Source organism: Schistocerca cancellata, chromosome 1, assembly GCF_023864275.1.
Source record: "Schistocerca cancellata isolate TAMUIC-IGC-003103 chromosome 1, iqSchCanc2.1, whole genome shotgun sequence".
Taxonomy (NCBI): Eukaryota; Metazoa; Arthropoda; class Insecta; order Orthoptera; family Acrididae; genus Schistocerca; species Schistocerca cancellata.
In genome coordinates, this window is record NC_064626.1 from 1,041,461,140 (window position 1) to 1,041,605,318 (window position 144,179).

Here is a 144,179-nt window from a genome sequence, read left to right on the forward strand (position 1 = left end):
AAGGGTCATTGCAAATTTTGGTGATAAACATCTTAGTAAATTAGCTTACTACGCCTATTTTCACTCATTGCTTTCATATGGCATCATATTTTGGGGTAATTCATCACTGAGGAATAAAGTATTTATTGCACAAAAGCGTGTAATCAGAATAATAGCTGGAGTCCACCCAAGATCATCCTGCAGACATTTATTTAAGGATCTAGGGATATTCACAGTAGCTTCTCAGTATATATACTCTCTTATGAAATTTGTTATCAACAACCAAACCCAATTCAAAAGTAATAGCAGTGTGCATAACTACAATACTAGGAGAAAGGACGATCTTCACTATTCAAGATTAAATCTAACTTTGGCACAGAAAGGGGTGAATTATACTGGCACTAAAGTCTTTGGTCACTTACCAAATAGTATCAAAAGTCTGACAGATAACCAACAAGTATTTAAGAAGAAATTAAAAGAATTTCTGAATGACAACTCCTTCTACTCCATAGAGGAATTTTTAGATATAAATTAAGAAAAAAATTATTAAAAAAATAATAAATAATAAAAAAAAATAAAAATAAAAAAAAAACACACAAAAAAAATAAAGTTGTTATATTAACTTAAGTATGTTGTTAAATTAACCTAATTATGTCATGTATTGGAAAATTCGACTCGTTCCACATCATTACGAAATATCGTATTCATGATCCATGGAACTAGTATTAATCTAATCTAATCTAATCTGTCCCTTGACACATTTACAATGCCAACCTTAAACCTTAAAAATTTTTATTTCTTCTCCCTCAACTTTAATACCAATTCCAATTTCCTTTATTTATTTATTATTTGTCCCGTGGATCAAATCAGTACAATGGCTTGTACAACTGATATGGGATAAGTCAATACAAATATACAGTTTACAGGAGTCTAAAATAGTAAACAAGAATACAGAGGAAAGATTATTTTACATTACCTACAAAATTATGTTACTTAAAGTTACAGCTTTACAGAGAATTGTTACATGATGTGACAAAACTGATTTAACAACATTCAGCTTTGATACTTTATCATGCACTAAGACAATTTTGATTCCAAATATTCCTGGGTGGTATAAAAGCATTCTTTTAATAAAAGAGATTTCACTGTCTGTTTGAATTTATTTATTTCTTGGATTTCTTGTATAAAAGTTGGAAGATGATTATATAATTTTATTCCCATGCACTTGACACCATCACTGTACAGTTTTGTTGAGTGGGGAAGTATTCTTAGAAAGGTTTTTGATCTTGTGTCATAATCGTGGTAGTCCATATTTTTGCTAATTTTGTTGATACTTTTTTTGGTAAAGAATAATAATTCTAGTATGTATTGGCATGGGAGGGGCAAAATATTTAGTTTCTTAAATAATGGTTTACTAGTGTCTCTTTGTTTTTTGAACATAATTGTTCTGACTACCTTCTTTTTTAGTTTGAATATCTTAATTGATTCAGAATTTTGGCCCCAGAAGATGATTCCGTAGTTAAGTACGGAGTGAAAGAGTGCATGGTACATTGTGGTTAGGGTACTTGTGTTAGTGACATTCCTTATTGATCTAATCATGAAGCATACTTTACTAAGTTTTGTACTGGTAACGTCAATGTGCCTTTTCCATGTGAGCGTATCAGTAATAGTGACCCCCAAAAATTTTATTTCATTTTCAAGTTTAACATTATTTTTTTCCAATGATATAGTTGGTTGTAATGGATTTCTGTTTTGGGCAGTGTGAAAGGTTATTCCAATTGTCTTTTTTGCATTAATCAGCAGCCTATTACTTTGAAGCCATCGACTTATTTGATCTGTGGTTCTATCTATACTGGATTGGAGAATTTGTTCGGGCGCAGATATGAGTATAGAGGTGTCGTCAGCAAATAAAAGGGTTTTTGTGTTTGGTAGGCTGTGAGGAAGGTCATTTATGTAAAGTAAGAACAGCAAAGGGCCCAGGACGGAGCCTTGGGGAACGCCTTGCTTTGTGGTATGTATGGAGGAATGTACTGTGCTAGCTGTACCTGAGAGCTTAGTTTCATTTAATTCGACATACTGCTGTCGATCTTCCAGATAGCTTTTAAACCAGTCATAGGCATTTCCTCTTATTCCATAGGAATGCATCTTTTGCAGAAGTATACTATGGTTAACCATGTCGAATGCCTTTGTTAGATCTAGGAATATACCTATGGCTGGGAGTTTTTTGTCCACAAGCTCCAGTGCATGATCTAGAAATTCTTGTATTGCATCTGTTGTAGCTTTCTTACTTTGGAAGCTGAACTGAGCAGGTGACAGGATATTTTCTTTGTCTAGAAAGGACATGATTCTGGTGGCCATTATATATTCAAATACTTTACTAAAAGTTGAAAGCAGTGCAATTGGTCGATAATTACTGGGATCCTCTTTGCTTCCTTTTTTGTGGACAGGTATTATTTTTGCAATTTTGAGCATGCCAGGAAATGTACCATTCAGGAATGAGAAGTTTATTATGTGAGCGAGGGGTTTACTGATAGAGTTACTGCAATTATGAAGGAGGAAGCATGGGATTTGATCTTGTCCAGCAGATGATTTTTATTTAATTTTGCTATGAAGTGTCTTTTCTATTTCAATTTCAGATGTAGGCCTTAGAAATAGAGTCTCAGAGCATAAGTTTGGTTCTAGTTGTAAGGGACAGCTATTTTTAAGATGGTTAGCCAGGTTTTCTACTGTTTCTTTTACTGCTTGCTCATTGTCTAGATTGAATAACGTTGGGGATAGGCGGCAACCTTGTCTCAATCCCCTCTTAACTACAGCTTCCCTTTCATATCCTCTAGCTACTGTAAGTGCACTCTGATTTCTGTACAAGTTGTAAATAACCTTTTGCTTCCTGCGTTTTAGTTCTGCCTTCAGAATTTCTAAGAGTGTAATCTAGTCAACAAGTCAAAAGCTTTTTCTGTATCAACAAATGCTATAAATGTATGTTTACCTTTATTCAACCTGTTTTCTAGAACAAGTCATATGTTTATTATTACCTCACATATTCCTAATCCAAACTGATCTTCTCCAAGGCTGGCTCCTACCACCAGTTTTTCCAGTCTTCCATAAATAACTGCTGTCAGCATTTTCCAACATTGACTTACTAAATCGATGGTTTGGTAGTATCCACACCTGTCAGCATCTGCCTTCTTTAGAATTGGCATTATTACATTATTCCTGAAGTTTATCTATCAGTGATGTCCAGCACATTCCCCAAGCAGTCAGCTACATTGACCAGCCCTGTTACTGCCCAATCTGAGGTGACCCCTCACCCGCATTCAAGTGGGAGGTCATATCAGTGTGTGACAGGTAGCCAAAGACTCTCCAGAGGAACCAGTTCATCTGTCAAACAGGTTTCAAGCACTAAATGTGGCTGAAAACAATCCTGAGCTAGATGCAGTTGCTGGCCCTGTTTCAAAGGAAGCCTCTCTACCTGCAAGATCCAGTCATTCAAAGAGGATGGGATTATTGGTTATTAAGACCTCCAATGTTAGACATGTAATAGGGCCCCTCCTGCCAAGAATGGGAAGAAGTCCAGTACACACCCTGTGTGCATATCTAGGGAAATCATTCCATATGTGGAACAGATACGTCCAGATGGCATGAAGAGTACAGGGTACAATCAACTGCAAGTGGTAACTCATGTCAGTGCTAATGATGTCTCACTTTAGGTTGAAAGACCCTGTGGTTTCAGGTGACTGTCTGAGGTGGTAAAGACTGATAGCCTTTCTTGCATGATAAAGATGGGGCTCATCATTAGTAGCATTGTTGACAGGACCGATTGCAGACCTTTGGTAGAGAGTCTTGTGGAGGGTCTGAATCTGAGACTCAGACAGTTCAGCAACTGTGTAGGCTGCAGGGTCCTGGACTTGTGTCATTGGGTGGAGAGATGTCAAGTTCTGCTTAATAGGTCAGGAGCCATTATGCACATGAGGCAGTTAAACAGATAGCAGGGGCTGTGTGGAGTGGACTGGGTGGGTTTTCAGGTTAGCGGGTCTCGGGAACCTACAAGAAGAAAGGGATTCAGTCAAGTGGAACACAGGACAAAGGTAGGCCTACAAACCATCAGTATTACAGTTCTAAATTGTCATATCTGTGTTGAGAAAGAAACAGAGCTCTATGCAATAACAGAAAGCACTGAAGCTCAAGTTGTTATAGTCACTAAAAGCTTGCTAAAGCTGGTAGTAAGTTCAGCCTATATTTTTACAAAGGAGATAAGCAGTACTCTTAAAGGGTTGATTAAATACAGTTGGTGGTAGCATGCTTTTGCTGTTAGATGTAGTTTACCGTGTTGTGAAGCTGAAGTAGACATTTAGTGTGACTTAGTGTGGATAGAGGTTATACTTAAACAGTTGAATAAATTAGTAACTGGTTCCTGTTAGCAACCCTCCAACACAGATGATACAGTAACTGAAATGTTCAAAGAAAACTTGAGCCTCATTTAAAATAGTTAGCCTATTCATTCAATTAATAATTTGTAGTGAGCCCAATCTACCTTCAATATGTTGGTGAAAGTACACATTTAAATTGGTTGTACGTCTAAAATATCACCAGAAATAATTTTACTAAATGTTTTCTTTGAAAATTATTTTGAGCAATTAGTACAATAGCCCACTTGAAGTGCAAATGGTTACGATAACATGCCTGAACGCTTAGCAATGAAGAATCCTGAGCAAATAGGGAGCATCATGATGGATACAGGGGTTAGTGACCACAAGGTCACCGATTCACTTGACACCTTCAAACTATGTAAGCAGGGACCTGATGTTGCTTAAATTCAAAGAAATAGTATCAACAGCACTAGAGAGATTTATACCATATAAATTAATAAGAGATGGAACAGATCCCTCATGATACATAAAGCAAGTTGTAGAAACAACAGAAAAAAACAGCCAGATTTTAAAGAATACAAAATCTCCAAAATTGGCAACATTTTATAGAAGCTCAAAATTTAGCATGGACTTCAATGTGAGATGCTTTTAGTAATTTCCATAATTAACCTCTGTCATTAAATGTGGCCCAAAATCCACAGATATTCTAGTTATATGTAAAGTACATCAGTGGCGAGACCCAATCAATAACTTAACTGCATGATAGCAGCGGTAATGTCGATGACTGAGCCAATAAAGGGGAGTTACTAAACATGGTTTTCTGACATTCCTACACCAAAGAAGATATAATAAATATTCCAGAATTTGAATAAATAACAGTTGGCAACATGATTAACGTAGAAGTAGATACCTTCGCTGTAGCAAGGTGATTTAAATCGCTTAATACAGGCAAGTCTTCTAGACCACATAGTAAAACTTGCACAGTTCACACCAATACATAAGAAAGGAAACTGAAGTTATCCATTGAATTACAGATGAAGATCAATGACATCAATCTGCAATACAATTTTGAAATATGTAATGTGTTCAAACATAGTGAATTATCTCAAAGAGAAAGATTAATGACAGATAGTCAGTACAGGCTCAGAAAACGTCATTTTTGTGAAACACAAATAGCTCTTTATTCACACAAAGTAATGAATGCTGTCGACATAGGGTCTCAAATTGATTCCATATTTTTAGCTTTCCAGAACAATTCTGGGTGCTGTTCCTCACATGTGGTATCTAATCAAATGGTTGCCCATGGCTTATAGTCTCAGTTTATGCAATGTTGCAATCCATGATTTCCTGTCAGAAAGGCCATAGTTTGTAGTCACTGATGGTAAGTCATCAAATAAAAGCAGAAGTGTTATCTTGCGTTCCCCAAGCAAGTGTTATAGCATCTCTGACTGTTCCTAATCTAAATAAACAATTTAGGAGTCAATCTGAGAAGCCCTCAATTGACTGCAGATGATGCTGTCATTTACTATCCAGTAAAGTCATCAAAAAACCAAAATCAATTGCAAAATGTTTTAGACAACATATCTGCATGGCGCAAAAAGTGGTATCTGACTCTGAACAATAAAAAGTGAGAGATCATGTAAATGCATACTAAAAGGAATCTACAGTATTCAGTTTCAATCACACAATATATCGCAAAAATCTGAAAGACTGTCAATTCCAAAGACTATGTTTTATTAGCAGAACACTCTGAATGCAAAAGGCTGAAGAGACTGCCTACACTGTGCTTGCAAATCTTCTGGAGTCACATAGCATTTAAAAGGAAATTAAAAGAATTTCTTAAAGGCAACTCCTTCTAATCATTAGATGAATTTTTGGATATAGTAAGTGGGTAATTCCCCCCCCCCCCCTTCCCAAAAAAAAAAAAAGTAAATAAATATTAAGTGTCGTGTAATATTTTGTGTAATGTAATATCTTGTAAGACACGTTTTATTAACCTGACATGTTCCACATCATTACAAAGTGTCGTATTCATGATCTATGGAACAAGTACTAATCTAATCTAATCTTCCTGAGCAGCATGGGATACTTACCAAGTAGGACTGATGGAAGACATCAAAGTAATTCCAAGAAAGACAACTCATTCTGTGGACTCGTGAAACAGGAGAGAGAGTGTCATGGATATGATACACAAATTAGCATGGCATCATTAAAACAAAGGTGTTTTCATTGTGCCATGATCTTTCCACAAAATTTCAATCACAGACTTTCTCCTTCAAATGCAAAAATACAGGGTGTATGATAAAGAACAATCCAATTAGGCATGTCTGTATTTCTTAAACTAATAAATATATACAATGAATTTTGTTTTTTGATGTACGGGAAACTAAAAAAAGTTTTTTTTTTTTCATACCTTTTCAAAGGTGTTCAATATGCTCCCCCTTGAGATGCACAGCGTATGTCAATTGCAGTATTAAAATTACTCCCACACTGGAGTGAGCGTGTCTTTGAGTTACAGCTTCCATATGTGCTGATAGGCGATGTGTCAGTTGATTCACTGTTGTTGGTAATGGAGGCACATAAACAGAGTCTTTTATAAACCCCCACAAGAAATAATCACCTACAGTCAGGTCTGGTGACTTTGGAGGCCAGAAGTGTAAGGCTGAATCATTTGGTCCAGTACGACTGAGCCATTGTTAAGTAATCCGTTGATTTAAAAATTCCCGCACTTCCACATGCCATTCCTGTTGGTAAATGAAGTCGTCCAAAAGCCTCCAACTGTGGGAAAAGAAAGTTCTCAAGCATATTGAGATATGTGCTTCCTGTAACAGTGTTCTCAGCAAAGAAAAATGGACCATAAACCTTTCCCTGTGAAACTGCACAAAACATATTAAATTTTGGAAAGTCCCTCTCATGTTGTACAGCTTTCTGTGGTTGTTCTGCACCCCATACACTCCCATTATGACCGTTCACCTTTCCATTTAAATGGAATGTTGCCTCACCACTAGCTACTAGTTTCATCAGTGTCTATTGTCGCCATAAAAATGTAATTAAACGTTTCTAAATATTATTTAACACATTTTGTATTGTTTACTAGTTAGATAGATGTGATCTAGGCCTAAATCCTCTGGGTTATAAACGTATAAAAACCTGGCCAAACATGCTTGATAATGTAAATTCTCTAAAAGCAGAGTAATTACTAATTCATTCTTCTGTCATTGTATCTCTAAATCAGTACAAATACAACAAAAACGGCACATAAGACCTTTGTGTCGATTTTTTGTGCACATACAGCCAATCTTCCATCCTTGACAAATTTAAAACATTTTTTAAACTTAATTATTCTTTCAAAACTGACCATGAGTGAGAAATGTGGGAGCTGTTATAGAGTAGTGTGTAGAGGGATTTGTTGCCAGTCTTGTAGGAAATATTTTCATTGAGACGGATGCAGTGGGGAGAATATTGGGAGAACAGAAGAGGCTCTCTCCTGGAACTGCCGAGTATGCAGTAGGAAAATTTTGATTGGGGAACAGGAAAGGAAAATCTGTGCCCTTCAGGCTCAGTTGGAGGAAGCAAGGAAGAAACTGATAAGGATCAAGGGCGATAGGGGGGAGGAGGGTGGTTTGGAACTGGCAGCTGGTAGGAGGATAGGAAGAAAGAGAACTCGATTTGACAGTTTTATCATCGTCACCAAAAACAGGTATTTACCACTGCCAGAGTTAAGTGGAGAAGAGCCTCAGGTAGAACAAGGAGCAGGAAATCTGCAGCACACTTCAACTGATGCCAAGAAACCTTAGAATGTATAAAGTGTTAGGAAAAAAATAAGTGCTACTGCTAGGTAGTAGCCACAGGCGAGGTGTAGGCCCTCAGTTACAGGAACGTTTAGGGGCAGCGTACCAGGCCATCAGTATCTTCAAGCCAAATGCAGGGCTAAGACATGTGATAGAGAACTTGGGGTCTTTATGTAAAGACTTTACAAGAGGACCATGTAGTGATAGTGGGTGGGGTGGGAAACAGTTTGGACAGGGATGGGTATATGACATAGGTGGTGACCTGGACAAATAGCTTCCCTGACTCATGGCACCAACACACACTTTGTTGATATGTTGCAGCGTCATGATCGACCACATGGCCCATTCAGAGGAATCCTTTTCAACCACCCATAGTTTCAAACTCCTCACCTGGCTCAGATTCAGTGATGATATCATCATGATCTGGACCAAGGGTGAGGACACCCTATCCACGTTCCTCTGTAGTATGAACTATTTTCCCCATTCACCATCGGTCTACCACCAAGAAGCCATCTCCCTCAGTAATGATATCCACCTCAAGGATGGCTACCGCAGTACCTCTGCCCATATTAGACCTACCAACCACCAGCAATACCTCCACTTCAACAGCTGCCACCATTCCATATGAAGAATCCCTGAAATACAACATAGCCACCCATGGCTGTTGCATCTGTAGTGATGAGCAGCCCCTCTCAAATATGCCAAGGGCCTTCTTGAGGCAGTCACAGACGAAAATTACCTTCTTCTGTACCTTGCCTCCCCAGTCACCTGCCATCTCCACATACCTACTATCTGACTACAAAGGAGCAACCCTCCCATGACTCAATACCACCCCTGAACCGCATTCTGTGTCAATATTTTGAAGACCTCAAATTGTGCCCTAAAATATCTATTTAATATTCTTATCCATCCATATTCCAACCCTGTTCCAAACCCCTTGCTCCATGGTTCATGTCAATGCAACAAACTTAGAAGTCCCATACATCCCCACCCTCACTGAAACTGTCCTGTCACAAACATCTCCTACCCCATCGAAGGCAGGACCACCTGTGAAAACAGCTGAATGGTCTACCTATTTACAGTGGAAACTCTCCATCACACCCCTCTCAAATGTAGTGGTAAAATGACCCAGTGAGTAGACCATCAAAAACCGAACATGTATGAAAACAGGAAGAAGATGTACTAAACTGTGAAAAAAGAGGCAAAATGGAAACAGTGAACAGTCCAAGCTCAAGATATGCAACATCGGGTGAACCTGAGTAACCAGTGCATCATGGGGAGCTTCCCTTGTTAGTGGCAATTACTGTGAGCTATCCCACAAGCATAACAATTTATAAAACTGTCTATTCACATTAATGGTATTGCCAAACTTTGGCCAAGAGACAGATCGCCCCGTTGCTGAGCACGCCAACCAGCATTTTGTGCTTGACTTAAGTAACTGCTCCAAACCTGTGCCATCTGTATTCTTCCACCAGCTTTTATGAATTGTGCTGGTGGCAAATCTCACTGCAACCTACCCTTTATTTCCATAACCCCTTTGTTTTCCACCATCCTATTGCCTCTCCTGCTCCTATTTCGGCCTTACATGATTTCTGTACTGCTGCCAGTGCACCTACACAGTCCCCGTACTTCTCTCCTTTCCTCTTTTCTCCCCCCACCCCCACCCCACTCCCCTCCAGCATGGCCTCCTGATGCTGCACCTAGCAGCCCACTATTCTGTCCCTGCACACTCTCATAGACAGCACTAGCATCTTACCCTACCCCTGCCTTCTATTCCTCCCACTCTCCACCCCACATATATTCTATACCCCCATTGTCCACCTCAACAAAGTTCACTGCTCACTCCAGACGGAGTAGCAGTCAGGCACTAGCACCCAGAGTTGACAGTGGACATGTGTGTGTGTGTGTGTGTGTGTGTGTGTTGTGCTTCTGTGAAAGTGTGTGAATTTTGCTTTGTTTACATCTGATGATGGGGTCACTCCAATAGCTGACTAGTATCCAACAGTCTTTTCCATTGTGGCTGTTACTCAGTGTCCCATCTATATGATGAGTAACAAGCTATACTTTTCATATTGTTGATATTCCAGATATTATTATTAGTTAAGTTCAGTTAATGTGCAAATAACAGTCTGAGTATTAGCTTTGTTGGTTGACCTTTGCAGAATTTGTAATTAGCTTAGATTAGTACTTGTTCCATAGATCATGAATATGACACTTTGTAATGATGTGGAACTTGTCAGGTTAATAAAAGGTGTCTATACAAGATATTACATTGCACAAAATATTACATGACACTTAATTTTTTTTTGGGTGGGGGTGGGAAATTACCCACTAACTATATCCAAAAATTCATCTAATGAGTAGAAGGAGTTGCCATGCAGAAATTCTTTTAATTTCCTTTTAAATGCTATATGGCTACCTATCAGATACTATTAGGTAAGTGACCAAAGACTTTTGTGGCAGCATAATTTACCCCCTTCTGAGCCAAAGTTAGATTTAACTCTGAGTAGCGAAGATCATTCTTTCTCCTAGTGTTGTAGCCATGTACACTGCTATTACTTTTGAATTCATTCAGATTGTTAATAACAAATTTCGTAAGTGAATATGTATATTGGGGAGGGGGGGGGGGTACAGTGAAGATCCCCAGCTCTTTAAATAAGTGTCTGCAGGATGATCTTGGATGAGCTCCAGCAATTATTCTGATTACACGCTTTTGTGCAATGAACACTCTTTTACTCAATGATGAGTTACCCCAGAATATTATGCCATATGAAAGCAGAGAATGAAAATAGGTGTGGTAAGCTAATTTACTGAGATGTATATCGCCAAAATTTGCAATGACCTTAATATCATAAATAGCTGAACTCAAACGTTTCAGCAGATCTACAGTGTGTTTTTTTCCGGTTCAACCCCTCATCAATGCATACACCTAGAAATTTTGAATATTCAACCTTAGCTACCGATTTATGATCGAAGTCTATATTTATTAGTGGTGTCATTCCATTTACTGTGTGGAACTGTATATATTGTGTTTTGTCAAAGTTTAATGAGAGCCCATTTGCAGAGAACCACTTAATGACTTTCTGAAATACATCGTTACAATTTCATCAGTTAATTCTTGTCTGTTGGGTGTGATAGCTATACTTGTATCATTGGCAAAAAGTACCAGCTTTGCATCTTCATGAATATAGAATGGCAATTCATTAATATATATTAAGAACAGCAGAGGACCCAAGACCGAACTTTGCGGCAACCCATTCTTGATTGTTCCCCTGTTTGAGAAAACACCAATTTTTTGCATATTATGTGAACTGCTTATTTCAACTGCACTCTTCCAGTTAGGTATGATTTAAACCATTTGAGCGCTGTCCCGTTCATACCACAGTACTTGAGCTTATCTAGAAGTATTCCATGATTTACACAATCAAAAGCATTTGAGAGATCACAAAAAATCCCAATGGGAGACTTCCAGTTACTCAGAGTATTTAATATTTCATTAGTGAAAGTATATATAGCATTTTCCATTGAAGCACCTTTCTGGAAACCAAACTGACATTTTGTTAAAACTTTATTTTTACAAAGGAGTGAAGCTACTGTACAATACATTACTTTTTCAAGAATTTTGGATAAGGCAGTCAGAAGAGACAATGGGCGGTAGTTGTTGACATTAGACGTATCCCCTTTTTTATGCAGTGGTTTAACAATGGCATACTTCAGTCTATCAGGGAAAATACCCTGCTTCAGAAAGATATTACTAAGAATCCCACTCATCTCTTGGAAACGAGCTTTTATTATCCTGCTGGAAATGCCATCAATTCCATGTGAGCTTTTATTCTTGAGGGAGTTTATTATCTTCCTAATTTCAGAAGGGGAGGTAAGGCCTCTTCCATTAACTGCCTTGTTGCTTCTAATGAACATGTATCTCCACTATATTCACAAAGAAGTACAGATTTCAATTCTGATTCCTCTTGTGGACCAAGTACATGTTAAAAATTTTTCCTTGTGTAGATTACGTGGAAATGATATATCTTGTCTACATTTATTATCTGTCAGTCATCACCATGAGAATACTGACAAGATTTCATGATGGACAGAGATGAAAATGAAAAACGATAATATGGCACTGTTGGCCGGGAAGCCCCATTCGGGGGAGTTCAGCTGCCGTTATTAAGTCCTTTTTAGCTGACGCCACTTTGGTGACTTGGAGGTCAATGATGATGGACATGCAACACCTAGTCCCCTGCCGGGAATCAAACTCAGGCTCCTTGCATGGTAGGCAGAAACGCTACCGCTGCGCTATGGAGGCGGACATGGACAGAAATAGAAAAGACAGACAGCATACTGAAAAGAGATACTTCTTTGAAAGACTGTTGATGTTTTTTGCTGACAACATGCAATGTCTTAGTTTTAGAAATTTGATTATAGCTTTGAAAAGAAACAGGGTTGGCTTTGATTTCAGGACAGTACTCATGTATCTGACATACTGTATCATCACAACTCTGTAATGCACAGTTTTCATCAAATTTCTTACAGAAATAAAAATAAGAGAATTAATAAAACACACACACAAAAACAAATTATAAATTAGAAACATATATTTTATTTAAAATTACTTTTCTGTATAAACAAATCACAATGGAAAATACATGTACATATACCTCTTTAATTTACAAGCTATTCACAGACCCAGAATATTCTATGGAACTACGTAAGCAGTCTCACTGGGCAACAGCTGTCCACAGCACAAGACCAGAACATTCTCTCTTATGTTGCACATTCACTCTGTTTTCATGTTTTTACCAGTTCACATGACTTCAGCCAAAAATATTTAGAAAAGCAATTGTAATGCCTCATCATAAGAGTAATTACAATGAAAGTTTTTTATAAAACTAACAGTCAATAAAAGGAACATTACCTTTAACTAAGTGTTTTGTGCTGAATTTTTACAAAACAAAATTTATAAGACACTTCCTATCATCTCAACTGAAGGTAAATTTAATTTGTAACACTGGGACGTAATTTCACTTTTAACATGGAATGAACAGAAAAAAACTGATTTCTCCAGATTTTTGCATCCACATGTCAGTATTGTACCTGAATAGAAAATAAAAACATTGCTAATGCACATATTATAGCAGTACAGGGCATTAATAGAAAACAGTTTCACTGTTTAATGCCGTGTTAACATTCTGGCACTCTTTTGTTGGTCAAGTGTCCAGAAAACACTGTATTCTGAAACATATTTGTCACATCTTAATGCTATACACACAAATTTTGAAGAAACATTTATCATTTCTTTGTTGTGTCACATGATATATCGCAGCATGTGTATCTTTGCCGGAAGATTAATCAGCAAATAAGTCTTAGTTCATAATATTTCTATAAATGCCGATGACTTGGATCACAAATGGTCTAGTCATTCTGTTATTATGAAAATGTTCTGTTGTAGCAATCTTTCAGTCAATCATGTCTCACTGTTTTAAGTGACCAGCTTCATTTCCCTTCTTTATAAAACAATAAATAAATTATGCACTTTTTCAATGTCTGGTAATTATTATCATCAGTCTGAAACTTATCATTCTAGCATTCATTATGAACACTACAGTATCTACATACAATTTAGAATATAGTTGGTCCAAAGTTCTTTCTCATAATTTTTATAGAAAAATAGGCCCCATTTTTTTTTCTCATTTTCTTATATTCACTAGGTACCTTCTCAACTATAGACTTGAGAATACTTTATAGGAGACCTGTATGAATATAAATAAAGAAAGGATGGCTATCAAAAGACTTCATTGTCTAACTTACAGATTTTTGTGCCTTGTCAGCCAAACATATGTACCATACAGGTGAGTGAATCCAGCAGCAGTAATAGTATTCATAAACCAAACATTCAAGTCATATGTCAAAAACTAAAAATACTGAGAACATCAGTAATTAATTAACTGATGCAGGGCAACTTTCTGTTATAAACGAGTTTACTGCAAAAGAGGAATATAACAATACATACGATGCAGAAATGAAATTAATTTCCTGCAGCAGTTTTTGATATGGTGAAGAGCTACTGTCTTGAATCTTTTGGGGTCAAATAATAATTTTAGCCCTAATTCAATTTACAGAGTAGAAAACAACTGAAATCAAGAAAAGCTCTTAGGAGGAAGAATGAGAAACAATGAGAACCCTAGTTCCAGTAACACAAGAGACTGTGCACAGATGTCTCCTCTGAACCACTGAACTGGAATATTCACAGAAATTTTAGTCACATGATGTCCCTCATTCACTGAGGCAGCAAGTTAGGTGGCAGGGGAAATCATCTGTGAGACGTTGCAATCCCAACACAAAGGGATCACACAAGTCCTGTCATAGCATCCATCAGCAGCTCCTGTTGGTGCTATGAGACAGAAGGTGGCACAAGATGATGGCGACGGTGTCTCGATGTGGAAGCAGTCCGGCCACCAGAAGGTGGTCGTCTGGAGGATCGAGGCTGCTATACGACACCGCTGGCTGTACTAGGGCCTTGATTCACCACAAACACTGGCTTCTTGGGCACCGAGTCGGGGTCCTCACGCGCCACCACTTTGACGCGGCCAGAACTGGGCGACACAGGTGGAGCAAATGAGGATAGCCCGTTGACAGGTGATGTGGCAGCGCCATTGGCAGTTGGTTGCTGCTGTTGTGGCTGTGCCACAACCTCACCAGGCAGCCCATCAGAGGAGTACATGTTAGGTGGGCCATCCACTGCTGTCTCTGGAAGCCTGGAGAGCACCCGCCGCTTCTCAGGCACTGGTGGCGTGTGGCCTTTGGCATCACCGTCTGCTGGAACTGTGTCAGAGGCTGCTGCGGGACTCTTCTTAGGTGAAGGAGGATGCACTGGTATGCGCTCCTTCTCACCTCCGTTCAGTGTCTCATAGATGTGAGTTTTCGGTTCCAGGAGTGGTTTCTCAGCAACTGTCTCATCTCCGTCATCCTGTTCGGGGGAAAAAATAACATTACAATAATCACAGTCATGGAGAGTTAGAAAAAAACATACAGCTGCTGATAAATATGAAAACAACGCATACAATTGTGTATTTCATTAATTGTCGCTTACTCACAAGTGTGTGATAAGTTAACCCAGTTTAACTGTTCCGCCAAGTCTCTTTATTCTATAGAGTATGAACTTTGTGGTTTGAAATAGATACGATTATATTGGTCTGTTCCATACATAGAATGCCACAAATGTGATTGGTGAACTATTTCACATCACATGGACAGTACAGAAGTATGTTCTGGGGCAGACTTTGCATTTGATTCACATGTTTCTGATAGAGCACTATGCTATAGGTTAGGTTTCAGAGTTTGACCTGACCTACCAAAATTCTTCTGCATTACAAAGGAGGACATTCCAGAGGGAGAAAAGTTTTCCTGCTTGTTAGATGTGTCACACTTCCTTGAAATATATTTTTAATAAGTCTTGAATGCAGAACTAAATCTCACATAAGGCACTGAGATCATTGAATTAAGAGCACAGATGTATGTAGGTACTCATTTCATAGTACGCCATCTTGATGTGGTAGTGATGAAGTAAGCTACTGGCAATGGTGGTGTAGAGACGAAGCACACTATGTATAAAGCTGTCTTGTTGAATTGTGGACTTGGGATTATCAAGTAACAACACATGTTCAAAAACATTGTGATCTACTGTGTTTGGGAACCACTTAGCATGGTCAAATTGTTGTACAAAACCAATCCCTACAGGAACTGTGAAATTATTTTATGTGCTCTTGTCTTTAACATGGTATTGATGTCTGGGAGAAAGTGTAACAACCTGCCTCCTCTGTGGTCACAATCCCAGCAGATCAACGTCTTCTCTTCGCTGTTGTCAGTCACAATGTTTCGGTTTGTCTAGTTGTTGTTTGTTGTGGTCTTCAGTCCTGAGACCGGTTTGATGCAGCTCTCCATGCTACTCTATCCTGTGCAAGCTGCTTTATCTCCCAGTACCTACTGCAACCTACATCCTTCTGAATCTGCTTGGTGTATTCATCTCTTGGTCTCCCTCTACGATTTTTACCCTCCACGCTGCCCTCCAATACTAAATTGGTGATCCCTTGATGCCTCAGAACATGTCCTACCAACCACTCCCTTCTTCTAGTCAAGTTGTGCCACAAACTTCACTTCTCTCCAATCCTATTCAACACCTCCTTATTAGTTATGTGATCTACCCATCTAATCTTCAGTATTCATCTGTAGCACAACATTTCGAAAGCTTCTATTCTCTTCTTGTCTAAACTATTTATTGTCCATGTTTCACTCCCATACATGGCTACACTCCATACCAATACTTTCAGAAACGACTTCCTGACACTTAAATCTATACTCGATGTTAGCAAATTTCTCTTCTTCAGAAACGCTTTCCTTGCCATTGCCAGTCTACATTTTATATCCTCTCTACTTCGACCATCATCAGTTATTTTGATCCCCAAATAGCAAAACTCCTTTACTACTTTAAGTGTCTCATTTCCTAATCTAATACCCTCAACATCACCTGACTTAATTTGACTACATTCTATTACCCTCATTTTGCTTTGATTGATGTTCATCTTATATCCTCCCTTCAAGACACTATCCATTCCGTTCAACTGCTCTTCCAAGTCCTTTGCTGTCTCTGACAGAATTACAATGTCATCGGCGAACCTCAAGTTTTTATTTCTTCTCCATGGATTTTAATACCATTTCCGAATTTTTCTTTTGTTTCCTTTACTGCTTGCTCAATATACAGATTGAATAACATCGGGGAGAGGCTACAACCCTGTCTCACTCCCTTCCCAACCACTGCTTCCCTTTCAAGCCCCTCAATTCTTATAACTGCCATTTGGTTTCTATACAAATTGTAAATAGCCAGTCGCTCCTTATATTTTACCCCTGCCACCTTCAGTATTTGAAAGAGAGTATTGTCAAAAGCTTTCTCTAAGTCTACAAATGCTAGAATCGTAGCTTTGCCTTTCCTTAATCTAGCTTCTAAGATAAGCCGTAGGGACTGTATTGCCTCACGTGTTCCGATATTTCTACGGAATCTAAACTGATCTTCCCCAAGGTTGGCTTCTACTAGTTTTTCCATTCGTATGTGAAAATTCGTGTTAGTATTTTGTAGCCGTGACTTATTAAACTGATAGTTCGGTAATTTTTACATCTGTCAACACCTGCTTTCTTTGGGATTGGAATTATTATATTCTTCTTGAAGTCTGAGGGTATTTCGCCTGTCTCATACATCTTGCTCACCAGATGGTAGAGTTTTGTCAGGACTGGCTCTCCCAAGGCCGTCAGAAGTTCTAATGGAATGTTGTCTATTCCCGGGGCCTTGTTTCGACTCAGGTCTTTCAGTGCTGTGTCAAACTCTTCACGCAGTACCATATCTCCCATTTCATCTTCATCTACATCCTCTTCCATTTCCATAATATTGTCCTCAAGTACATCGCCCTTGTATAGACCCTCTATATACTCCTTCCACCTTTCTGCTTTCCCTTCTTTGCTTAGAACTGGGTTTCCATCTGAGCTCTTGATATTCATACAAGTGGCTCTCTTTTCTCCAAAGGTCTCTTTAACTTTCCTGTAGGCAGTATCTATCTTACCCTAGTGAGATAAGTCTCTACATCCTTACATTTGTCCTCCATCCTTACATTTGTCCTCTAGCCATCCCTGCTTAGCCATTTTGCACCTCCTGTCGATCTCATTTTTGAGACGTTTGTATTCCTTTTTGCTTGCTTCATTTACTGCATTTTTAATTTTTTTTCATCAATTAAATTCAATATTTCGTCTGTTACCCAAGGATTTCTACTAGCCCTCGTCTTTTTACCTACTTGATCCTCTGCTGCCTTTACTTCTTCATCCCTCAGAGCTACCCATTCTTCTTCTACTGTATTTCTTTCCCCCATCCCTGCCATTTGTTCCCTTACACTCTCCCTGAAACTCTGTACAACCTCTGGTTTAGTCAGTTTATCCAGGTCCCATCTCCTTAAGTTCCCACCTTTTTGCAATTTCAAAAAATGGTTCAAATGGCTCTGAGCACTATGGGACTTAACTTCTAAGGTCATCAATCCCCTAGAACTTAGAACTACTTAAACCTAACTAACCTAAGGACATCACACACATCCATGCCCGAGGCAGGATTCGAACCTGCGACCGTAGCGGCCGCGCGGTTCCAGACTGTAGCGCCTTTAACCGCTTGGCCACCACGGCCGGCCTTTTGCAGTTTCTTCAGTTTTAATCTACAGTTCATAACCAATAGATTGTGGTCAGAGTCCACATCTGCCCCTGGAAATGTCCTACAATTTAAAACCTGGTACCTAAATCTCTGTCTTAGCATTATATAATCTATCTGATACCCTCTAGTATCTCCAGGATTCTTCCATGTATACAACATTCTTTTATGATTCTTGAACCAAGTGTTAGCTATGATTAAGTTGTGCTCTGTGCAAAATTCTACCAGGCAGCTTCCTCTTTCATTTCTTACCCCCAATCCATATTCACCTACTACGTTTCCTTCTCCCCCTTTTCCTACTACCAAATTCCAGTCACCCATAGCTATTAAATTTTCGTCTCCCTTCACTATCTGAATAATTTCTTTTATTTCATCATACATTTCTTCAATTTCTTCGTCACTGCAGAGCTAGTTGGCATATGAACTTGTACTACTGTAGTAGGCGTGGGCTTTGTGTCTATCTTGGCCACAATAATGCGTTCACTATGCTGTTTGTAGTAGCTTACCCGCATTCCTATTTTCCTATTCATTATTAAACCTACTCCTGCATTACCCCTATTTGACTTTGTATTTATAGCCCTGACCAAAAGTCTTGTTCCTCCTGCCACTGAACTTCACTAATTCCCACTATATCTAACTTTAACCTATCCATTTACCTTTTTAAATTTTCTAACCTACCTGCCCGATTAAGGGATCTGGCATTCCACGCTCCGATCCGTAGAACGCCAGTTTTCTTTCTCCTGATAACGACGTCCTCTTGAGTAGTCCCCGCTCGGAGATCCGAATGGGGGACTATTTTACCTCCGGAATATTTTACCCAAGAGGACGTCATCATCATTTTGTCTAGTTAAAGAATATTAAACGAAAGTGTAACCAGCTGCAGATGCTCTGGAAATTATTTGCCATAATTAGTTTAAGGCCACAGATCATTATCAAATGGTTAAACCATGGGCATCCACAGAAATTTATCCAGAAGAGGGCAAAGTTCTAAAATTTCCAGTTTTGCTGTATTGGTATCAGATTTCGTGAATTTGAGAACTTATACAGCCCAATGAAGTATATTTAACAAACATTACACTAAAAATTTTGTACCGTAAACGATGGATGAGTATCCACTGACTGATTTTAATATCAAAATAATAAACATGTTTGATTAATATAGTCTGTGAACATATTTTATGTTGGTAGCATGACTATGACTTCCATCATTTTGATGAAACAATCCACATGACTTAATGCATGGCTATTCAACAATTTATCCGCATGAAATATTTTAATTCCTATACTGATAACGCTATATTGTCACAAAAATTAAAAATGTTAAACAGAAAGCAAAATCAGAACGATGGAGAAAATCCTGTTGGATAGCAATGGAAAGTTATCAGGCACTACTGTCAAATTAATACTACTTCAAGTGGAAAAGCAGAAAAAACCGCAGTACTTCCCATTGTGCTTGGCAACGGTAATCAACGATATAATGGGGATCGCAGTCAGTAATTGCTAGAAATGCAAGAGAATTTAGAAATAAAATCTACAGCCCCAGATTCCAGGAAAGTGCAAGTACCCCACAGAACACCAAATTATGAGAAGTGCTACGCCCACGTTACGATACGGAAACAGAGAAGACAGTAGCGCACCTTAGTGGCCTGGCAGTGACCTTCGAATACGGTAAAATATAGCCCGGATATCCGTATTCTTGCTTCGCGAAATACGACTCAGATGATAATATTTTTCATTTATGCTTTACACGGATGGTCTGGTGGTGAAGAGTGTACCTGGAAACGTGTTTATTACCTTGCTTAGTAGTATTCGAGAAATCTCAATCCAAAACCAATATTAACTTCTCGTAGCTGCAGTTCATAGTCATGTAAAATTTTGTAAATGACACTGCGGTCACACCTTTTGACTGCAAAATTATTTATTTACAATATCCAATATTGCAATCCCGACAATGCGGCCAGTATCAAGAGGAAATAACTGCTCTTCAGCACTTGTCAAAACCTGAAAATCATCTGACATGACGTGACACGAAAGCTGGTTTCATCGTACAGTGTTTCTTATTACGAAACGTCCTTCTTGTACTGGACTGTTTCAGTTGTATAGTAAATAAGCTGCTAGTATTCTGCTTAATTTTTGTTCGCATTCATAATACTGGGTGGGGTAAATGATTCCATTCTTGTCCCATGTTTGATATGAAACAAACCGGTTCAAATGGCTCTGAGCACTATGGGACTTAACTTCTAAAGTCATCAGTCCCCTAGAACTTAGAACTACTTAAACCTAACTAACCTAAGGACATCACACACACCCATGCCCGAGGCAAGATTCGAACCTGCGACCGTGGCAGTCGCGCGGTTCCAGACTGTAGCGCCTAGAATCGCTCGGCCACCTCGGCCGGCAAACAAACTGGTTTTATCGCATGGTATTCTTTGCTTGTCTTTGTTTCTGATTACGAATCCGTGTGCGAACTGCTTGATTTGCATGCATTGTTAGTACTCTACGATATTTTTGTTGGTATCCTTTTTCATATTTTGTTGCATTTACTGCAGACCTCCAAGTTTTGATTGGAGACGATGGTTCTATACACCGATCCACCAACACTGGATATGTCATCACAGCTGAGCGCTCATAACATTACTGAATACTCATTGGCTGTCGGAGAATGTGTGACGTAGGTACACAGAACGAGACTAAAAACACGAATGCCATCGTTCGTGACTCCAACTATAGTATAGTGATTTCCGTTAAAATGTATTGTTTGTAGTATCTGTTAATAAAATGTGAACGAATTTGGATAACTACTGTTGCATTTTTGGTCTTTGCAAGGAAGAATGTTCTATTCGCTAACAAGGAATAGTGTACTTGAACTGCTCACGAGTAGCCTAACTCACAACAGTGCTAGTGGTTTTGATACAAAGCAGAGCAACGGCAACGATAAACAAAGTAAACATTGCTTTATATCTACAACAGTTGCCAAAGCTGACATTTCGTCACAAAGGAATCCAAGTAATATCGCAGAACGATAAAGAACCGGCAGATAAAACATTAGCATTTCTGTGAGGCAGTGGTGTTGTATAGGCTCGACTGAGTGGACAATGTACATGAGGAACACAATGATGACGCAACATGCTTAACAAATGAGAATGATATTCAACAAGTGTCGAACCATGTAGTTCATCATCCTTGTCCGACAGGGAGCCACAAATCTCGTCTCTAGCGACGCGTTGTAAAAGATCAATCATCGTCCAGCTAACAGGTACTAAACATAAAAACGTACATGGAAGATCATCCGCAGCATAGTAAAAAAAAAAAAAGTATGAACAGATTTCGAATAACTCCGCATCAATATGACAGTGAAAAACTATGGTTATTCAAGCGAGGATAAGGTGCATTAATTGCGAAACCTGGTGTTTGCGCGCTTCAAGGATGCTCGATACAATTTACATGATGTGGATGATAATGACCTGCTACTGTATGTACATCAAATTTCGCGCGACTTAGATTACAATGATTTCGAGCGAAGCACTAGATGGTTGCATAACTTCAAACAGTGCTACAGAATTGAAAGACGTAAGATGCACACAGCACACTGCGGAATCAGCGCGATAATTTGTAAATTATATAAACGAACCTATCCCATCGTTCAGTAAGGAAATTGTTTTCAACTCTGACCAATAGGGATTTGAAGAGGAAATGCGTATGAAAGGAACCCTGGAAATTAGAGGCACCAAGAGAGTTATATCAAGATCAACTAACATCAATGCCTTAACAGATTCGTATACAATTATGCGGACTGTTAACCTGGTTGGCAAATTGGCTAGAAAGTTATTTATTGTGCTATGCGAACATGATGTACTCTGCACCCTACGATTCTGTCTCGTGTGCGTGATCTTGCAAGGGCAACAGGGAATTATTTACGTCACAGCAAGCAAGAGTGGCAAAATGGGCGTAACTGCTACTATGGTATGAGAAATGCTTTCACCCAATAGTGATCAATGAGACGGCGAAATACCCTCAGACATAGCTGCACAACAGCAACAGTTTCACGTAATAAAATTATACAGCCGACCAGTTGCAATGCAACTGGTCGGCTGTTTATAATTTTATTAATGTAATAATTCCAATACCAAAGAAAGCTGGTGTTGACAGATGTGAATATTACCGAACTGTTGTTGTTGTTGTGGTCTTCAGTCCTGAGACTGGTTTGATGCAGCTCTCCATGCTACTCTATCCTGTGCAAGCTTCTTCATCTCCCAGTACCTACTGCAACCTACATCCTTCTGAATCTGCTTAGTGTATTCATCTCTTGGTCTCCCCCTACGATTTTTACCCTCCACGCTGCCCTCCAATACTAAATTGGTGATCCCTTGATGCCTCAGAACATGTCCTACCAACCGATCCCTTCTTCTGGTCAAGTTGTGCCACAAACTTCTCTTCTCCCCAATCCTATTCAATACCTCCTCATTAGTTACGTGATCTACCCATCTAATCTTCAGCATTCTTCTGTAGCACCACATTTCAAAAGCTTCTATTCTCTTCTTGTCCAAACTATTTACCGTCCATGTTACACTTCCATACATGGCTACACTTCATACAAATACTTTCAGAAATGACTTCCTGACACTTAAATCTATACTCGATGTTAACAAATTTCTCTTCCTCAGAAACGCTTTCCTTGCCATTGCCAGTCTACATTTTATATCCTCTCTACTTCGACCATCATCAGTTATTTTGCTCCCCAAATAGCAAAACTCCTTTACTACTTTAAGTGTCTCATTTCCTAATCTAATACCCTCAACATCACCCGACTTAATTCGACTACATTCCATTATCCTCGTTTTGCTTTTGTTGATGTTCATCTTATATCCCCCTTCAAGACACCATCCATTCCGTTCAACTGCTCTTCCAAGTCCTTTGCTGTTGTTGTTGTTGTTGTGGTCTTCAGTCCTGAGACTGGTTTGATGCAGCTCTCCATGCTACTCTATCCTGTGCAAGCTTCTTCATCTCCCAGTATCTACTGCAACCTACATCCTTCTGAATCTGCTTCGTGTATTCATCTCTTGGTCTCCCTCTACGATTTTTACCCTCCACACTGCCCTCCAATGCTAAATTTGTGATCCCTTGATGCCTCAAAACATGTCCTACCAACCGATCCCTTCTTCTAGTCAAGTTGTGCCACAAACTTCTCTTCTCCCCAATCCTATTCAATACCTCCTCATTAGTTACGTGATCTACCCATCTAATCTTCAGCATTCTTCTGTAGCACCACATTTCAAAAGCTTCTATTCTCTTCTTGTCCAAACTATTTACCGTCCATGTTACACTTCCATACATGGCTACACTTCATACAAATACTTTCAGAAATGACTTCCTGACACTTAAATCTATACTCGATGTTAACAAATTTCTCTTCCTCAGAAACGCTTTCCTTGCCATTGCCAGTCTACATTTTATATCCTCTCTACTTCGACCATCATCGGTTATTTTACTCCCTAAATAGCAAAACTCCTTTACTACTTTAAGTGTCTCATTTCCTAATCTAATTCCCTCAGCATCACCCGACTTAATTTGACTACATTTCATTATCCTCGTTTTGCTTTTGTTGATGTTCATCTTATATCCTCCTATCAAGACACTGTCCATTCCGTTCAACTGCTCTTCCAAGTCCTTTGCTGTCTCTGACAGAATTACAATGTCATCGGCGAACCTCAAAGTTTTTACTTCTTCTCCATGAATTTTAATACCTACTCCGAATTTTTCTTTTGTTTCCTTTACTGCTTGCTCAATATACAGATTGAATAACATCGGGGAGAGGCTACAACCCTGTCTTACTCCTTTCCCAACCACTGCTTCCCTTTCATGCCCCTCGACTCTTATAACTGCCATCTGGTTTCTGTACAAACTGTAAATAGCCTTTCGCTCCCTGTACTTTACCCCTGCCACCTTTAGAATTTGAAAGAGAGTATTCCAGTCAACATTGTCAAAAGCTTTCTCTAAGTCTACAAATGCTAGAGACGTACGTTTGCCTTTCCTTAATCTTTCTTCTAAGATAAGTCGTAAGGTCAGTATTGCCTCACGTGTTCCAGTATTTCTACGGAATCCAAACTGATCTTCCCCGAGGTCGGCTTCTACTAGTTATTCCATTCGTCTGTAAAGAATTCGTGTCAGTACTTTGCAGCTGTGGCTTATTAAACTGATTGTTCGGTAATTTTCACATCTGTCAACACCTGCTTTCTTTGGGATTGGAATTATTATATTCTTCTTGAAGTCTGAGGGTATTTCGCCTGTTTCATACATCTTGCTCACCAGATGGTAGAGTTTTGTCAGGACTGGCTCTCCCAAGGCCGTCAGTAGTTCCAATGGAATGTTGTCTACTCCGGGGGCCTTGTCTCGACTCAGGTCTTTCAGTGCTCTGTCAAACTCTTCACGCAGTATCGTATCTCCCATTTCATCTTCATCTACATCCTCTTCCATTTCCATAATATTGTCCTCAAGTGCATCGCCCTTGTATAGACCCTCTATATACTCCTTCCACCTTTCTGCTTTCCCTTCTTTGCTTAGAACTGGGTTTCCATCTGAGCTCTTGATGTTCATACAAGTGGTTCTCTTATCTCCAAAGGTCTCTTTAATTTTCCTGTAGGCAGTATCTATCTTACCCCTAGTGAGATAAGCCTCTACATCTTTACATTTGTCCTCTAGCCATCCCTGCTTAGCCATTTTGCACTTCCTGTCGATCTCATTTTTGAGACGTTTGTATTCCTTTTTGCCTGCTTCATTTACTACATTTTTATATTTTCTCCTTTCATCAATTAAATTCAATATTTCTTCTGTTACCCAAGGATTTCTACTAGCCCTCTTCTTTTTACCTACTTGATCCTCTGCTGCCTTCACTACTTCATCCCTCAAAGCTACCCATTCTTCTTCTACTGTATTTCTTTCCCCCATTCCTGTCAATTGCTCCCTTATGCTCTCCCTGAAACTCTGTACAACCTCTGATTCTTTCAGTTTATCCAGGTCCCATCTCCTTAAATTCCCACCTGTTTGCAGTTTCTTCAGTTTTAATCTACAGGTCATAACCAATAGATTGTGGTCAGAGTCCATATCTGCCCCTGGAAATATCTTACAATTTAAAACCTGGTTCCTAAATCTCTGTCTTACCATTATATAATCCATATGATACATTTTAGTATCTCCATGGTTCTTCCATGTATACAACCTTCTTATTTGATTCTTGAACCAAGTGTTAGCTATGATTAAGTTGTGCTCTGTGCAAAATTCTACCAGGCGGCTTACTCTTTCATTTCTTCCCCCCAATCCATATTCACCTACTACGTTTCCTTCTCTCCCTTTTCCTACACTCGAATTCCAGTCACCCATGACTATTAAATTTTCATCTCCCTTCACTATCTGAATAATTTCTTTTATTTCATCATACATTTCTTCAAATTCTTCGTCATCTGCAGAGCTAGTTGGCATATAAACTTGTACTACTGTAGTAGGTGTGGGCTTCGTATCTATCTTGGCCACAATAATGCGTTCACTATGCCGTTTGTAGTAGCTTACCCGCATTCCTATTTTCCTATTCATTATTAAACCTACTCCTGCATTACCCCTATTTGACTTTGTATTTATAACCCTGTATTCGCCTGACCAAAAGTCTTGTTCCTCCTGCCACCAAACTTCACTAATTCCCACTATATCTAACTTTAACCTATCCATTTCCCTTTTTAAATTTTCTAACCTACCTGCCCGATTAAGGGATCTGACATTCCACGCTCCGATCCGTAGAACGCCGGTTTTCTTTCTCCTGACAACGACATCCTCTTGAGTAGTCCCCGCCCGGAGATCCTTATGGGGGACTATTTTACCTCCGGAATATTTTACCCAAGAGGACGCCATCATCATTTAATCATACAGTAAAGCTGCATGCCCTCGGGAAAAATCACGGCCGTAGTTTCCCCTTGCTTTCAGCCGTTCGCAGTACCAGCACAGCAAGGCCGTTTTGGTTATTGTTACAAGGCCAGATCACTCAATCATCCAGACTGTTGCCCTTGCTACTACTGAAAAGGCTGCTGCCCCTCTTCAGGAACCACACGTTTGTCTGGCCTCTCAACAGATACCCCTCCGTTGTGGTTGTACCTACGGTACGGCTATCTGTATCGCTGAGGCACGCAAGCCTCCCCACCAACGGCAAGGTCCATGGTTCATGGGGGTTACCGAACTATCAGTTTAATAAGTCACAGCTGCAAAATACTAACGCGAATTCTTCACAGACGAATGGAAAAACTGGTAGAAGACGACCTCGGGGAAGATCAGTTTGGATTCCGTAGGAATATTGGAATACGTGAGGGAATGCTGTCTCTACGACTTATCTTAGAAGAAAGATTAAGGAAAGATAAACCTACGTTTCTAGCATTTGTAGACTTAGAGAAAGCTTTTGACAATGCTGACTGGAATACTCTCTTTCAAATTCTAAAGGTGGCAGGGGTAAAATACAGAGATCGAAAGGCTTTTTACAATTTGTACAGAAACCAGATGGCAGTTATAAGAGTCGAGGGGCAAGAAAGGGAAGCAGTGGTTGGGAAGGGAGTGAGACAGGGCTGTAGTTTCACCCTGATGTTATTCAATCTGTATAGTGAGCAAGCAGTAAAGGAGACAAAAGAAAAATTCGGAATAGGTATTAAAATCCATGGAGAAGAAATAAAAACTTTGAGGTTCGCCGATGACATTATAATTCTGTCAGAGACAGCAAAGGACTTGGAAGAGAAGTTGAACACAATGGACAGTGTCTTGAAAGGAGGATATAAGCTGAACATCAACAAAAGCAAAACGAGGATAATGGAATGTAGCCGAATTAAGTCGGGTGATGCTGAGGGAATTAGATTAGGAAATGAGAGTCTGCTATTTGGGGATCAAAATAACTGATAATGGTCGAAATAGAGAGGATATAAAATGTAGACTGGCAATGACAAGGAAAGCGTTTCTGAAGAAGAGGAATTTGTTAACATCGAGTATAGATTTAAGTGTCAGGAAGTCGTTTCTGAAAGTATTTGTATGGAGTGTAGCCATGTATGGAAGTGAAACGTGGACGATAAATAGTTTGGACAAGAAGAGAATAGAAGCTTTCGAAATGTGGTGCTACAGAAGAATGCTGAAGATTAGATGGGTAGATCACATAACTAATGAGGAGGTATTGAATAGGATTGGGAAGAAGATGTGTTTGTGGCACAACGTGACTAGAAGAAGGGATTGGTTGGTAGGACATGTTCTGAAGCATCAAGGGATCACGAATTTAGTATTGGAGGACAGCTTGGAGGGAAAAAATCGTAGAGGGAGACCAAGAGATGAATACACTAAGCAGATTCAGAAGGATGTAGATTGCAGTAAGTACTTAGAGATGAAGCTTGCACAGGATAGAGTAGCATGGAGAGCTGCATCAAACCAGTCTCAGGACTGAAGAGCACAACAACAACAACATATATGTATTGTGGTGGTGCAGTTAAAATGCCTAACTCGTTGAAAAGGTATCTACATGACGACCACGTTTGAACGCCACGTATATTCGTGTTGCTCGCTTTTGTACAATCAATCCTTTCCTTTTAAGTGATGAGTTACCCCAGAAAATTATTCTGCGAGACATCTTAGAGTGGAAATATGGAAAATATATCAAGAGGTTAGAGACTACAGAAAAATACCAACTGGCGAAATTTTATTATCGTCTAGTGGCGGGTGACTGTATAAGTAGCATTCTGATTCCAGCAACCCTTCTGGAATCCAAACTGTGATGTGCTACCTAAATTGTTTCTACTAAATGTCAAATTATTCTTGAGTACATGTCAGTAAGAAAATTGTATGATAATGATTTAAGTCTCTCTTGTGACCTTTCTTATAAAGCGTTTCAACAATTGCATATTTCAATTTGTCTTGAAAACTTCCCTCTGCTAGTGATGTATTATATATATCACTGAGGACATTACTCATTAAGTTACAGCAACCATTCGGAATTTTGTTTGAAATTCCATCAGCACTATATGAGCTTTCGTTTTTTGTAGTTGTTTTTACAGTGAAGTATGCTGGTGCTAGTTCCAACTGCTTGAAGTGTTGTGGCATGACATTTTTGTTATTTTTTCTTGCTTCTTCAACTGCGCCACTTAATCCAATTTTTGCTGCTACATTTAGAAAGTGACTGTTAAAAAAACAGTACTCGCAACTTGTGAATTTTTTTTGTTATGGTATCGTGATCAGTGGATGGCTGTCCTGTCTCCCGTTTGACAGTATCCAACATAGTTTTAATCATATTATCATAAATATAATTATCTTGAGCGATGATTGTGTCAAAGCATAATAAGAGTCAACATTTGATTGAGGCCCCTACCACAGGAGTCGTTGGTAGACCGAGCGAGGTGGCGCAGTGGTTAACGCACTGGACTCGCATTCGGGAGAACGACGGTTCAATCCCGAGTCCGGCCATCCTGATTTAGTTTTTCCGTGATTTCCCTAAATGCCGGGATGGTTCCTTTGAAAGGGCACGGCCGACTTCCTTCCCCATCCTCCCCTAATCCGATGAGACCGATGACCTCGCTGTCTGGTCTCCTACTTCAAAACAACCCAACCCAACCTTTAGTAGAAGCCGCAATTAAATACTGACTCTTAGCATGCTTTGAGGCGTCCATTGCCCAAGCAATACTTATGGGTTATCGACTTGTCTGTCGAAACTAGTATAGTACTGTACACTGAACTATGGCTGCCAGTCGCTTTCAGAGGGGCGATGGACGCACGAATTTCGAAGCTTTAACCGTCTAATTGTTAAGTGACATGTGGGCCAATGTTAGCAGTTCATACTGCAGCGGTGGTGCCAGCTGGTGTGCTTACAAGCTGTTACAACTCGTGGCATGGGATGGTATGTGAGCATTGACTGAAATGGTCTTGATACTTACGTCTTTGAGGTCGGGATTGTCGGTCGGCTTGGTGACGAGCGGCTGCAAGTGCTCCCCCTTCCCGTTGGCCGCAGGCACTGCTGCCGGGGTGCCCAGCAGCGGCTTGCTGATTTCCTTGAGCTCACGACCCTCTTGCTGACCGCCCGCTGCCTCCGCGTCCTTCCCGTTGGCTTTGGCGGCCGCCCGCTGCCGACCACGCCGGCTGCGCATGACGGCGTAGCCCAGGAGGAAAACGACCAGCGCCATGATGATAGCGAGAACAACGTACGACCCCGCCGAGTTGAGCGGAGTCTCTTCTGGTGGCTTCTCACTGCCGGCAACGATGACGCGGGCCGTGTCATTGGATGATGTGTCGTCTGTGGGCATCACCGTTTCTACCTCTGATATCTCATCCTGGTCAATGTCGACCGGTTCCGGACCAGGCGTTGGCTCCTTGTCAGCCCACTCCGGAGCACCCGGCTCCACTGGAACTTCGGATGTGAGCACAGGTGGTGGGGGAGGTGACGTCTCTGCTGTAGGTAGAGCAGGTTCTTCCAGAGGTACAGCAGGTTCTTCTGGAGGGAGAGTAGGTTCTTCCGATGGCACTGCTTCGACGGCAGGTACCGGAGGGGCTGTAGCGATGCGTTCCTCTACCTCACCTTGGGGTGCTGTTGAAGAAGACACTCCTTCAGCTTCAACATTGACAGGCGGTACTGTGTGTATAGGAGCCTCTGATGTTGTCACATATTCTTCCTTAGGCAGGTCTAAACGTAAGATCCCGCCATGGCCTACTGGCTTCTCGGTGGTGGTCGTAGTCAGTGGAGACTCTGAGGAGGACGACATCTGTCTCCCAGATTCTAGTGGAATAATTCGGTTAACTATCAGCCCATCTTCGTGTATTTCTTTTGGTCCTAGCGAGGTAACTTCAGCTTCATCAGTTTCATTGGTCTTCTCTACATCCCAGTCGACTCCTCCGAAGGGGAACAGCATACCAGAGCCCTCTTCTTCGCCATCGTCCTGTGGACTAACGCTACTTCCTCTCTCTGTATCATTCACCAGAACGCCAAATTTACTGTCGGATTCAGTTACAGTACTGTCTTCGGTAGATGCAATCATGTTCTCGTCATCAGCACCGGGAGGGACTAGAGGCGAATCACCTTCGTCTGTTTCTTCTTCGTCTTCTTCATCTATCAGTAACGTTCTTTCATCCGGCTCTTCTGTCGTAGTTGCCCCGTCATGTCCATTGGTATCTATAAAACCAGTAATTGGGCCTAGTGGCAAACTGTCATCACTATCACCCTCTCCAGAACCTTCAGCTTCACCTATAACTTTTATGTCTGTCTCAGCTTCTTCATTGTCGAGGTTTGGTTCCACGTCATGAGCTGGTACGACAGCCTCTGAGGTCATATTTGTGTGTACTGTATCTACTGGCGCAGGCGTTGTTTCAGTCGATTCCTCAGTGGCTACTTTTGCGTGAACGGCCTTCAAGTCATCAGTATTTTCCACTTCATTAGCTTTTTCTTCAATTTCCTCCTCGCCTTCTTCATAGTCTTTATCAGAGTCTTCTTCAGGTGACAGCGGAGAAGAATCCAAAGTTTCCTTTTTGTCTGCAGTTTCGGGAGATGAAGAGTGAGTTTCATTAGAATGTTGAGCGGTTTCTTGCTCACCTTCCTTTCCGTTATCGAGTGGTACACGGTGAGGGACACTGACTTCATCTGTAGTTGATTCTGTCTCCTCCTCATAGTCGTAGTCCTCGTCCTCGTCCACTGCTTCATCTTCATTTTTCATCACTTCATTAAAGATGTCTTCAGCATCTGTATTAGCCGCCTCCTCTTTTACGTCACTCTCGCCCTCGGGGTCGGGAACAAAACCAGCCGCAACAGGTTCTGACTCTTCTTTATGTTCAGGTACCTCGCTGATGCCGTCGACATCGCCCGTCTCGTCCGGAGCGGATTCGGCACGATTTCCTTCCACCGTTTCCGCCGCTGGAGGGCCCGATTCTGGCGGTGTCTCGCTTGGAAGCTGGGCGCTAGCGTCGGCGTCCACAGCCGCCGGGACTGGTGGCGGTATCGTGGGTTCATAGATATCGTCTTCTAGGGAACGAGTGGTGTCCTCATTCGACGCAGGGACGGGTGGCGCTGAGCTGGAGCTAAGGGCGCTCTCGACACCAACGTTCTGCGGGCCAAGCTGAGAGGTGCCCGAAGCATCGTCTGCTCCCCCCGTTCCGGTACTACCATCAATTTCTTCGTCATAGTCGTCGTCGACGAAGTCGTCTCCAGTCTCCTCATCGAGCTCTTCGTCCTCGCCGATTCCGTCGCCCTCGCCACCACCAGATCCTTCGAGGGCGTCCAACGGGTCTGCTTGGCGCCGCAGCCTAGTCCCCGTCGTCGAGCCTACGCGACTTTCGCAGAGGCGACGCGCTCCAGATAGAGACAACCCTCTCAGCTGCTCGGGACCAGTGCAAGCAGCTCCTGCACCCACCGCCACGTGTTCGCCCGTGCGTTGCTCGCGCAGCCGCAGCAAAGCACACGTACAATGTAGCGGGTTTCCCGACACATCCACCCTGTGTAACGTCGCCACAAGCTTGGGAGACAAGTGGGTCAGACTGTTGCCGCTGAGGTCAAGGAGCTTCAAGGAGTGTGGAAGATCCGCCGCCAAGTTCGTTAGACGGTTGCGCGCGAGGGTGAGGCGACGTAGGCGTCTCAGGCCAGTGAAGGTGTCCGCTCGCACGCTGGCGATGTCGCAGTCGGACACGTCCAGGTCCCTCAGCGTGTCCGACACGAGCACTGGCAATGAAGCCAGCGGGTTGCCACTCAGACGTAGCGTCTCCAAACTGTCGCTGCGCTTCACCAGAGAAGCTATCTGGTCGGTGTTCGACAACTCGCAGAAAGACAAGTCCAGGACACGCAGCTTGTGTAGTACACGTAACGACCGCAGCCGCGACCCGACTACCTCATTATCAGTGAGGTACAGTTCTTCGAGGTGGCGAGCGTGATGCGCGAGGCGTTCCTCCAGGAAATGTGCCAGACCCGGAGCGTCGGGAAGGACGCGGATCGAACGCAGGTCAGTGGGCAGCTCGGTGTGCTTCCCGCGGGCAGTCTCGAAGCGGGAGCAGTTGGCGGCTCGTCCGCCCTCGGGCAGGCGGTAACAGAGGCAGCCGGGACTGCAGAGGCCTGACGCCGCCGGTGCTCCCTCCGATAGCGGCAGCACCAGCAGCAGGAGTAGCGTGCACGAGGAGCTCATGGCGCCCCTCATCTTGAACCTCAGCGATCTGAAACACGTAACAAAAATAAGCTGCATGTCTCACGTCTGTTAAGCACGCTTGAGATTCGTACACTATTAAAAAGCAGTTACTATTGAATCTGTATATTGAGCCAGCAATAAAGGAAACAAAAGAAAAATTCGGAGTAGATATTAAACTCCATGGAGAAAAATAAAAACTTTGAAGTTCGCCGATGACATTGTAATTCTGTCAGAGACAGCAAAGAACTTGGAAGAGCAATTGAACGGAATGGACAGTGTCTTGAAAGGAGGATATAAGATGAACATCAACAAAAGCAAAACGAGGATAATGGAATGTAGTCGAATTAAGACGGGTGATGTTGGGGGAATTAGATTAGGAAATGAGATACTTAAAGTAGTAAAGGAGGTTTGCTATTTGGGGAGCAAAATACCTGATGATGGTCGAAGTAGAGAGGATATAAAATGTAGACAGGCAATGGCAAGGAAAGCGTTTCGGAAGATGAAAAATTTGTTAAGATCGAGTATAGATTTAAATGTCAGGAAGTCGTTTCTGAAAGTATTTGTATGGAGTGTAGCCATATATGGAAGTGAAACGTGGACGATAAATAGCTTAGACAAGAAGAGAATAGAAGCTTTCGAAATGTGGTGTTACAGAAGAACGCTGAAGATTAGATGGGTAGATCACATAACTAATGAGGAGATATTGGACAGAATTGGGGAAAAGAGGAGCTTGTGGTACAACTTGACTAGAAGAAGGGATCGGTTGGTAGGACATGTTCTGAGACATCGAGGGATCACCAATTTAGTATTGGAGGGCAGTGTAGAGGGTAAAAATCGTAGAGGGAGACCAAGAGATGAATACACTAAGCAGATTCAGAAGGATGTAGGCTGCAGTAGGTACTGGGAGATGAAGAAGCTTGCACAGGATAGAGTAGCATGGAGAGCTGCATCAAACCACTCTCAGGACTGAAGACCACAACAACAACAACAACTATTTATTACCAGATCTGCGTCATCCATCAGATGCGCGGATGCGGCCTCACAGACTGTGTCAAATTTACAACATTAATAAAGTACAATGCGAACAATATAAGACATTACTAGTAATTTAAACAAGTCCTCATCAAAATTATCTAGACATCTATTAATGTACAGGATGTTTATAAATGGATATCGGGGTTTTAACGCTTTATACTATTTATTACATTAAACTTAGTTATAAATGATATGTCAAATGAAAGAGCAGCTCAAACAGTTTTACCAAGAACCTTATAAATGTTAAATAATAGCGAAGTACGCAATTGGTTGTACTTCACTGTACCCAAGCGCTGCATAGGCCGCAAGGGGCCCAATGACAGGGCTTGCTTTGCATGGCCTCCCACTCCACCCGACCTATCGCCATGCGATTCTTTCCTTCAAGGATCATGTGTACGTGCCTCCGCTACCAGCAGACCCCCCTGAATTAAGAACCCGGACTGAATCAGCTGTTGCTACATTCACTGAAGACACACTTATCAACGTTTGGGAAGAACACGGCTATAGACTTGATGTGTGCCGTGTGACAAATGGTGCTCACATTGGACATTTATAAGGTTCTTGGTAAAACTGTTTAAGTTGCTCTTTCATTTGACATTTCATTTGTAACTGTAAGTTTAATATACTAAATATTACAAAGCGTTAAAACCCTGATATTCATTTGTAAACACCCTGTATATTTTCCGCCCCTGGCAGCTGAATGGTCAGCGCGACGGAATGCCATACGTAACGGCCTAGGTTCGATTCCCGGGTGTCGTGTTGTCCTTATCATCATCATTTCATCCCCATCGATACGCAAGTCGCCGAAGTGGCGTCAACTCGAAAGACTTGCACCAGGCGAACGGTCTACCCGACGGGAGGCCCCAGCCACACGGCATTTTAATGTATAAGAACTGTGTCCGCACTTTGCTTTTATGACGGCTTGAATTCTGCTGGCGACAATTTCAATGAGGTGTTTAGATGCCTGTGGAGGAATGGTAGCCCATTCTTCATCAAGAGCAGAACGCAGAGAATGTAATGATGTTGGACGCTGAGGTATGGAACGTAGTCAACGTTCTGACTCATTCCAGCAGTGTTCCACTGGGTTCAGGTCGGGACCCTGGTAAGGCCAGTCCATTTCAGGAATGTTACTGTCGAACTACACAGGACCAGCTTAATGACAGGGTGCCCTTTCATGCTGCTATAAACAATCGTCGGGTCTGCTAACAGTTCTTCTACTGTACACAATACACAATGCTGTCAAATGAGTTCATCTCCTTCAGCGTTTAGCGTTTTCAAATGGCTCTGAGCACTATGGGACTTAACTTCTGAGGTCATCAGTCCCCTAGAACTTAGAACTACTTAAACCTAACTAACCTAAGGACATCACACACATCCATGCCCGAGGCAGGATTCGAACCTGCGACCGTAGCGGTCGCGCGGTTCCAGACTGTAGCGCCTAGAACAGCTCGGCCACTCTTAGCGTTTTATTAAGCGCAATATTAATATGGGAGCTACGCCCTAACTACAAAAAACACCCCCTGCAGTAAGACCACTTCTCTGCACTTCACTGTTGGTACTACAGACGAGGACAGATAACGTTCTCGAGGCATTCGTCAAACTTAAACCGTACCATCGCACTGTCACATAGTATAGCACGATGCATTACTCCAAATCACTCGTTTTCAGGCACCCACTGTGTAGTGAGGTACCTCTTTACACCACCTCAAGCGCCGCTTAACACCGACTACAGAAATTTAACTCCTCACGCGAAGTCACTGTGCTAGTTGGATTGCCGGTAGCACTTTGGAACTCCCGAGTAATTCCTTGCGCTGATTCCATGCAATGTTTTACAGTAACTCGCCACAGTGTTCGGCAGACCCTGTGCATCAATATCTGAGATTTACCTGGTCTTGGTTTAACTGTGGCCGTTCTTCTCGTTTCCACTACGCAGTCACATTATTTTGGTGGTTTTAGAAGAATTGAAATGTCCCCGCCTGACTTGTTACTCACGTGGCATCCGAAGACTGGCTCACATTCGAAGTCACCGAGTCGCCTGACCGACCCATTCTGCAGTTACTACTACTCCACTGACAACACAATATTCCATGCCTCCTTTTATGATGGCAGATCCGCCTCGCCTGATACGTAGTGGTCAACTGCATATTACGTAGGGTGTCCGGATAGTTGTAATTGTGTGCCTCATACCTGTTGCTAAATGAACTTAGGTTTTCCTTGACATGGGTGAGGCACATAATACACGATGGCTGTAAAATCATTATTCCCAACTTTCTGAACAACAGCTTGCAGAGCTCCTACTTACTATCAAAATGATAATTTTTACTGAAATAATTTCTTGATGTACGGGTCCACAGCCTCAAAGTACTGTCCAAATGATGGAACCATTGTAACCACCTTAGTCTGTCTGTTTTATTCCATTAATGCACCATCAGCCTTACGCCATTTTCAAATGTATGATTTGGTAATGCACGCGTTACATTTAACAAAGCTTGTTTCGTGTTATGTGAAGACAAGCACGTTCTTATAAATGCATAGACTATGTCGAATGTTACTGACCAGTTTCAGCCTTACGGAATTTTCAAATGTATGATACTAGTGATGTGTGTCACGTTAAAAAACTTGTTTCGTGTTATATGGGGATCAAGTTCTCACAAATACGAGTACATATGCTGAATGAAATATTTGTAACATTCGACACACACACACACACACACACACACACACACACACACACACACACACACATATATATATATATATATATATATATATATATATATATCCGCACATAACACGAAAAAAGTTTTTAAATGTGACTTACATCACCAGTATCATACATTTGAAAATGACCCAACACCGAAACTGGCCAGTTACATTCGACATAACCTATGTATTTATGGGAACGTGTCTCTCTCTATGTAACACGAAACAAGTTTTTAAAATGTAATACGCACATTCCCAGTATCATACATTTGAAAATGGTGTAAGGCTGAAATTGGACAATAATGTAACTTATAATAATGGTGCATTAAAGGAATAAAACTGACAACCTAGGCTGGTTAGAATGGTTCCACCATTTACACGATTTTTACAGTCTTTCTGTATAGTCGAGACATATGTTTTCGCTCAGGTTATATACCATACGCTAAGTATTTCCTTAATTTATTTTCATCTAAGACAAACCGCTCCTTGGCTCTTCCGAGTAGAATATCTGAATCCGTAACTGACTGGGAAGAATTATTTCCTTTGGCTATAAGTGCAGTGTTATCGGCAAATTGCAAGCGACCATCTTGGCGTAGAACATTAACCAAAATTAGAAAAACGAGAGAAAGTATGACACGCTCTCGGGGCGAAAACCCTCCTGTTACCCCACGACGCATACAAAAGTTAATTTTCATCCCGCGGAATAAAAGTTGAGTACTGTATGCGTCGTAGGGTGACATGAAGAGTTGTGAATATGACAAATGTCGTTGGCGCCCAACTGCATTTTAACAATGAATGAACAATATAAGTTTTGATTCTAACTGAAAATTACCCGTTTGACGAGTTAAAATGACTACACTGTCGAATTTGTGAAGTAGAGAAAAAGACAGACTAAATGGTTATTCTAATCTAAGATATGACAGCTAGAGGGGCAAATTATTTTTATTGAAAGCAAAGCATTGTTACTCTATGTTCTAGTCAGACCAACTAAGAAGCTCTTTCACAGTATTTGTATAACCGAGAATTTCTGGAAAAAATTGAAGTGCTCGTAGAGTTCCGCTGAGCAAGATAAAAATATAAATGGTTTTTCTCCCAAGTTCTTCTCAAATGGTTTTTTTGTATATACGCGGCACGTATTAGGACTCGGTTTACTCATCATCAGGCTATTGCTTGTCATTACGCGAATCAGATTCACATCTCTCGCCAAGTTGTAACATATATTTAGTACGTCATGAACTCGAGTGCTCCCGAGTGACCATTGGGACTGATGTCTGTGCCCGTCAGAATAAAATAACAAGGTTAAGGAAAAACTGGTTCGTGAAATATTGTACGGCCCTCATATTCTATCGCAACTACACTACCTGACAAAAAAAGTGATGCACCCAGAAGGGGAGGAGGGAATGAAATGAAATTTCACCGGTTGAAAGGGTATGTGCTATTATTTCAATGATTACAAAATCGAGTCAAAATGGTTCAAATGGCTCTGAGCACTATGGGACTTAACATCTGAGGTCATCAGTCACCTAGAACTTAGAACTACTTAAACCTAACTAACCTAAGGACATCACACACATCCATGCCCGAGGGAGGATTCGAACCTGCGACCGTAGCAGTCGCGCAGTTCTGGACTGAAGCGCCCAGAACCGCTCGGTCACCGCGGCCGGCAAAATCGAGTCAAATTTACGAAGAATTTGGCAGAGTGAGACCATTCATCAGTAGGACGTTGCACCCTGTCTGGCCTAGATGCATGCACTGATTCAGTTGGGAAGGATGCCATAAAACCATATCCCCTCATTGGGCAATGGGGCCCACAACTGTTGTAATTGGTCCTTGATATCCTGGGTACTAGCACTGGGACGGAGTTGACATCCTAGCTGGTCTCACACATGACCTATCGTGGACAGATTTGCTGGCCACGGGAATACCTCAGCATCGCGCAGACGGTTCCTACACACACTTGCCGGGTACGAGGACGAGCATTGTCCTTTTGGAAAATGGCACCACGAGATGAAGGATGTCCGTGACGCCAGCGATCCCTCATTCACTACTATGCGTGATCTGAAGTCGTACCCACACTTTGACCCTAGGAGTTACACTGTCGCGCCTCTTCAAAACATTGGAAGAATGGGGCTTCTACTTCCGCCATATTCGCCGACGTTGGCCGCCTAGAGTAGTGCACAATTGCGATTCATCATTGAACACTACACGACGTCATCATCAACAGTCCATGAATACCGGTCACGGCATCATTCCAAATGCAGCCGTTAGTGTTGTGGCGTTAACGGTATTCTACGCATGGGACGGCAGTTTCCTAGTCTGGCTGCTTTTAGTTTCCGACCAATATACAGTGTGACACAGAATGTTGCAGGGAATCCATTACTTGCAGGCGCTGATGTGAAGGGGTTACGATGTGCTTACTGCACACTAAGGAAATCGTCTCTTGTGGTGGTCAAATGTGGTCGACAGGAACCTTGATGAGAAGGCCTCCCCTCACATTCCCATGCAGTCCAAAATCCAGCTGCTGTAGCATCCGAATGCCCCACAAGTCTGAATACTGAGCAATTCGACCAGCCGGTCAAATTGATACCCACAATGATGCCCTTTTCAAACTGTGCCATGTACTGACACGAGGTCTCTCACAAGTACGTGGCATCTCCGTATCCTTGCCAGTGATCACTCCACATCTGACGCTACTGACGCCCCTTACATATCCTACCAGCCTTGGTAACAACACTAAACAGGAATAGTATTAATCCTCTTTGACGGCCATGCTACCTATCACAGAGAAATGCAGTGCGAATTACTTACATATTCAACAATGTTGTGTACGTATACAAAGCTACACTGATACCTTAACATGTCTTCTCGGCGTATAACTTTTTTTGTAAGAAAGTCGGCAGCGAGTACTGTTCACGGACTCTAAGGCGTTCCACGAAGCCAGAGGCAGCCGCTGAGGTTGCCTCACTGCAAACCGAGAGCGCCCATGCGCCCGCTGTGTTTGCGGACTCCGCCCATTCGCTGGAAGCGCACACTTCTGCGTGCCATTTTCTTTGTCACAGCCAAACTGTCTGCGTCGTGTCGGACAACTCATTCTCGTGAATTACAACTATCTGTATACTCTGTGATTCAGCTTATTTTGTGTGACGGAGGATACTTCCGGGTTCACTGTCATAGCCCCTCCAACTTCGCGAATGAATCGACATAGATAAATTCTGTTTTTCCCCATTTCTATCATTTCCCGATATATGTGTTGGAAGTAATACGTCGCTGGAAGTGTACATTCTCGGAATTTTAACAGCGAAGCTCCTCGCGAGGCATTATTTCTTAAACCAATATGAGGACCACGGACAGTAACCAAAAGTTTGTAATTATGTGTAATCTGATGTTAAGAGGATACAAATTCGAAATGTTATTCACATTTCTTTGTCTTCCACTAGTTACTTAAAAACACATTGAATGACCAAGCTTACGTTTCGTTTCGTTTGTTTTGCGAATATCAGAAGGTGGTGTCAACATGTAAACTTCGTGACACAAGCTTGATGTTAGGGTGGAATTTGAACCTATTATAACTGTTTATTTTGTCGTTAGCGATGTATGACTGGATTATTATAAAATGCTTCATGATATAAAGCAGAATGTTATCAATCTGTTGTCTGGTTTCTTCTGTTCTTCGGAGCGCCAAATGCTTTGTATTGCTAAGCATTCAATTTTAAGGCGCCTTTTTGAGGAATATGGAAGAGCAGTTGCAGTTAATCTCAGTTTACAGAGCATGCCACGATGAATGCGCTGCGTAACACGTCCTGGGCGACTACTGTAAAATGACGCATTGCTAGGATTAAAGTACACAAGTCTTTCTTTCACCTAGTCAGAAAACCTGACGTGTCGCATGAAACACTAGCTGCTGGATAACCTAGCCTGTGAACGCACTCTGGACTGTGAGTCAAGGCTTATCGGTACGGTAGATAGGAACGAAAACAGTTGAAGCGAAATGGAGAAACTCTTCGTTGCGTGTGTTTTGATACGATGAACAGTCACTCAAAAGCTTGTTGGTCTCCCTCTGGAATACAAAATAGTTTATATCTGTCGTGGGCTCCACAAATCCGAGATGACCTGTCAGTAAAGCCGAGCGCTTCAGCTCGCCGCTTCCGGGATTCGGGAAGGAGACCTTGCCCACAATCGAATCCGCGTCAAGGATTAACGACGAGAGCTGATGAGCCGAGTAGCCCGGGCGCAGTTTTTAGGAGGTTTCCCACATACCGGGCTCGTGCCCACGTCCTGTCTTGTATGCATGAATCACAAACATTTAGAAAACTATATCAGATCTGAACACATGAGATTTACACTATACGGCGATAGATGGGGTACACCGATTCCGTTCTTGTTAGGCACCGGGAGGGGCGAGGGGGGGGGGGGGTTGGAGTGGGGGGGGGGGGGGCAGGAAGAGCATCCAGCCGCTAGCTGACACTAACTGCAACCCATATAACGATGCCGACCCCGTAGACAAAGGGGACAACAACAGGAAGGCTCCATGGCTCCTTGATAAGTACAGAGTTTAAAGAATCTATAGTACTAAAATTCGAATCCGGACCCTGATACCACTTTGTAGCATAGGTACAGCAAAACTTCGATTTTCAACATTTCGCGTAATTACTGACCGAACTTAAAAATTTAAAATGCTGTCATAATATGTTCATTAAGAGGTACAACCATTTATTGAAAGTCTGACAGAATGAGAAAATTAATACAGTTAAAAACTGTGTGTTTGTCTTGCGGCAGCATAACTGACTCCCCGCAAATTATCCAAACTGTATTCATCCAGTATTTCAGAATGAGAGCATTTAGCGACTTGCAACGAAGTTCACACATAATTTCAAACCTATACGAAACTACTTCTCGATGACACCCTCCACAAAATGATGAAAGAAAAAAGTTTACGCTAACTACATTTTCGCTGTTCTGACGACGGAATCTTCTCACGAAGTTACAGTCTCCAACTTTCTACTCCGAATGCGAAAATATTTTCTTGACACCGACCTACACAGGGAGAAACGACCACCACGATAAAATAAGGGAAATCAGAGCTCTTACGGAAAGATATAGGTGTTCGTTATTTCCGCGCGCTATACGAGATTGGAGTAATAGAGAATTGTGAAGGTGGTTAGATGAACCCTCTGTCTGGCACTTAAATGTGATTTGCAGTGTATGCATGTAGATTTGGATGTAGATGCAGTCAAACTTTACCATCAGGCATAAAGTTTTTATTTATTATTTCTTTACTACTGACTGTATTCGTAACACATATTGCAGACAGTATCCACTTATACCAGTGAATGTACCTGCAAAATTATATAATTGTATGACACACAGCTCAGATGTGACGTCAAAAATATTTAGATTCGTATAAAACTAGCCTTTCCTTAAAATGGTCTCAGTAAAATTCCAACATCAGGATTGACGTTGTAATTTATTACTTCTTTATTACTAACTGTACTCGCAATACACTTCGCAGCCAGTACCTACACGGTGCGACAAAATTAAAGAGTCGCCTTTTCCAAACCTTGTGACTGTCTCCCACTCCGATGCAGAAATTGGAAATTTGACACTTAAGTGCCTAGACTCTCCCTAAGTAATTGCACCCTGCGACGTCACCCTTGGGATCAGCAACGCTTCAAGTAGCAAGGTATCGACACATGTGAAAAAAAAAAAAAAACTTCAAGAGTTCACAAACCTTCTCGTAATCTGCTGGTACCAGTAAACCCCCGATTCTTTAAAGAATCGAATTCCCATGGATAAAAGAGCCTCAAACGTCTGATTACTTTACAAATGAGCTAGGCCCTAATGTGTTCAATATTTACCACAAAGCATGTTTGCGAGAAGTTTAGGAAAGATTCGAAATGATCCTTAAAGTTTGTTGGAAGTCGCTGAGTGTTCTCATTAGGAAATTCTTAATTAATATAAACAGAGTAATTTGCGTTCTATTTTAAGAAAAGGTTTGTTTCTGACACATCTCAATGTTTATGACTTCACATTTCCTGAACCTAGTCTCGTACAAGAAGTTGGGACGTAGTGAATTTGGGGGTAATTTTAACGAGATTCTCGTGTCGAATACTGGGCTATTGGTGTGGTATGTGAAGTACTCTGGTGATGATGACGTCTGGTGTGAAGGAACGCAAGTGATGCACAGTATTATGGACTTGGACCACAGGTGTCAACATGCCTTCCGTAACAGTCACAAGCAGGCTTGAGTTATAGTAAGCTGCAATTCCACCGCTGGCCTGTATACTTTTCACGTTCCAACTGTCGAGCAGACATCTTTCTAGAAGACGCTGCGTCCTGAAACAATCACCGACGCATTGTAGATTAAGATTACAGTTACGTAAATTTTCAGCGTGTAATCGGCTTACAGTGAAAAACAGTATGATATTTGTAAACCTACTGACAAAATGCAATTGTACAGAGTTGCTGCAAACACGACCCACGGAACATGCAAATAACTAAACTTTAGTAATGCCAATAGTTGTCGCAGAAACTAAGCGTGGTCGTGTAACAAGATAAACCCATGTTGCGGTTCAGAGCAGTGTGCGCTATTATTTTGTTGTATAAGCGTAGTGAACGATAACAGGGAAGTAGTTCACCAGTATGTGGGAGTGCTGGCTAACTCTTGGTGCTACGTCCGCATGCTACACAATTTCCGGGAGATAATTCGGAAACTGTTTTCCGCAATCGTATTTACATATTGGCCTGCATAGATTTTGCTATCCTGAATAAATATCAGTTTTCCAAGCGTCAGTTATTTTACCCGATTGGTGTCAGTAAATCAACTGTTCGAGTTCTTCTGCGCAATGAAGCGAGATTATCAGTCCTTTGATGACATTTCTAGTAAATACAATTTCAGAGTAGGATTTGGTTGAAGAGGAGATGTTTAAAAAAATATTATTCTCGCCAATTAATACGTTCGAAACTATGTTGTAAATCGACTTAAATTACTTTCGTTGTAAAAAGAATACTCACATTCATCAGTGGTGGAACGTTTTGGTGACCTGAAGCTGCTAGAAAACTTGTCAATGAGTAAGGACAGATTTATATTCCTGTACCCAGAATTAGTGCATGTTTTGTTACTAGCCATTGACTGTATGCGATAGCCTTTATCACTAAAAGATTGGGGTACAGCAGTTTACAAATTAGCCAGCTTCGCAGCCCGATTTTTATAATGCAACAAATACGTCATAATTTATGTGTCACTTTCGAAATAATAACAATAAAATGTGCTTTTCCTCTATGAAATAAAGGAAATCGATAACGTCAAGTTCAGTAGAATACTCCTTCTTTTGCATATTTACCAGATTGTGGGTAATAATGAAACCATTACAGCTACACCTTCGTATACGTATATATATATATATATATATATATATATATATATATATATATATATATATATATATATTTTCGGAAATAGTAGGTAGTACTGTTCAACATGCAACCATCTTTTTCTAAGGTAGAACTGGTGGAGGAGATAGAGAAGATCCAACGAAGAGCGGCGAGTCACGTCACGGGATCGTTTAAGCTGGCGAGAGAGCTTTACGGAGATTAAACAAACTCCACTGGCAGACTTTACAACAGAGACGTTGTGAATCACGGTGAAATTTACTACTGAAATTTCGGGACAGCACTTTTCAAGAGTAGTCAAACAATATATCACTTCCCCTTATAAACATCTCGCGTATTGACCACGAGGGGAAAATTCTAGAAATTAGAGCCAATACAGAGGCTTACCGACAATCATTCTTCCCACGCTCTATTCGCGAGTGCAACAGGGTTGGAAGGGTCAGATAGTGGTACCGAAAGTACGCTCCGCCACACACCAATAGGTGGCTTGCGGAGTATGATGTAGACGTAGACCAGTCAGGAAGAATCAATGCACGCGGAAGTGGGATACAGAAGTGCTATGGAAAAAGAGATACGCTCGAAGTTCTCTGAGGCTATTGGTACTACGATAATGAACAGCTTAGTAGGCAGTTCAGCTGACGAGGAATGGACAGCTCTAAAAAGGGCAATCACAGAAGTTGGAAAAGGTTCAAGGAAGGTGACTGCAAAGAAACCATGGGCAACAGCAGAAATACTTCAATTGATAGATGAAAGAAGGAATTACAAAAATGTTCAGGGAAACTCAGGAATACAGAAATACAAGTCAGTTAGGAATACAACAAACAGGAAGTGCAGGGAACCTAAGGGGAAGTGGATTGATGAAAAATGCGAAGAAATCTAAAAAGAAATGATTGTCGGATGGACAGATTCAGAATACAGGAAAGTCAAAAAAAACCTTTAGTGACATTAAAAGCAAGAGTGGTAAAATTAAGAGCGAAACGGGAATTCCACTGTTAAGTGCGGAGGAGTGGGCGCATAGGTGGAAAGAGTACACTGAAGGCCTCTACGAGGGGGAAGATTTGTCTGATGTGACAGAAAAAGAAACAGGAGTCTATTTAGAAGAGATAGGTGATCCAAAATTAGAATCAGGGTTTTAAAGAGCTTTGGAGGACTTCAAATCAAATAAGGCAGAAGGAATAGATAACATTCCGTCAGAATTTCTAACACCACTGAGGGAAATAGCAACAAAACGACTATTTACGTTGATGTGTAGAATGTATGAGCCTGACGATATGCCATTCGACTTTCGGAAAAATAGCATCCACCCAGTTCCAAAGAGTGCAAGAGCTGACAAGTGCGAGAATTATCGCACAATCAGCTTAAAAGCTCATGCATCCAAGTTGCTAACAGAAGAATGGGAAAGAAAATTTAGGATGTATTAGATGACGATCAGTTGGGCTGTAGGAAAGATGAAGACACCAGAGAGGCAGTTCTGATGTAGCAGTTGATAATGGAAGCGAGACTAAAGAAAAATCAGCAGACGTTCATAGGATTTGTCGACGTGGAAAAAGCGTTCGACAATGTAAAATGGTGCATTAATGTTCAAAATTCTGAGGAAATCTGGGGTAAGCTATAGTGAGAGACGTAATATTCAACATGTACAAGAGCCAGGAGGGAATAGTAAGAGTGGAAGATCAAGAACGAAGTGGTCGGATTGAGAAGGGTGTAAGACGGGGTGTAGTCTTTCGCCCTTACTGTTCAATTTGTACATCGAAGAAGCAATGATGGAAATAAAAGAAAGATTCAAGAGTGGAATTAAAATTCAAGTTGGAAAGATATTTCTGATAAGATTCGCTGATGATATTGCTTTTGTCAATGCAAGTAAAGAAGAATTACAGGATCTACTGAATGGACTGAACCGTCTGCTGAGTACAGAATAAGGATTGAGAATAAAGAAGAATGACGAAAGTAATAAGAAGTAGCAGAAACACGAAGAGCGAGAAATATAACATTAGGAGTGATGGCCGCGGGATAAATGAAGTTAAGGAATTCTGCTACATAGGCAGCAACATAATCCATGGCGGATGGAGCAAAGAGGAGATCATAAGCAGACTAGCACTGGCAAAACGAGCATTTCTGGCCAAGAGAAGTCTGATGGTCTCATACATAGTCTTTAATTTGAGGAAGAAGTTTCTGAAATGTGCGTTTGGGCCACAGCATTGTATGGTAGTGAAACACGAACTATGGGAAAACCAGAACGGAAGAAAACTGAAGCATTTGAGGTGTGGTGCTACAGACGAATGTTGCAAAGTTGGTGGGCTGAGAAGTTAAGGAATGAGGAAGTTCTGCACAGAATCGGAGAGTGAAGGAATATATGGAAAACACCGACAAGACGAAGGCACAGGATGGGAGGACATCTGTTAAGACATCAGAGAGTAACTTCCGTGGAACTAGAGGGAGCTGTATAGGGTAAAAACTGTAGAGCAAGACTGAGATTGGAATGCATCCAGCAAGTAATTGAGGTTGTTGGTTGCAAGTGTACACTGAAATGAAAAGGTTGTCAAATGAAAGGAATTCGTGGCGAGACGCATAAAGAGTCAGAAGACTGACGCTCGAAAGAAACGTCGTGGCATTCATTTAAAAGTTCAATAAGAAATTAGCTTTTAATTAGCGACTCTGATTTCTTCGCAATGTTTGTGACGTACATTCTGAGTTACGTTATCGCTGTTTCCTTAAATCGTGATAAAATAATTCCAGCGTCTTTCTCCGAAGGGGTGCATAATTTTTTGTCTGTCCAAGCAAGATAATTATCCTTTGTTTTATGACGCTCTAAAGCAACGTGTATGCGGAAAATATTATAGGACTTGATTGCACTTGTTTGTGAAAAATATAATTCTTCTTGGACTTCTTTTTCAAGCATGTTTCACCAGATCTAAGCAACCACGTATAAGCGTTTATTTTACTGACAGTCTGACAGTACAAAATGTTCTATGATAACAGTTGCCTAAAAATTTTGTTGTGTCTGCTGTGGTTTTTGTGTAGTTATTAGCTGATAAGTTTGTGTAGTTATTAGCTGATAAGTTTGCCATCAATCTGTATTAAATGGTTGACTAACTTTTCCAAGCATATATATATAAACATCATCTTGTTGAAGATGACAAGCTATATAATATTTTAATGATGGTTCACGAAACCAAGCCAGCTATCAGTTAAGGTAAAATGCGAAAATCGTAGCAAAATATAATAGCGTGATACTTACTCACAAATGGTTTCATAAAACATGTATTTTTAATAACAAGGAGAGACATACACGTGCTGCAACATATTTCTATGTAAAAAAAATTTGTGTTTTGCAGAAACAAGAGGAACCGAGCCCCATAAAGGGTAGTACTGCAAGTCTAATAATCTCAACGTAGGCCTGAAGCTAAACATTAAGCTAGATGCTGGACTTCCGAATTCTGTAGTAAGGAGTTGCTGCCTTCAACGACGGACGATATTCCCAAAATGCGCCTGCCCCGTTCCCCATAATCGTTTCAGGTGAATACCGTGACTGATCCTTCAGTTAATCCACGAATAATTCTGTTACATACTGTTGCTCATTGCAGCTGGTATTTCGTCTCTGCCGATCGTGTTGTCAACAGAACGTAGAATCACGACAAAGAAAAAAAAATAAATAAAAGCCAGCAAGAAGATACTCGTCACCCCCAATGAGTTCCCACTGCCGTAATTTAACGAATAAATTGAGTTTTACAAGGGCAAAAGGAAAGAAAAAGTCATAAAGCATTATTGTCTAGGCGACTACGAGGGCCATGTTAAACCGATTATTACGAAGGGGATCATTCCTCCGCCCACAACTGCCTCTTTCCTCACGGTGTGTGAATTGTGCCGTTACGTGTATCGACTGAGTGTGGATGACTGCGATGCACAACCTTCAATTGAAAATAAAAATAAATGGTTACAATTTTTTATTGATCTCCTGACTGTTTCGAAGCCGGCCGCCACGAATTCCTCTGCTGTGCCAATCTCTTCATCTCAGAGCTTCACATGCACCTTACATCCCCAATTATTTGTTGAATGTATTTCCGTCTCTGTCTTGCCCTAGAGATTTTCCCCCCTAGACCTTCCTATAGTGTCATGGAAATTATTCTCTGATGTCTTAACATACGTCCTAGCACTTTCTCACTACTTCTTGCCAATGTTTGTCCTATGTTCATTCGCTGATTCGGCGGAAACTTTATCAGGTCACCTAACTTTCATTATTCTTCTGCGGCAACACATTTTGAACGCTTTTATTCGTTTCTTTCCGAGTTTTCCACTGTCCATAATTTACTAAAATAACAATGCTACTGTAATGTCTCGTTTGGTAAGTCCATGATTTGTATGGGTCAGAGTAGATGTTCGTTAGCGTCTTCAGTAAAGAGCGCATTCTGCATATAGTCATCTGTGGCGCTGCACCGTTCAACTGTTCCACAAAGTCAGGGAAGAGAGAAAAAGATTACAGCATTCGTTTACGAGCTATATGCTTGAGGCTAGTCATATTACTATTGGATCGCTTTTCGCAGGCGTTTTGTGTAACTAGTTTACACATTATCTTGAGAGGTGCCAATATCGCTCCTCTAACAGGATTATGACGAATAAAGTCGTTACGGTGAGAAAGCTCAAACAAACTCATGAACATTATTCATGAGGTATTAAATTATTTTCTACTGATTTCCTTCTATAATAATCGCTACATTTCGAATTTCTTTGCAAGCTAATGAGAAGACCGAACAGCAACTGCAATCTTGGGCCTTGTAATGAACATTTCGATTCATTAAGTAAAAATACAAATATCCTTATTGATGACGATTGCCTGCCTAAGTATGTCGTGCATTGCACTGTGTGCGATACGTGTCCACCCATGGATCTGCTCTCGATCGTACGATGAAATTCGCTAACAGATTTGTTCTTGCCAAATGATCAGAAGCAGATATAAAATATTTTAACTTTGATGCCCAATCTGACTTACCGTTACATAGAATAACACTGCTTTGTATCTGTACGTGTATTATCTCTTGGGAAGCCAACAGTTTACTATGCTCCAAACGTTCATTCTCAGAAATTTCCTCAGATTAAGGTCGACGTTACTAGTCTGATTATACTGCAGAACAAATACAAGCTTTACTCTATGCAGTGGGGGCGCTCCCTTCATTGGTGTCCCAGTATTTTAAAAAATATACCTTTCCTTGCGTTATGTCATGTCTTTTGAGTTTATGTGACCGTAATCGTGGCGTTTGTAGTGTAGTGTGGAGTGATGTCATGTTTGTGTGGTGTGATGATGACAGAAGGGAGAGGGTGAAAGTAGATGCCAACACAATCTACTCTCGAATAGCATCAAGGGCGCCGTCGGGCGACGGACGAATCAGTACCGACTGTGAGAGAAACCTCCACTTCATGAGACACATTGGAGAAGTTTGGGATTTCATCCAGGATATTGGCGCGAAATCTGGTAATCGGAGACTTTTACGCCACAACCGCTCTACCCCTTGCCGACCAAATACTGTTGGTGAAGTTCCACCATATGGGTTCGAACCACCTTTCTTTCAGTCGAGAGCCAGCGCTTTGACGTGCTTTAATGACCTCGGCTAGCGAGGTGCGGTCGAAGAGCCCCACGCCTTCGTGCCGGACAACACGAGATAGCCTGGAGAGTGCGGGCAGAGAGCGTGTGCAGGAGAACGTCGTCCTTTCTGACGCGCTATCAGAGCCGGCCATCGGGGTCCATGGCCCACTTGTCGTATGCAGGTCACGCGGACTGAGCCAGGCGTGGGAGGCCGCTCTGCTATTTACGGACCGGGCGGCCGCCGGTTCGAGCCCCGCGGCGCACCGCTTTCCAACCAGGCTGCAGAGGCCGCGCAGCCGACAGCTGCCGTCTCTCTACAAGACTGCTGAAGCTTCACTGCGACAGACGTGCCACTGGCCACACTGCTTGCAAGGCGGCCGATTTGACTCATATCGACAAGGTGAGTAGCGCACGACTAGGACTGCATCGTATCTGAATAACCGTTTTCGAGAAAATAAGAGTTAGGAACTTTTACTCGTACTTATAAACAGGATGTCCAGGTTAGAGGTATACAAAACATTTGTTTGTATTTCACTTCTTACTAAGGCTGATAACTTTATTTCTCCAATATTTTATACAGGAGCTCAAACTTTTTATGCATGTTGGTACACTTCATCGTGCGCACCGACTGTAGCTCGACATGTATCGAAACGGTACTTCACTCCTACTGTGGCGTTGTCTGTTGTCTCAAATCCAACAGATCTCGAACCTTTGTTCTTTATACAGTGTCCTTGATAAACCCCTAAGCACTGAAATCAGCGGAGGCAAATCGGAATACCGAGGGGCCAGGCAATGGAACCACCTTCCGAACCAAAAACTTAGGAAACGTCACATGGAGAAATGTGGTAACATCCCCATGATAGTGGGTTGGGGCATTATCCTGCTCGAAAATGACGTCGGGAGGCATGTATTGAATTGAGCAGATACATGTTGTCAAGACGATAACTGCTTGCCGGCCGGGGTGGCCGAGCGGTTCTAAGCGCTTCAGTCTGGAACCGCGCGATCGCTACAGTCGCAGGTTCGAATCCTGCCTCGAGCATGGATGTGTGTATTGTCCTTAGGTTAGTTGGGTTTAAGTAGTTCTAAGTTAAGTCCCATAGTGCTCAGAGCCATTTGAACATTTGAAAACTGCTTAAAGACGTGAGCAGTTATCGTCTTGTTACACGCAGCTGCTAAACTCGTCGCCAGCTGCAACAAATGGGGCAATCAGTCTGAAGATGGCCTAATATATGTGCCGGAACCAGTCATTTTAAATAAACGATATTTTGCGATTGTGATTGTTTCTTCATCAGCAATAAACGATCGTCATTATGCTATTTTGAAGAACCCTACGTATAACCAATATTTTTCGAACTACTTTGCAGATCATCATCTACGATCCACATCGTAGTTGGCTCATTCATGGCAGGTGATGAATCTGACACATCCACAGATAGAAGATTGAACAGATGACGGTACCTGCACGACATTAAGAGGAGACATACCATGAAGATGTGGCGGCGGCGTCCGTGGAGTATCGACACCGCATGTGCGAGTCCAGAAGTGTACCTCGTGCGTGCGTGCGTGTGTGTGTGTGTGTGTGTGTGCGTGTGTGTTTTCCACGCAAGTAGTACGCACTATCTCTTCTTTTTTTTTTTAAATCGTGGCGACAGACACACTTCATGGAAAAGGCAGATATATTTTCTGTAAATAAATAACAGTATTTAATAGTATTCTCATGTGGCCATTTAACCTTTCCATATGTTTCTGTTTGGCGACGGAGACATTGTGGCCAGGCCTTGTAAAATGACCCCTGCCCACTTTGTGCCGGGAACATCCCCCCTAAAAATGAAGAAAACAGAAAAAAAAGCGAATAAGCGCTTAGTTTTTTAAGTGCGAGGTCTTTAAATCGAATCTCGCTGCTGGTACTCTTTTGTTCATTCCTACGTAATTCTAACTTATTATTTTCATAACCTTTATCCTGAAAATTCGATAAAATTTGTCGTAAGGAATTTGAAAATAGAAAAGGATACACGGATAATTTCAATCAAATCAGTACAGTCGTTTTATTTACATATGAACAAATATAATGTGTAATCTATGGAGAACTGCACGAACTGGAATGCTGTCAATCGTAGAAACATCGAAAACAACAATTAGTGCGACATACAACAAATGCAACGCCGAATTTTTGCATGTGCATGATCTTTTCAGTGTGTCTACTGCAAAACAAACTTCGGTTAGTCCGCAGTTCGTGGTCGGGCGGTAGTGTTCCCCCGCCCGGGTTCCCGGGTTCGATTCCCGGCGGGGTCAGTTCGATTCCCGGCGGGGTCAGGGATTTTCTCTGCCTCGTGATGACTGGGTGTTGTGTGATGTCCTTAGGTTAGTTAGGTTTAAGTAGTTCTAAGTTCTAGGGGACTGATGACCATAGATGTTAAGTCCCATAGTGCTCAGAGCCATTTGAACCATTTTTGAAACTTCGGTTACATTCGGAAACGGTTCCTGGTAATCAGACAAATTCGCAACGTGCCACGCATTTCGAAGCACATCACCGGACATTAATACAGTCAACTAATGGCGCAAAACTGGTTGAATTTTTATGTAACCTTCTCTAGAAGCTATCTCTCCAATCTCTTCGTGGTGTAGGTGCAATTTTGTAGTCGTTTTTTGATATTCTTCCCTTGCCTGTAAAAAATAAGCGTCAGAAGGCTGCACCAATGGAGTACACTTTGGAGAAATTGCTTTAGTACTGCACGGTTTGCAGACAGTCTCAATCTTGAAAACTTTATCGTACAATTGCGTGTTCGTTTGCCCTTCCCATGAATCGAGGAACAAACGAAACTGTTCTCTCACGTATGGCTACAAGACGTCGGTTACAAAATTCTTGTATAACGCTGTTGTAAATGTCTCGGACCTTGAAAATATTACTGTGACTTTTTTTGTATTTGCGTATACACAACAGCGTGGGAATGAAAAGGACGTAACGGCAACGAGATTCGATCCAAAGCCCTAGCGCTTATGAAACTAAGAGCTTACCCGTTATGCTGCGGTCTCCTTAAATGTTAATGACCATACAAAGTACATATGCATGCATAAAATTTTCAAACTCGATTTTCTAGAAAACGATTGAGAGCTACGTCTTCCTGTTTATGTATGTGCTACATAACACATCAATATGAATAAATGAATGAGAGGAAGTTCGTAAGATCCCCTTGTTAATAACCTACCGAGGGCTAGCTGAAATAGCTCTGACAATTCAACCGTTAAATATGCCATAGTGAAGCGTTAGATCCAGTACACGTAACCACGGTCTAATTCCACTGACGGAGAGATCTCATGCCGATTCCTGTTGACTGCCGCACACATTTATGGGATGAGTATGTCTGGAACGGGGTCCAATTAGCCTCGTGAGGATCAATGAGAAATTGAAGTAGCCGCACAGATTTATGGAGTGTGCATGTCTGGAACGCGATCCAATTAGCCTTGTGAGGTCGAATGACCATCTGAAGCAGGGAATGATGTGCAAACAGACGAAGTGGCATCAAATCGAAATTTATAGGCCTACTAAACTGAAAACCACCACGATGTATTTGTTTAACAGTATTACCACTTGGCTTCAACGCACAGTCACTATTTCTAAAACACATTAGCATTTCCCCCATTTTTAGGGATTAATTCCCCATCATCGGATAATATAACGACTATGTAAATCTTGACTGTGTTATTATCGGAAGACAGAAACGTGGCTGTTAAAACATGTAAATACCGGATAAAGGGTTGACTAGGCAGTTACGGCATGCTGTGATAACGTTTAATAACGCCCAGATTTTGAAGGGCAGTAAAGAAAAGCCTTAAATAAGGTACAGAAAAAATAACTGCTCTGACAAATGCAAATAACTCGCATATTTTTAACGTATTAAACGTACTGCAGCCATCGTATATGTTTCCTGACCAGCTGACCTCTTCGACTATGACATCAGCTGACCTCGTCAGTCGCTTCATTTGAATCCATTTAACTTTAGTTCTTCACTGGGATTATTTGAACTCTACGTTCTACACATGTCGCCCTGACACTGTTAACACAATTATGGTTAGTAGTACAATAAGAAGTCGGCTCCATTCCACTGGCGATGACTATCGGAAGTTTGCAATATCTGTATACCACTTTAGCAATGTGTTATTAAAAACACCACTCACATAACACTATCCTTAGAAGTGGCTGAAAAAATAATAAACATGATATTTATGCAGGCCTACTTCATTTTACTGGATTTTTATGCCCTTCAAAATTCAGAAACACAAAGAAACTTGAATTCCATTTTACGTGACTGTGATTCCGTTAATATGTTTTTTTCTGGATTGTAAGTGCTACATGCGCGTGTGCGCCCCTGTGTTTGGGAACAAATAAGATTTTTCTTGGGTTTTCTGCACTCGGTTTCTCTTATATACTGTACAGATGCCAACGTCACGGCTATTGATAGTTCTAAAACCGTGTCATGTTCTTCAGAACGAGAGAGTGATTCTCTCTCCAATGTCAGAACAGTTTCTGACGCGCCTTATCTATTGAAATTGTCAACTCAACCAGTGCGGAAATAAACGATACGGAAAAATGTATAATTTTTTTAATAAATGACGCCGTAGAACCTGAATGCGTGAACTTCACCTATATTTCATTGTAGTAATAATGTACGTCAATAACTAAAACGTTGGTCCCTTCGCTATTCCTAAAAAACGCCTTTAATTTTGAAGTTAATTGCACCATAAAAAAGTCTGAGCAACTTCTGATACACAGTTCCAAAAAATAGTAGGCTTGAAGCACGCAGCCTTAAGTTCCCTCTGCAACTCTATAGTAGACGGAAATCATAACTCTGTTACGCAAGCCAGCAGGTAATCTTTTGTTGGGCGTTTTGTTTTTAGAAGCAACTGTCCACAACCGTATTGGAGAAGGTTCCCATGGGGACCGCCCCATTAATAACATACGAGGCATGTCCGGAAAGTAAGTACCGTTTTGGAAAAAAAACCTCATAAAAACATTTTTTGAACTAAAATTTTTTTTAACAAGAAAGAGCATTTCTTAAACTATTTTTCCAATAGTTGCCATCATTGCTCAGACATTTGTCATAGCGAGAAACAAGTTTTTCTCTGTCCTTTTCATAGAAAGATGCCGCCTGTGAAGATAGCTACTGCTGAACATAGTTTTTGCCTCGCTGTCTGCTAGTCGAGTTCTTTCCCAGAAGTTAAACCGTCGATGCAGTACGATACTGTGAAACACAGAAAACTTCGGGGCGCAATTCAAAACAAAAGCCGTGGAATGCTCAGTCAAGGCATTGTGTTGCTTCATGACAACGCACGTCTCCATTCTGCTGGTGTCACTCAAAACCTTATTCAGCAATTGGTTTTCAGCAGTTCGATCACCGGATGTAGAGCCCCATATTGCACCTTTCGACTACCACTTGTTCTTGAACTCGAAGCGTGATTTTAGAAGAAGGCGCATTTACTGCGATGACGACGCAAAAAACTATGTTCAGTAGTAACTGTCTTCACTGCCGGCATCTTTCTATAAAGTGGTCATTGAAAAGTTTGTTTCGCGCTATGAAAAATGTCTGAACTATGGTGGCAACAGTGTAGAAATAAAGTTTAATAAATGTTCCTTCCTGTAAAATAAATTTTGGTTTAAAAAAAATTGTTTTTTGCCCTTTCTGGACATGCCTCGTACAATGCGAAAGAACACGAGAGAGCCGCGCTTTGATATCAACTGACCTGTGATTTAGTGGCGTGTCTGATGTAACAACACATTTGTCAGCAAATTGAGTGAGCCTGAAATTCAACGCTTGTTTGGAAAATATCGAGAAATTGTGGTAGTGACAAATAGAGTGGAAAGATACACGATGTGATCAAAAGAATCCGGACACCTGGCTGAAAATGACTTACAAGTTGTTGGCCCACTCGTAGCCTTCATGACAGCTTCCACTCTCGCAGGCATACGTTCAGTAAGGTGCTGGAAGGTTTCTTGGGGAATGGCAGCCATCCTGCACGGAGGGATGCAGTTAGGAGAGGTATCGATGTCGGTCGGTGAGGCCTGTCACCAAGTCGGCATTCCAAAACATCCCAAAGGCATTCTATAAGATTTGGGTTGCGACTGTGTGCAGGCCAGTCCATTACAGGGATATTATTGTCGTCTAACCACTCCGCCACAGGTCGTGCTTTATGAACATGTGCTCATTCGTGTTGAACGATGTAATCGCCGTCCCCGAATTGCTCCTCAACAGTGGGAAGCAAGAAGGTGCTTAAACATCAATGTAGGGCTGTGCTGTGATAGTGCCACGCAAAATAACAAGGGGTGCAAGCTCCCTCCATGAAAAACACATCACCAAAACACGACCACCTCAGAATTTTACTTTTGTCACTACTCACGCTGGCAGGTGACGTTCACCGGGTATTCACCTTACCCACACCTTGCCATCGGATCGCCACATTGTGTACTGTGATTCGACGCTCCACACAACGCTTTTCCACTGTCCAGTCGTCCAATGTTCACGCTCCTTACACCAAGCGAAGCTTCATTTGGCATTAACTGGCGTGATGTGTGGCTTATGAGCAGCTGCTCGGCCATGAAATCCAAGTTTTCTCCCCTCCCGCGTAACTGTCATAGTACTTGTAGAGGATCCTGATACAGTTTGGAATTCCTGTGTGATGGTCTGGTTAGATGTCTGGCTATTACACACTACGATCCTCTTCAACTGTCGGCAGTCTCTGTCAGTTAACAGACGAGGTCGTCCTGTAAGCTTTTGTTCTATACGCGTCCCTTCACGTTTCCACTTCACTATCACATCGGAAACAGTGGACCTAGGGATGTTTAGGATTGTGGAAATCTCGCGTACAGACGTATGACACAAGTGACACCCAATCACCTGATCACATTCGAAGTCCGTGAGTTCCGCGGAGCGCCCCATTCTGCTCTCTCACAATGTCTAATGACTACTGAGGTCGCTGATATGGAGTACCTGGCAGCAGGTGGCAGCACAATGTACCTAATATGAAAAATGTACGTTTTTGAGGATGTCCGTATACTTTTGATCACTTAGTGTACCAGGACTAGCAGACCGCCACACCATCTCTACCACATGCAGATTACTCAAAATAAAAGAAAGTTGGTTTGAACACCACTGCGTCTGGAGGTAGGCTTGGAGGTAATATTCCCTTGACTTCCTCTTCCATCGACAAATCATTGCCAGAGGTGAGGACTGACTCTGGACTGAACTCCGAACTTCTGCATTGCTTGCTATTTAGAAAAGGTAATGTTCGCCCCCCTTGAAGATCAATTTGTGGAATACAGGACTTAACCAAGTATCATATACACACTGTGATGAGGGAGCTTGAATCCCAGTAATGTGATTTGCTTGGAAGGTGTGTTGTAGCGAAGGCATCTCCTTCCAATACTGTTAATGAACTGACGGTCTTTCCTGTTTGACGAGTGGCAACATAAACCTTATGAACACGTGAAATCAGTGCCATGCAAATGTCAAACAGTACTGGACGTTATCAGTGACAACATACGTTATAGAGAGCAGTTATAATGACTGCTTCGACCTGTCCTTTGGCCCAGGATCTCTTTACAACATGAGATATTTCTTCTTAATACCCTTAACTGTAATGACAAGTACCGTTTGAGAAAGTTCAGTGTATTTCATCTACGACATCTAAGTTAAGAAGGAGAAATATGATTTACTACTGTTGTCCAACTGTAATTTTAACGACAGTATTAAACATCTCGGTGGTTAGTAAACGCGTTCGACCTATTGTGCTCTTCAGACTCAGATGAAGGAGAGAATATAAGAAAACTTATGCAAACAGTTTGATGTTGATCAGAATTTTTTTACAGTGACATTAATACGTTGTGGAAAGGATATGCTGTCTTCTTAATAAATGTTCATTTCACGTACGAAATATTGGATCATTCGACGCAGACCGCGGCAAACCAACGTGGCATCTAAAGCACACTTGCAAGAGGCACATACGTAATGCTACCCTGTTAACCTTCCACGTTTATGTAACAGCGCAGTAACAAATGTACAATGTCTTTCGAAAGTGGGGCGCAAGGCTACTCTGTGCCAGATGCTGGCTTTTGTATGTTGGGCTCTATCTTGCAGACACGTTTCACGCGTACTAAGTAGACGTTCACCTAACTATGCAGCCACGAACATTGTTCTGTATTTCACAGCATCCCTTCTCAAGTGTTCCGCGATGCTCTTTCTCTCGCATTCCTGGAAAACACCTATCTTTGTAACCACTTGCTATAATACGAACTAAAAGGTAGCTTTAGCTGATCGGTGTCATTTTACAACTACAGTACTCTAATCCAACACTATGTGTTTCGTCAATACACAGTTCACTTCGTGTCTTTAAACTTCATACCTCATAATGATGTTTATGCGGCCTTGAGCATTTGAGTTTAGATGTCAGATATTATCTGCATTTAACTGGAGGATATAGACGAACAAGAGAATACATTATGTGTTCAAAAGTATGTTGATAACAGTCGAACAGAGCATACTATGTTTCCTCCTTCATGGTGTCGACAGACAGCGTCGGTCTAGCAACAATACAGTTTGAGGAATCAAGGTGTGTGCAGCACACATTTTAGCGTTACATTGAAGTGACACGTGAAAAACTGGGTGTCGCACCTTGAATCGATTGATCGCCGTATTTCATAGGCAATACATTCCCACTTTCACCATTCCAACACGCTCCACTAAACGACCGAAGTTCCAGTTTGTCACGGCTTTCTGTCCTTTCTTTCCTAACTCTCTTTTCCTCTTGGAGAGGACTAACGTCACATTTCTCTGTTTGTCAGTATCATGGGAGAAGCTTGGAAGAATGTACTGAACGGGCGAATGATTCGGTACTGAGCGTTGTTGGAAATCAACATGAAAGTGTGCTTATTTGTAATGCACGATCCGAAGGCAGTAATTATATAAGAACGTGTATCGATGAAATATTAGCTTACTCAGAATTCCGTACGCTGAGTAAACGTTTATAGGATGTTTCGGAGAAAAGTATTCGTGCCAGATACTTGGTGGCTCTCCTCACTGCAACTCTCTCTGAAGAACAAGATCGAGTTCTCTACGACACTTTAGTACATCAAATGAGTAATCTGTCTGCAACACAACTTCACCTGCAGTTTCGGGAGAGCGTGATGTACTTTTGTTCCCACAGCGTAGCTGTGGTTGGCTTAATAAGAACACACAATCAGCTTCACGAAGTAACACAAAGTCAGCAGAGTCGTGCACGGGAACTGCCTCCCGAAGGTCAATAACCTTCGCATCACTGGCTAAAAGAGTGGAGCTTTCACAGGAGTCTATTGTTTGCAGCTGTTGCAACTTTTCTATTTATGGCAGTTTTCGAGACCTCAAATGCAATTACCCTGCCACGTAACTGTTATGGTGGAAAAGCGCCGGCCGGTGTGGTCGAGCGGTTGGTTCTAGGCGCTTCAGTCTGGAACCGCGCGACCGCTTCGGTCGCAGGTTCGAATCCTGCCTCGGGCATAGATGTGTGTGATGTCCATAGGTTAGTTAGGTTTAAGTAGTGCTGGGTTCTAGGGGACTGATGACCTCAGATGTAAGTTCCATAGTGCAATGGAAAAGCAAGATAATATCTAGAGTACGAATAGCATATCTTCGTACTTCTCACTTAAGGCTAACCTCATTCTATGGTTTCTTTGTACTCAGTGAATCGATGCATACATTATGCAGAATTACTTGAGCGCTCTAGGAGAATTAATTGACTGCCAGCTAAGAAAAAAAAATTAACATATTTACACTTACTATGTTTTATTGTCGAAAAGAATACGAAAGAATGGAAGAAAAGTCGAAATAAAGAAACTGATGTCAATGTTAAGGCTATCAGACGTTTCTCTCCTCGCTGAAATCAAGGACGACATAGAAAAACAGTGAGAACCGAGGTCACAGAATGTGCTGATAATTCCCACCAGAAGAAGACTGTTTACGTGATAAGCTTGAACAAGGAAAGGTACAGCTGAGATGAAATCTGCAAGGAACAATGAAGTTGTGGTACAAGTTCCTAAGGACATTGAGTGTGAGGAATTCGTAGAAATAAAAATCACTGAATTGAATGGACTGGGGGACGGTATCACATGTTGAACGAATGACGACAGCAAAGGCAGAAAACTATTATTGTGTCTCTACAGGGAAAACACATTGAACTTCACTAATCACTTTTCAGCGTAACAACAGAGTGAAGCGTTGTTGCTTGGAACGACTCCATTTTTGTTTCATTACATTACAGATGTAAACAAACCACTTGACAAAGTACACTAAAAATTGAAAAATTGAAGGGCGTTATTTTCTACTTACGGTTGTTCTTCTCTGTTAATTTCTACAGCAATGTGAACGTTTACGTCGTTTTCAAGCACAACCAGTTGACGTTGCACGGCATAAATTTGTTGTATAAAGGACGGGAATCATGATGCACTGCGTTCCACTTCGCAAATATATATAAAATGATAGAACGGATATAACTGGTCATTTGTGGTCGCTGACACGCTATTTTTTTTAATGTTAGGCGAGGGCCAATTGCTGATGCTGCAGTCTTATTAATGATGTATTAATCTAGCATGTTTCTGTTCTTGCAGTGACACCACTGTTTCTCTTTCTGCGAACCGAGTGAAGTGGCGCAGTGGTTAGCACACTGGACTCGCATTTGGGAGGACGATGGTTCATATCTCCGTCCGGCCATCAACATTTAGGTTTTCCGCGATTTTCCTAAATCGCTTAAGGCAAATGCTGGGATGGTTCCTTCGGCCGATTTCTTCTCCATCATTTCAAAATCCGAGTTGGTGCTCGGTCTTTAATGATGTCCAGAAATTTATTTGCAGTTGCGAATACGAACAACCATATGCTGTGTAAGAGAACACGACAATGAAAATTTTTGCCGGACCGGGACTCAAACCCAGATGTGACGCTTTACGTGAGCGGTCGCCTTTACCGCTTCGACCATCCCTGCACCATTCACGGCCAGACCCAAACTTTCATATTTCGTCGTTCCTTCGTCACAACCTGTACCCGTATACACATATAATTCCCGTACAGGAAAGGCATTTTAATGCCTGTCCCAAAGAACGTTACATCGTCCTTCTTAAGAACACAGGCACTACAATATTGTATTTAATGATCTCGTTGGCCACGGGACGTTCATCACGAATCTTCCTTCCTTCCTCTTTTCTGGAGAGCTCTAGCACTGATATTTGGCTTTTACAATGTTGCTTATTTGATCATCCGTAATACGCATTTCCATGAGATTTCCGTTATGTCATCGTCTCACGATTTATTTCTCTCCCTGTGCATCCAGTCGTTATCTTCGGCCACCTCCTTAAATACAAAAACTCAACCACTGGTTGTATGACTTCATTGCCAGTCTGCACCATTTTCTTCCCGATACCTTCACTGCACATTGTTTCAATCTTATTAAAACTGATTTTCAGAGATTCTTTCAAACTTACTCTATTAAATCATTCCAATAGTTGTTGAGGTTTACCTTCTCCAGAGGTAAGAAGAATAATGTCAGCAGAAGAATGAAAATGGTTCCTATAGATTCCATTAACACACTCTTTTTCGTTTCCCTAATTTAGAGATCTTAAAACTTCCTGGGTATAGTTTTCGTCATATGGAGTCTTATCTGTTGACGTCTCAATCAGTCCTGAATTTCTCACCATCCTGATGATAAGTCCTGAAGTTTAATGATAGATGTAGCATTCACGTACATGCTTTTCAGTACAGTAACAGTGATTGAATCAGCGGCTCATTTCTGAATAGCTGTTAGTACAGATTTTACTGCAGCTGAGTCTGAATCTTGCTCGCAGTCTATGAATCCCAGGCAAAATGGCAATTTATAGGTTTAGATGCTTCGTTTTATGAGATATTTCACAATTTTTGTTGTCCTCTATCAACACCTAAAGCCAGATTCAAATTCAATGTCTCTTTTTCATCCGGTTTGTCATGATTTAAGTTATTAGCTCATCAGGTCGGTTAATGAAATATTCATGACTATTAATAAATAGTTCCTAGACTGTTCATTGTCACTAACTTTGGAAAACCACACTACACGTCGTTTAGAACTTGTAAGACGTTTCCCGCCAGTATATGCCGGCAACATGACGACAGACAGATTTGACAAATTTAAATTTTTGGGATTACAGCTTGATAATAAATTCAAGTGGGCGGAGCATACCAGAACTGCTAAAGCGCCTGAACATATATCTGTCTGTAATGTGAATGTTGTCATACAGGTGATAAAAAATTTAAAAAAAATCTAGCATACTATACTTACTTTCATTCCATGTCATGCGGGATTATTTTTTGGGGCTATTCATCAAGCCAACCTTAAGTTTTTCGGGTCCAAAATCATGTAATAAGAATTATTTATGGCGTGAACTCAAGAACATCCTGCTGAGATCTGTTTAGGGAAAAATGGTTACTAACTACTGCGTCCCAAAATATTTATTCCTTAATGAAAATTGTCATTAAAAATATATATCTTTCTCCAACAGAAAGGTCATTTTATGGTTTCAGTACTTGAAATAAGAATAATTTTCACGAAGACTTGATGTCACTTACTATGGTCCAGAAAGATGTCCACAATATTCAGTAACACATACATTCAATAACCTGTCAGCAGCCATAAAAAATTTAACTATTATTACAGTTCCATTTAAGTGGAGCCTAAAGGATTTATAGGCGGCCAACTACTACTCTATTGATGAATTTCTTCGCAGAACCAACTGACGTGCATATGTTACTATCAACGTCAAATAATACAAGTATTACTACTATGTGGCTTCTGTATACATTCAGTGCAGTAATGCGATCATTGTAAATGATTCTTCAGTATGACGATGCATGGCTACAATAGCCTAAGAATAAGCATACGCATGTCATTGTACGGAACATTTGCATGTTTTGTGATATTTGTTTTCATTTTCAAACATTTACTGTGTATTCAACATCCTGGAGGCTGTCCTCTTTTGGAGCGAAAAAGACCTCTAATCTAATGTTGTACATTACGGAAAGATGTCTAATAGACCTATAACCTTTTTTTAACACGTCTGTTTTCTTTCTATGAAGAACGACAAAACTGTTTCAGTGTTGAGAAAATGTCTTCCTATGCAGGTACCCACTAAACAATTTTACTAGTTTCTTTTGCTTTACTTTGCCTTCAGCTTTAACAATTTCTCTTTTAACACCACATTGATTCCGGCTATCATTATTAAATATCTTTTTTACCGACTTTTCTTGAACTAGACATTTAAAAGAATTCGAAAGATGCTTTTTTTTCCCTAGATGAAGCCGTTAATAGTCTTCGAGTAACATACATTTTGGTGGCCAATTTGGGACGAGTGCCGAAATAGCGACGAAGAAGAAGCTGCTATAAAGAAATCTTGCTGCATCAAAACCGAATATTCCGTTAGCGCTTGGTAGGGGTCCGTATGCTCCAAAGCTTTGCGCGTATCGTAACGATCCGAATGCTGCGGAATATCTGGGACGCGCGGCGAGCAGATGGTGTTCGGCTGATGTTGTGTGCTCAACGCTAGCCTATCTACCTGCTGGCGATAAGCCGCTCCCTGTCCTCACGTGGCCCAGCTGCGAGCCCAAAGCTCCATCCGCAATTAACGCCAGTAGGCGCGGCCTTATGTCACTCGCATATTTCCATCCTACCTGTCACCTCTTCCTCAAAACTATTGGACTTCTTCCATCCTCATCATGTGGGTGATTACTTGTGAAGGAATGTCACAGTTAACGTCTCGTCGGCATCCAGGTAATCAAAAGATGAAACTGTAACTGCAGAGGGATTCGATCGTGGCATCTTTGAATTAGCGATTCCATTAGTGAACTCAGACGAGTCGTACGCAGTTACGGAAAACTTAACTTCAGGTTGGTCGGGCACATACTGGAATGTCGTTCCTCTCGATTCTTAGTGTGGTACGAACTCTCTCAATCATGATTTCAGGTGTGGTTGAGTAAAAGGTGCGCACAATAGACACTTTTTGTCCCTCAAGGAGGTGGTAAAAGTAAACTTTCTACTGTACGTTTGCTTCCATAGGGAGCCTAACAGGAGATCCTCTGTTGAGCTTGATTGGAAATTGTATTCCATGACGCACGCACGGATAGCTCAAATGGTGCTGCAACTGTCGCGAGACAGATATCCGGATCCGAGTTCCGGTCAGGCACACAAAATTTTGATCTGGGGAGGCTTTCTACATCAAGGTCTCCGTTGACATAACAAAAAAGCTTTATTTTGCGCCTTCAGACACGTTTACGTATCCACTGTAGACATGCTCTCCAACTCCCCTCCCATCAGTCAAATGCTATAGCTACTGATACGTTTGTATAAAAATCGTAGACCTGACCATCCACCTCATCCCACCACGCGACACGTTTGCGTTGACCCATTATAGAATCTTGATGCTCCTGTACCCACTGTAATCGTAATGGTCGATGTCGTTGGTTCAACATGAGGACACGTAGGGATCGTTTGCTGCGGAACCCCATGTGCAACGAAGTGCGCCGAACAGTGTGCTCCGAAATACTTTTGCCTGCACCAGCATTGCACTCTGTTGTCAAATGGACCACAGTTCAAAAGTGATCACACTGAAACGATTCGGTACGATTAACGACAACGCTTGAGGAACGAATAAACCGGAGGGAACATCGCTGACGCAGAACCAAGCCGTTCAACCCCAGGTACAGTCCCTGATCCAACCAGTTTGCAATGCGTGTGTACGGAAAGCGTTATAAATGCAAGCGATGTGAGACAAAACAGAAGGCACTGAGTCGGCCCGGTAACAGAGTGTAGAGTATTGCCCTGCAGTGCACAGGAAGGCACGGAAAAGCCAGCGGGGCTCGATGCAGCTAAGGCGTCGCACGACGCTCAATTGAATTGCCCCGGTCAACGCTCACATGAATCACAATCACGTCTCCAATGGTAAATCAATTGAGGTTACGCCGTCTAATATACTATTTCGCGTTCAGAGTGCTGCCCAATGGTTTTTCGATTGACTCCTGTTTCGACGTCGACGCAGAATGGCCAGGATCTTACATGTACATTTCCAGCCAGCACACGGGTAAGTGCTACGTTAATCTGGAAGCGATACGACATCTCGCACCAGAATAATGAACATATTTTTATTTTTTGGGGTATAATTTTTCAGAACATTTTGTCAAGTCTTTCAGTTTTCACTAATTAAACCAACTTCAGCCATGTCAACAAAAGCTTATGTGTACTAATTTGTAGAACTTCAGTTTCAGGTGCTAGTCAACACAAAAACAATAGTTTTTCACAGTTCCCTAGCTGTCTTAGCACACCTCTTGATTTATTAGTCACTGACATATGTCTTCGCACCCCTGCCCCTACCTGTGAGTGGGACGTTAAACGCAAACAAAAAATTGTTTTGCTTTAGATGCAAAACAAATTATCCTACTAGAGTACTGGATAGTTATACAGGGTGGTCCATTGATCGTGACCGGGCCAAATATCTCACGAAATAAGCGTCAAACGAAAAAACTACAAAGAACAAAACTTATCTAGCTTGAAGGGGGAAACCAGATGGCGCTATGGCTGGCCCGTTAGATGGCGCTGCCGTAGGTCAAACGGATATCAACTGCGTTTTTTAAAAAATAGGAACCCCCATTTTTATTACATATTCGTGTAGTATGTAAAGAAATATTAATGTTTTAGTTGGACCACTTTTTTCGCTTTGTGATAGATGGCGCTGTAATAGTCACAAGAATATGGCTTACAATTTTAGACGAACAGTTGGTAACAGGTAGGTTTTTTAAATTAAAATACAGAACGCAGGTACGTTTGAACATTTTATTTCGGTTGTTCCAATGTGATACATGTACCTTTGTGAACTTATTACTTCTGAGAACGCATGATGTTACAGCGTGATTACCTGTAAATACCACATTAATGCAATAAATGCTCAAAATGATGTCCGTCAGCCTCAATGCATTTGGCAATACGTGTAACGACATTCCTCTCAACAGCGAGTAGTTCGCCTTCCATAATGTTCGCACATGCATTCACAATGCGCTGACGCATGTCGTCAGGCGTTGTCGGTGGATCACGATAGCAAATATCCTTCAACTCCGCACAGAAAGAAATCCGGGGACGTCAGATCCGGTGAACGTGCGCGCCATGGTAAGGTGCTTCGACGACCAATCCATCTGTCAGGAACTATGCTATTCAATACCGACTGAAGCGCCTAGAGCCGCTCGGCCACACAGGCCGGCCCCGTTGGGCATTTTGATCACAATAGCCATACATCAACACGATATCGACCTTTTCGCAATTGGTAAACGGTCCATTTTAACACGGGTATGTATCACGAAACAAATACCGTCCGCACTGGCAGAATGTTACGTGATACCACGTACTTATACGTTTGTGACTATTACAGCGCCGTCTGTCACAAAGCGAAAAAAGTAGTCCAACTAAAACATTCATATTTCTATACGTACTGTACGAATATGTAATAAAAAATGGGGGTTCCTATTTTTAAAAAACGCAGTTGATGTCCGTTTGACCTATGGCACCGCCATCTAGCGGGCCAACCATAGCGCCATCTGAATTCCCCCTTCGAGGTAGACGAGTTTCGTTCTTTGTAGTTTTTTCGCTTGATGCTTCTTTCGTGTGATATTTGGCCCGGTCACTATCAATGGACCACCCTGTATATGCAAATCATGACGTATTTCAGGAATTTGTTCCAGTATTGAAGAGCTGAAAAGCTGTGCATTTCAAAAATATGGTCCGGGGCTGTTGATCTGCTTTCGATTCAGTAACTACAAAGTTACAAACTTGAAAGAATCTCGTTTACGTTAGTAAACACAAGAAGTTATTTGTTTTATATAAATGATCTCACCACCGTTGAAATTACGACAGAAATACCATGTGTTAAAGTATTAACTTGATCCCACATGATGAGGAATCAAATTCTATTGGATTTTGTGTCTTTTAGTCATCTTACAGTAGCAGAAAATAAACTCACAGTTTGTGCCAATGAATCAAGTACTTAACCCATCCGTAAATATCCAAGATGTACAATCCTTGTCCAAATTAGTACATACATGTAATCCAAACTAGTTTTGTCGTCACAAAAAAGCGTAGGCAATTTCGCTGTGTCATCTGAATTTTTAAGGCTCATGTGTGACAAATCTCAGAAAACAGGAAGTAGCTATGCTTCCTACAAAGCCAATGGTGTTTTTAAGTTGTTGAACACATAGAGAGGAATGATACTACGATGATTACCGTTTTAATGTTTTTATACTGACTTTCAGAAGCTGCTCACTTCATCCCTATAATATAAGAAGCATATAACGTGCTTATACTATTTTTTGAGTTTTAGTGTAGTCACGTTTCTTTACGGCTCTTTCTTAACCGGAAGTAATAACGTTCAAATTCATAAACTACTCCAGGTGAATCTTAAGTTAGCTTTTCAAGAAGGCTACAAGCATCCTCTGCCTTGCTGGAAAACAAGAAAAACGGATTTATGTACAAGAGAAGAAGCTGTTAATTGAATGTAAACAGCAAAAAATTACGCGATCCACCATGTTACGCAGGGCGGAGACCATTTTTACAGCGTGCTTCCGTGCTCATGGACGTCAAATGTGTAAATTTGAGTTAACGTTCCCTCGTCCGGAAACGACAGAATCGAAAGTTATAAGCTAAAATCGTTGTGATACGGTAGTACACATGTACCGACAGTGTTATTGCAAAGACTGTAGCGTAGGCAACTTCCACAGGTGGTAGTATGGACCGTAACAAGGAAAGAAAATGTCTGGTAAAGACGGACTCGCAAATGCTTACCATAAGCCCTATGGCCAAGAGACGTCTACTAGTATCAGACATAGGCCTTCATTTGAGGAAGAAATTTCTGGGTATGTAAGTCTGCAGTACAGTATTGTATGGTAGTGACACATGGACTGTGGGAAAATCTGAACAGAAGAGAAGCATTTGAGATGTGGTGCTTCAGACGAATGTTGAAAATTAGTCGGACTGATCAGGTAAGGAATAAGTTCTCCGCAGAATCGGCGCGGAAAAGAATATGTGGAAAACACCGATAATAAGAAGGATCAGGATAATAGGACATCTGTTAAGACACCTGGGAATGGCTTCCATAGTACTAAAGGGTCCTGTATAGGGCAAAAACTGTAGAGGAAGACTGAAACTGGAATTCATCCAGCAAACAACTGAGGACGTAGGTTGCAAGTGCTTCTCTCAGATGAAGAGGTTGGCACAGGTGAAGAATTCGTGGCGGGCCCCATCAAACCAGTCAGAAGAAAATAAGAAAAGAGCCCTATGAGCATTTATTCATCTTCGAGACTGTGAAACGAATCTCCTCAGCAGATGAGATGAGTGCTCATAGCTCACAAGGTATGCATTTTAGAGCCCATGTTTACCAACTCGATTGTTTTCGGAGCATTGTTACTTACGGATAATTTTACCATCTTCAATTAGCCCTGAAAGTTTGTAAATTATCATGTAATCACTTTGTATATTTTCAGCGTCATTTGTCTTCATAGTTATTCCAATTAGGGATGTACACTCCTGGAAATGGAAAAAAGAACACATTGACACCGGTGTGTCAGACCCACCATACTTGCTCCGGACACTGCGAGAGGGCTGTACAAGCAATGATCACACGCACGGCACAGCGGACACACCAGGAACCGCGGTGTTGGCCGTCGAATGGCGCTAGCTGCGCAGCATTTGTGCACCGCCGCCGTCAGTGTCAGCCAGTTTGCCGTGGCATACGGAGCTCCATCGCAGTCTTTAACACTGGTAGCATGCCGCGACAGCGTGGACGTGAACCGTATGTGCAGTTGACGGACTTTGAGCGAGGGCGTATAGTGGGCATGCGGGAGGCCGGGTGGACGTACCGCCGAATTGCTAAACACGTGGGGCGTGAGGTCTCCACAGTACATCGATGTTGTCGCCAGTGGTCGCGGAAGGTGCACGTGCCCGTCGACCTGGGACCGGACCGCAGCGACGCACGGATGCACGCCAAGACCGTAGGATCCTACGCAGTGCCGTAGGGGACCGCACCGCCACTTCCCAGCAAATTAGGGACACTGTTGCTCCTGGGGTATCGGCGAGGACCATTCGCAACCGTCTCCATGAAGCTGGGCTACGGTCCCGCACACCGTTAGGCCGTCTTCCGCTCACGCCCCAACATCGTGCAGTCCGCCTCCAGTGGTGTCGCGACAGGCGTGAATGGAGGGACGAATGGAGACGTGTCGTCTTCAGCGATGAGAGTCGCTTCTGCCTTGGTGCCAATGATGGTCGTATGCGTGTTTGGCGCCGTGCAGGTGAGCGCCACAATCAGGACTGCATACGACCGAGGCACACAGGGCCAACACCCGGCATCATGGTGTGGGGAGCGATCTCCTACACTGGCCGTACACCACTGGTGATCGTCGAGGAGACACTGAATAGTGCACGGTACATCCAAACCGTCATCGAACCCATCGTTCTACCATTCCTAGACCGGCAAGGGAACTTGCTGTTCCAACAGGACAATGCACGTCCGCATGTATCCCGTGCCACCCAACGTGCTCTAGAAGGTGTAAGTCAACTACCCTGGCCAGCAAGATCTCCGGATCTGTCCCCCATTGAGCGTGTTTGGGACTGGATGAAGCGTCGTCTCACGCGGTCTGCACGTCCAGCACGAACGCTGGTCCAACTGAGGCGCCAGGTGGAAATGGCATGGCAAGCCGTTCCACAGGACTACATCCAGCATCTCTACGATCGTCTCCATGGGAGAATAGCAGCCTGCATTGCTGCGAAAGGTGGATATACACTGTACTAGTGCCGACATTGTGCATGCTCTGTTGCCTGTGTCTATGTGCCTGTGGTTCTGTCAGTGTGATCATGTGATGTATCTGACCCCAGTAATGTGTCAATAAAGTTTCCCCTTCCTGGGACAATGAATTCACGGTGTTCTTATTTCAATTTCCAGGAGTGTATATAGCAGCTGCAATGCCTTTGTGCACTTTATGTATTGTGAGAAAACAGTAATTAACTTGAAAACTCACTTGAACACGACTTTGGTTTACTAGTCTCAGTCCTCGACCACGACAGTGATTTACTAGGATCATCTATGCCTACATCTACATGATTTTTCTGCAATCCACTATTGAGAGCCTGACAGAGGGTTATTGCACCACCTTCGAAGTGCCGTTCCACACTCGAAAGACGCGCGTGCTCTGATTTGTCTTATCATGATCATCATTTCTCGCTATGTAGATGGTCGCCAACATAATATTTTTGCAATCGGAGGAGAAAGTTGGTGACAAAATCCTGCAACAACGAAAAACTCCTTTGTTTTAATGATTGCTACCCCAAATAACTTATCATGTCCATGGCACTCTCTCCCCTATTCCGCGATAGGGGCCCTTATTTTAAATTTCTCGTTGTCCTTCGTTACTATTGTCTGTTGCGGTTGCCACACTGCACACCCCAATAGACTGGGTGAGGGCGAACAAGCGCAGTGTAAGTTGCCCCCTTAGTGGACTTGTTGCATTTTCTAAATGTTCTGCTAATAAATCGCAGTCTTTGGTTTGCTTTCCCTACAATATTTGATCTTTACAATTTAAATTATTTGTACGTATAATCTCCAAGTATTTAGTCGAATTTACGGCCATTAGATTTGTGTGACTTGTCGTGTAATGGAAATTTGGCGGATTTCTTTTACTACTCATGCGGGTGACTTCACAAGAGCCAATTGCCACTTTTTCCGCCATGCAGAGCTCTCGTCTAAATCATTTTGCTATTAGTTTTTTAATCATTTGAAGACTTTACATGACTGTAAATGGCAGCAACATCTGTGAACAATGTAAGAGGGCTGCTCAGACGGTCTCCTATGTCGTATACGTAAATCAAGAACAACAGAAGGCTTTTAGCAGTTCCTCTGAGAGCGCCAGATATTACATCTGTTTTACTCGATGACTTCCCGTCACTTACTACGAACTGTTATCTTTCTGACAGGACGTCACGAATCCAGTCGCACAACTGAGGCGAGGCTCCATAGTCATGCAATTTGATTAGAAGTCGTTTGTGAGGAAGGGTGTCAAAAGCCTTCCCGGACATCTAAAAATATACAATCAATCTGACATCCCCTGTCGATAGCACTCATTACTTTGGGAGAATAAAGAGCTAGTTGTGTTACAAAAGAACGATATTTTTTGAATGCGCTCTGACTGTGTATCAATAAATCGTTTTCTTCGAGATAACTCATAGTATTAGAACACAGCACACAGCATGCATTCCAAAATCCTACTGCAAATCGACATTACTGATATGGGTCTGTAACTCAGCGGATTACCGCTATTTTCTTTCTTGGGTATTGGAGTGACTTGATCAACTACAGTCCAGTGACCTCCCAGTATTCTCTTCTTCGTATATGTTCAGTATTCACTATCAGTCCTATCTCGTACGAGTGCCACACATTTGAGCAATGTTCTGGTCGCACGTGTTTTTTGTCAGCAATTTCCTTTGTAGACGAAGGCTGCCACCTTCTATACCTGCGACTGATGCCATACGATCGTTCCATTTCATGACGCTACAAACTGTAACAAATTGGTATAAGTTGAAATCGGCGTAGATAGTCAATTAATCGTGGTAAAGCAAGCCTTTTTTTACATACACATAACACAGCGTTTTTGTGCTAGAAACCATTCTAGGTGTCTTTGTCATAAGGTTTTATTATGCTACAGAGATACAAACCTAAAAACAAACGTTTAAATTCATAGTGACAAATTCGTCAAAATTTCCGTTGACTTTATGAAGATGACAAAATCAAAATGTCGCCTAATTGCCGCTTAGCATTTAATCAAAGCAACACACTTACGCACTTGTACGTAGTATATTATTTAAAACAACGTTCAAATGTAAATCACTATTAAGACATTATCAGAAGTTACTTTCAGTCTCCGATCAACCGTTCCTCTTGTTCACTCTTTGCTGCGGGATTACTGTGCAAATAAAGAACCACCACTTGACTCATCCTTTACGTAATTTCTTTATGTTTCCGGTTCGTTTTTGCTGTAACGCCCACAAAATAAGCACAGAAACTAGAGATAAAAAGGTAGCGATAACGCTGTCTGAAATAACGGCATTCTCGGAATGCACTGTAGCAGCAGATTGCAGGCCCCTCGAAGACGTCCCAGTCCCAAGTGCAAGTACGTTCTGCAGTTCACCGTAGCGTCTGTCGGAGAAATACAGATGTCGCAATATTCTGTCATGTCATGTTCGTGTCAACACATTACAGTGACAGAACTACTAGTATGAATCTGCAGTTATCCGGAACTTGATGCGGCTGTTTCAACGATGCGTGTAAACGTGAAATTTTCGAAGACCTTTATGAACCTTTTACCTTTTTTCCTATATTTTGAGAGTGGAAGTAGCGTTAACTTTAATTTTGCACGTTTCGGCTTAAGTGTTACCCATTTATGATCTAGATGACTACAGTTACAACGATATTGCCGGCCGTTGTGGCCGAGCGGTTCTAGGCGCTACATCTGGAACCGCGCGACCGCTACAGTCGCAGATTCGAATCCTCCCTTGGGCATGGATATGTGTGATGTCCTTAGGTTAGTTAGGTTTAAATAGTTCTAAGTTTTAGGGGACTGATGACCTCAGATGTTAAGTCTCATAGTGCTCAGAGCCATTTTTACAACGATATTATTAATGCCAAGCAGCAAGAAGGGACTATTATTCTTGTAATAATATTGCTGAGTGGCTCATAGACTCGTACACACAATTTGGAGGCTTTTTCATCAACGTCTCCTCTTATTTATTAAAGACATGCCCACGGAAGAAAGAATGGTCACAGGAAACGTATCTCCACGGCAATAGACGGGGCGCGGGGTCTACCATTTGTGCACTAAAATATACTGATGGTGCAGTATTCGATCTATTGCAATATTAATTCTTTTTCATCAGCACTGATCGTGAAACATATCTGCAGCATCTCAACGCAAATCTATTTTTACAGTAATACGCCAACCCAGTGTCTTTTTGTGAGAAAAGTTAATTATTTCATACTATAATTGTTTGTTTAAAGTTCAAGATATTCCAATAGAAACAGGATCTTAATACGGCGGACTAAGTAACACTGCATCATTGCAGAATTCTACCACAAATTTGTGCTACAATAGGATGTACAGAAAGTATCTCCGCTTTTTTTGGGAGGGGGGGGGGGGGGAGACCACAATATCATCAGTTAAACGGGTCACTGAGAAGGACAGGCAAAGTAGAATTTAAAGGGGCACCCAGATCACGTTTTATGAAAGGACGCTAAAATGGCAGAACGAACAGTAAATTCGCAAAGCTTCGCTGCTTTTTTTTGTTGCTCCCTCAAATCATAATTATGTAAATAGCTACTGATTACCACAAAATAATGTGTTAAATATAATGTAGTATTGCTGCTATTTCAAACAGGAACAAGCAGCAAATGTATTGTTGTAATCGTAGTTGTTAATGGAGTGGGTGGAGACGTAAATGTAGTGGAATGAGGTAGAAGGCACCTAAATGTAGTGGTTGGTGCCAGGAGGTGCCTTCGCAACTGCTGGTATGCGTAACTCACTGCAATCCGGCCCGCACCTGGCTGTAACTTGTGCTCAGAGTATCACACAAAACTAACTTTCCCTATCCTAAACGGTACGGTGGAGCCGAAACATTAAAATAACGAAGTGATAGCTAGCACTAAGATTTTGTTGCTGTAGAAATAATAATTTCCAACCTGCTGGTAGATGTTCCGATATTGTTTAGTTCCTTTCTCTGTGTTATTTTGCAATGTCTATACCAAAAAGAAAAAAACGCTGTGGTATCCTAGTACATGATAGAAGTGAAATCTACATTTATTCTCCGCAAGCCATCCAACGGTGTGTGGCGGAGGGCACTTTACGTGTCACTGTCATTACCTCCCTTTCTGGTTCCAGTCGCGTATGGTTCGCGGGAAGAACGACAGCCGGAAAGCCTCCGTGCGAGCTCGAATCTCTCTAATTTTACATTCGTGATCTCCTCGGGAGGTATAAGTAGGGGGAAGCAATATATTCGATACCTCATCCAGACACGCACCCTCTCGAAACCTGGACAGCAAGCTACACCGCGATGCAGAGCGCCTCTCTTGCACAGTCTGCCACTGAAGTTTGCTAAACATCTCCGTAACGCTATCACGCTTACCAAATAACCCTGTGACGAAACGCCACGCTCTTCTTTGGATCTTCTCTATCTCCTCCGTCAACCCGACCTGGTACGGATCCCACACTGATGAGCAATACTGAAGTATAGGTCGAACGAGTGTTTTGTAAGCCACCTCCTTTGTTGATGGACTACATTTTCTAAGGACTCTCCCAATGAATCTCAACCTGGTACCCGCCTTACCAACAATTAATTTTATATGATCATTCCACTTCAAATCGTTCCGCACGCATACTCCCAGATATGTTACAGAAGTAACTGCTACCAGTGTTTGTTCCGCTATCATATAATCATACAATAAAGGATCCTTCTTTCTATGTACTCGCAATACGTTACATTTGTCTATGTTAAGGGTCAGTTGCCACTCCCTGTACCAAGTGCCTATCCGCTGCAGATCTTCCTGCATTTCGCTACAATTTTCTAATGCTGCAACTTCTCTGTATACTACAGCATTATCCGCGAAAAGCCGCATGGAACTTCCGACACTATCTACTAGTGACGAATGCGTTAAATCAGTAGTAGGGAACGCGAATAGAAAATTTAGATTTGTTGGAAGGGTTCTAGGTAAGAAGTAGTGCATGTGTAAAAGAAATCGCATGGAATACGCTAGTGGGACCAATTCCTGGATGGTTGGTTAGTTCTTTGTTTTGGGAGAGGGGACCAAACAGCGAGGGCATCGGTCCCATCGGATTATGGAAGGATAGGGAAGGAAATCGACCGTGCCCTTTCAAAGGAACCACCCCGACATTTGCCTGAGGCAATTTAGGGACATCACGGGAAACCTAAATCAGAATGGCCGGTCGCGGGTTTCAACCGTCGTCCCCCTGAGTGAGTCTAGTGTGCTAACCACTGCGCCATTTCGCTCGGTCCAATTTCTGGAGCAGCGGGAATTTGTCCAGAGTTTGGTATCTTTATGAAGAAGCAGAGACTGTAGGCATAGAACTAATACAGAGACTTGCGCAAGGCTCATGCCAGGTCAGTGCACCGTTTACAAACTGTGATGAATTTGGAGAAGTGAAGTTCGTATGGTCGGAAGAAAGTTGGGTTTGTTACCATAAAACCCCGTCGAGTAAATTTAGGGAACTGATATTCGAGGAAAACTGCGCAACATCGGTGCTGCCTCCATCGTGTATTTCACGGAAGAGCCATGAGAATCAGATGTAAAAGATTACAGATAGCCATTTTTCTCACGCTTCACGCGCTAATGGAATACAAGTGGAAGAAGCAACGAAATATCATCCACCGTGCAGAGTGCATTGGCTTGAGAACGTGTAAATGTAGGTACAGGATAATTATGATTTTTTCTTATAATATTTACAATCAGTATGGCACTGGAGACACACATCATAACATTAATACGTGGACATCGAAAACTGAAGTACCGATTTTTATTGTTAACTATACAGGGGACAAGGAAACGTATAATTCGAAGGGTACTGTGCCATAGATGTGGGAAAAAATAATGTTTGTACGTAGCCGTTTAGAAAGGTAAATGGAAGTGGGCAAAGACAAATGAGAAAAGTTCTGTTCTGTCTCTCGCACTGCTATACCAGTTTCTACCTCGCGCACCGATCGCATGCTATGGTACAACTGACAGTCGAAAGTAACAACGGTTCGTGAAACCGTATTCTGGTGACGTTCAATGTTTAAATGTTGCAGATGGATTACTTGCAGTAACACACACAAACCGCGCACCTACAGTGCTACAACCGCTAGCTCGTTGATGTTGTCAGCAGTGGAAAACAAAACTTCGTACTAAAGAAGGCAACACAGACTGTATTAGGGCAACACAGACTGTACATACCGTTGCTTACTGGCGTCATTTTTTCGCTTACTTTTGTCTAAGAGTAAACGGGACTAACTTTGTATTCATTTGCCGCAGTTAACACAAAATTTGATGTACGTTCCTAGTTTTCAGTTTCTTCGTTCTGAATAGCTACGAATTCTCTTATTATACAGAAACTGTATTTGATTTAGGCTGTGCCTCGAAGACGAACATTAACGGAGTGATAGTGATAAATGTATTGTTGTTTTGAATGACACATTTAAATGTGCACTGAAAGCAATTCCAAATCATTTTTGGAGTTGTAACTAAGTGCAGATTTTAAAATCCCAAACATTTTACATCTGAGTTTACTTTACGCGATACAACGGCATTCACATTGTGTTGCCACAATGGAAAATATTCGTAGCTACAATGCAGCATTTGATATGGTCAATTCTGAGGCTAACGATTCTGACACATGGAGTGTACCACTTTCAATAAACGACACTTTTTGTCATAGGCAAGAACTAAAAATTTGCGTATGAGTAAATTCTAATTAATCAAATAAAAAACTGACTTTCGTTACTTTATAAACACTATTGGTCGAATTTAGACCACGGCTAAATATGTACAACGTATTTTTGGTAACATTTTTCGGAAACAGTATTCAAAATTTTTGGTAACATTTTTGGGAAACAACGATCTTATAAGCTATATAAAATCAGTGATAGAACTGTCTATAAAGCGATGGTTATTTTATTAAAATGACTGGTTTCGGCTTAGTCTTACGGCAATATTCAGAACAGCACTATCAGCTGAAGTTGACTGCATTTTCAGCGACTGAGATCAACTGACTTCTAGACACCGTCAACTTCAGCTGGTGGTGCTGTTCTGAAGATTGCCCAAGACTATGCCGAAACCGGTCATTTTAATAAAATAACCATCGCGAACTAGACTGTTTTTGATCAGAATGGAAGGAAACGTAATAAAAGATGAACCGTACACGTGTATCAAAGCTGCAATAAATGCTGAACCGTAGTTCGGGATCGTCTACCCCTATTTGAGCTTCGCCGAAATAAAAAGACGATCTTCCGCGCAACCAATGCAGCGCAAGGAGATCAGATTATGCCAAACTCTTTGTTTTTCCAGCGTTATTGCGGAATCAGTTTCCACTTTGGCTGTATTTCTTTCCTTCCGGAGATGCAGAACCGGCAACTTGACATATACGTATTGAGGAAACGCGCGGATCCCACCATCTTGAGCCTATGCTGTGTTTCCCTTCGCGGCTGCTCTGCTCTGGGCGCGTGTAATAACACGAGAATCTTCTCACAGGACCTCTCGATTACAGGAGAGCACAAAAAACCTGCTTGAAAGCGAACGTCGGTGGGGCTGTGGTGTCGCTACCCGGGCAATAACGCTGGGAGGGCAAACAAGAGTGTTCTATCCTCCCTTCCCGCTTCCCTCCCTACGCCAATCCCCGTCTCCGAGAATGTCGTTGAAAGTAGTCGTTCTCGGAAATGAAATGTGTCGCGCTTGGTGTGGCGGAGAACTTACATACAACAGGAAACAGCCCGTGCGCATTTATGCCTACCGTACAGATTTTAGGCGTTGAGCACACGTTGACTGGGTGAACTGTTGCCGTCATTTGTATTTATTTACTGGCAGTCAGTGTAGAATTTACGTTTAACCCACGTAAGGAAGCAATACGACGTTAATGGAGAACGAAATATCCTCTGTACCATCAGTTTACATTATTTTTTGGGTAGTCAGTGAAGGAATTATTTTTATCCCACACAAGGAAACATTATAACGTTTCTCGAGCACGTAATCTCCTATGTCAAAGCCAGCATGGATTCTGTAAACACATCTTTCTCAATACAATCCGCTCTGTTCGTTCATGAAATCCAGCGCGTCATAAGCAAAGGAACGCAGCTTGATGCTGTTTTCCTTGACTTCTGAAAAGCATGCAATTGTTCCTTACTGTCGTTTAGTACCCAGACTGGGAACTTACTGAGTATCAGATCACGGTTCTAATTGGACGCAGAACTTTCTAAGAAACAGAACTCAATATGTTATTCTTCAGACGTAAAGAGAATTTCTGGATTACCCCAAGGGTTTTGCAGTAGATTTAAATGAGCGAGTGTATACAGTCGCAAGCTGCTTGACGCTTTTTGCAGACGATGCTGTCTGCAAGAAGACAGCAATGCTAGAAGACAGCGAAATGCAGGATGACCTACCGAGAATCGATAATAGGTGCAGGCTATGGCAGTTGACCCTGAACGTAAATAATAATTGCCCGTGAATTGGCGAAGAGATACATTACTGTTCGATAACGCTATTGATACCAGATCGCAGGGAACAGTTAACAACCGTGAAATACGTCGGAGTAATTATCCAGAGCGACCTAAAGCGGGATGGCCACAAAAAAAAATAGTAAGGCAATGTAATTCATCCGCGAAAGCAGTGACTTACAAAGCACTTGTTCGACCGGTTGCTCAGTATTTTTCACTATGTTGTGTCCGTTACCAAGTAGGAGTACAGGAGAGAAAAAGAGAAAGAGAGAGACCTACCGTCAGGGAACCGTTTAGTCAGCACCAGAGCGTTATGGAGATGCTAAACAACCTCCAGCAGCATTCGCTACAAGAGAAGCATAGTGTATCACGAATTCCTCTCCTGTTCATCTCAGAGTAGCAGTTGTAACCTGCGTCCTCATTCCAATCTGTCTTTCCCTACAGCTTTTACCGTCTGCAGCTCCCTCTAGTACTATGAAAGTTACTCCATATCAAGATGTATATGCAGTCAAGAAAAAAAAATCCCGGATTTTTCGCGGATTTCCCGGTTTAAAATATACATTTTCCCTAGGAGTTGTAAAACTTATCAATCCTCTGAATGGTAAAGGTATTATGTACGCGCTTAGAACTGCCGGCCACTTTGGAAAACAAAATTTGGCCGAAAACAGCACGTTTTGGAATGGTCTTTGATGCACAGCAACATGTATATCGATGCTTTCATATTGCGTAAGTACAAATACGAATTCTACCAAATACAGCACGGTAGCTTCCGAAACACTGAAATCGAAATTCATAACGATTTGTCTGTCAATTACAGCTCATATCATGTGATCACGCCAGCCAATGACAGCAGATATTCAGAGCAAAGGATGCCTGATAAATAGGCCAGTATAATTTTACATAATGGCATAAATGGCTGGTCTTCTGCGCCAGAAACTTCTCTAAGTAGCTGATCCCCCAATGTGTTAAGTTTTGAATGAGACTGAAACGCTCCGTGATTTTAGAAATTCATCGCACATTCTCACACGTAACATAATTCATCTTGCGTGAAAGAAAACTTACTTAGAAAATAACGCCACTAAAACCACCATTCGCAATATTTAGAAAACTGGCGTTACTACGCATGCGCAGCTACGCTGGCGTAGAAAGCCAGTGCTTGGTGTCTGCTCTGCTCATATGGCTTTTGTTACATTTTTATTTGGAATTTCGTGCGTACTGGGGCATCACATGACAATGTGCAATACTGTGGCATGTTGTTCGGAGGAGAGATAGGAGTTATTGTATTTAGGGCTATTGTTTTATCGTATGCTATCGAGATAAGGAGTGCTAAATCATTTATCATTTCAAAACTAGACTCTACAACTCAAAGTACCCCAATATTTTGCTATGTGATGACTTTTAACATACATTATTGTTATTCGCACTCTGCAATGCTGTTATGTAGCATTTCTAATCAGGTTTACTTCGACACAACACTGCGAATAGCTAGTAAGGAGGACTACAAATTTCTTGCAAAAATAAAAAGCCGTTGTTTGTATGCAGCAGAACTGAGGACAATAAAGTACAATAAGCTTTTCATAACTGTTTCAAACTGTATTAAAAATTTACAAGGTTGTCTGTGGGCCAAGAAACTGTACAATTAGCAGTTTATATTCTACTCCTGGAATAAATGTAAAGCTATGTTGGGAGTTACAATGATAAAACAAGGTGCGCTGCCAGTCTATAGTTTACCGAAGAATGGCGTTTTGTAAATTTAAGACGTAAACAACACAAATTAAGAAATAACGTCAAGCCTAAAGGAGGTACCAGGAAGCCAGATTTGTAAAATTATTCTAAAGGTTTCAATATATCCGAAACAAAATATTTTATTCAATACAACTGACCAAATTTGCCTACTTAGTCATCTTTAAGTGAACATTTACGTATGTTAGTACATTTATAGTATTAACGGATCTTACGTTATGTCATAAAAAAGGACATCAGAGAGTACTCCAAGGACATTGAAATTTCGGAAATCAAACTAAAATGCAAAATTCGGCTTAAAGTGCACATTCGTACATCCAAATTCACATTAAAGTAGACCTCCGCTTGGCATGAAACATTTCAGTGTGGTTTTCGGGTTGCCACTGCTCTTCGGAGTACCAATACTGTATTATCTCATGTTTGGTTTTTTATTATGGCATAATGTCATACATGCAAGAAGATGAAAACGTGCACTTAAAATTCAGCGAACAGATGAAACCAGCCAACAGTGTGGATTGAAACAACTGGTATCGAATAAATTGAATGCCCGTGCGGGAAACATTAACAAAAGCCCCATTTCTTCAGCAAACCGCCAAAAATAAATTCATTGTCCTACAATACGTTTAATGCTTGATTGCTAATAACGTGGAAACAAAATAAAGTCATAAAACTGAAACTGATCACAAATTTTGTCTTCTGTAATTATGTGTATGTACTTTAATTCAATCGATAGCTCCTAATCTCAGAAATCCGTTTTGTTTCCATTTGACGAGAGAGCTGTAAACGAAACAGCAAAAAAGGAACATGGGGTAAATGGAGATTACCCAGCACTACAACTCGGACTGTTATGAAGTATTGCTTAGTCTTCGTCCTAAAGCCTTTGAGACATTTTGCTGTCGGCAGGCGCTTGTGCGTGCACCGTGTTTTGTTGTTGTAAATGACGCATTTTCTTTACAACTAAAGTTTTATTTTGATGCTATTCTCTCGTTTAAGTTTTATTGGAGCAGTGTTACAGTGCTGTAGCGGGCCAAAGTAAACTTCTTTGTTAGAATATCAGTTCTTATCAGCAAAAATCACAAAAATTTATCTGAGAAGTGAAACAATGAAAAATGTGCAGAATTCTCAAAAATTCCCGGTTTTTCCCGGATGATAAAAATCTCAGTTGTTTCCCGGATTTCCCGGTTTTCCCAGGACCTATGCACACCGCCTGCTGTCTGAAACGATGTCCTGTTATGTCCTATTATCCTGTCCCTCTTATTATCAGTGTTTTCCATATATTCCTTTCCTCGCTGATTCTGCGGAGAACCTCCTCATTCCCTCCCTTATCAGTGCATCTTATTTTCAACATTTGTCTGTAGCCCCACTTCTCAGATGCTTCGATTCTCTTCTGTTCCGGTTTTTCCTTAGTCCACAGCTCACTGCCATACAATGCCGTGCTCCAAACGTACATTCTCAGAAATTTCTTCCTCAAATTAAAGGCCTATGTTCGATACTAATAAACTTCTCTTGGCCAGGAGTGCCCTTTTTGACAGGGCTCCTCTCCTTTTTATGTCCTCCTTGCTTATTTTGCTGCGTAGGTAGCAGGAGTTCTAAGCTGCTTGATGACCGCCAATTGTGATGTTTAGTTCCTTCCCGTTCTCGTTTCTGCTACTTCTCATTACTTTCTTCGATTTATTCTCAATCCATTGCCTGTAATCATTAGACTGTTCCTTCCATTCAACAGAGTCTGTAATTTTTCCTCACTCTCAGTGAGGATGGCAATGTCATTCTCTTATAGTCACTCAAAGCCGACACTTTCCCATACTCCACACCGTCGTCAGCAAACAGTCGCACATTGCTGCTTACTCAATCCATCTGATGTTTAACATTGAGGGAGAACGAGAGTGATCCACTCACATTTCCCCGGGGCACTCCTGACGATATCTTTGTCTCTGATGAACACTCGTGATATGTTACCATGAGATCATTTTTCTTCTGGGTACGTAATAGCTATCAGTAGTGCAGTAAAGCGTAGAGATGGGCAGAGTCGTTCATCCTTGGGAATTAGTTCACTGGTGATCGCTCTTTTTTTTGGGAACCGTTCATGTTTACTCGTTCACCGTTCATTGTTCTTGGTATCTGGTTCTTATGAAGAACTGAAAATTTGTTACAGAGGTGACTGAAGATGGAAGGCACAAAGAGCGGGCACTTGCCTCCCCCCTGGAGTTTTTTTCATAACAGAATTGTCACAAACTTGTAATTTTCGTGATTCTGCAAAACATTTCGTTTAGCCAACTGTAGCGTTATGTGGCTGCTCACAGTGAAATAATACAAGGTGGCACACGAAAAACCAGACCCGAGTACAAACTGCTCGCCAATTACGCATGATTTGTTGACCGCTACGAGCAAATATATAATAGGCAGTGAAGAAATAACAAGAAGCTAATGCAAACAACTCCGAAACAATAGATGACTATTGGTAAGCAATGAGCAGTCTAGTACTCGGGGCTGTTTTTTCGTGCGCCATCCTGTACCACTGAAATAATATTGTAGGAGTTATCATGTTCTGTTTACAAAATGTGACACGATACACTCGATTACGAAGCGTGGGCTTCATTCGGTTGTAAGTCGGTCTGCCTTACATAACAATAAACATGCTCTTTTACATTGGATAAAAAAATACGGAAAATGACCAATCGTGTGTGCCGTGCCGACGTCCTTTGCGTGTGTAATAACAAAAAAATTTGCCTTTTAACGAGTATTTCTTCTGATGTTTATCGAAACAGTGAAGTAAGCTGATACGCCGTTTTGTTACCTGAAAAGATGTATGTATTACATACCACGTAATTTTTATGTAGTTTACGTAATTATAAAATACATTTTAATTACCGGTCGTAGACGCTGAATAGAATACGAAAAGAACCAGAAGTTCGGAGTTCAAAAAAGGTTTGAAACAGATCTAAAATGGGAGTGCGAAGCGAACGAAACGAACAACAACAACTCGATACGGAACTATGAGCAGTCGGCGGTGTTACTGCTACGAATAGCCACACGAAGAAGGACGAGTGCGGCCGACATGCCGTTACGGGAACGAGACCGACCGTTTCCCGTTCCCGGAAACTATAAGTAGAAAACCGCGACCGAAGTGAACTATGGAAGACCGTTCCTTAGAATTCGTTCCTCGCTCGTTCCGTTCATCTTGGTGAACCGTTCGAATGCCGGACATTTGCCACGCCGGACATTTGCCACACTTGCCCCTTCGGCAGGTAGCTTGAGTAGCGATCCCTCAGGTAAGGGACGCCCTTCCTCCTACTACTTCTATCCGCTTTCAAACCGCCGTCTCCACTTACTCGATACAACCAGTACGCAAGGGACCTTCTTCTTCGACATCTTGGCGAAATACAGAGCTTCTTTTCCGAAATCGAACTATTTATAACTTTTGGGAAACGAAAGCAATACCGACGCTTATGTCTGTATGTAATTAGTTTTGCCAAGTATAAATATAGATCCCTCTGTCTGTACGGTAGCTTCCTTTCATGGATACTGATCGTGATAGAAACAGTTCATTGGCAGGGGAGCAACAAGAAAGGAACGTTGTGAAGAGAGTGCGAATGTACGCTAATCATTTCTTTTTGATCACTGCATTTGTGCCTACTTTAATTACTACTATTGCATGCCCAAAAGACAATAAGGAAAGAAGAAGTGGGAATGTGAATATTTGAAAAGAAGAACGACATACTCCATATTAATTTACTCTCTAAAATCCGATATCCCTTGCAGCCAAACATTAGTTAATAAAGTGTAGCGGGGCAATGTTCAAAACATGACTGAAAATACATTCGCTAAATAGAGATAAGAACATCTATGATTGACATGTCATCTAAAGTCGACGTACAATTTTAAAATCTTAGAAATAAGGAAATGAGGTAATACAGAATGCAATGCTTGTAACGTACGTTGTTGTTCTACAGTGTTTAGCTGTGGTATTTATAGGGTCACAGAGAAAGCGTCCTAGGTTTTGGAGGGAAAAGCCATAATTTTAATGATCTGCACTACAACAGAAACAAGAAGCACAACTTACGGAAAATAATATATAGTGTGTTTCAGCTCATAAGTGACATTGAAGCAGATAGTTCCCGTGACTTAGAATGGACAAAGGTTATATTCGACAACCGGAATAAATTAATAACTGGCTCATTCTACCGACCCCTGGTCTCAGATGAAACAGTTGCTGAACAGTTCAAAGAAAACTTGTGTCTCACCACAAATACGTACGCTACTCATACAATTATAGTTGGCTGTGACTTCAATCTACCTTCCATATGTTGACAAAAATACGTTTTCAGACCCTATTGTAGATAGGAAACAACTTCCGTAATTGTTCTAAATGCTTTTTTAAAAATTATTTTGAGCAATTAGTTCACGAGGCCATTCAAATTGTAAATGGTTACGAAAACACACTTGACATTTTAGCCACAAATAATCCTGAGCGTCGCGATGGATATATGGATTAGTGAACACACAGTCGAGCGAGGCTCAATTCCGTAAAAAAGAAATTCACCAAAACTAAACGCGAAATATATCTATTTATAAAAGCAGCTAAAAATTCGCTTGACTTCTTTCTAAGGGACAGTCTCCAATACTTCCAAAGTATGTAAGTGAAGACCATATGCGGCTTCAGTTCAAAGAAATAGTATCAACAGCACTCGAGAGGTTCATACCAAATAAATTAATAAGAGACGTAACTGATACCCCATGGTTAACAAAACACGACAGAAAAATGCTGCAGGAGCACGGGAAAAGGCACATATAATTTAGACGAACGCAAAATCTCCAAGATTGGCGAAGTTTTACTGAGGCTCGAAATTTGGTGCGAATTCAATGCGAGATGCTTTTAATAGTTGTCACAACGAAAGCCTCTCTAGAAATGTGGCCGAAAATCCAAAGAGATTCTGGTCCCCGGAAAGGCTCAGTAAGTACCTTTTCTGCGCGACAGCGATAAGGAGGAGGAGGGGGAAAGAAGGGACCCAACCCTTCGGAGCAGGTAAAATCGGTGTGCGGACATTTGCCACGCCGGACATTTACCACGATTTTACCTGTTCCGAAGGGTTGGGTTCTATATCTCCTCCCCCCCCCCCCTCCTCCTCCTCCTTATCCACATTTAGTAACTCCATTTTAGTGGCACTGTCATCAGTAACATTACCGTCGCTGTCTCGCAGTAAAGGTACTTACTGAGCCTTTCCCCTGGTTTACTTAACATAGGACCAGTATCCCTATGGATTTTCCGCACCATTTCTAGAGAGAGTTTCGTTGTGGAAACTATTAAATGCATCTCGCGTTGAAATCCGCATCAAATTTCGAGCCTTGGTAAAACTTCGCCAATCTTGGAGATTTTGCGCTTGTCTAAATTATACGTGCCTTTTTCGGTGCTCCTGCAGCAGCCTTCTGTCGTGTTTTGTGTACCATGGGGAATCAGTTCCGTGTGTTATTAATATATTTGATATGACTCTCTCGAGTGCTGTTGATACTATTCCTTTGAACTTAAGCCACATATGGTCTTCACTTACATGGTTTGGAGGATTGGAGACTGTCTCTTAGAAAGAGGTCAACCGAATTTTTAGTTGCTTTTATAAATAGATATATTTCGCGTTTAGTTTTGGTGAATTTCTCTGTTACGGAATTGAGCCACTCTACGACTGTGTGTTCACTAATCCCTGTATCTGTCGCGATGCTCAGGGTTATTTGTGGCTAAGAAATGTGTTTAAACTTGTGTGAAATCATATGGGACTCAACTGCTAAGGTTATCAGTCCCTAAGCTTACACACTACTTAACCTAAATTATCCTAAGGACAAACGCACACACCCATGCCTGAGGGAGGACTCGAACCTCCGCTGGGATGTGGCTAAGAGGTCAAGTGTGTTTTCGTAACCATTTACAATTTGAATGGCCTCGTGAATTAATTGTTCAAAAACATTTTTAAAAAAGCATTTAGAACACTTACAGAAGTTGTTTTCTATTTACAATAGGGTCTGAAAATGTATTTTTGCCAACATATGGAAGGTAGATCCAAGTCACTGCCAACTACAATTGTATGAGTTGTGTACCTATTTGCGATGAGACTCGAGTTTTCTTTGAACTGTTCAGCAACTGTTTCATCTGAGACTGGGGGTCGGTAAAAGGACCCAGTTATTAATTTATTCCGATTGTCTAATAGAACCTCTGCCCATACTAAGTCACAGGAACTACGTGCTTCAATGTCGCTTGTGAGCTGGAACACACATTACATTATTTTTCCTTAAGTTGTGCTTCTTGTTTCTGTTGTTGTGGAGATAATTACAATTACGGCTTTTCCCTCCAAAACCCTGGTGCTTTCTCTGTGACCCTGTAAATACCAGAGCTAGACAATGTAGAACAACAACGTACGTTACAAGCGTAGCATTCTGTGTTACTTCATTTCCTTATTTCTAACATTTTAAAAATGTACGTCGAATTTAGATGACATGTCATTCATAGATGTTTTTCAGTCATGTTTTGAACATTGTCCCGCTACACTTTATTAACTAATGTTTCGCCGCAAGGGATAACGGATTTTATACAGTAAATTAATATGGAGTATGTCGTTCTTCTTTTCGAACATTCACATACCCATTTCTTCTTTTCTTATTATCTTTAGTGGATGCAGTTGTAGTAATTAAAGTAGGCACAAATGTAGTGATCAAAAAGAAATGATTAGCGTACATTCGCATTCTCTTTACATCGTTCCTTTTTTGTTGCTCCCATGGCGATGGGCTGTTTCTATCGCGATCAGCAAGCGTGAAAGGAAGCTACCGTACAGACAGAGGGATCTATATTTATACTTGGCAAAACTAATTACATACTGACATAATCGTCGGAATTGCTTTCGTTTCCCAAAAGATAAATATCTCGATTTCTGAAAAGAAGCTCTGTATTTCGCCAAGATGTCGAAGAAGAAGGTCCCTTGCGTACTGGTTGTATCGAGTAAGATGTGGAGACAGCGGTTTGAAAGCGGATTGAAGTAGTAGGAGGAAGGGCGTCCCTTACCTGAGGGATCGCTACTCAAGCTACCTGCCGAAGGGGCATGTGTGGCAAATGTTCGGCGTGGCAAATGTCCTGCATTCGGTAAAATCGTAGCAAATGTCCGGCATGGCAAATGTCCGCACAGCGAACCGTTCATTTGGACCCGTTAGTTCGCGAATGACCCATCTCTAGTAATGCGGTGGGAAAATTAGATGAGAAGGCGCGTCTGCTGTAGTTCGTTTCCAGTTGTTGCAGGTCCAGCGCCGCGTTCAGTGGGTGGGACGCGGGGAACGCGGTCCCTGATCAAAGCGGGCGCGTCGCTCTTCTTCTAGTTCCGCTTTATCTGTTAGCGAGGCCTTTTTGTTAAATTACGACTCGGCCGCGGCTTTTATCTCGGCAGGGGCCACCCGCGGCGCGTTCAACCTCCTCCTCCTCCCTCTCCCCATAGCGGCGGACTGCGACGGGACGAGAGCCTGAGCAGACCGCGGCCGCGCGTGTTTCATGTCTCCACAGCCCGACCGGAAAAAAGACGAAGCAGGAGCGATCCGCCTCCCGCGGGGCCCATAACAACACTTTACTGCCGCCGGACGAACGGCCAGATGGCTCGCTGGGTCACGGCAACCCCACTGGACAACCGACCTCCTCCCGTCGGCGTGGGTTAGACGCTCATACGGCGCCGTGCCACGCTACGTTTCCATTCTTATGACCCGATAACGGATTTAACAATCAAGTCTACGGTACGGGGCAGCAGGGTTGAACAATCGGCTCTTTCTCTTTGTGCAGGTGGGCGGACACGTCTCCTTCATTCAGCTCTACGTCGTTACGGTTACCAGGTTTAACATGCAACAGAACTGGTGGACGACGAAAACGGAATTTCGATGTCGAAATTCGAAATTTATTCTCTGACTGCGAATTCTTTAACAACAGCTGTATCAGGGGCGCGGGAATCCAATGAAAGGTGTTGTTGAGCATTAGGCGATGAATTGCTGTGCGTGTGACATTGATGGTTTGGGTCGGTCTGAGGAACATGCACGGATAGCCGAAGCGCTTAAAACGACTGCTCGCAATTAGCAAGAAATCCTGTTTCGAGTCCCGGTCTGGCAGAAGTTTTCTTGCGTCAGTAATAGGTGTATATTTGTACCTAACACAGCTAATGTCAACGAATTCGATCAGAGGATAAATTTCGAATTATGTTGTTACAGCTGGACCGTCAGCAAGGTATGTTCTTTCAGGGATGCAAGTAATTATGGATGACGTCTTTGTAAGTTACTCCGGCCGCGCAGGATTAGCCGAGCGGTCTCGAGCGCTGCAGTCATGGACTGTGCGGCTGGTCCCGGCTGAGGTTCGAGTCCTCCCTCGGGCATGGGTGTGTGTGTTTGTCCTTAGGATAATTGAGGTTAAGTAGTGTGTAAGCTTAGTGACTGATGACCTTAGCAGTTAAGTCCCATAAGATTTCACACACATTTTTTTTGTAAGTTAGCCGTGACTCAATTTTATCACCTCCATCACATATCGCTTTGCCCTGCGTTGGGTGTTTTATACTAATGGTGTCTATAAATATCGATTCAGACTGGACATAATCGACCATCAAGGAAAGGAGCAGAATGTCACTTAATTTGTTCACCTTACAAGAGAGGTCCCCAGCAGTGCGATCGACGTTTTGAAACTAACTGTACAGTGATATAGATTAAGATCCCAGGTATCACACACTACAGCCATTCGCCCTGGCTGGCCGTGGTGGCCGAGCGGTTCTAGGCGCTTCAGTCCGGAACCGCGCAGCTGCTGTGGTATCAGGTTCGAATCCTATCTCGCGCATGGATGTGTGTGATGTCCTTAGGTTAGTTAGGTTTAAGTAGCTCTAATTCTAGGGGACTGATGACCTCAGATGTTGAGTCCCATAGTGCTCAGAGCCATTTGAACCATTCACCATGGTGGCCCCTCGTTTGCGAGTAATTGATGAAAAAAATTCGGAACTTTATGTGACACTCAGTAGCGTTAAAAAAGTTGGATTATTTAGTCTGCTTGCGTGGGGCTCTGAGCACTATGGGACTTAACATCTATGGTCATCAGTCCCCTAGAACTACTTAAACCTAACTAACCTAAGGACAGCACACAACACCCAGCCAGCACGAGGCAGAGAAAATCCCTGACCCCGCCGGGAATCGAACCCGGGAACCCGGGCGTGGGAAGCGAGAACGCTACCGCACGACCACGAGATGCATTGCTTGTGTGGTATAACGGATAGGATAATAGCTTCACATGCAGGAGACAAGTGAGTTAGTATATTTTCAGGTGCACTAAATTTATTATTTTTAAATCTTTATCGAAACGATTTCGATCATTAATTTTATTCAATTAATTTGTTATATTTAATTTCTTATTTATATTCCTTTGTCTTATCATTTTAACCACAGTATGAACTTTTCCATTTCTTTTATTTTTTCTTTATATCATTCTTTTCCATTGATGTGAATATGAATCTGATTATAGTAATCTATTATAATATTCAATTACATGAAAATTTTGATCTATCGGTTAAAAAGCAAAAGACGAAATAATCTATTTATATTTGTGAAATGGTATGAAAAAAGTATTTTTGTCACCAGATGTGCAATTTTTTTGCACATTAATCGTCGTACAAACATTTAAACCATAACCTAAATACCTACTGCACTATGGACAAAATAACGCAGACGAAAATTTAAATGAAAAATGGGGTTATGAATAAAACGAAATTCAAGCAAAACTAAAAACAAATATAACAAACACAATAATGTGAACGAGAAAGCGGGGCGATAAAACAAAAGAAATTAAACCGAATCACTACCAAAAATCAATTAAAAACACATGACCAAAGGTTTCAAGTGGGGAAAGAATGATAGGAAGGAAACTGAGAGTAAATGAAGTTGCTGATGATTAAAATTATATGACAAAGGAATGGAATTGAAAAATTACATTTGATCCAATTAATTGAATAAAAATAATGATAGAAGTCATTTCGATAAAGATTTAAAAATAAAAGAAATGTAGTGCACCTGAAAACATTCGAACCTACAACCTTCTGCGTGTGAAGCTGTTATTCTGTCCATTATATCATGCAACCAGACTACATAATCCATCTTATTTAAAGATATCGAGTGTCACACAAAATTCCTAATTTTTTTTTCGCCAATTGCTCGCAAACGAGGACCTACCAGGGTGAATGGTTGCAGTGTGTAATACCTAGGATCTTAACCTACATCACTGTATAGGTAGTTTCGAAATTTCGATAGTACTGCTGGGGACCTCCCCTTGTTAGACGAAAAGTCAGTGCTACGTGACGTCACTCAGCCCTCTAATGACGGGCGAAAGTGCGGTTAAGATGGAACGTCCGTTTTACAAAAAATATATACCCCCGGACGTCTGAATTGCAACACTATGAAGGCTCCTTGCGACAAATGCCAGACTGGCGTGCTCAGATATTCAAAAGATTATCATTTCAGCGCAATTCCACAAAGTAGAAGTGAGTAAAGCCATCTACAGTCTGTGTATAAGGAAATTGGGTTTCTCATTCAGAAATCCCATTTGTATCTAGGTTGTTTGTAAGACGATCGTACTGTAAGTGTAAGAGTGGCATTCTGCTGTAGTAATAATCCATCAAAGCTCCTTTTTTTTATTTTTTAATAGCAGAGAAACCCGACGGTGCCGAGGAATTTATTTATAGCTGTGCGCCCGCACCCGTACCACGCACCGTCTGGCCTTGTGCTTAATGTTTATGATGCCGTATTTCCTGAACTATGGGCAGTATAGTGATATAATTTTGCAGGTAATATTCAGCAGTATATGCGGATACTGTTTGCAAAATGTGTTGCGAATGGAGAAACGTAGCAACGAAGTAATAAGTTTAAACTTTATGCACGACGAAGCAGGTTTTCACACATCTCACTGTTTACGACGTCAAATCTCCTGAACTATGTGTCGTACAATAGTATAATCCTGTAGGTACATTCAGCGACATATTTATTGCGAATCGAATCGGTAGCAAAGGAGTAATAAGTTATAACGTCGTCATGCCCCATGCGGTACTTCTACTGCACGAACAGCGGAAACATAGTAAGCGAGGAACTTTCTTCCTTTCATCTCTTCGTATGGATTGTGAGGGAGAAAAAATTTCGTACAGGTTTGAAATTATGTGCAAAGTTTGCTGCCGGTGACTGAATGCTCACATTTTCAAGTACTGGCGCAATGAAGTCTGGTAATTCCCGCGTCCCGGGCTACGCTTTTCACCCCCAACCTTTTGATGGGCAGGTGGTTCTTACCCCCACAGCGACTGTCAGGCACTTGTTGCCTGACAGTACAGAATATGTGTACCAGCTTTAGCTGAAATTGGTCGAGTGATTTAGGACGTGATGTGGGAAAGAAACACACACACACACACACATCCATTTTTATAATGTGTATGTACCGTACCGCTACCTGTTTTGAGCGATGTCTTATACTCAAGCGGCACCTACATACAGTCAAGCTAACATAAGAAATAACCATAATTTTTGGTTGCGTGTATAATTTTTCCTTACGTTACAAGACCTCAAATATTAATGTCTCAGAGAGAAGGTTTCAATCAATAAAATATTCCGGGCTATTATGCCGTGGTCGAATGAATTACACATAAAAACTCGACGTTTCGTCCCCATTATATCACAAGTTTGTTGTGGGTCTTCTCTTTATATTTTTAAAGCAAATGTGATGCCCGACGAGGGTGGCATGTAACAGGCCACGCCCCATGGTAACAGGTACACCATTGCCTCAGCAGTGCTGCACCAAGTCTTACGCCATATGCTTGCCGTTCGTTGCCGTCGGCATTGTTATTAACATAGCGTTGGTAGCTTTTCCCAGTTTCTATAATAGCACAATATTTCAAAGCAATGCAAATTTTTACGGATACAAATTACTCATTCTTTAAAAAAGGTTTATTTAAAAAATGGTTCAAATGGCTCTAAGCAGTATGGGGCTTAACATCTGAGGTCAGCAGTCCTCTAGACTTAGAACTACTTAAACCTAACTAACCTACGGACATCACACACAGCCATGCCCGAGGCTGGATTCGAACCTGCGACCGTAGCAGCAGCAGCGCGGTTGCGGACTGAAGCGCCTAGAAGCGATTGGCCACAGCGGCCGGCGTTTATTTAAAAATGAAAAATTTTTAGTACTGCCGCTATGGCTAATGATATTTCGTTTCTTTACCCTATTATTAATAAAAACTAAAACCACTTGTTACAAGCGAGACTAAAACAAATACCGAACAATACCGGTATCCGTTTCAAACGATCGGTTTTTCGCATCAGTAGTGTACAATGTAGTGTAAAACAATGCCACTGGACGTATTGGTTCGCCAGTGTCAACGCGAGCTTCGACACATCAGAGCAGAAGTGCTGAGAGTTGAAGCGCGGAGAATCACTGCGGTTGGCCTCCAGTGCTCCAGCGAGATAGGCTGGTGACATCAGCGTCGTGTGTTCCAGGCGCTTCCTCTATTTTTATTAGCGTGTCCAAGGCCTGGAAGCCCCGGGACGCGCAGCTCGCTAGGGGATTACGTTATCTGCCGGCAGCCAGCGGCGGGCCAGGCACACGACGGCGCGCTAATGAGACCACAAGGGGCGCAGCTGTTCTCTGTACCAGCTCCGGATTAGCACGCCGCGTCGCCGCCAGCTGACGCCGCCGCAGCTCTCTGCCTGAAGGAAAAGGGGAAGCACCCAGGAGAGCAGGAAGCGGGTTGCGAGGCTATCTGATGTTATTTCAGTAATTACAAAATCCAGTCAAATTTACAAAGAACTTGGCAGTACGAGCCCACTAATCACTATGACTTCGTACTCCCTGGATGCTTATATTGATTGCTTTGCTGGTTAAGGGTTTAAGGAGACCAAACAGCGAAGCTTATCAGTCTCCCTCCCCCCCCCCCCCCCCAATCTGTCTGCATAGATAGAGTCTGTGTTCAAGCGTGAGAAAGTGTTCTGAATGTTTGCTTAGCGTGTATATGAGGTGGAACATGGGAATCAACCCTGTATTCGCCTGGTAGGATGTGGGAAACCGCCTAAAAACCGGCACACCCATCTCGTTAATCTGCCGAACGGATTCGGTAGCGGGCCGATGTACTCCCCATCCCGGAAGCGATCGCTTAACGCGCGCAACTACCCTGGTGGGTGCACTGATTCGGCTGGGATTGGGGACGTACATGTTACAGACTTATACAAATTGTAGAGGGGACTTAGTAGATCAAGATTTATACAGGGAACTATGTCCAGAACCGCCATCCAAGACGCTACTGAGTGTCAAAGTTGTAAGCGCCGGCGCCTGTGAATTTATGTATATCAAGAGTGATTCCTTTATGATATCGCAAACTTTAAAAATGGTTCAAATGGCTCTGAGCACTATGGAGCTATGGTCATCAGTCCCCTAGAACTTAGAACTACTTAAACCTAACTAACCTAAGGACAGCACACAACACCCAGTCATCACGAGGCAGAGAAAATCCCTGAACCCGGGAACCCGGGCGCGGGATCGCAAACTTTCTGAGATGATGGAGAAGGATAAATGTATCAATTTGAGGCAAGGGTCCCTGGTTCGGAAACGAAAATCGTTCGGATACCTCTGACGGTGGAATACGTGTACTGGTACTGTTGTTGGTAAGATTGTAGGCAAGTTTCAGAGGGCCAAAACAAGGTAAAAAAGTCCATTAAACGTGGCTCTAAAATGCATACTTCACGGATGAACATGTGAACACATGTTCATCTTCGCTACTGTGAAACACATCTCCTGTACTGAACAATTGCTCATAGCTCTGAAGCTACGCATTTCGGAGCCCATGAATAGTGGTGATTTGTTTCTTGTTTTTGTCCCTACTCCCCCCTCTGAAAGTTGCTTACCGTAGAAACTTAGCAACAACAGTACCAGTACATGTATTCCACCGTCAGAGGTATCAGAACGGTTTCCACTAATAACTTTGGACTCGTTCGGTTCCGGTACAGGGACCCTTACCTCAAATTGATACATTAATCCTTCTCCACCATTGACGTTCTGTAGCGTCGGTGCCCGCATCTCGTGGTCGTGCGGTAGCGTTCTCGCTTCCCACGCCAGGGTTCCCGGGTTCGATTCCCGGCGGGGTCAGGGATTTTTCTGCCTCGTGATGGCTGGGTGTTGTGTGCTGTCCTTAGGTTAGTTAGGTTTAAGTAGTTCTAAGTTCTAGGGGACTGATGACCATAGATGTTAAGTCCCATAGTGCTCAGAGCCATTTTTGTAGCGTCGGTGGATGGTGTTTCCTGACATGGCTTCCTATGTGAAACTCGATCTACTAAGTTCCCTCTACAACCTCTAGAAGTGTGTAAAATTAAGTTTGAAACCCCCTGTGTGTATGGGGTTCTTGTTGACCACGGAAGGACCTCGACATCACGTAGACAGTAGACAGTTCATCGAGATACGTGCCATGCGCGGACGAACATTACTCTGTTTGAAAAATAGCACGATGATACTGTGGCATGAAACGTAACGGCACCACGACGCAGGATGCCCGCGACGTACCATTGTGCTGTCAACGTTCCCCAAAACACCACAAGCCGTAATCTGATGCCATAACCGATTTCTCCCCATACCACGACACCAGGAGTTACACCACTGTGTCTCTCCAAAATGTTGGAAGAACAGGACCTCAGTCCATGTCCCAGTCATATTCGCCGACTCTGCAGTGGTACAGAAATGCGATTCATCACTCAATATAATGCAGCGCCATTCGTCAGCAGTTCGTGCTTACCGGACACGGCAACTGCCCAAACTCAATCATTGGTGTTAACGGCAGCCTATGCATCGGATGATCACTCCCTAGGCAGTCCGCAGCTAGTCTCCAGCCAATTAGGCTGTTGATATGATATCGATATATCAATAATGTTTCCAAAATTATCGATATATTTGGGACGTATATCAAACAATTTATCGATATGTCGAAATCGAAACGGCAACGGCTAGTGCCGATATCTTTTTTTTTTCTATATTTTCGCAATTTTCGATAAATTTTTCAAGTCGATCTTTCTAAATTCTACAAGAACATAATTTTACTTTCACTGCGTGAAGGAGTCTTACTACTTTTGAACTTTCATCACGTCCAGTCTTTCTCTTTTAAGAGTTTTAACCTAAAAAATTCTGAGCACGTTCTAGTGTATTCCTCGCTGCTTGCTGAAACTTAACATTAGGCTTTCGTGGGATGCTTGACGTCTACCTTCCAGCGTATACCAATTGAAATTTGTTTCCAGGACTTCCATGACGTTCTTTTGTGGGTCAGACAAACCTGTGACGTATCGTGCTGCCCTTCTTTTTATACGGTCCCACATACTTTAGCGATATTCTAGGACGGGTCGCAAGAGTGTGTTGAGAGCAGTCTCCTTTGTAAACTCATTGCTTTTACCCGTAAAAATGAATCCAAGTCTGCCACCCTCTACCAAAACGACTGGACCTACATCATCATTCCATTGCAAATCTCCACAAATTGTTATAGCCAAGTATTTGTTTGAATTGGCCGACTCCATTTGTGAGTCGTTCATATTGTAGTCAGCGGGTATAACTTTATTGCATTTTGTGAAGTACACAGATGTACAACTTCATGAGTCGCATCAAGACCCGACTGAATGTCTGTATAGCTTTTCCAGATGTTTGGTCACTATATGTAATTGCATCATCTGCAAAAAGCTGAGAATGCTATTAATGTTGTTTGCCACATCATTAATAAACAACACAAACACCTAGAGTCCGAGGACACTTACCTAGGGCACTTCCGAAGTTTAAAACCTGTCGATGACTCTCCTGTCACAATAACATGCAGCATCGTCCCCACCAAGGGATCTTCAATCCAATCACCAGTTGCGTTCGATTCTGCCACATGGTCGTACTTTTTTTTAAAAGTATTTTAGGAAGCCAAGAGATACTGCATCTACCAGCTTGCCCTGATCCATGGCTTACAATTTGTCATATAAGAAAACCGCGAGTTGGGTTTCGCATGATCAATGTTTTGAAAACAACGCAGATGGCATGGAGGCCGCCATTCTGTTCGAGATATCGCGTTAAGTTTGAGTTCAGAATTTGTCACAAATTTCTCTTTCTACGGATGTGAGCATTTTTGGACGGTAATACCGTTTTTGTAGAAGGGTACCATCTGCGCTTTTCTCCGACTATTGGCCACAGTTTTCAGTAAGAAAAATTTTCAGTGTATTTTGGTTAAACGAAGAGCTAACTCTCAAACTAGATTTGGCTATAAACTTGAATTTTTGTAAACGTATAATTTGTCGAGACCGTGACTTTTTACACTATGACTTTGTATTAAAACTGACTCGGTTACAACAGACGCAATTTTCCTTTCCCGATGTCAATATTTATTCAACTCGAATATTTTAATATCTACAAATCATTTGTACAAACGTATTTAGCATTATTTCAGAGTCATGTGCAAAAGGTATTAGAAGCTTTCTTAACTGTTCTCTGTGTTTTGTACAGTTTCCTATATTATTTAAAGCTGCTATTCGTGCTTAAAGATGTTCTATAGGATAATCGTATTGCACTGTGTTACAAGAGAAGCCAAATCCAATTTATCTTCCGCCTCACGTTATTAACCTTCGTGAATGAGTTGCTCTGACCCACAATATCCTTTGGACTTACCAATGTTTAACTGTGGTTTCGTTGGTATCGACAGATCGCAGTAACAGTGGTTTTATAGGTATCTACACAACGTAGAAATGCTATGTATGTAGACAAAGTCATAATAATACGACAGGAATAGCAAAACTTCCGAATGGGAACCCGCACTACGCACTGATTTTGCGGGCATGTGTGTATCAAGGGGCCGCTAGAGGCTGGCAGATTACAAAACCATACGCACACATTCGCAGCATCTCATGTATGCTCGTTTCATAGGTCCTACGAAAGTGTACGGAGCGGTTACAACAATCCTTCTGAAATGAAAAGTAAAAGATACCTTTCACATACCTACAAAATACTTTTTTATTGCGTGCCCGTTTCAGTGAGTATAACAACGAACATCAAATAGCATTTATTTTATTATTGGTTGTCACAGATAGAAAATAATTACTTAAATTCTTAGTGACAAATATTCAATTAAGTCTGCTGCATTTTAACAGTAAGCGTTAACAGGCGAATACTCCATCATTTTAAAGACAAAAACGCAACAATCGACTGCATTGAAACCTGAATGCTTTTTTGAGAGATGTAGACGATATTGTTCTCTTCCTTCGGCCTCTTCACTGAGAATTCGAACAGCGTTTCAGAACACCTGAATACAACTTGTCCGAATGGGAAGAACGTTGATGGGACGCGTACGTTGGGGCATGCCGTTTATTGAAAGCCAATTCGCACTGATTTGTATCTTCATGTTGATCCTGTCACCATACGCTACAGCGCGAAGGGCTACATAGTAGCTTGGTTCATAGGGCCCACGTCATCTGGAACCCTAAAAGTTTATCTTCTGAGTTAGCCCACCTCGGCGTCAAGCTTCGCTAGAATACCTACAATGAAAGAGACGCGGGTTTCTCTGTCGACCAATCTTGAATCGATTGAGTGATGAAAATAACAAGATGGCACCTAAGTCTACGTAAGACTCATTGCCGAATGGATTAGTCGTATTCTGTGGAAATACAATGTGAAGTGTGTTTTTCGATCACCATCTAAGATTAGCGCCCTTTTGTGATCTGTAAACGATGATATTGGTTTGCCTACTGTATCCGATGCCGTTGTGGCATGCAATACAAGGAGTAGGCAAATGAAAACTGACAACTTAGTAGACAAATAAGTGAACTGTTCATTATTTCAAACGCAATCGCCATGTCTGTTAATACGCTTGTAGGATTATGAGACAAGCCTGTCAGAATGTTTGTGCTTGCCTACGGAATTATGATTGTACCCAAGGGTGCATCTCTTCGTCCGAAACTAATCTACGGCCGCGAATGTCTTTCTTCAGGGCTGCAAAAATATGGAAATCTCTTGGGGAAAGATCGGTACGTATGGAAGATGTGTAAGGGCCTGCCCTCATGTTGATTCCTTACGCATCTTCGAAGTGTAGCGATGAAAAGTGACAGACTTTTAGTCGGACCTGAAAAGGGAAAGATTAAGAGTTGAAATGCAGCCAAACAATCCATCCGTACGGGAAAACTAGCGTTAACTCCGCCTTGTGGTGACGTGTCCGCGTCACTCAAGGTTCACACAGCGCGCAGATAAGATAGGGAACGGTTACTAGGAAGAAGCCACCTCGAGAAACCTGCCGGCCAACGTCCATAGCGCGTACATCTAACGTTTCAATGGAACGAATCGAAATAGAAGAGTAATTTTTTTCTATCTCTGTAAACCAGCCTACCTGCCCCTGGTTGTTGTGAGTAGGTTCGGATTGAGCAACAGCTCAGCGATTAAATCAACAACTCAGTTTTCAGATTCTCCGAAGCATTCTTTACGTACAATAAATTTCAGTGTTGATTGGACTATGAATGATAATACCCAAAGAATAAAACATAGTTCCTCACATTTCTCGGGGAGAGCATGCACTGGAAATTTCCTCGTCTTGGAATTAGTATCACTTTATTTGTGTGTTTGGGTGCTCCTCATGTCGGCACAGCGTTACCCTGTTGTATCGGAAGCAATGGCATACATCCAACCGCCTGCAAATTGTGCCGATTTTATTCTCCATGTTCTAACTACACTTTCGATTTCCGAGGGGGCGACAAGGAACCAGACGAGTAATTGTCTAGACGAGTGTGGGAATACCAACTGAACGAAACAGACGATGTGAATAGGACACCATTGCATTATTTAACTTCGTCACTGAATGCCCCTTTAACGTTAGTGATAAAAAATGATCGAAACTTGCAGCAGATCATTTAACGTCAGAAAGTGGCCTATGATGGCCTACATGAACTTTCATTCTTTCCCTTGCAAATAATTACTTTTTGCAGGACGATAATATTAATATTTGACAAAACATTCTGTGTTTTTAGACATTGATTACAATCCAATAATAAATTCAACCGATTATAAAATCAGCATTGGTCTAATCTCCATTTACCATTTTTTTTTTTTTTTTTTTTTTTTTTGCGAGCAAAGACTTAAATGCCACACCTAAAGTGAGTATGTTGAACAGTCGTAGGAAAACGTAATGAAAATCCTAAGGAGTCAGAATTCAATTTGTTAATAATGTAAGAAGCGCTTCGTGGTTTAATATCCCTCTGTACGTTACGTTTCATCTGTCTCTGAGTTGTTATCCCTCTCGGTGATGTTATTATGATGTTATTATGGTTATTATGGGTGCAGCGACGTCTCGATCCCTGAGTCAACAGATGGGGACGTTTGCAAGACAACAACCATCTGCACGAACAGTTCGACGACGTTAGCAGGAGCATGGACTATCAGCTCGGAGACCATGGCTGCGGTTACCCTTGCGCTGCATCACATACGGGAGCGCCTGGGATGCTGTACTCACCGACGAACCTGGGTGCACGAATGGCAGAACGTCATTTTTTCGGATGAATCCAGGTTCTGTTTATAGCATCATGATGGTCGCATCCGTGTTTTTCGATATCGCGGTGAACGCACGTTGGAAGCGTGTATTCGTCAACGCCATACTGGCGTATCACCCGGCGTGATGGTATGGCGTGCCGTTGGTTACAAAAATGGTTCAAATGGCTCTGAGCACTATGGGACTTAACATCTGTGTTCATTAGTCCCCTAGAACTTAGAACTACTTAAACCTAACTAACCTAAGGACATCACACACATCCATGCCCGAGGCAAGATTCGAACCTGCGACCGTAGCAGTCGCGCGGTTCCGGACTGAGCGCCTTAACCGTGAGACCACCGCGGCCAGCCATTGGTTACACGTCTCGGTCACCTCTTGTTCGCACTGACGGCGCTTTGAACAGTGGACGTTACATTTCAGATGTGTTACGACCCGTGGCTCTACCCTTCATTCGATCCCTGCGAAACCCTACATTTCAGCACGACCGCATGTTGCAGGACCTGTACGGACCTTTCTGGATACAGAAAATGTTCGACTTTTGCTCTGGCCAGCACATTCTCCAGATCTCTCACCAATTGAAAGCGTCTGGTCAATGGTGGCCGAACAACTGGCTCGTCACAATACGCCAGTCACTTCTCTTGATGAACTGTGGTATCGTATTGAAGCTGCAAGGGCAGCTGTACCTGTACACGCCATCCAAGCTCTGTTTGACTCTGTGCCCAGGCGTATCAAGGCAGTTATTATGGCCAGAGGTGGTTGTTCTGGGTATTGATTTCTTAGGATCTAAGCACCCTAATTGCGTGGAAATGCAATCACACGTCAGTTGTAGTATAATATATTTGTCCAATGAATAGTCGTTTATCATCTGCATTTCTTCTTGGTGTAGCAATTTTAATGGCCAGTAGTGTAGTTAACACATTAGTTCCAGCTGCGTACCTCATCATAACTGTCCGGCAGGCGGCAGTATGTGCACCGCTGAAGTATGTTCCCAGCAAGACAATATACCCTGCTTGTAGCGCCCTTCTTTTCCGCATACAGTATTGCTTCCCTCACAGTGTACTGTGTCGAAAGCCAGATGTTTAAAGTGAACTTTCGATTGCCTTGTTGATGAAGTGAGTGGGTAGAACACGATGCTGGCATACAGCTTCTCCCGCCGTGCAATAGCAAGGGAAAGACAAAGCCTAAAATCTCCATCCGACGGACGGATCAGCATCAATAGAGTCACTCGCCATCGTTCCACGAGACGCTGCAGAGAGGTTTGGGAATTAATCCAAGACGGTAAGACGCAAGCTGGTCCTCAGACATTGTGCTCCACTACCTCTCTTCTCCATGCCAGACAAACCCTAGTGACAAAAACTGTTGCCACCATTATAGTTACTTCATGAATGAATCGAAGGAATATTAGTTGTTAGTATCCCGTTGACGATGAAGTCATTGAGGGCGGAGTGTAAGCAAGTAATTGACAAGGATGAGGAAGCAACTGGGTCGAGTCAATTTTCCGGAAGGAACCGTTTCAGCCTTAAACGATTTTGGGAAACTTCGGAAAACTTTAAATCTGGATGGCAGGACAGGGATTTTAACCTCACTGTTAGAAATGAGACAAATATCATAACCACTGTGCCACAAACTTCTTCTGGCTCAACGCTACCGCACCAAAAAGTGTTAATTACTTCGACCCCAGCAAAGTGCCAAAATGATTGGAAAGGACGAAATGCGTCAGGGGAAAAACATATAAATCAGTGATAATTCTACGACGTACTGCAAAGTACTTTTCTGTCTGCAGAAATGAGCCTGTCTGCATCTTTAGATGTGCATCTTGACTTTATTATTTTCCCTCTCCTTTATCCCGTCTGGTAATGGGTGTGCTTTGTCAGGATTTAGGAATTTTTGTATTATTATATGACTTGGTGGCCGGGTACTCTTCCTGACGCCCTAGTCTTTAAGGTACCGCCGAGCGGTTCTAGGCGCTACAGTCTGGAACCGCACGACCGCTACGGTCGCAGGTTCGAATCCTGCGTCGGGCATGGATGTGTGTGATGTCTTTAGGTTAGTTAGGTTGAAGTAGTTCTAAGTTCTAGGGGGCTGATGACCTTAGAAGTTAAGTCCCATAGTGCTCAGAGCCGTTTGAACTTTTTCTTTTTTTTTAATGGTACGCTAAAGGAGGGAAGTCGTGTAGCGCCATCTGTCTGTGAAACGTGTGAATTGCATTGTGTGTGCTATCGCATTTTAACTGCTTGCATATCGTATGTTCTGAGCTGGAATGTGAGGATTAGCCCAGAATTTACCTAGACGACCTTGAAAAACCACCTAAAACCCACAATCAGTCTAGTCGGTGCACCACACCCATGGTCGTTTATTCGCTGCGCGGATTGGATCAGTCTGGGCTCACCTCTGTAACTCACAACCCGGTGCGCTGAACGTTACGCTTTATGAACAGATGAGCGTGTGTCGAAAGAATGGAGATTATAAGCGCTGTCGCTGAATACTGGCTAGAGCGTACTGATCTATACATATTGCAACATACCAAGCCGCGCTTTCCGCTGTATGCGGAAGCACAGCTCAGGAACTACAGAAAGTGTTTTAATACGGTCTTCCCTAATAGACAGACCGATTCACGAGGAAGGTGTGTGCGTATCGATACATACTACAAAAACGTCGTCTGGCCATAGATATCCTCCCCATGTGAAGCCGCGATGGCTCGCTAGAACAGCTACAAAAATCTCCAAGCACTGTATCTCAGGTCCCTAAGATGAGAGTTTAGTCAGAGTACGGAGATAAATATACATATCAATTCTGTACCAGTTGGCTGAGCCAAGTCTAGATGGCAAAAAGTGATACATCAGTCACAAGTACTTACATATTACGGATCGCTGTGCAGTTGTCTTCTGGAAGTTTTTGCTGGTGTGGAGAAACTGATACGTCGTTCGTGAAGCCACAGAGGATGTCTGCGGACACCAGTAGTCTGTTCCGACGATCACAGCCTTATCACGGATACGGGTAACCACACGGTTAGAAGTGAGGACTCAGCAGGTATTTCTCGTGTTCGCTACCACTCCTGCCGCACGTCCGCGCGTCACCTACGCACCGAGCTATCTGTACGGGGCCGGCCAGGGATCAGACTGACACCCAGTCACCAGAAGATCAATGTCGGCGCCAACGCTTATCAGCATTGCCGGGGACGGGCGATGGCTTATCTGCTGCCAAGGCGTTCCCCGAGCTCGTTTCGTAACCAGCCGCTGATATAACGCCGCTGTGTCAAATTCTCGAAAGAAATCTGAAAACGCTTCCGTGTAGGAAGTGAGTCTACTCGTCTTGGAATATAAAAAAATCTGTGCAGTCGCGTCACTCGAAAGATGACTAACACCTGCGAACGACCGAGTTCTATAACGGACTACAATCGATTCATCGTAATCGCACAGCTTATGGAGGGCGTGGCACGGCTTTCGTGATAATGTAACTGAATACCCCTGGGGAACGTAAATTGAAACCGCTGATAGAAGTAGACAGCTTCATGGTGAAAAAGTGGAATTAAGTTTTTGAAATGAGCAGAAAAATCACACACAAACAAGCACTAAGTGCGAATGAGAAACGTGATATGCGACCAAAGGAAAGAAACGAAGATATAGCATTCTTGGCTGAAAGACATGAGTGGTAATCTCGGTTTCCCAGTTTTATTAGTGCATATTGGCATCTCTACGATGTGAAGTACTATTACCTAAATACATATACATGATTGCTCTGCAATTCACACGTTAAGTGTGTGGTAAAGGCCTCATAGAACTACACTACTGGCCATTAAAATTGCTACACCAAGAAGAATTGCAGATGATAAACGGGCATTCATTGGACAAATATATTCCACTAGAACTGACATGTGATTACATTTTCACGCAATTTGGGTGGATAGATCCTGAGAAATCAGTACCCAGAACAACCACCTCTGGCCGTAATAACTGCCTTGATACGCCTGGGCATTGAGTCAAACAGAGCTTGGATGGCGTGTACAGGTACAGCTGCCCATGCAGCTGCAACACGATACCACAGTTCATCAAGAGTAGTGACTAGCGTATTGTGACGAGCCAGTTGCTCAGCCACCATTGACCAGACGTTTTCAATTGGTGAGAGATCTGGAGAATGTGCTGGCCAGGGCAGCAGTCGAACATTTTCTGTATCCAGAAAGGCCCGTATAGGACCTGCAACATGGTCGTAACACATCTGAAATGTAACGTCCACTGTTTAAAGTTCCGTCAATGCGAACAAGAGGTGACCGACACGTGTAACCAGTGGCACGCCGGGTGATACGCCAGTATGGCGATGACGAATACACGCTTCCAATGTGCGTTCACCGCGATGGCGCCAAACACGGATGCGACCATCATGATGCTGTAATCAGAACCTGGATTCATCCGAAAAAATGACGTTTTGCCATTCGTGCACCCAGGTTCGTCGCTGAGTAACCCATCGCAGGCGCTCCTGTCTGTGATGCAGCGTCAAGGGTAACCGCAACCGTGGTCTACGAGCTGCTGCAAACGTCGGCGAACTGTTCCTGCAGATGGTTGTTGTCTTGCAAACGTCCCCATCTGTTGACTCTGGGATCGAGACGTGGCTGCACGATCCGTTACAGCTACGCGGATAAGATGCCTGTCATCTCGACTGTTAGTGATACGAGGCCGTTGGGAGCCAGCATGGCGTTCCGTATTACCCTCCTGAACCCCCCGATTCCATATTCTGCTAACAGTCATTGGATCTAGACCAACGCGAGCAGCAATGTCGCGATACGATAAACCGCAATTGCGATAGGGTACAATTCAATCTTTATCAAAGTCGGAAACGTGATGGTACGCATTTCTCCTCCTTACACGAGGCATCACAACAACGTTTCACCAGGCAACGCCGCTCAACTGCTGTTTGCGTATGAGAAATCGGTTGGAAACTTTCCTCATGTCAGCACGTTGTAGGTGTCGCCAGGGGGTCACACCTTGTGTGAATGCTCTGAAAAGTTAATCATTTGCATATCACAGCATCTGCTACCTGTCGCTTAAATTTTGCGTCTGTAGCGCGTCAACTTCGTGGTGTAGCAATTTTAATGGCCAGTAGTATATATAAACATAATTGCTCTGCAATTCACACTTAAGTCTGTGGTAAAGGCCTCATAGAACTACTTTAGACTATACCTCAACCGTTCCACTCTCGGAAGTAACACATGGTTTAAATGAAGACCTACATCTTTCCGTGCAAGCTCTAACTCCTCCTATTTCATTACGATGATCAGTTCTCCGTATGTAGATGGGATTCAATAGAATATTATCGTAATCGGAGAAGAAAGTTGGTGGTTCAAATTTCCTGTGATCATCTCGCCGCAAAGAAAAACGCCCTTGTTTCAATGTCTGCCATAGTAAGGGCTGGGATATGCATGAGTTGCTCTCAACCAGTTTGGTACTCTCAGACAGTACTCGCAGAATTTTTACACTAGGGCCGGATTTTCGCTGGTAGTTCTTTGAATGTACTTTCTGGAGGAGTCTGAGAGTCTTATTGCGAGAGCATTTACATATAGCAAGATGATTTCTGTTGTGATGATGATTTCTGTTGTAGACCTCGCAAATCTGAGATGTCCGGTAGGCGATGACGTCACGGCTGTTGAACGATTCGGGTCCTGCCCCTTGATCCATCTTTGGTCCATTGCATTAAAAATCAGCTTACTTCACGAATTTTCTCGTTTGTTGTGATACCTCACAAAGGTCAATGACCGACCACGATAAATCAAAATGCGTGTCTGTGAGAGCTGTGACATAGGTCTACGCGAGATTTTTCTGTCGTAGTTCTGTGCGTGAAGGAAGAGGTTGCAACAGGAAAGCGATGGGCATTTAATGTTTTGAATGCAAAGAAAAAGAGAGCGGATTAGGCGGCGGTATGATTTTGGAGCATGCAAGAATCTCACTGTACGGCTTGTGATGGAAAATCCATACGAATATGGAAATTTTAGGAAAATGACAACGATGGCGATAGAAGAAATAATCTTTATAAATGGACTCAAAACTGCCAATCCAGATATTATTACGCGTAAATCCGTTAATGTTAAGACAGAGAGCTTGTGACACTAATCTTTCTAGCATTAGCTACGTTTATTATCTTTAATATTTGGTAAATTACGATGAAGTAATATTACACCAATTTCATCTTGATACCAATAGACCTTCAAAAGCCAAATACAGCGGATATCTGATAAATGAAGCATTTCCGGACATGCATTTATTTGAAAATGTTTACTTATAATGAGTTACGGAACCCCTCGTAAATTCTTGAAGGTCTGTTCCTGAGCTCCCAATATGATAATACGATCAATAAATACCACATGATATAAAATTACAGATACAGCTCCATTACTTGAAATTAAAAGGCAATTTTCCAAGTTCAAACATAACTTCACTTGTTTCTCTGTGTTAATTAATCTATGATATAAAGCTTCTTTGCCCTGATTCCTTGAATTGTTGATATTCTGGCAAATTTCTTCTGTGGAGGTGTTAAAAGCTGCCGTTTCAGCCTACAAACTTTACTTCTTCTCACAGTCCTGTAGTCCAGTTACAGCACATTCCATAACGCTGACCTATGCTCAGACAAATTAATTAAATGCGCAACTTCGGCCTAAGTCCACTTCCTGGCAGCTTTCTTCTTTACTTTTTTTGCCGACACTACGCAGACATTCTCACTCACAGTGCGTATCCATAGCGTCCATAGCGACGGCAGTCTCAACTGTCCCCGACGATTCCGGTACACTTTTAGAAAGGTTCTTCATTCGTGTGGCTATATTGTCCGTAGTTGCTTTACAATTCCTGACGGTATTTTCGTTCTGTCGTTACAAGAAGAAAATGTGTGTTTTTTTCACCAGACGCGTTTCGCTTTATTGAGGTAAAGCATCATCAGTGATGGTGATTTCTGCTTGGTTTCTCGCCCAAGGGAAATTAACACCACTGATGATGCTTTACCTCAATAAAGCAGAATGCGCCTGATGAGAAACGCATGCATTTTCTTGTAGTTGTCACGGCAAATGAAAATAGCCTTAGGGATTTGGAGAGGTTTGTTGCAGTGCCAGTGTGGTGCAGTGGGTAATGGGCTAATCAGACATTCATATTTTCGTATTTTCGCTGCATCGAGTCTCTTCGGCAACAATTTTTTTCAGTTTTCGTTTGTTAATTCTATACAATATGTCTATGATGTTTTTATATGTTATTTGCTGCACAGCACTGTTTAAGTCTAGAACTTTCGAAATTGGCTAACTGCTGTTGATGTTCATTCAGGAGGTAAAAATGCAATTCCTTCGCTCAGAAACATGCCACGGCCACATTTATGGCTCAAAACACGCAGTTTCGTGGCTACTTTTATTTGATGTATGCAGGAGTACAGTAAAATATACACCAAATATGGTAGCGTACAAACTGTGAAATACGGCACGAACCTGGGACGCTATACGGCTTCTCGTCACTCTCACCTCTCCCGACAATGCCAGTATAGTTTTTCGTGCCTGAGAGCTTCAGCGATCAGCTCTCGAGAGATGGAAGTTGCCGCTCCCCGATAGGTCTAAACTCACAAAGCGCGACTGCCTGTCTTGCGCCACCCCCGTACACTGCTGGCGAGGACTCTCGGCGCTGTTTACACGACACGTTTTTCTCACAAAAGTTCACTGAGAGCGAAAAACTGTGACGTGTATGCCTACCTTAACCTGCTTATCATATCCGCGACAAGAGGACGGCCAAACGTAGTGTAGGCAGTCTTTTTAATACACTCCTGGAAATGGAAAAAAGAACACATTGACACCGGTGTGTCAGACCCACCTTGCTCCGGACACTGCGAGAGGGCTGTACAACCAATGATCACACGCACGGCACAGCGGACACACCAGGAACCGCGGTGTTGGCCGTCGAATGGCGCTAGCTGCGCAGCATTTGTGCACCGCCGCCGTCAGTGTCAGCCAGTTTGCCGTGGCATACGGAGCTCCATCGCAGTCTTTAACACTGGTAGCATGCCGCGACAGCGTGGACGTGAACCGTATGTGCAGTTGACGGACTTTGAGCGAGGGCGTATAGTGGGCATGTGGGAGGCCGGGTGGACGTACCGCCGAATTGCTCAACACGTGGGGCGTGAGGTCTCCACAGTACATCGATGTTGTCGCCAGTGGTCGGCGGAAGGTGCACGTGCCCGTCGACCTGGGACCGGACCGCAGCGACACACGGATGCACGCCAAGACCGTAGGATCCTACGCAGTGCCGTAGGGGACCGCACCGCCACTTCCCAGCAAATTAGGGACACTGTTGCTCCTGGGGCATCGGCGAGGACCATTCGCAACCGTCTCCATGAAGCTGGGCTACGGTCCCGCACACCGTTAGGCCGTCTTCCGCTCACGCCCCAACATCGTGCAGCCCGCCTCCAGTGGTGTCGCGACAGGCGTGAATGGAGGGACGAATGGAGACGTGTCGTCTTCAGCGATGAGAGTCGCTTCTGCCTTGGTGCCAATGATGGTCGTATGCGTGTTTGGCGCCGTGCAGGTGAGCGCCACAATCAGGACTGCATACGACCGAGGCACACAGGGCCAACACCCGGCATCATGGTGTGGGGAGCGATCTCCTACACTGGCCGTACACCACTGGTGATCGTCGAGGGGACACTGAATAGTGCACGGTACATCCAAACCGTCATCGAACCCATCGTTCTACCATTCCTAGACCGGCAAGGGAACTTGCTGTTCCAACAGGACAATGCACGTCCGCATGTATCCCGTGCCACCCAACGTGCTCTAGAAGGTGTAAGTCAACTACCCTGGCCAGCAAGATCTCCGGATCTGTCCCCCATTGAGCATGTTTGGGACTGGATGAAGCGTCGTCTCACGCGGTCTGCACGTCCAGCACGAACGCTGGTCCAACTGAGGCGCCAGGTGGAAATGGCATGGCAAGCCGTTCCACAGGACTACATCCAGCATCTCTACGATCGTCTCCATGGGAGAATAGCAGCCTGCATTGCTGCGAAAGGTGGATATACACTGTACTAGTGCCGACATTGTGCATGCTCTGTTGCCTGTGTCTATGTGCCTGTGGTTCTGTCAGTGTGATCATGTGATGTATCTGACCCCAGGAATGTGTCAATAAAGTTTCCCCTTCTGGGACAATGAATTCACGGTGTTCTTATTTCAATTTCCAGGAGTGTAGATTAATTGCTTGTTCAAAATGTTCTACCAATAAAATGCAGTCATTGGTTCACCTTTCCCACAATCTTTTCTGTGTGACATTTTCACTTTAAGTTGCTTGTAATTGTATTCCCTAGGTATTTAGTTGAAACTACAATATTTAAATTTGCATTATTTTTCGTGTTGCGTCCTAACTGTACAGTCAGTTACACAAGAAAGTGTACGTCACAATTTTAAATGTAACGTCCGCAGCGAGATCTCTGGCAGTGGTATCGAATCTGTAATCAATGTGCTTTCGCACAGCTTATAGATAAACAGTGTGAGAGTTGAATGTTTTGTTTGGTCGGTTGCAGTTTAAAATGACTGCAAAATATCTTAAGTGCCACGAGGCCGTGTTCCTTATAAATCATCCAAAGGGACCAAAGCTTTCATACGAAGTTGCTGCTAAAGATGTTAGAAAGTCAAGGACATTCGTTGTGAAGTTGGTCAAATGATATTTAGAGGTTGGAAACGTGGATCATTTACCGGTGAGAGAGCTAAGGTGCCAAGTTATAGCCGTTAATGGTTGCGATTTGAAAACTTCTTGCTAATTGTGCAATTAGTGATAACATGTATTTTCATGTAAACGTATATTCGTAATAGTATCTATTATTTCATACAGATAACGGCATACACATTCTAGTTGAACTGGTAGCGTTGGATTTAGTATGCCCGGCAGTCTGGTGACAGTGGTTCCCTCATCAAGTCTTGTTTCCTTCTCGGTAAAATCTCAGAGATGAGAAGTGTTTCCCGCAGCGAGTTTCCCACCGCTTACGTCCACCTCAAACGATGATGGATCACGGGGTTCCGGGTTCGATTCCCGGCCGGGTTGGGGATTTTCTCTGCACGGGGACTGGGTCTTTGTGTTGTCCTCATCATTACATCATCATTCATGAAAGTGGCTACACTGGACTGTGTAGAGATTAGGAATATGTACGGACGCTGATGACCGCGCAGTTGAGCGCCCCACAAACCAAACATCATCATCATCATCATCAAACGATGATAGCGTCTTGTATTTCGAAGCTGAGAGAATCTGAGCTGATCTGTATCGTCTGTCCTGTTTCATTTACTTTGATTAGCCGAAATAAAACGAGCATTCACCTACTGTGGAAATTAGCAGCTTAGAGCACCGCAGAATTCCGGATTTAGGTTATTCTACCAAACTGCAGCCTGTAACTGCGTGTGAGCATCAAGGAAGCTGGGAGACTCATTTAATGCTCACGCCCTTCCATTATCATCAACCAATAGAAGTAGACGAATGGGGACGAAACCACCGACAACCACTGAACGGCGAAGAATCTAATGGACGTCGGAGGCTTTCCAGTTCTGTAAAAACACCAGGCATCTATCTGTGGCATTTTGTTGCAAATTTATACCGAAGCAGCTGACTTGACGAAGCGTTCTTATTGGCGCTATGAGGTCGTCAGTTACCATCGCTCTAGGCTTGGCTACTATTCATGAATGGTCCCAAGCAGTAATAGATATACGTTGGCTAATACGATGAAACAATGTTCGCTAGCGTAGGCCGTCATATATGGAGATGCAGCCTTCTAAGATAACACCTACACGACGCACCCCTCCTCGACCAACGTATTGGTCCTCTCCTTCTCAGCAAAATCCCATTGATGGGAATTTATTACTCCAGTAGTATCCCAAGCAGTTATTCACGGTCCGTGACATTAATGTGACCAACTGTCAAAAGCCTAAATAAACATATTTTGCAGCGCGGACGAGTTGAAACAGAGTAATGAAGTTTTGGAGGGTCCCGACAGGGATGTGGAGCCATGCTGATTACAAGGCCATGGCCAGTTGAGCTAGGTTTCTCAGTTAAGGATCCATGGCGCGAACAGACTAATCGGGGTGGTCCCACAGGTTCTCAAAAATGTTCAAATGTGTGTGAATTCCTAAGGGACTAAACTACTGAGGTCATCGGCCCCTAGACTTACACACTACTAAACTAACTTATGTTAAACAACACACACTCCCATGCCCGAGGGAGGACTCGAACTTCCGGCGAGAGTGGCCGTCCAATCCGTGACAGGGCGCCTCAAACCGCGCGGCCACACATCGCGGCTACAGATTCTCGATTGAGCTTAAATCTGGGGAGTCTGGTGGCCAGTGGAGTACGGTAGACTCATCCTGGTGCTCTTCGAATGACGCACGTACACAAGCTGTGTGATACGTTGCGTTGCCCTGCTGGTAGATGCTATAGTTTGTAAGTAGGCTGTTTAGGTTTTTATGTTGGTAACGCTTTGTAGCGCTCTATATGAAAATCACTGACTGTGCTGTGTGCAGTCTGTGGCTGGTTTGAATTGTTGGAATTTGCTATTGTAGTGTTGGGCAGTTGGCTGTTAATAGCGCGTAGCGTTGCGCAGTTGGAGGTGGATGTGGGGAGAGAGATGGCGGAGTTTTGAGAGCGGATGATCTGGACATGTGCCCGCCAGAAAGAGTAAATTTGTAATACTGGATATCATGAATTGATATATATATATATATATATATATATATATATATATATATATATATATATATATATATTTGCAGACGACTTGGTTATTCTAACGCAGGACATCCAAACTGCTCAGAAACAAATAGAAATTCTTAAAGAAACAGCAGAAAGAGTAGGTCTCCAAATCTCATTTGAAAAAACACAGTATATGACAAGCAACAAACTGGCACCCAAACTTTTGGAAACTAAGTATGGAAAAATCAAAAGAGTTTCGCAATTCAAATATTTAGGTGAAACAATCTCAGAGACTGGTCTAGAAAAAATTGGAAATGAAATTCGTTGTCAAAAGATGGAGACAGCTTTTAGACTTACAAAAGACATCTACAACAAAAAATGTCTCTCGAGGTACTCTAAATTGAGACATTACAACACGGTCATAAAACCAGAGTGCCTTTATGGGGCTGAAACGCTAATTTTAAACAGAAAAAAGGACATTCAAGAAATCCAAAAAAGAGAAAGAAAAGTAATCAGAAAAATTCTAGGTCCAAAATATACTGAAGAAGGAACATACAGGCTAAGAGCAAATAGTGAAATTCAACAATACACCAGCATATATTCGGATATGAAAAAACGCAGATTAAAATTTTATGGGCATATTAAAAGAATGGATGCTACCAGACTAACTAAACAAGTAGTGGAATTCTACGAAAATCGAAGTAAAGCTAAATTTGAGACAATAAAATGGATTGCTGCTATAAAAGAGGACATGAAAGAGGCAGATATAAAACAAGATGAAATTCAAGACAGAAAATTATTTAGGCAAAAAATTCATGACTGGGTAGTTGGTCAAGCTGAAAAACCAAAGAAAACTGGAACCACATGGTCTGATGAAAGGAAACGAGCTCATTCCGAGAGAATGAAAACAATTTGGGCAGAGAGAAAGTCTAAAAGAAAATAACTGAATGCCCCGTGATTGTACTTCGCGTGGTCCAGTAGGGCCCAAACGTGAATAATAATAATAATATATATATATATATATATATATATATATATATATATATATATATATATATATAAATGACTTTTGAACACTATTAAGGTAAATACATTGTTTGTTCTGTATCAAAATCTTTCATTTGCTAAGTATGCCTATCAGTAGTTAGTGCCTTCAGCCTTTTATTTAGCTGGCAGTATTGGCGCTCGCTGTATTGCTGTAGTTCGAGTAACGAAGAATTTTGTGAGGTAAGCGATTCATGAAGGGTATAGGTTATTGTTAGTCAGGGCCATTCTTTTGTAGGGATCAGTCACAGTCAGATTGCGTTGCGCTAAAAATATTGTGTGTCAGTTTAGTGTTGATCAGAATAGATAAAGAGCGAAATGTCTGAGTACGTTCAGTTCTGCTCAGCCGTTTGAAAATCAAATAATGTAAGAGGTTTATCAGCACAGTCATTCATAAATTTTTCGAAGGGGACGTTTCAAATGTTCAAATGTGTGTGAAATCTTATGGGGCTTAACTGCTAAGGTCATCAGTCCCTAAGCTTACACACTACTGAACCTAAATTATCTTAAGGACAAACACATACACCCATGCCCGAGGGAGGACTCGAACCTCCGCCGGGACCAGCCGCACAGTCTATGACTGCAGTGCCTAAGACCGCTCGGCTAATCCGACGCGGCAGGACGTTTCAAGTTCTGAGGGAAATGCAGACTGCTTGTAGCGGTGAGCGTGGTCACTAAGGATATATGCAGACTTGTATTCACCCATTGTGCCTTCCAAAATAACGAGATCAGCAAGGGAATGCCACAAAAACATTCCCATCGATGATTGTTGCCGGGTGCTTGCTTTCAGACGTTTCGCGCCTTACACGACTGTGGCCACCTGTCCGATGGAGCATAAAACGTGATTCATCTGAAAAGGCCACCTGTCGCCACTCAGTGATGTCCAGTTGAAATCAAAATGATCGTATGGCATTGTTGGCCGGGAGGCCCCATGCCGGGAAGTTCAGCCGCCGTATTGCAAGTCCTTTTTAGCTGACGCCACTTCGGCGACTTGCGAGTCAATGACGATGAAATGATGGTGAAGAACACACAACACCCAGTCATCACGAGGCAGATAAATTGTGGTAATAGCATACAAATTCCAGCCTTCGTCGCCGATGAACAGCAGTCGTCATGAGTGCATGCATGAAGCAGTGCGGAGGCCCATACTGAATGGTCGTTGGGGAGACACTGTTGGTAGCCCCGTGGTTCATCTGGCTCAACAGCTGCACGCCTATTCGCCCGTACAAATCTGCGAACCGTCGTCCACCCCTGACATCTTTGGCCCGTGGTGCACCAGAGTCGGCGACGGTTTTGGGTAGCACCGTTTTACCATCCACACTATACTTTTACCACAGCGGTACGCCAACAGTTTACAAACTTAGCCGTTTCGGAAATGCTTCCATTCTTGGCCCGGAAGCCATTGATCATGCCGTTTTGGACGTCAGATAAATCGATCCCCCCCAAAACGCTTTATATGCCCTCCGCTGTTAGTGATGCCACCTGCCTCCGGAAGGTCAATGTGGAGGCTGGCCGTGTGGCATCGCCCGCTCTGCCTGTGAGGGGACATGGGGCTGCTCCTTCAGCAAGGTCCGAGCAGGCACACGGGGGGAGGGGTTTATTAGTTATTGGGAGCTCCAACGTTAGGCGGGTGATGGAGCCCCTTAGGGAAATAGCGAGAAGGTCGGGGAAGAAGGCCAGTGTTCACTCTGTCTGCTTGCCGGGGGGTCTCATCCGAGATGTGGAGGAGGCCCTACCGGCGGCGATAGAGAGCACTGGGTGCACCCGACTGCAAATTGTTGCTCATGTCGGCACCAATGACTCCTGCCGTCTGGGTTCAGAGGTCATCCTCAGTTCGTACAGGCGGTTGGCAGAATTGGTGAAGGCGGAAAGCCTCGCTCGCGGGGTGGAATCAGAGCTAACTATTTGTAGTATCGTTCCCAGAACCGATCGCGGTCCTCTGGTTTGGAGCCGAGTGGAAGGCTTAAACCAGAGGCTCAGACGATTCTGCGGAGATCTGGGGTGCAAATTTCTCGACCTCCGCTATCGGGTGGAGAAATGTAGGATCCCCCTGAATAGGTCAGGCGTGCACTACACGCCGGAAGCGGCTACAAGGGTAGCGGAGTACGTGTGGAGTGCACATGGGGGTTTTTTAGGTTAGAGAATCCCCTCCATAGGCCCGACAAGACGCCTCCTGAGACGCGGCAAGATAGGAGTAGGCAAAATGCAACAGGGAATAACAATATTAATGTGCTAATAGTAAACTGCAGGAGCGTCTATAGAAAGGTCCCAGAACTGCTCTCATTAATAAACGATCACAACGCCCATATAGTACTAGGGACAGAAAGTTGGCTGAAACCAGACGTAAACAGTAACGAAATCCTAAACTCAGATTGGAATGTATACCACAGAGACAGGCTGAACAGTGAAGGGGGAGGCGTGTTTATAGCGGTAAGAAGTGCAATAGTATCGAAGGAAATTGACGGAGATCCGAAATGTGAAATGATTTGGGTGAAGGTCGCGGTTAAAGCAGGCTCAGACATGGTAATTGGATGTCTCTATAGGCCCCCTGGCTCAGCAGCTGTTGTGGCTGAGCACCTGAAGGATAATTTGGAAAATATTTCGAGTAGATTTCCCCACCATGTTATAGTTCTGGGTGGAGATTTTAATTTGCCGGATATAGACTGGGAGACTCAGACGTTCATAACGGGTGGCAGGGACAAAGAATCCAGTGAAATTTTTTTAAGTGCTTTATCTGAAAACTACCTTGAGCAGTTAAACAGAGAACCGACTCGTGGCGATAACATATTAGACCTTCTGGTGACAAACAGACCCGAACTATTTGAAAAAGTTAACGCAGAACAGGGAATCAGCGATCATAAAGCGGTTACGGCATCGATGATTTCAGCCGTAAATAGGAATATTAAAAAGGGTAGGAAGATTTTTCTGTTTAGAAAAAGTGACAAAAAGCAGATTTCAGAGTACCTGTTGGCTCAACACAAAAGTTTTGTCTCAAGTACTGATAGTGTTGAGGATCAGTGGACAAAGTTCAAAACCATCGTACAATATGCGTTAGATGAGTATGTGCCAAGCAAGATCGTAAGAGATGGAAAAGAGCCACCGTGGTTCAACAACCGAGTTAGAAAACTGCTGCAGAAGCAAAGGGAACTACACAGCAAACATAAACATAGCCAAAGCCTTGCAGACAAACAAAAATTACGCGAAGCGAAATGTAGTGTGAAGAGAGCTATGCGAGAGGCGTTCAATGAATTCGAAAGTAAAGTTCTATGTACTGACTTGGCAGAAAATCCTAAGAAATTTTGGTCTTATGTCAAAGCGGTAGGTGGATCAAAACAAAATGTCCAGACACTCTGTGACCAAAATGGTACTGAAACAGAGGATGACAGACTAAAGGCCGAAATACTAAATGTCTTTTTCCAAAGTTGTTTCACAGAGGAAGATTGCACTGTAGTTCCTTCTCTAGATTGTCGCACAGATGACAAAATGGTAGATATCGAAATAGACGACAGAGGGATAGAGAAACAATTAAAATCGCTCAAAAGAGGAAAGGCCTCTGGACCTGATGGGATACCAGTTCAATTTTACACAGAGTACGCGAAGGAACTTGCCCCCCTTCTTGCAGCGGTGTACCGTAGGTCTCTAGAAGAGCGTAGCGTTCCAAAGGATTGGAAAAGGGCACAGGTCATCCCCGTTTTCAAGAAGGGACGTCGAACAGATGTGCAGAACTATAGACCTATATCTCTAACGTCGATCAGTTGTAGGATTTTGGAACACGTATTGTGTTCGAGTATAATGACTTTTCTGGAGACTAGAAATCTACTCTGTAGGAATCAGCATGGGTTTCGAAAAAGACGGTCATGTGAAACCCAGCTCGCGCTATTCGTCCACGAGACTCAGAGGGCCATAGACACGGGTTCACAGGTAGATGCCGTGTTTCTTGACTTCCGCAAGGCGTTCGATACAGTTCCCCACAGTCGTTTATTGAACAAAGTAAGAGCATATGGACTATCAGACCAATTGTGTGATTGGATTGAGGAGTTCCTAGATAACAGGACGCAGCATGTTATTCTCAATGGAGAGAAGTCTTCCGAAGTAAGAGTATTTTCAGGTGTGCCGCAGGGGAGTGTCATAGGACCGTTGCTATTCACAATATACATAAATGACCTGGTGGATGACATCGGAAGTTCACTGAGGCTTTTTGCAGATGATGCTGTGGTGTATCGAGAGGTTGTAACAATGGACAATTGTACTGAAATGCAGGAGGATCTGCAGCGAATTGACGAATGGTGCAGGGAATGGCAACTGAATCTCAATGTAGACAAGTGTAATGTGCTGCGAATACACAGAAAGATAGATCCTTTATCATTTAGCTACAAAATAGCAGGTCAGCAACTGGAAGCAGTTAATACCATAAATTATCTGGGAGTACGCATTAGGAGTGATTTAAAATGGAATGATCATATAATGTTGATTGTCGGTAAAGCAGATGCCAGACTGAGATTCATTGGAAGAATCCTAAGGAAATGCAATCCGAAAACAAAGGAAGTAGGTTACAGTACGCTTGTTCGCCCACTGCTTGAATACTGCTCAGCAGTGTGGGATCCGTACCAGATAGGGTTGATACAAGACATAGAGAAGATCCAACGGAGAGCAGCGCGCTTCGTTACAGGATCATTTAGTAATCGCGAAAGCGTTACGGAGATGATAGATAAACTCCAGTGGAAGACTCTGCAGGAGAGACGCTCAGTAGCTCGGTACGGGCTTTTGTCAAAGTTTCGAGAACATACCTTCACCGAAGAGTCAAGCAGTATATTGCTCCCTCCTACGTATATCTCGCGAAGAGACCATGAGGATAAAATCAGAGAGATTAGAGCCCACACAGAGGCATACCGACAATCCTTCTTTCCACGAACAATACGAGACTGGACTAGAAGGGAGAACCGATAGAGGTACTGAAGGTACCCTCCGCCACACACCGTCAGGTGTATGGATGTAGATGTAGATGTAGATGCCGTCTGTGTGAGGTTACTACATGTTGACTTCGAACAATGGCGGTGGTCAAATTAATGTTACTTCCCTGTGCAGTATTGTTGAAGATTTACGAATGTCACAGAAAGTACCATGGAAAATGCTGTATTCGTCAACATTGCTGCCGATCACTTGCACCCCTACATGGGCGATACCTTCTGCATTGAACATGGTGTTTTTTATGAGGACGTTTTACACGCACCACAAAGCTATAATCGTGCTAGAAAGGCTTGATAATCATGATACAGAATTTCCATTCATGTCCTGATCTTCGTAACTGCAAATTGTCCATTCTGTCAAATAAGTCCGGCATATTTTTGATGAGTAAATGAGGCATTTCCAACCCTTACTCGTTATTGTTGAGGTCTTCAGTCCTGAGACTGGTTTGATGCAGCTCTCCATGCTACTCTATCCTGTGCAAGCTGCTTCATCTCCCAGTACCTACTGCAACCTACATCCTTCTGAATCTGCATAGTGTATTCATCTCTTGGTCTCCCTCTACGATTTTTACCCTCCACGCTGCCCTCCAGTACTAAATTGGTGATCCCTTGATGCCTCAGAACATATCCTACCAACCGATCCCTTCTTCTGGTCAAGTTGTGCCACATAACTTCTCCCCAATCCTATTCAGTACTTCCTCATTAGTTATGTGATCTACCCATCTAATCTTCAGCATTCTTCTGTAGCACCACATTTCGAAAGCTTCTATTCTCTTCTTGTCCAAACTATTTATCGTCCATGTTTCACTTCCATACATGGCTACACTCCATACAAATACTTTCAGAAACGACTTCCTGACACTTAAATCTATACTCGATGTTAACAAATTTCTCTTCTTCAGAAACGCTTTCCTTGCCATTGCTAGTCTACATTTTATATCCTCTCTACTTCGACCATCATCAGTTATTTTGCTCCCCAAATAGCAAAACTCCTTTACTGCTTTAAGTGTCTCATTTCCTAATCTAATTCCCTCAGCATCACCCGACTTAATTCGACTACATTCCATTATCCTCGTTTTGCTTTTGTTGATGTTCATCATATATCCTCCTTTCAAGACACTGTCCATTCCATTCAACTGCTCTTCCAGGTCCTTTGCTGTCTCTGACAGAATTACAATGTCATCGGCGAACCTCAAAGTTTTTATTTCTTCTCCATGGATTTTAATGTCTACTCCAAATTTTTCTTTTGTTTCCTTTACTGCTTGCTCAGTATACAGATTGAATAACATCGGAGAAAGGCTACAACCCTGTCTTACTCCCTTCCCAACCACTGCTTCCCTTTCATGCCCCTCGACTCTTATAACTGCCATCTGGTTTCTGTGCAAATTGTAAATAGCCTTTCGATCACTGTATTTTACCCCTGCCACCTTTAGAATTTGACAGAGAGTATTCCAGTCAACATTGTCAAATGCTTTCTCTAAGTCTACATATGCTAGAAACGTACGTTTGCCTTTCCTTAATCTTTCTTCTAAGGTAAGTCGTAAGGTCAGTATTGCCTCACGTGTTCCAGTATTTCTACGGAATCCAAACTGATCTTCCCCAAGGTCGGCTTCTACTAGTTTTTCCATTCGTCTGTAAAGAATTCGTGTTAGTATTTTGCAGCTGTGGCTTATTAAACTGATTGTTCGGTAATTTTCACAACCTTCAACACCTGCTTTCTTTGGGATTGGAATTATTATATTCTTCTTGAAGTCTGAGGGTATTTCGCCTGTTTCATACATCTTGCTCACCAGATGGTAGAGTTTAGTCAGGACTGACTCTCCCAAGGCCGTCAGTAGTTCCAATGGAATGTTGTCTACTCCGGGGGCCTTGTTTCGACTAAGGTCTTTCAGTGCTCTGTCAAACTCTTCACGCAGTATCGTATCTCCCATTTCATCTTCATCTACATCCTCTTCCATTTCCATAATATTGTCCTCATGTACATCGCCCTTGTATAGACCCTCTATATACTCCTTCCACGTTTCTGCTTTCCCTTCTTTGCTTAGAACTGGGTTTCCATCTGAGCTCTTGATATTGTTACAAGTGGCTCTCTTTTCTCCAAAGGTCTCTTTAATTTTCCTGTAGGCAGTATCTATCTTACCCTGGTGAGATAAGCCTCCACATCCTTACATTTGTGCTCTAGCCATCCTTGCTTAGCCATTTTGCACTTCCTGCTGATCTCATTTTTGAGACGTTTGTATTCCTTTTTGCCAGCTTCATTTACTGCATTTTTATATTTTCTCCTTTCATTAATTACATTCAATATTTCTTCTGTTACCCAAGGATTTCTACTAGCCCTCGTCTTTTTACCTACTTTATCCTCTGCTGCCTTCACTACTTCATCCCTCAAAGCTACCCATTCTTCTTCTACTGTATTTCTTTCCCCCATTCCTATCAATTGTTCCCTTATGCTCTCCCTGAAACTCTGTACAACCTCCGGTTCTTTCAGTTTATCCAGGTCCCATCTCCTTAAATTCCCACCTTACTCGTAATCTACAGAAATTGCGTGGCCCCTTCGTGAACACTAATTACGTTGTTATCTTCATGCGGCGATGCAGAAAGCCTTGTAGGTAGACTACTGTTAATAGCAACATGCTCCGCGGCTAGTCATAATATTGCCGTTGACCCGTTGACATGCTCCGAAAGGAGCAATGGCAGGAGTGAAACAAATAATCATAGTTACATCCATCGTCTAACAGAGGAGTATAATAATATTAAGGTTTCTCAGATTACAAGGCTGTTCTGTCGGAAAGGTACAAAAAGAGAATATCACTGACAGAAAAGTTAGATCTACAGGTTGAGAGGGGGAAAAAGTACAAAGCTCATGGGAATAACAAAGTGCGACCGTGGAAAGCGCAAAATGCGGCTGGAGAAAGAAAGTTACGACAAAAGATATATGATGGAAGAATATCTGTGAGAGACATTACTGAGATCGTCGATGTAGTGTGGATAGAAAGGGAGTAGTGCAAGTAGAAAGTCAGTACCAAATCAACCGAACAAAAAGATCGAGATTATTAAGCTGGCGGAGTCTCCATGTGGAATAATAACCAAAACATAGAAATGACTTTGGTTTGTTCACTTTTTCCAAGTGCCTTGGGTGTTGATTACCTCACTGGAAGGAACTGAAGATTTTGTAATAAGTAAAAACGTGTTGTGATATACAGTGTCTGAGAGATCAGTTTAAATCTTTCTGTCATTATGCTGTTACGTCCATAAAATATTTGAGAAAGAAAATATTCGCACATAAACGATAAGAAATTTTGCACTCTTCTTCTACCTGCAATGAAGAGGCTTTCTATCCGACTACTCGAAGTTCTGCGTTGTAATGAGGACGTCTCTCTTGAGAAGCTCTTACCTGAAACAGAAAAAGAACACTGTTGTATTGACGCAGTCTCGTACAGCAGCATTATTAAAATTTTCTTTGTAATGTGTTATGAACTATGAACTGTGTTTAGCTGACGATAGCTCAAAGAAAATTCTGTTGATTAAAAGAATTTGCTAGATAATACTTCCTTGAAGAAATCAGCAATAAGGAAAACAAACTACGCCGTATGAATTTTTATGGAAATTCACAATACACATCTGGAATAAGCAGAAATACTGACAGAGCAGATGTTCTCATACACCGATACATGCATTATGTCATGTACATAACAAAATGAAGTGTGATATCAGTCTTCACAAAGAGATCACAAAGCCCTTTCCCATTACTACTTTAGTAATATATATATATATATATATATATATATATATATATATATATATATATATATATATATGCGACACGCTGATATTAAGACGATAATACTAGTTAAACTGATGAATCATATATATATGATACGCTGATATTAAGACGATAATACTAAATAAACTGATGAATCAATCAACATGAGGTTCAGTAAACCAGTCAATCTGTTATAGCCTAATAAAGTTGTAAATATAAGTCACTTTACGTATACACATCAACGACATCTGTGAGCATAAACTTAAGAGAATTGTTAAAAATATATATATATTATAGAAACTGAACGTCCCTGATCACCCATACGGTGTCTTAACGTGAGAAATTACAATGCGCAACAGAAATAAGAGATCACTTTTTCGAAACAGAGAAATAAGTTCATGTGACGTACAAGCGGGCTTAATTATGTCACATTGACACCACAATTCTGCCCAACGCCACCGTAGGCGTGTTACACGATGGGAAGGTCGTCACAACCCGTCTTACCCACATTTCACCCCTTGTTTTGGCGCCTCTGCGATGGAGGTCAGAACCGCGACGCCCAGAGTTGAAATCACGCCTTTTTCTTATAAACTGCACAGGAAAACATTTTATACACACCGCCACTCAGAATCGACATGAAAGCACTCAGGGTGGTGGCATAAAGGGCGTCAATGAAACCACCCCTTTCCTTGAGACGTTGATTCCCACATATTTCACGGTCAGGTGGGACCCGCAACATGGAGACGTCCTTGACAATCTTCGATACTTCTGACATTTCGCAGTGCGACCGCAATTTTTGCTCTGGTGTACAGGATGGCACCACTATTGACCGTTCAAAGACATTCGACGAAATTTCAACCTGACCCGAAGCAGCAAAGGGGTCTTATGCCTTTCCAGTGCTCTTGTTTCATGCCCTCCTACAGTGTGATCACGGAGTGGTGCGACATCGACACATGCGTGGATGGTACGGCGAAGTGTCCCTCTGAGAAACCCCCTCACGGTTCGACAACAACCTACGTCCACAACTAAATCTACATCGATACTCCCCAATCCACCCTACGGCGCGTGGAGGAGGTTACTCTGTACCACTACCAGTCATTTTCTTTCTTGTTCGCCTCGCAAATAGAATGAGGGAAGAACGACTTTCTACATAACTCCGTATGGGTAGCTTCCTTTGCGTATTGCATTCCTGAATTGTCAACGGGGGGGGGGGGGGGGGAGGGGCGGGGTGTCCTACAAATCCCCAACTATAACGCAGGGCTAAAAACGTGCTGGCAAGACCATTACAGAGTAGACGAATCCTTTTGCTGAGATCCTCCACTATGCTCCTAACCAAAGCAACCGATCAACTCCGGGAAGAACGCTGCAAATTCTAAGCTCTGCTTGCACCCCATGCCCGAGGCCAGCAGCCTTCATCACTCCCGCCAGCCGCCTGTACGAACTGAGGAAAGCCTCGAGAACCTATGCGACAGGCGTCGTTGGTGCCAAAATGAGCCACAACTTGCAATCGACTGCACCCTGCACGCTCCACAGATGCAGGCAAGGCACCTCCATATCTCGGATGAGGCTTCCAAGTGCACGCTGGCCTTCTCTCCGGCCCTGAACGCTGTCTTCCTAAGGGGCTGGCTGCATCACGCGTCTAAGGTCGGAGCTCCCGATATCTAGTAAACACCTCCCTCCTTGTGCCTGCTCGGAGCCTGCTGAAGGAGTGGCCACCTGTGCACTCAAAGGATGAATGGGCGAGACCATACCATTAGTCTCCACATTAGCCCTCTGCCTCGAGTGACGCAAACACATTACCATCTGGCATTCACTCTGCTGTGAGGGCGGATTCACTGCCTCCGGTGCTCTAGGAGATACCTTGGTAGCAGAGCCTGAGGGCGAAACAAGTAACACCTGAGGTGCTTCACGCAATGCGCCAGATTCTCAGCCACTGCTACATCCTGAGGCAGCAGCCTGAAGGTGATTGACCACAGCCGAAAGCGCATTCAGCTGTTCATGAACTGCTGCCAGCCTCGGTGCCACCCGGCCCCGTTTATTCAGAATTTTAAAAATGTGCCTTTACAGAGAAAACCTTCGAAGTAGCGCTAGACGCCTGCAGATAGGCAACAACTTGATACACCTCTGGTTTCAGTTGCCTTGCTGCCGGCGCCTAGCAGTTCTTCGAAGTTATTCTCTGTAAAGGCACATTTTTCATATTCTCATTATCCCCAGAGCCAAAATTCACATGGCTTTATATCAGGCGATCAGGCCAAACATCTGGAAAACGTCTGGAGATAACACGTTCATGGGAGGTTGCATTAAGCAGCTCTTCCATTAGGCGAGCGTCATGAGGGGTCCCATCTTGCACGAAAACAGTGGTTTCCACACAGTTGCGCTCTTCCAAAGGAGGAATCTTATGCTAAACAAGGAGGTCGTCAAAGTCTACCTGACAGGCCCTTTACGTGTATTTTCTTCTAAGAAGAACAGACTGAGTATAAAAATGCTGTGAATCCACACCATACAGTTACATACGGCAAATACAACGGCTCTTCGAGCACAACATGCGGTTTAATAGTACCCCAAATCCGGCACTTTTGTGTAGTCACAGCGCCTTTTAGTGTAAACTGGGCCTCGTCACTGCACAAAATATTGGCGAGCCATATGTTATCAACTTCGATCCGTGAAAGAAACCGAAGAGAAAATTCAGTTGCTGCGGATCATGAGGTTTCACTTGCTACACCGTCTATGTATTGTACGGGTACCAGTGTGCAAAGCTTTTCGTAATATGGACCACTGGATGCACAATTCTTGTGACACTGCACAACCACTAGTACCACCCAGGGCACATGCTGCGTGATCAGTCACATTGCAGCCACCTCGTCAATAACCACTGGGATATGAAGCCTTCCTCTCGCAGGCGCCACATCAAGCTCACCCATATTTTCAAATTTCTTTATCATCTTCTTTAAACCATTTAATGATATCGGGACTCTCAGACCTTTCAGTCGGCGGTACTCTCCCAACGCAGCGCTATTAATTGCTTCCGTTCGCATAAAAGAGTTTCATTAACAGCGTACGGTCTCTCTTCTCGGTAGCTATACTGTTCACCCATATTACGGCTTATCAAATGACAAGCTTAGATGCCATTCCGTCATACATGGTACAGCGCCAGATTTTCACCCAGTGGCCATAATTGTAACTAAAATTGTTTTTCTAGCATAAATCGGTTGCCGGCCGCGGTGGTCTCGTGGTTCTAGGCGCCCAGTCCGGAACCGCGCGACTGCTCCGGTCACAGGTTCGAATCCTGCCTCGGGCATGGATGTGTGTGATGTCCTTAGGTTAGTTAGGTTTAAGTAGTTCTAAGTTCTAGGGGACTGATGACCACAGCTGTTAAGTCCCATAGTGCTCAGAGCCATTTGAACCATTTTTTGCCATAAATCGGTTCCGTATTAACGCATTAGCGCATCTGCTAAGTTTAGCTGCCGTACGACAATTACAGCCCAAACTGAATTGCCGTGAGCAGTTGCACTGTAATTGGTCTCACCCGGTAGAAAGAAGCGAGATAAAGATCTTTGCGACTTGACACATCGCAGTTTAATAAGGCACGGCTGCAAAATACTAACACGAATGTAGATGAAGATGACATAGGAGATATGATACTGCGCGAAGAGTTTGACAGAGCGCTGAAAGACCTAAGTCGAAACAAGGCCCCCGCAGTAGACAACATTAAATTAGAACTACTGACAGCCGTGGGGGAGCTAGGCCTAACAAAACTCTACCGTCTAGTGAGCAAGATGCATGAGACAGGCGAAATAGCCTCAGACTTCAAGAAGAATATAATAATTCCAATCCCAAAGAAAGCAGGAGTTGACATATGTGAAAATTACCGAACTATCAGTTTATTAAGCCACGGCTGCAAAATACTAACACGAATTCTTTACAGACGAATGGAAAAACTGGTAGAATCCGACCTCGGGGAAGATCAGTTTGGATTGCGTAGAATTGTTGGAACACGTGAGGCAATACTGACCCTACGAATTATCTTAGATTAAGGAAAGGCAAACCTACGTTTCTAGAATTTGTAAACTTAGAGAGAGCTTTTGACAATGTTGACTGGAATAATATGTTTCAAATTCTGAAGGTGGCAGCGGTAAAATACAGGGAGCGAAGGCTATTTACAATTTGTACAGAAACCAGATGGCAGTTATAACAGTCGACGGACATGAAAGGGAAGCAGTGGTTGGGAAGGGAGTGAGACAGGGTTGTAGCCTCTGCTCGATGTTATTCAATCTGTATATCTTATATCTGAAGAAGAGAAATTTGTTAACATCGAGTATAGATATAAGTGTCAGGAAGTCGTTTCTGAAAGTATTTGTATGGAGTGTTACCATGTATGGAAGTGAAGCGTGGATGATAAATAGCTTAGACAAGAAGAGAATAGAAGCTTTCGAAATGCGGTGCTACAGAAGAATGCTGAAGATAAGTCGAGCAAGCAGTAAAAGAAACAAAAGAGCTATTCGGAGTACGTATTAAAATCCATGGAGATGAAATAAAAACTTTGAGGTTAACCGATGACATTATAATTCTGTCTGTAATTCTGTCAGAGACAGCAAAGGACCTGGAAGAGCAGCTGAACGGAATGGACAGTGTCTTGAAGGGAGGATGTAATATGAACATCAACAAAAGCAAAACGAGGATAAGGGAATGCAGTCGAATTAAATCGGTTGATGCTGAGGGAATTACATTAGGAAGTGAGACGCTTAAAGTAGTAAATGAGACTTTCTATTTGGGGAGAACAATAACTAATGATGGTCGAAGTAAAGAGGATATAAAATGTAGACTGGCAATGGCAAGGAAAGCGTTTCTGAAGAAGAGAAATTTGTTAACATCGAGTATAGATTTAAGTGTCAGGAAGTCGTTTATGAAAGTATTTGTATGGAGTGTATCCATGTATGGAAGTGAAGCATAGACGATAAGTAGTTTGGACGAGAAGAGAATAGAAGGTTTCGAAATATGGTGCTACAGAAGAATGCTGAAGATTAGATGAGTAGATCACATAACTAATGAGGAAGTATTGAATAGCATTGGGGAGAAGAGAAGTTTGTGGCACAACTTGACTAGAAGAAAGGAGCAGTTGGTAGGACGTGTCCTGAGGCTCAAGGGATCCACCAATTTAGTATTGGGGGGGGGGGGCAGCGTGGAGGGTAAACATCGCAGAGGGAGACCAAGAGATGAATAAACTAAACAGATTCAGAAGGATGTAGGTTGCAGTAGGTATTGGGAGATGAAGAAGCTGGCACAGGACAGAGTAGCATGGAAAGCTGCATCAAACCAGTCTCTGGGCTGAAGACCACAACAACAACATCCCGGTTATTTCTGTTATAACTGATATACTCTTGTCCTCAAATCGAATCGACTGGAGAAATTAAGGAGATTATGGTAGAAATTTATCTACAGGAAACGTGTCACCCAGAAAATTGGCGGGTACGTTTCAACAACACAGTACTCCCCACTTCCTTTTTGTAGTGGCGAACTGCCTCTCATGACATCTAGTGGTCAATCTCACAGTACTTATGGGTGTTTGGATACTTTTGAGCAGATAATGTACCATAAAAAGTTTAAACATTAGCCTGTATACCCTCAGGGCGAGTCTTTATTTTGTGTCATCCACTTTGTGATCCTATTTATGCGTCCTGTCTTTCACGTCGTCGTCCTAAAATGTTCTTGTTTTAATCTTCTTACGTCAGAGACTACCATCGGCGGCTTTTCCGCGACTGACGAGGGTCACAAGGGACAAAGCTTGGAGGCGACGCACCGCGGCGAGCAGGAGCCATCCCGCCCGGCCGTGGCACGTACCTGCCCGCCTCGCTGTTACACGGAATTACATCCACACAGGCGTAAACAGGTGAAGCGCCATTTACGGCGATACAATCTCGTCCAGAGAAATTTCTCGTCGGCAACTGAGAAAATTTCATTAAAACGGGAGCCTAAAATCGATATCTATAATTACTTGTAGCGCCTCCGAGCGTTAATTGCCCGACTTAAACTGATTTGGACTCCAGCGACGAAGATATTTCCGGCCAACCTGTTCACTTTCAGCGCGTCAAACCGGCAGCTGATCCCCGTAGTTAGGCTGCACAGCCGTACTCGTTGTTCGTATTTTATCAGAAAAGGCTGACCTCGTTTTGTTGGTATTAGATTCTAAATCTACATCTACATCTACATCCATACTCCGCAAGCCACCTGACGGTATGTGGCGGAGGGTACCTTGAGTAACTCTATCGGTTCTCCCTTCTATTCCAGTCTCGTATTGTTCGTGGAAAGAAAGATTGTCGGTATGCCTACTCTCTCTGATTTTGTCCTCATGGTCTCTTCGCGAGATACGTAGGGGGGAGCAATATACTGCTTGACTCCTCGGTGAGCCAGGCAGGGTACCCGAGCGGTTCTAGGCGTTACAGTCTGGAACCGCGCGACTGCTAAGGTCGCAAGTTCGAATCCTGCCTCGGGCATGGGTGTGTGTGATGTCCTTACGTTAGTTAGGTTTGAGTAGTTCTAAGTTCTAGGGGACTGATGACCTCAGAAGTTAAGCCCCATAGTGCTCAGAACCATTTGAACCATTTGGCTCCTCGGTGAAGGTATGTTCTCTAAACTTCAACAAAAGCCTGTACCGAGCTACTGAGCCTCTCTGTTGCAGAGTCTTCCACTGGAGTTTATCTATCATCTCCGTAACGCTTTCGCGGTTACTAAATGATCCTGTAACGAAGCGCGCTGTTCTCCGTTGGATCTTCTCTATCTCTTCTATCAACCCCATCTGGTATGGATCCCACACCGGTGAGCAGTATTCAAGCAGTGGGCGAACAAGTGTACTGTAACTTACTTCCTTTGTTTTCGGACTGCATTTCCTTAGGATTCTTCCAATGAATCTCAGTCTGGCATATGATTTACCGAATATTGATTTTATATGGTCATTCCATTTTAAATCGCTCCTAATGCCTACTCCCAGATACTTTATGCAATTAACTGCTTCCAGTTGCTGACCTGCTATATTGTAGCTAAATGATAAAGGATCTTTCTTTTGCAGCACATTACACTTGTCTACATCGAGATTCAATTGCCATTCCCTGCACCATGCGTCAATTCGTTGCAGATCCTCCTGTATTTCACTACAATTTACCATTGTTACAACCTCTCGATATACTACAGCATCATCCGCAAAAAGCCTCACTGAACTTCCGATGTTATCCACAAGGTCATTTATGTATACTGTGAACAGCAACGGTCCTACGACACTCCCCTGCGGCACACCTGAAATCACTCTTACTGCGGAAGACTTCTCACCATTGAGAATGACATGCTGCGCTCTGTTATCTAGGATCTCTTCAATCCAATCACACAATTGGTCTGATAGTCCGTATGCTCTTACTTTGTTCATTAAATGACTGTGGGGAACTGTATCAAACGCCTTGCGGAAGTCAAGAAACACGGCATCTACCTGTGAACCCGTGTCTATGGTCCTCTGAGTCTTGTGGACGAATAGCGCGAGCTGGGTTTCACACGATCGACTTTTTCGAAATCCATGCTGATTCCTACAGAGTAGGTTTGTAGTTTCAGAAAAGTCATTATACTCGAACATAATACGTGTTCCAAAATTCTACAACTGATCGACGTCTTAGATATACACTCCTGGAAATTGAAATAAGAACACCGTGAATTCATTGTCCCAGGAAGGGGAAACTTTATTGACACATTCCTGGGGTCAGATACATCACATGATCACACTGACAGAACCACAGGCACATAGACACAGGCAACAGAGCATGCACAATGTCGGCACTAGTACAGTGTATATCCACATTTCGCAGCAATGCAGGCTGCTATTCTCCCATGGAGACGATCGTAGAGATGCTGGATGTAGTCCTGTGGAATGGCTTGCCATGCCATTTCCACCTGGCGCCTCAGTTGAACCAGCGTTCGTGCTGGACGTGCAGACCGCGTGATACGACGCTTCATCCAGTCCCAAACATGCTCAATGGGGGACAGATCCGGAGATCTTGCTGGCCAGGGTAGTTGACTTACACCTTCTAGAGCACGTTGGGTGGCACGGGATACATGCGGACGTGCATTGTCCTGTTGGAACAGCAAGTTCCCTTGCCGGTCTAGGAGTGGTAGAACGATGGGTTCGATGACGGTTTGGATGTACCGTGCACTATTCAGTGTCCCCTCGACGATCACCAGTGGTGTACGGCCAGTGTAGGAGATCGCTCCCCACACCATGATGGCAGGTGTTGGCCCTGTGTGCCTTGATCATATGCAGTCCTGATTGTGGCGCTCACCTGCACGGCGGCAAACACGCATACGACCATCATTGGCACCAAGGCAGAAGCGACTCTCATCGCTGAAGACGACACGTCTCCATTCGTCCCTCCATTCATGCCTATCGCGACACCACTGGAGGCGGGCTGCACGATGTTGGGGCGTGAGCGGAAGACGGCCTAACGGTGTGCGGGACCGTAGAACAGCTTCATGGAGACGGTTGCGAATGGTCCGCGCCGATACCCCAGGAGAAACAGTGTCCCTAATTTGCTTGGAAGTGGCGGTGCGGTCCCCTACCGCACTGTGTAGGATCCTACGGTCTTGGCGTGCATCCGTGCGTCGCTGCGGTCCGGTCCCATGTCGACGGGCATGTGCACCTTCCGCAGACCACTGGCGACAACATCGATGTACTGTGGAGACCTCACGCCCCACGTGTTGAGCAATTCGGCGGTACGTCCACCCGGCCTCCCGCATGCCCACTATACGCCCTCGCTCAAAGTCCGTCAACTGCACATACAGTTCACGTCCACGCTGTCGCGGCATGCTACCAGTGTTAAAGACTGCGATGGAGCTCCGTATGCCACGGCAAACTGGCTGACACTGACGGCGGCGGTGCACAAATGCTGCGCAGCTAGCGCCATTCGACGGTCAAAACCGCGGTTCCTGGTGTGTCCGCTGTGCCGTGCGTGTGATCATTGCTTGTACAGCCCTCTCGCAGTGTTCGGAGCAAGTATGGTGGGTCTGACACACCGGTGTCAATGTGTTCTTTTTTCCATTTCCAGGAGTGTAGGTCTATAGTTCTACCTCATCCCGAGGTATTTGTCGTTTCACATCCTCCCATTAACCCAATCTGATGTTCTTTGGCTTCCTAAGTACATTTTTGTACTCTTTCCAGATCCTGCTCTTTCATTTACAATGAGATGACACAACACATGGGACAGCGATATCCACATATACAGACGGCCATAGTATTGCGTACACAAAGTACACTGTGTGGTCAAAAGTATCCGGACACCTGGCTGAAAATGACTTACAAGTTCGTGGCGCCCTCCATCAGTAATGCTGGAATTCAATATGGTGTTGGCCCACCCTTAGCCTTGATCGTTGAATCTAGTTGTTTGCTGTATTTTTATTTTGTCTTTCCACTGATTCTAAAATAATAAGTTAAAGAGAACTCGGCAGAATAAACTGCTTTGCCGTACGAGACAGTTAATTTTTACTTTCTTTGATGGTCGGCATCTCTTCATTGTATTATCCTTATATTTGGCTTCTATATCACTCATTGCAGTTGTTTCCTTTTTATTTTGATTTCGAAGAAATGTTTCCATTCGGCCAAGGTTAAAAGCTTTTTGCAATGTTCAGCAGCTAGTCCTCCTGACTACAAAACAGTTTGCGTTGTGCGATAAATGATCAAAAAGGGAGAAAAAAAGGCCAAGAAAGAGAAAAAGAATATATCCGTAAGATTTCTTACTGTAGCTATTATGGTTGCAACAAAAAAAATTGATAAATTTTACTAGAAGGCGCACGGTTTTACGAAAGGCTGCCGTGTGTACGTAATTTTAGGTCAAATCACCTGTAGTGGAGAGAAAATAACGCTACTGACTTGTCTCCGAGGAAATTTGCGGTAGCGACCGCTCTAAGTGAATGAAATCTTCACGGAAAACGTAGATCTCCAGCCAAATCGCTAAAAAGGGAGAAATAACTTAATCGTTCAGGAAAACGCGCGAGTTTCTCGTCAAGGCCTCCTCAGAGCAGCGCCGCCTCTGCGGATCTGTGCCGGCCATCGGTGGGGCCCCGGTAACGAACTAACAAGACGGCCGCTACAACGTGCCCGGCCGGCGGACAGGAGGCGCGTTCTGTTTGCTTTTAATTAACCGAAATCGCTCTCCGGAAGCGCTTTTCGAATTCCCCCGTTAATTAAACGACGGCGCGGGCGAGAGTTCATTTCGCTCCATTGGCGGCCAGTCGGACGCCAGCCGACCTTACCGCGTGCCGACGCCGGCGCTAATAGCACCGACATTGAAGACTCGTTCCCTGTCACCCACAGTGTGTGCCAACGGGGTTTCACCTCTACACCTTCCTACCATCTTATGTCGCAAGTGGCTCTTCAAAATTCACTGGGTCGTATTCATTGCTGCGTCTGTCTTCTGATCTGGAATCCGTTGGGGTACCTTATCGTACTTCTGTTTTCACCCACATGGAAAGTGAAAAAGACATAATTAAATGACCTGCAGCCTCTTTTCATAGCTACATTAATTACAAAGATATCGGTATCAACTACGCTTTTTCAGAGGTAACTATAATAATTTCTGCTGTTCGTATTTTAGTTGTAAAAGCGACGAATTAAGCATCTTTACACTTTCCAAAACCCGAACTTGGAATTTATCTGTTTTGAACATGAAAGCAACTGTTGTCATACGGAAGTCCGTGTTAGTATACGGAAGTTTAGCTTTAGGTCTATGCGGCGCTCCAACTTGAAGTTGGAATCTATTTACAAAAGCGGAATAGTGGAACTTTTTCTTAATTTAAAACTGATGTTATCACATTTGGCTAGATGTAGTTGGGAAGACACACTAATATTAGAGTAAAGGTCGTAGAATCTAAGGATGATTCACAAGTTAACTACTGTAGCAGTTCCACTCTCTTTTTCTGCCAGAGCTTTGAAAGGAAGATGCTCACCAAAATTTAAATCGATTTCTAAAACACGGAGTTGAAGTCTAAAGATTGTTAAATAATAACTTTGCATCATGAATTTAATGTCAACATACACATTTACATTGCATTAATTACGTAAGCCAAAACAACAAAAATGAAACCACAAACGAATGTAGTCATCAACACTTCCTTAAAATTCCATGTCATCAAGTGTTCGACGTGTTCATTGTCTGTGACAATACACGGTTGGATTCGTTGGTGCAAGAACTAAAGAGATCGAACATGACATTGCAAATCTACTTGTCGACTAAATCTATAAACAGAAGAAAAAAATAGTCAGAATAAACCACAACTTACATATTTTCTTATCGAGAGAAGTCACTTTTCTCGGTGCAATGAAAAAAAAGGAGAAAATTGTCTTATCCACCCATCAGACTTAATAACTGCGCGATTGCATCCCAGACCTATAGATTATTTGTACTCGTATGTATTGGAAACTGGACTACAACCATGTCCTCACATTCGAATGCGAAGATTTTAAAGAACATCTTTGGCACATTCTAGACATAGCTACGAGAGTATACCGATTCCGGTATAATTATAGACGTCAGGAATTACAGAAAGAACCAAACAAAGTATAAGAAGAAGTAAATGTCGCCAGAATAACTGCCTAAAGTTGGCCTTTAAGGCTAATAAATTTCTTGTCACAAGAAGGAGTCTGCCAGCAAACAAAACGAAACTAATATTGATGGAATCCGGGAAAATCTGATATAAAATGGTATGGGAGTTGACTCGCGACAAAGTGCGGCACATGTGAATCAATGGAGAAGAACATGTAGCAGCGTGTAGACACTTTGTCTAATCGCGGAATGAATGACAGTAAAGTCAGAAAAACTAAATGAAACTGGCTGTTGGAGATCTGAATCCTATTTCCCCAGGATATTTCTCTACCACATTTAGAAATATCATTCAAATTGGTTCGTTGGTTTTTTGGAGGTAAAAGGACCAAACTGCAAGGTCATCAGTCCCTTCATACTATTGTATCAAATGGTTCAAATGGCTCTGAGCACTATCGGACTTAACATCTGAGGTCATCAGTACCCTAGAACTTAGAACTATACACCTAACTAACCTAAGGACATCACACACATCCATGCGCGAGGCAGGATTCGAACCTGCGACCATAGCGGTCGCGCGGTTCCAGACTGAAGCTCCTAGAACCGCTCGGCCACCCCGTCCGGCCTATTGTAGCAAACCAGGAATAATCCTCAGCGGATGGATACAGATGGTAAATCCTGAGAAGTCTGATTGTAACCAAGAAACAGTAAGACAGAGATAAAAAGGAGGAGAAGTCGGAAAGCAAAGAGAAGTAGGAGAGGAGTGACTGGCAGTAAGATGGGCGAGTCACTCTGCCCAGAATGCAGTTGGAGAACCCCTGGGGCAAAGTATGCGGTTGGAGATGCACCATCTGCATCCGCCTAGTAGTAGCTCTCCCTCCGTTACCCCAATAAAACGAACAGCACAGACAAGATGATAAAATTTTTGGAAAGACGACACATTGAAAATGGCAAATATAAAAGAGCAAGGAGAATAACAAATTGGATGTGTAGGAGCCAGGCCAGACCATCGAGCAACACATATTGCAGACGCTATCAACCCCCCCCCCCCCTCCTATACCACGGAGTGTTCCTACAAAATTATATTATTTAACGTAACACACTTAAGATATGACCTCATGAACACAGAGTTGTGTGAAAACTAGCTTTTATTAAAATGAAGCTGTTTTATACATGAGAGTTCGCGTCTTTAAATAATCGAGGGGGAGGGGGGGCGTTACTTGTGATTCATATTTTCTGTCCCTAGCGGTTTGTACGTTTCAATCTTGATTCCAGATGCAATGGTCTGAAATGGACGTCTTATTATTCTGCCAGTGTTCAGTAATTAATGAACAACATTTTGCAAACTACCAAAAGTTGACATTTTACAAAATAATTTTATTTCTGTTGCAGATTTTGGTCCCTTTCAAGACCTTAATTAATCATATAACAGCTAAGATGGACAACGTGCGAAAAAAAATGTTTGTCCGGTGATTGTTAGCTACATTCGGTCGCTTACCGACGGCATTTCACTCTACTTTGTTAATAAACATTCACTGTTAAGTTCACTTGGAACCTCTTTCAAAAATAGTGATTAGCTACGTCGTAATGCATGGGACAGCTGTGTGTCGCCCAACGTGTCAACTGACTGCTTACTGGACCGAACAGTTTTCCACTGAGCTCCAAATGAAGTATGGACTCCATGTCAATACAAAGTAGCTCTTCCAAGCAACCCTGCAGCGAACAGGCTACTCGCAGAACAGCGATATACTGCCATCACGATTTGACGTACTTGGCCAAAGAGTTGGAACTACAGTTCGCGCAGTTTCGGTTCGAGGAAATTACCACTGTTTGCGCAGCTAAGGCGTCAGCGCATCTCCCGTGACGCTGCGTATTTCCACAGCTGCTCTGTAGTGCCGGCTGCAGGAGGGGGAAACATTTCCGTGCAGCAAATCACTGCGTGTCTGTCGCCTCGGGAGGGAGGGCGGAATTTCCGTCGGACGGCGACCCGACCCCTGGAGCAGGGAAGGAGCAGTGGGGAGTTCATTTTCATAACTGTCAGCCCGGCCATCCAACGCCGCCAAGGACGGGACTGCAACGGCAAAAAAAAGCACTCCTCAGCCGCGGCTGGGCCCCAGGTCCGCCGGAGTTCCTGTCACGCGATCTGGCCGAGGTATCAGCACTCTGTTAACTCCGACTAAGCTCTTTCCGAGGTTGTAAACGGACGATTGATAGACACTTAGCAAAGGCGCGTACGCATGCAGGTATTCATTTCCAAGAGACTCGCTTCTGATAGCAGCAAGTTTGCTGCTGTCGCACCTAGAACCGTGTCGAGGTGATCCTGCGCCTCTGTCAGAAGTGCCAAAGCTGTGCCCACGCCTCAGGCCCGTAAAAGCACCTTTCTACAATGTTTTCTACACTAGTTTACAAAATTTTATAATTTTCAAAGCAGGTTTAATAAAAATGAATCATTTTATAGAAAAAATAGCATTTCCCGGGTATTTATTTACGCCAATCTTCTTTTAGTCTATCTTCTCCTCCCTCCTCCTCTCTGTCCATGTCATCCTGCCCCTCTCTCTGTCCATCTACCCCTCCCCCCCTCTCCCTGTGAATCTCCTCCCCTATCCTTTCAGCGTTCACTTCCTCCTCCGCCTCTGTTATACACTACGTGACCAAAAGTATCCGGACACCCCCACAAACATACGTTTTTCATATTAGGTGATTTGTGCTGCCACCTAATGCCAGGTACTCCATATCATCTACATCTACATGATTACTCTGCAATTCACATTTAAGTGCTTGGCAGAGGGTTCATCGAACCACAATCATACTATCTCTCTACCATTCCACTCCGGAAGAGCGCGCGGGAAAAACGAACACCTAAACCTTTCTGTTCGAGTTCTGATTTCTCTTATTTTACTTTGATGATCATTCCTACCTATGTAGGTTGGGCTCAACAAAATATTTTCGCATTCGGAAGAGAAAGTTGGTGACTGAAATTTCGTAAATAGATCGCGCCGCGACGAAAAACGTCTTTGCTTTAATGACTTCCATCCCAACTCGCGTATCATATCTGCCACACTCTCTCCCCTATTACATGATATTACAAAACGAGCTGCCATTTTTTGCACCCTTTCGATGTACTCCGTCAATCCCACCTGGTAAGGATCCCACAATATTCTAACAGAGGACGAACGAGTGTAGTGTAAGCTGTCTCTTTAGTGCACTTGTTGCATCTTCTAAGTGTCCTGCCACTGAAACGCAACCTTTGGCCCACCTTACACACAATTATCTATGTGGTCTTTCCAACTGAAGTTGTTCGTAATTTTAACACCCAGGTACTTAGTTGAATGACAGCTTTGAGAATTGTACTATTTATCGAGTAATCGAATTCCAACGGATTTCTTTTGGAACTCATGTGGATCACCTCACACTTTTCGTTATTTAGCGTCAACTGCCACCTGCCACACCATACAGCAATCTTTTCTAAATCGCTTTGCAACTGATACTGGTCTTCGGACGACCTTACTAGACGGTAAATTACAGCATCATCTGCGAACAACCTAAAAGATCTGCTCAGATTATCACCCAGGTCATTTAATTAGATCAGAAACAGCAGAGGTCCCAGGACGCTTCCCTGGGGAACACTTGTGACCTCAGTAGTCATTAGACATCGTGAGATAGCAGAATGGGGCGCTCCGCGGAGCTCACGGACTTCTAATGTGGTCAGGTGATTGGGTGTCACTCGTGTCGTACGTATGTACGCGAGATATCGACACGCCTAAACATCCATAAGTCCACTGTTATCGATGTGATAGTGGAGTTAAAACGTGAAGGGACACGTATAGCACAAAAGCGTACACGCCGACCTCGTCTGTTAAGTGACAGAGGTCGCCAACAGCTGAAGAGAGTCGTAATGTGTAATAGCCAGGCATGTATCCAGACCATCACACAGCAATTCCAAACTGCATCAGGATCCTCTGCAAGTACTATGACAGTTACACGGGAGATGAGAAAACTTGGATTTCACGGTCGAGCGTCTGCTCATAAGGCACACATCACGTCGGTAAATGCCAAATGACGCCTCGCTTGGTGTAAGAAGCGTAAACACTGGACGACTGGACAGTGGAAAAACGTTATGTTTTATGACGAATCACGGTACACAATGTGGCGATCAGATGGCAAGGTGTGGATATGGCGAATGCCCGGTGGACGTCATCTGCCAACGTGAGTAGTGCCAACGCTAAAATTCGGAGGCTGTGGTGTTATGGTGTGGCCGTGGCACTATCACAGCACAGTTTTAAGCACCCTCTTACTTCCCAATGTTGAAGAGCAATTCGGGGATGGCGATTGCATCTTTCAACACGATCGAGCACCTGTTCATAATGCACTGCCTGTGGTGGAGTGGTTACACGACAATAACATCTCTGTAATGGACTGGCCTGCACAGAGCCCTCACCTGAATCCTACAGAACACTATTGGGATGTTTTAGAACGCCGACTTAATGCCATGCCTCACCGACTGACATCGATACCTCTCCTCAATGTAGCACTCCGTGAAGAATGGGCTGCTATTCCCCAAGAAACCTTTCAGCACCTGACTGAACTAACGCCTGCGTGAGTGGAAGCTGTCATCAAGGCTAAGGGTGGGCCAACAGCATACTGAATTCCAGCATTACCGATCGTGGGCGCCACGAACTTGTAAGTCTTTTTCAGCCAGGTGTCCGGATACTTTTGATCACATACTGTATTCTCCTCCCCATCTCTCTGCCTGTCTGTTCCTCCTCTGTCTGTGTCCATCTCCTCCTCTCTCTTCTCTCCCATTCTCCCTCTTCTGTATCTATCCATCTCTTCCTTTTCCTAACTGTGCCATCTACTCCCCACTAAATGCCTGTCGATCTGCTCGTCCTCCCCTCTCCCTCCACGCTATCACACTCACCCCATTAGGAGGCTAGTATTTCTTACCCCTACAGTATTTCTTTCCTGATTGTAACTAATATACGTACCAAATTTGCTTGAAATCGTTCCAAGGGTTTAGGATACTTTTTTACCCGTACCTTTGCTCGCACACACACACGTCAAACGTATTTCACACATGTTAAAAGTATTGCAAGTGTAGTTGTACATATATTTCACTTATATCTCTGGCGAATTTCGCCCTGCAGTTTCATTTTCACGCAGATTAATGTTTATCTTAGTGATATTGCCTGAACTATGTGTCGTCTTATAACATAAGTACACTCACTGGTATATCTAAATACTGTCTGCAAAATGTGTCAGGAATACAGTTAGTAGTAAAGAAGTAATAAATTAAAACGGCATGCTTCATGTGGCAATTTTAAATTTTACTGCATGAACAGCGAAAATGTAGTAAACACTAACGTTTTTCTTTTCATCATTTTGTGGGTGTTGTCAGTGATAAAACGTTTCGTGAAGGTTTGAAATGACGTGCTAAGTTTGGTTGAAATCAGTCCAGTGGTTTAGGAGATGTGGAACACACACACAAACATATATGTTTATACAGGGTGTTACAAAAACGTACAGCCAAACTTTCAGGAAACATTCCTCACACACAAAGAAAGAAAATATGTTATGCGGACATGTGTCCGGAAACGCTTACTTTCCATGTTAGAGCTCATTTTATTACTTCTCTTCAAATCACATTAATCATGGAATAGAAACACACAGCAACAGAACGTACCAGCGCGACTTCAAACACTTTGTTACAGGAAATGTTCAAAATGTCCTCCGTTAGCGAGGATACATGCATCCACCATCCGTCGCATGGAATCCCTGACGCGCTGATGCAGCCCTGGAGAATGACGTATTGTATCACAGCCGTCCACAATACGAGCACGAAGAGTCTCTACATTTGGAACCGGGGTCGCGTAGACAAGAGCTTTCAAATGCCCCCATAAATGAAAGTCAAGAGGGTTGAGGTCAGGAGAGCGTGGAGGCCATAGAATTGGTCCGCCTCTACCAATCCATCGGTCACCGAATCTGTTGTTGAGAAGCGTACGAACACTTCGACTGAAATGTGCATGAACCACATGTTCTAGCAGCACAGGTAGAGTATCCCGTATGAAATCATGACGGTGAATCGAGGAAGTACAGTACATACTGACGAAACTAAAATGAGCTCTAACATGGAAATTAAGCGTTTCCGGACACATGTCCACATAACATCTTTTCTTTATTTGTGTGTGAGGAATGTTTCCTGAAAGTTTGGCCGTACCTTTTTGTAACACCCTGTAGTATGTATGGATAATGGTTCAAATGGCTCTGTGCACTATGCGACTTAACTTCTGAGGTCATCCGTCACCTAGAACTAAGAACTAATTAAACCTAACTAACCTAAGGACATCACACACATCCATGCCCGAGGCAGGATTCGAACATGCGACCGGAGCGGTCGCTCGGCTCCAGGCTGTAGCGCCTAGAACAGCACGGCCACTTCGGCCGGCGTATGTATGGATATTATTCTAATTAACTATATTGATGAATTAATACTGCATAAAAAATTAAATATATGGTCCTAGTGTATAAACCGCAAATTGTAGACACCATTTTTAATTCTTGGGATCTTGGTTTGCCAATGATGCCTCAGGGACAGCTCAAAATCAATATCAGCGGACAAAGATGAGAATCTGTAACACACTGATGTGCCCAGTAGTCACGTACGGTTCAGAAACCTGATGCATGATTAATCGAAAAAAGGAAAAATTATCAACATTGAAAGATCAGTAATGAGGAATATATGAAGACAGTAGATAAAGGAGAACGGTGGAGGAAGAAGAACGAGGATCTATCATACTATTTACATGTGAATAGTGTGTTACAACATTGATTTGTAGCGATCTGTGCTTAGGATGTTAACGCTGGTAGCAGTTCACGTAATTTACGTCATTTCGCTATGTACAGAGCTTCGCACCCGCTTGATGTTTCTACAGTGAAAAGGCATAGTTCTGACGATGACGTGCAAATATGTCGGAGGATTTTAAAGTCTGGCATATGCTGAAGCAAAATCTTTTGCAGTACCACATGAAAATGGCACAAATGGCGAAACTAAGATTGTAAATAAATAATTTCTACAGTCGGCGAATATGATATCCTTTAAAAAATTCTACACGATTGTGAATCCCCACCAGGAGAATTTGATCACGTTCTTAGTAATTTCTCACGGAGCACTTGTTCACTTCCGCGGAAAACCAGTGTTCTGCGGAACACAGTTCGGGGAACTCTACTGTAAACTATTGCTGGCCTAACGCCTCTGTTTACAGCCAAGTTCGATTACCGACGCCCACTACGTCCTTTGATCTTCATTTTCTTTTCAGAGCTCGCACTGATACCCCGCGAAACGGAAAATTCCATCGACATTTTCAAACTCTTCGTGCATCCATAGTTGAAATGGAAGACAGTGGGACGTCAGATGGTATAAGATTATATTAAAAATGAAGAAATTTCTCCAGGTGTATTTAAGATGTCGATTTTATTTTGGCAACTAGTTTCAACGTTGTAACATCGTCATGTTATCGTCAGGCCTTATACAATATACCATACATACAACAACCAATGTGACATCAGTAATCTATGAGTTATTATGTAAACAAATATATTATAAACAAATTAGATAATGGACGAATTCAATAAAATTAATTACATTTTGACCGTTTTAATTAAATGCAATCATTCTGGAAATTAACAATTTATGTGGTAACAATAAGTACAAATGAAATTATATATATATATATGATCGTTTTTATTATAGATCAATGTCAAGCATTAAATGAAATCGGAGTATATATAAAAAACTTAGGTGACAAGCCGTACATATAATATGTATGTATAATTTCATTTGTACTTATTGGTACTACATAAGTTGTTAATTTCTAGAATGATTGCATTTAATGAAAACGGCCAAAATGTAATCAATTTTATTGAATTCGTCCATTGTGTAATATGTTTATAATGTATTTGTTTACATAATAACTCATAGATTATTGATGTCACATTGGTTGTTGTATGTATGGTACATTTTATAGGGCCCGAAAATGACGTTGTTACGACGTTGAAACTAGTTGCCAAATTAAAATCCACATCTTAAATACAGCTGGAGGAATTTCTTCCTTTTTAATACAAATTTTCAATCTCTGGCGGATGTGATGGCTGGCGAGATTTTAATAGTTTGAGTACCAGACACCAACCATTATTTAAACTGAAACCACCATCTTTTTTTCAGTGTACTCGTATGTTATGCTGCCGCAGAAACAACATCTCGGGCGAACGCCCGGTAACACATTATTAATCAACCAAGCCGTCAAAACCTGTACGTGCTTGTCGCGAAGTATTTGTTTTGCCTTTGACGTCATCGAACCCGTGTGCGCGCAAGCTCGTGCTTGTTACGAATCAACTTTCTGTAAAAGTTATAAACTGCCGTAACGTGGATACGCGTTTAGCTGGGGTACTGCTCCCGGTGTCATTGTAAAGAGCATGCGGAGCGCTATCAGAACCAAAAGTCAGCCAGTAAAAATAACAGCCGGAATGTAAGTGAAAATCGGTATTAAATTGTAAATTACAACATAGTGATAGATGACATTTTATATGAGTAGCAATTACGCTTGGAATTATGGGAAACACGTGTCAGAGGAAACCTCGTGTAGAAAGGAATCTCAAAAGCCTAAAAAATAGGAAGTCCAGTGACGAACGAATGCCAGCGCTATGGGTGCGTGAGAAAGGAAAATGGAAGTACGGCACGAACCAATTACTAGCTGGCCCACAGGGCATAAAAGGGCCAGCTACGGCCCAAACGTCTAACGTATCATGATCAAGCGTCGCTTGAAGGCATTACAGGAAACCGTGGTACACTGAGGTGATAGAATTTGAGATATACACTACTGGAAATGGAAAAAAGAACACATTGACACCGGTGTGTCAGACCCACCATACTTGCTCCGGACACTGCGAGAGGGCTGTACAAGCAATGATCACACGCACGGCACAGCGGACACACCAGGAACCGCGGTGCTGGCCTTCGAATGGCGCTAGCTGCGCAGCATTTGTGCACCGCCGCCGTCAGTGTCAGCCAGTTTGCCGTGGCATACGGAGCTCCATCGCAGTCTTTAACACTGGTAGCATGCCGCGACAGCGTGGACGTGAACCGTATGTGCAGTTGACGGACTTTGAGCGAGGGCGTATAGTGGGCATGCGGGAGGCCTGGTGGACGTACCGCCGAATTGCTCAACACGTGGGGCGTGAGGTCTCCACAGTACATCGATGTTGTCGTCAGTGGTCGGCGGAAGGTGCACGTGCCCGTCGACCTGGGACCGGACCGCAGCGACGCACGGATGCACGCCAAGACCGTAGGATCCCACGCAGTGCCGTAGGGGACCGCACCGCCACTTCCCAGCAAATTAGGAACACTGTTGCTCCTGGGGTATCGGCGAGGACCATTCGCAACCGTCTCCATGAAGCTGGGCTACGGTCCCGCACACCGTTAGGCCGTCTTCCGCTCACGCCCCAACATCGTGCAGCCCGCCTCCAGTGGTGTCGCGACAGGCGTGAATGGAGGGACGAATGGAGACGTGTCGTCTTCAGCGATGAGAGTCGCTTCTACCTTGGTGCCAATGATGGTCGTATGCGTGTTTGGCGCCGTGCAGGTGAGCGCCACAATCAGGACTGCATACGACCGAGGCACACAGGGCCAACACCCGGCATCATGGTGTGGGGAGCGATCTCCTACACTGGACATACACCACTGGTGATCGTCGAGGGGACACTGAATAGTGCATGGTACATCCAAACCGTCATCGAACCCATCGTTCTACCATTCCTAGACCGGCAAGGGAACTTGCTGTTCCAACAGGACAATGCACGTCCGCATATATCCCGTGCCATGCAACGTGCTCTAGAACGTGTAAGTCAACTGCCCTGGCCAGCAAGATCTCCGGATCTGTCCCCCATTGAGCATGTTTGGGACTGGATGAAGCGTCGTCTCACGCGGTCTGCACGTCCAGCACGAACGCTGGTCCAACTGAGGCGCCAGGTGGAAATGGCATGGCAAGCCGTTCCACAGGACTACATCCAGCATCTCTACGATCGTCTCCATGGGAGAATAGCAGCCTGCATTGTTGCGAAAGGTGGATATACACTGTACTAGTGCCGACATTGTGCATGCTCTGTTGCCTGTGTCTATGTGCCTGTGGTTCTGTCAGTGTGATCATGTGATGTATCTGACCCCAGGAATGTGTCAATAAAGTTTCCCCTTCCTGGGACAATGAATTCACGGTGTTCTTATTTCAATTTCCAGGAGTGTACATCTTAATATCATGTCGGACCTTCTCAAGCCCTGCGTAGAGTAGGTCATCGTGACATGGTCTCAACAAGTCGTTGGAAGCGCCCTGAAGAAATATTGAGCCCTGGTGCCTCTGTAGCCGTCCGTAATTGCGGGAGTGCTGCCGGTGCAGGATGTCGTGTACGAACTGACCTCTCTATCGTGTCCCATAAATGTTCAGGTGATCTAGGTCGCCAAATCATTTCCTCGAACTGTCCAGAATGTTCTTCGAACCAATCGCGAACAGTTGTAGCTCGGCGACATGGCGCATTGTCACCCATAAAAATTCTATCGTTGTTTGGGAACAGGACGTCGATGAATGGCTGAAAATGGTCTTCAAGTAGCAGAATATAACCGTTTACTTCCGATGATCGATTCAGTCGGTCCAGAGAACCCTGTGCATTCCATGTGAACACGGCTCACACCACTTTGGAGCCACGACCAGTTTGTATGGTGCCGTGCTGACAACTAAGTTCCATGACGTCTTGGGGTCTGCGCCAAACTCGAACCCTACCATCAACTCTTACCAACTCAAATCGGGGCTCATCAGACGAGGACACGGTTTTCCAGTCATCTAGGGTCAAACCGATATGGTCACGAGCCCAGGACAGGCGCTGCAGGCGGTGTCGTACTGTTAGAAAGGGCACTCGCATCGGTTGTCTGCTGACACTGTCCAACGAGATACTTTGGTCGTACGTCCCACACTGATTTTCGTCACTACTTCACGCAGTGTTATTTGTCTGTTAGCACTTACGAATCTAAACAATGCCGCTGCCCTAGCTCGTTACGTGACGTCTGTCGGCCACTGCGTTGTTCGTGGTAAGAGGTAATACCTGAAATTTGGTTTTTTCAGCACACTCTTGACACTGTGGGACTCGGTATATTGAGTACCCTAACGATTTCTCAAGTGGACTATCCCATGCCTCTAGCTCCAACTACCATTCCACGTTCAAAGTCTGTTAATTTCCCTGGTGCGGCCATAATCAAGTCGGAAATCTTTTCACATGAATCACCTGAGTACAAATGACAGCTCCGCCAATGTACTGTCCTTTTGTACCTTGTGAACGCGATACTACCACCATCTGTATATGTGCATATCACATTCCCATGACTTCTGTCACCTCAGTGTCACACAGACGCAGATGACAATGTGACAGTACCACACGAGTGTTTATCGCGACTATCAAATTTCGTCGTGTTGTCAATAGACGCTACATGCAATAAATCTGTAGAATAAATTTCTTTTCTTCTGTAAATGATCACAAAATTTCTGGTTTTTAGACTTGTAATTTATCTATTCTGTAACCACTATACTGCTCTGTGCGACCACTGTATTAAAGAAAATGATAATTAAATGATATATTAATAAGAAACATTTGTTATGATTTTGTCCTAAACATTTGTTACGATTTTACTCCAACGTTTGCAAGAAAAATGTGAGGCGCGAACCCGAACTGCGCGCAAATTAGTTTTTGCTCCCCCCCTGTATCTGCGCTCTTTGCTGGGGCCCATCTCGACAGACCCTCGATGCGGCCCTTGTAGCGCCTTCGTTCACTCGTCGATTTACGTGTTCAAGTTTCTTCCGGCAGTAGTATCAGGCTGTCACGAGAAGAAGTAAAACTGCCTGGCTGGAGTCAACAACAGGTTCTGTAGGCACAGTGTTTGAGAGCATTAGTGGAATTAGTTCGTTTCTAGCAATAGTCGTGGACGATCGTTAATGAGTGCACGCGAGGAACGGTTGGAGTTATTTAAAAATAACAAATCAGGATACAACAGGGAGGTTTTAATTAGAAATTTATTTAAATGGTATGGCGTACAGCAATGGGCGGTTAGGTCGGTTATAAAATAGGACACGTACATGAGCCACGAATTCGATTCTTTGTCGTAAGTTCTGATCCCGTTAATTCTCTTTCTCGTCTCGTAGCAGATATCCTTAATTACTGGTTTTCAAAGGAGGAAGAGTTGCCAAGTTAAGCCAGAGAAATTGCTCCTCAACAGTGTACACA

General features: G+C 42.8%; 1 protein-coding gene across 1 annotated transcript; it reads right to left on the reverse strand.

Annotated features, from left to right (window-relative positions):
• Nucleotides 1-12,714: 12,714 nt before the first annotated feature.
• On the reverse strand, nt 12,715-101,816 carry LOC126090056 (titin-like). Its single transcript, XM_049906957.1, has 3 exons — nt 101,700-101,816; nt 29,312-32,561; nt 12,715-15,104 (listed from the first exon to the last, which is right to left on the reverse strand). Exons 2-3 carry the CDS (start codon nt 32,543-32,545, stop codon nt 14,625-14,627), a joined length of 3,714 nt encoding a protein of 1,237 aa, XP_049762914.1. The 5' UTR covers nt 32,546-32,561; nt 101,700-101,816; the 3' UTR covers nt 12,715-14,624.
• Nucleotides 101,817-144,179: the final 42,363 nt, after the last annotated feature.

Coding starts and splice junctions, on each gene's coding strand:
- LOC126090056 (XM_049906957.1), bottom strand. CDS start 32,545: ATGAGGGGCGCCATGAGCTCCTCGTGCACGCTACTCCTGCTGCTGGTG. Junction 15,105..29,311: donor ACAATCCCGACCTCAAAGAC/GTAAGTATCAAG, acceptor TCCCCCGAACAG/GATGACGGAGATGAGACAGT.